This window comes from Miniopterus schreibersii, assembly GCF_964146895.1.
Source record: "Miniopterus schreibersii genome assembly, chromosome: 2".
NCBI lineage: Eukaryota > Metazoa > Chordata > Mammalia > Chiroptera > Miniopteridae > Miniopterus > Miniopterus schreibersii.
Window position 1 is genome coordinate 184299545 of NC_138102.1, and position 140425 is coordinate 184439969.

General features: G+C 56.9%; 2 protein-coding genes and 1 pseudogene across 4 annotated transcripts; 2 read left to right on the forward strand and 1 right to left on the reverse strand.

Moving 5' to 3' along the window:
* The first annotated feature begins 3885 nt into the window (after positions 1-3885).
* On the forward strand, positions 3886-66275 carry MPPED1 (metallophosphoesterase domain containing 1). Of its 2 annotated transcripts, XM_081130221.1 has the most exons (7): positions 3886-3909; positions 15598-15896; positions 23384-23565; positions 45764-45989; positions 60036-60151; positions 62515-62628; positions 63889-66275. In XM_081130221.1, exons 2-7 carry the CDS (start codon positions 15673-15675, stop codon positions 64005-64007), a joined length of 981 nt encoding a protein of 326 aa, XP_080986347.1. In that variant the 5' UTR covers positions 3886-3909; positions 15598-15672; the 3' UTR covers positions 64008-66275. The 2 variants fall into 2 exon arrangements, with proteins under 2 accessions (XP_080986347.1, XP_080986348.1); XM_081130222.1 differs by lacking the exons at positions 3886-3909; positions 15598-15896; positions 23384-23565 and adding an exon at positions 4364-4465 and having other exon boundaries at positions 63889-66257.
* LOC308553602 (ATP synthase membrane subunit K, mitochondrial pseudogene) lies at positions 48591-48846 on the forward strand (annotated as a pseudogene). The gene has a single exon. The product of its transcript is annotated as an ATP synthase membrane subunit K, mitochondrial pseudogene (transcript).
* A 4651-nt stretch (positions 66276-70926) lies between the features above and the next one.
* On the reverse strand, positions 70927-98931 carry EFCAB6 (EF-hand calcium binding domain 6; the record flags this gene model as incomplete). The annotated part of the gene is made up of 9 exons (XM_081129639.1): positions 70927-72383; positions 73184-73333; positions 76731-76915; positions 78447-78615; positions 80889-81107; positions 81397-81927; positions 86271-86498; positions 96749-96940; positions 98926-98931. 9 exons carry the CDS (start codon positions 98929-98931, stop codon positions 72261-72263), a joined length of 1803 nt encoding a protein of 600 aa, XP_080985765.1. The 3' UTR covers positions 70927-72260.
* Positions 98932-140425: the final 41494 nt, after the last annotated feature.

The following is a 140425-nucleotide window of genomic DNA, read 5'->3' on the forward strand; positions in this document are numbered from 1 at the left end:
CTCCACCCCCAGCCCATGCTGACTTCCACCGGCCCTGAAGTCCTCCGGCCTCCCCTGCCGGCTCCTGGCATATTGTCGCGGCCCAGTGACTATCTGCTAAGAATAGCCGTGGCTGGCTCGCTGCTCTGGGCCAGGCACGCGGAGGGCCCGAGATGGGGCTGCCTGAGCTCCTCTGTCAGCAAGGCGCTGGGTCCCCGCGGCCCAGGCCCTGCCCTGCTCGGGTCCGCTCACAGCCCCCCTGAACCCCCAACCTTCACCACGTTCTGATGCCCACAGAGACGTTGAGGACGACAAAAAATTCCCGTAAGTAAAGTAAAAAACCACCTGAACTCATCCCCACGGCTGACCTTCTCTTCGGCTCCTTTTGTGTTTCTCATTTTTTGAAACCAGAACCGGCTGTGCCCGCGTAGCCTCCGCTTGCCCGCCAGGTGCGACGAGCACAGCCGTCATTTTCCCGCCACATCCCGGTTCCGCAACGTGACTCGGGCACTTGAAATCCCCTGGACATACCAGGATTTTAAAACGGATCCCCTCCAGCTGGGCACTTAGCTTGTCTCTGATTTGGGGCTATTAGAAGCGGCTGCAGCTACGGCCCTGGGCCACCTTCCTGGAGGCCGATTCCTTGGCCGGGGTATCGCGCCACACTCTTCTGAGCCTCTGAGCCTCTGCACAGGCTGGTCCCTCTGCTGGGCTGTTCCTCTCCCGCTTATCCTCACAGTGAAGGCTTGCTCCCCAGGAGCACACTCCTTACCTTCTGAAGTGTCCCTGCTGTCCCCCTGCCCTCAGCTGCCCTCTTCTTGGTGTCCTCAGCACCTGCCGACCCGCGGCCTCTCCCAGGGCAGACAGTCTGCCTTCTCCTCCTCTCTCCAGCTGCCAGCACGTAGTAGGCTCCTGGGAAATGCTTCCCAGCCGAGCGAGCCACCCCCTGGCTGGTTAGCAGTGTGGGATCGTGTGCTGTTTCTATTAGTCCCCATGAACAAGTGCCACTGTGTTATTAAATTTTTCTGAAAGCAGAATGTCTGCTGTGTTTGCCAGATTGGTTGCTCTTTTAGGAGTGGGTCTACCCTGCCCACCCCGCCTTCCTGATTCCCTGCCTTTCAGAGCCCATTCACTGGGCACCTACTGGGCTCCAGGACCCGCGGGACGCAGCGCTGGGGCCCGAGGGCGCCCGGCCTCCAAGAAGCAGCCTGGACCAGGGCAGAGGCTGGTCAGGCTCAGAGCTCATCACCCGGGACTGCGCGGTGCAGGTAATGGCAGGCCCCCCTGGTGGGGAGCTCATGCTTTGTTCCAGAGGAAATGCTGAGTGGTAGGCATATAGTAGGTGCTCAATAAATGCATGTTCCAGAAAAGTAAGAGATGGTGTTCCAGGAGCTGAGGGGGGGACTGGTGGGATTGGAGGTGGTGAGAAAGCTGGCCTTGGGGGACAAGTGTCATGAAAACTTTGCTCTTGCCCCAGGGACCAGGGCCACAAATTTTCCACTACCCCAAACCATGTGTCCTGTGGGGGTTCCTGAGGCCATGGCCAAGCTGTGGCATTGTCCTTGGCAGGCGGCAGGTGGAGTCAGTTGGGCTATTGAGCCCAAGCCCTGTCTTATAAGCAGGCAACCCTGTGCTTGGGATGCCTACAGTCCCAGGGGGAGAGATGCTCCCCGCTGAGTTGGAACAGTTGTTCAGTCCGTAGAGTGGGGCAGCCCTGCTGGAGGAGCTGGGAGGTCCTGTGTGCTAAGGGGGTTTTATGTCACTGGGTGTCATCCTTCATTTGCTCATTCATTCATTCCTTTATTTACTCAATAGATACTGGCCTTGTCCTGGGATCTGGGACATGACACCACAGAGCGTCTTGCTCAAATGTCCTCCAGGGCTCCTGTGGCCTGCTGGGTGTGGCATTCAAGGACCTGTGTGACCTGCCTTATGCTCCAGTGTCTCAGGGGTCCCTGTGGTCCCTGCACTCTTCCTGGGCACCTGCTGTTCCTACTGTCAGGAATGCCTGCCAGGCTCATCTCCCTGCCCACAGTCTGCCCTCTCCTCCAGGCCCAGGCTCTGCTGTCTTCCAGGAGGCCCTGCCCCACCCCCCCGGGGCAGGCATCTCTCCCTTTCCCACTCCACACTGGGTTCAGGCTGGCCTCTGACATGTCTCCCCTCTGGCCTTTCACTGGCCATGGCTGGATGGCAGGGTCTGCATCTGGGTGTCCCCCGCATCCCTGGCCACCCAGCACAGGCCAGGCACACATGGTCCCCAGGATGACAGAGGTGCCAAATAGATGGTGCAGCCACCTGAGCGGTAGGAGCTGATCGTGGATTTGGGTCACTGACCAAAACTTCTCTGCACCAGGCCTGTGTGTTTACCTGTGGGGTTTCTCTTCTAAATTCTCAGGTGACCCCTCCCTCACTCCTCTCTGGCCTGGGAATTGCCTGCCTTGGGCTCTGACCCTCACAGGCCAGGCAGACTCCAGCTGGGCAGCTGCAAGGTCAATGTAGCCCCCAGGAGGCGAAGTGAGTAACCATGGGGGAGACCTGCCTGGCCCCGTGAGGGCACTGGGGAACCCGCTTCCCAGGACTGGCCCTGGAGGGACACCGTGGCAGCTCCCTGTTCCCCAGGAGAAGCATGGTGCCTGCCAACACCGTGCCCACCACCCAGGTGTCCTTCCCACTTGCCCTCTGAGGTTGTATTTCCGGCCTGGTTTCTTCACTCTGCCCCAGTACAGGGTGAGAGAAGTGAGGCTCAAAGACAAGAGGAGGGGACGCCTGCCTGAGGCCCCCTCGGCCAGCCCCTGCCCCCCCCCTCAGTGTCCCAGCCCAGGCCTCTGCCCCCAACTCCCACTCCCAGAGCCCTAGCCTCTCCCTCTTGAGCCTCCCTTCCTCCTCTGTCAGGGCCACCAGAGCAAACTCTAAAAAAATAAACCTGAGCAAGTGGTGCCCCTGCTCAAAAACCTGCCATGGCTCCCACTGATAGTCTATCCCCCGAGGCAGGCATCCAAGGCTCTTCGTGATGCCCCTCCTGACTCCTGCCCCGCACCCGTTCCCTCTTCCTCTAGCCCCGTCCCAAACAGGCCAGGGTCCTTGCGTGCACTGCTCCCTCTGTAATGACCTTTCCATGCCTTCTCTCCTTCGCATACTGGGGCGCGTCCACCTCCAGGAAGCCACCCCAGGAAGCCACCCCAGGTAGCTGTCCCCACTTCCACTCCCGCATCTGCGAGGGGCGTTTTCCTGTGTCTCCGTCTGCCTCCTATGGGACTGGGCTCTCCCCAAGGCGGGCCAGGCCTGAGGCGCCCACACGCGGTGTCCATCTGGGGCTGTGTTTGAGGCTGCGGTGAATGCAGGAGTGGGAGGTGCAGTGTGATGCGAATGTTGCGGGGGGCATGGACATTTGTTGAGGTGCCTTAGAAAGGGTCTCAGAGGGGCCACCCCCCCCCTTACCTCCCCCTCAGCCCGGGTGGCCTGGGCCAGACCTGTGCCCAGACTACAGGTCCATGGACACCTCTGGCTGCTCCTAGCAGGGGTTAGAGGTCATGGAGCCCCTCAACTCCCCAGAGTGGAGGCCACCCTGGCTGGGGGTGTTGTTCTTCCCCCTCCCCAATAACCCAGGGCCTTCTTCAAACCAGGGGCCAGGTTCTCAGGTCCAGACTGCTTACCTGCCCCACTCCGGCCAGCGCTGTACCTGGAACTGAGAACTTGGGGTCCCCGGGGTTAAGAGATGGGGGCACAGGGACGAGCGCAGGGCCTAGGCAGCCTAGGAGCTGGGGTCCACGCCTCCCCAAAGGGTGGGGAGGGGACCTTCGCAGACTCCCGAGCAGGGTGCCCTCCGGCTCTGGGAGGGGGTTCGGGCCGGGGGCGGGGGGCCGCGGCGCCCCAGAAGGAGCCGCGCGCGCTCCAGCACGCGGGGCCCGCCCGGCGGCCGCGGATCCCGAGGTGAGAGCGCCCCCGCGCGCCCCCGTGCGCTCCCCGCGCACCGCGCGGCCGGCCGGGGCCGGGGGGGCGCAGCGGGCCGGGCGCGGGGGCCTCGGGCCTGTTCCGCAGCGCGGGCCCCGCTCCCGCCCGGCCCCGCCGCTCCGCGCCCCCTTCCCCTCGGCGGCGGGATGCGGGCGCCGGGCCTGGGCGGGGGCCGGGGGCCGGGGGCCGAGGCCTGGCCGGCCTGGCGGGGGCCCTGGCGGGCGGCCGCGCGGGGCCCGGGGCCGAGCCCGAGCGCGCGCCCCTCCCGGCGCCGGGCGGGGGGAGGCGGGCGGGGCAGCGGGAGGCTCGGAGCCGCGCGGCGGGCGGGCGGGGGAGGGGGTAGCGGGGAGCCCCCCGCCCCCCGAAGGAGGAGTCTGGCTCCCACTTGCTGCCTCGGACGCGCGGCGAGGCGGCCGCCGCGGGAGGAGCCCCCGCCCTGCCCGCCGCCCGCCCGGAGCCGGGCCCCTGCCTCCTGCCTCCCTCCGTGCGCGCTGCTGCTCGCGGCCGCGGCCGCCGACGCGGAGCCCGGGGCCAGGTAGGGCCGGGGGCGCGCGGGGCGCGGGGGCGCGGGGGGCGCGCGGCGGGGGCGGCGGGGGCGGCGGGGGCGCGGCCGGGTCCCTCTCCCGGCGCCGGGGGACGCGGGCGGCGCGGCTCCGGGGCGCCCGCAAAGTTAGTTTGGGGGCCTCTGGCTGGTGCGGGTGCCCCGGCCGCGCGTCCCCGCTGCCCTGCCCGCCGAGCGGGCGCCGCCGGGAGGGCGCTCGGCCGGGCGCCGGACTCCGACGGGGCCGAGGGGTCAGCGAAACTTTTCCCCAGCTCGCCGGTCGCTGCCGAGTCCTGGCCGAGCAGCTGGTGGACGCGGCGGAGCGCTGGGGAGCAGGTGATGGGGATGGGGTAACAATAGCAGCCCCTGGTCTCTGAGAGCCTACTGTGCGCAGCGAGGCCCCCGCTGGCACTTGGTGGCAAGGGAGGGGGCACTAATACTGGGCTGGTGGTCACTTTTGCTAGCCGTTGCTGGAAACTCCCTCCGTCCCTTCCTCTCTCCCTTTCTCGGTCTGTCCATTTATCCATCCATCCATCCATCCATCCATCCATCCATCCATCCATCCATCCATCCATCCGTCAGTCCATCCCTCCACTCACTCATTCCACACATATTTATTGCTGTTGGCTATGTGCCTGGCCCAGGGGATCGGTGGCTAACCAGACCGGTCCCAGCCCTCACAGGCAATATTTCACGGCATGCCCATGCTAAGGAGCAGTCCTGTCTCCTGTGTGTTTATTGTGGGACGTGTCACAGGAGAGTGAATTTGTGCACAGCCTCCCGCTACCCTGGTGGAGACAGAGCTGATGTGTCCGGGCGCCTGTGTCAGGGCCACGGCTGGCTCGGGGTCTTAGACTCACCTCCTCCGTCCCCTCCCATCCCCTCTCCACTCTGCTGCGTGGCCTGAGGTGGGACCAGGAGGCCTCACCTAGGAACTGGCCTCCAGGTCTGCCCAGCTGACCCCTCCCAGACGTTTCTCCCCCAGTGCTGGGTCAGACCCTCTCCCAGTCCCCCCTCCAGGAACTCGGTTGCCGCCTCCTCCCCATGTCCAAGGCCCCTATTGAACAGCCCAGAGGAGAGCTTGTTAAGTGGCAAACAATTATGAAATTAAACTGGGAACAAAAGTGGGCCGGCTGGTGAATGGTCGAGCTGGCTCGGCAGCACTTGAATGGTGATGGGAGACTTCTTAGCAGGGCTCAGCCGCTGGGGGTTCAGGCAGACACTACCCCTGTCAATACCCTGATTAGTCTTAGGAAAAAAAAAAGGAAACCAACTTCACCAATAACTTGTCACATGGGCTAAAATGCTTTGGGGGATGTCAGAGAGGCCACCGACCGACTGCCACATCCAAGTTGGAAGCCAGGCCACGGGAGCCAACATGTTAGGAGACCATTTGGGGGGGGGGGTCGTGGCCTTGGCTGGGCGGAGGCAGGCCTCTGGCCGTGGTGAGCACTCTGGGGCTTTGGAGCCCGACCGTGGTGATCAGAGGCGTTCTGGAGCCAGGCGCGGTGTACAGGGGACCGCGGTGTGAGAGCCGCGCATAATAAACTGCTTCCAGACGCCTGGCTCCCTGCAAATTGGCTTTCCGAGTGGCAGCCCCACAACACTTGTAAAATCTTTTTTCTCAAGATGGGTTTCTGTGGAATGGTTCCGTCTGTTTGAGTGCTCACTCGGCGGAGGGACATTAATTGGCTGATGGCTGGTCCAAAGGCGCTGATGCTGGCACAGAGGTTTAATGCTGCATTTGAAGTGCTTCAGCGTGGGGCTGCCTTCCTGTTTGTTTCGTGGCCCCAGGAATTTCGGAAGACCAGGATTGAACTAGGTCCCTGTAATGTCAGTGTGGGCAGGCTGAGTGCCACCATGTGTGGGGTGCCATATCTCAGGTGTAACTGCTGTGTGTGCACTTAGAATCGCCCCCTCCCTCCCCCAGCCAATGCCCTCTGGGCTGTGATCGTGGAAAGAGACCAGATCTGAGTTTAGGTAAAATATGGGGTTTTGGGGGGGTCTTTCTACTGGAGCCCAAATGTCAGGAATGCATAGACCCCATACAGAATAACCTTTCCAGAAAAGCCTGCTTGTAAAAAATTCCCCAGTCCACCCGTGAGACTATTAAATCTTCATCTGAGGAAAGTAATTTAAGTTCATTGGTTTCCCCTTGAACTGGTTACCTTCCCTGGCAGGCAGTGATGGCCCTGGAGTGCCCGCCTCACACGGGACACCTCTCTTTGCGTTCGTCTGAGGAATTAAGGGCGGTGGCAGGATTTCACTGAAGGGTAGCACTCAGTGAAATCCCGAGAAAAATCGGCATTCTGGGTGCGGATTCCGGACTCGCAGGAAAGAGAAAACCCTCCCCAAAGTGCAGTCATCTTTTAATCTCTCAAAATGACTTCATTTTTCCAATTTCAGGCCTGTGAACTGATCATGAATAGCGGGGCAGAGGAAATTAATCGGCCAGGCGAAGACTTTTAACAAGTTAATATTATGCACAGAAAAACATGCAATTAGTGGAGGTTAGTTAACGGCTTTCAAGTTGGGGCGAGCTGCAGTTAGGGGTGGAATTTCTGCGTTATCCCTGAATTGTCTGTCAAAATCTTTAATGTGACAATGTGACACGTCTCTCCCATCGCCCCTCCCTTGCCGGGAACAGAAAAAGGGTCTTTTCAAGCATCCCCCCCCTTTCCATCCCTCTCCCTGAGATCTCTCTGTTCGCCACTTGGTACCTTTGTCTGCCTGCACCTCTGGCGCGAGGTACCCCAGGGGAAGGGGCTCCCCAGGGGAGGAGCGGAGGAATGGGTTCTGGGGCCTGCTCTCTGCCCACAGATCACCGCTGATGACATCTCAGATGAGGACAGGCTGCTTGTGGGGTCTTCCGGCCAAACGCCTTGCCCTCTAGGATAGGACGGGCAGGACACTTGGGGGGCAGGGAAGGGGCAGGGTGAAGGGAGAGCTTCACGCAGCCCTGTTCCCTGTGTTTAGACTATGCTGGGTGGCTCCCAGGCAGTTCCTTGTGGCCATAGCTCCTGGGCGGTGGATGTCCCCTCGGAAGGAGACCACCAGCTGGCATCCTCTCTAGCCTGCCACTGAAATGTTTGACTTGGGTCTGTAGAAGTGAAAAAAAAACACATACGGGAAAAGCAAAAGCAACCCCAAGGGAAAGAAGAGAAGAGAGGCCCCTTTGGGGGAGTGTTGGAGGGAAGGTGTAGATAGCTCCCCGGTTAATTTGATTCATGGCGGCCCTCCCCAGTGACCTGGCCATTCTGCTGCCAAAACAGACAGTTTACTTTATTTTGAACCCCCCCCCCCCCATGAGACAAGACTTAGTTATGCTTTATTCCATTTAAAATCTCTCTAGCTGACAAGGGCGGCCCAACCTCATGAAAAAAAAAAATCTTCAATTGAGAGTCTGTGTTTGAATTTTGAACTCAGAGGCTTGCATGTGCGTTGGTCTCCCCGTGCCTTTTGGCGAATGACTCGGGGGCTTTCTCGGACGTGAACTTGGCCAGCTTGATGTGGGAGCCTGGTCCTGCGTCACAGAGAGCAGCAGCTGCAGGGAAAAAACTCCCCCCTGGCTGACGGTGCTACGCCCAGGACGGAGCAGGCCCCGCTCCCGCGCCCCAGCCCGCACCTGGGAGTCCCCGTCTCCCGCACGGCTTCACGGTCTCCATCCCCTCCCTCCGAGGCGGAGGATGCTCATGGAAAGACCTCGGGCATCTCCCGTGCTGATTTCATCACTTTAAGAGGAAGATGATGCCTGCTTTCAACACTCCCGTCCGTTCCCCTTCCTTCCATTCTTTTGCGTTTGCCGCCTGCAAGGCTGCAGAATATATCCTGTGGGCTACCTGAGGAGTGGGGGCCCTGCCCGCACCTGTGAAGTGCAAGGTGTTTGGGGAGCAGGGGAGCAGGGGCGGGTCCCTCCTCCACCCGGGCTTCCTGCACGAAGCGGGAGTGGGGGGTGGGGGTGGGGTGGAAAATGGAATTTTCCTTTTGTAACTTTGTCATCCAGACGCATTAGTTAATTGATCATACTTCGGAGGTTTAATCTTTAATTGCAAATTCCCACAGGATCACAAAAAATACACTTAAGTGGATCATAAAGGTGGCAAAACCGCAGCCTCCGACTGAAGTGTGGGATTTCCACAGCGCCGATTCGATTCCGCTGCGGTGACATCTGCCTAATAGATTTCCACGAGCGCCGTAAATCCACGCTCACTTTCTTTGCAAATTGCCTTTGGGAGGCTGAACAACCAAGGCCCTCTCGCCTCCCCTTCCCCACCCACGGGTGTCCCAAGCCCCGGTCGGCGGCGAGTGTGACTTGGCGCCGTTGCGGAGAGGGGCTGCGGGATGCCCGCTTTCCCGCGTTCGCCTCTTCCTTCCCTTTGTGTGTGGGCGCGTCGGAGACGGGTCCGGGCAGCTTTCCGTTCCCGCGCCGCAGATCCGTGACTCTCCGGGGGCTTTATTTAAGAAAACCGGCCCATAGCGCTTCGCAGAAGAAAAATCAGTCCATTCACTATTATTTATGTGACTGCTGATCTGCGGGGCGGATGGAGAAGGCACCAGGAATTAAAATAATTTATGGAGCGGAGCGCTAGTTTACAAACAGGAGGCTCAGCCCGGCTCTCGGGCTTCTTTGCGCCTCTGGCCGCGCCCGGGCCTGCGGGTATGGAGAGCGTCCAGAATGGGACGCACCGGCCCGGGAAGGGGCTGCATTCAGATCTCAAAGGAAAGGAATAAGTGAGCAGCTATTTGTGGCAGACAGGACATGATCCAGTAAGTAGTTCTCTTCATCATTCCGAAATAAAAGTACATAATTGGAAAATGAAGCCACAGCAGCCGGGGAGGGGAGAGGGGGGCGGCCGAGGAATTAGAAAGTGTAATTTAAAATCATGTAGTCATAATTCAAAAGGGGCCCTGCTAAAAGGTTTTTAAGTGGCAAAAGCTTTAAAGCCACTCGCGGCTGATCCTCTTACAAGGAATATTGTCCAGTTTTCTCAATATTTCTGGATTCCTTCATCGCCCGAGCCCGTCGGCTCCTTCGACGGGGCTGCTCAGCCCAGCTGCAGGCCCAGGTTTTTTTTTTCCCTTGGACGCCCATAGTCAACACAGGAGGTCGAGCATTTTTGGGACATGCAGGCACTGGCTCTGATTTTTTCCCCCACTGGACTGTGTGTTCTTTTTTCCTTTCCTGTGAGTTCCTCCGTTTATTTTTTACCCTTTATGACATTTTCAACTACCAAGTGATCAACCGCATAGTTTCAGGCACAAGCAAAACATGAGAAAAGAACACATTTTAAAGGCGGTTTTCGGGCTCAGGTGGAATCATCGCCAAACCTCCCCCACCTTGGTAGTTTTCTATTAAATAGTATTTCTCCCGCGTTTTGCTTAGGAGTGGGGGAATACTTAGGAGGCGTTAACGTGGTTTTTCTGCGACATTCCACCCCGTTGCAACTAAGGTATCGTCAAAAGCCTCGGTGAGCAGTGCCTGGGGCTGAGCTGATGTCTCTGGGCGGCCCTGTGGGTGACGGATCCCCTGCAGGCTGGGCTGGCCCTGGAGGCGCTGGGGCTGCCCCTCGGGTGAAGGTGGGAGGAGGGGTGGGGCGGAGGTGGGTTGGAGTCCTGGAGAAGGCTGTCCCGTGTCGGGCCGCAGCGGGGAAGGCAGGCTGTTGGGGCAGGGGATTCTGTGGGGCTTCTGTTTAATAGTCGATCGTCCCTGTGCAGTCACCCCAGTTTCAGACTCAGGACAACACATTATTGCCCCAGCCTCACAGCTGTGGCTACAGACTTGCCCAGGACAGGAGGAGAAGCGGTTGCCTTTTGGAGGCAGTTGCCTTAAATGGACAGCCTCGAGTTGGCTTTGGCTACAGTGACCTTGACCCTTTATGACATTTTCAACTATTGACCTGGGGACACTGTTGAGAGCCAGAGGGGATGCTGTGAATAATGACTGATAGGGAACAACAGGAGTGAACTAGGACTGCCCTGGGTACCGACTTTGGGGAGCTGCTGGTGGTGGGGGGAGCGGATGCCTCCGTGGCAAAGGAGCTCCAACCTTGCCCTGCAGATCAGCAACCCCTGGCAGCGCAGACACTCGTAGATTTTGTTCACATACTTGGACTGCTTTGGGCTGTAACGACCCAAGTCGTCTTTGCAAATCTCCTCCCACCCCGCCCCCGCTGTTGAGATGCTCCTTGTAAGCCAAGGCCCTTCTCAGTCTCCTTTCTGGGCCTTTGGCCCATGCTGGCTGGCCTCGTAGTTTTGTGGGGGCCTCCTTGGGTTCCCAGAGAGCCCCTCCCCTCCGCCTCCTCATAACAGGGCTCTGAGCTGCTCTGTTGAGGGGCCTGGCTGCTCCTGCCGGGCCCTGAGCCCTGGGAGGATCAGTTTCACATCTGAGTCATTTGGTTCCCAAACAAGGGCTTGCCCTGGAGCAGAGGCTGTGGGTGTCTCAGGGTCGACCTGTGCCTTGGGGTGCCTGCTCTGGGTGACGGGGTGCAGAGAGCTTGCCTAGAAAAACTAGTCTGGTGGTACTGGATGTATCCAACCACACACCCGGGGAAGTAAAATAACAGGTTACTCACCCAGGTATGGGTGGGACAGAGGGGGCCAGGACTTGGGCTTCCTGGCAGGGGAGGAGGGGGTCCTTGCGTCTCTGAAAATCTCTGCTCAGTTCTCAGAAGTTTCCTGCAGAGCTCCTGGGTTTCATTGGGACTTTCTAGCCACAGTGGAAGAGGCATTTACTGAGCACCTACTGTGTGCTGGGCCCTCGGCCAGCTGCTTCTTCATATACCATGTCCTGTGACCCTCCCAGTGGCTCTGGGAGGGCAGTTTTTCAGCATCCCCATGTTTACAGATGAAAAACTGAGACCCAAGAACATTAAATCTGGGCTGTGGGACCCAAGGGCCTGTGCGGCTTCCCTCATTCATTCGTTCACGTCTGTTTCATGCTTTGGCTTCTCACGCAGCTTAGGTGCAGGACAAGACTCTTGTGTTGGGAGCTTTGGTGAGAGAAGCCCTGGCCCAGCCTGGGGAGGTTGGGGAGATGTCCCTGAGGCCTCTAGCTGAGGAACAGGTGTGTGTGTTGGTCCCCAGAGCTGCCAGGCAGAGGGAACAGCATGTGTGAAGGCTCAGAGGCGGGACCCCCTGTGTGCCAGGGGAACTTGGAGTGGTGAGCGTGGCCTGAGTGGTGAGAGGGAGACTGAGGACCGGCCAGGTCTCCTGAGCTGACCTAAGGAGCCGGGCCTTTCTCCAAGGGCAGCTGGATGCCCCTTGGTCAGAAGTAGGTGTTAGGACATTTGTTCTGGAGGCTGGTGTGGCGCAGGCTGTGGCGATGCAGCAGGAGGAGGCCAGACCACGTTGTGGGGCCATCGGAGAGCAGTGGGGCCCGGAGCTGGACTCCTCCTGTATGAGCTGTCCAGACAGTCGGCGCCTAATAGCTACCCGGTGCCTTCATTCCTCTTTGAGAGCCCTGGTCTGTTGGGACTCATGGCACCTGAGGGCCAACAAATAAATGCCTTTGAGGGGATATGGAAAGAGAAACTGCCACGTGACAGAGGACTTTTGAAAATTGAGCCCTAAAGAGAACACATTTTTCAACCCTTTCTATCAGGGCTGACTGGGCCTTTATGGAGGGGCAGGTTCAAAGCTCCCTTTATCTCCTCTGTTAGCCAGTGAGGAAGCAGAAGCACAGAGAGGTTAAGAGACCTTTCCAGCGTCCCACAGCTGAACACCATCTGAAAGCAAATTTGAACCCTGCTCCTTCGGATCTCAAAGTCCCGGCTTTTCTCCATTGCAGAAGCACACTGGTGGCCAATAAAAGCGGGACCATTGAGCGATGCTTCCTCTGCCTCGGGGCCTTTGCACTTGCGGCCCTCTCTGCCCCGGTTGGTTCTCTTTCCCCAGGCCCGGGCATGCCTGGCTCCCTCGCGGCATTTGCTTTTGCGGTGACATCACCTCTTCAGACAGGTCTTTCTCGATCACTCAACTTAAGTAACAATCCTCCTTTCCCGATTACTCATCGCTCTGTGTTCTGGGTACGTCTTATCTGAAAGTATCTTTTGTATTTACTTATGTGTTTACTTTATTGCCCCCCCCCCCCGCGCCCTCCCCCCAGTTCCTCGAGGGCAGGGACTTATTTGCTTTTTATTGCTCTTTCTGGTGCCAGGAGCAGGGACACCCTGTAGGGCTGGGGTGAGTATGTGCTGAGTGAGTCAGTGCATTAATCGGTTCACCCCACCCTCCCCTCTGGTGCTGTTTCCTTCCCACCCCCTGGCACAGAGGAGGCACCGGTGGTCCAACCAGGCCGTTTGACTTGCTCAAGGTCACTCTGCCGGGCAGAGCCGGGATGGAAGCGGGGCGCCCTCCCAGCGCCCCTCCCTCGCCCGCCTGCTGCGCTGTTTTGTGGACCAGGTGTCAATGCTTCCCAGCTAAAAGCTGTTTGCGGGGAATCGCTGCTTCCCCTCCGTGGATCCGCTGTGTTCTCTGCACGGTGGCTGACGCTGCTGCAGCTCCATAAATATTAAATGGGTATTAAAAGAAGGCTCCGCGTTCCCAGTTTCCCTGATTCCTCCGAGCAGGGCCCATTGCGAACCCCCTTTATGTGGAACGCAGCGTTTCAGTGCGGAGCCCCCCGGGACGCCAAGCTGCCGTCTCTGCTGGCTCAGCCCCCGGCGGGCGCCGGCTCCCCCGCGTCGGCGATCCAGGGCACACAGGAGCCCGCTTCCTGGGCGGGGGGCGGAGGCCCCTGGGACCCCTTCACGAGGGCTGTGCCCACTTCGCCAGCCTCCTTCCGGGCTTCTGGGGTGAGAGGGGGAGAGGGGCGATGCGCTGTCAGCCTTTAGCTGAGCCCTCTTGACACCCACCCTCTGCCAGGCCTATGTTGGTACCAGGGAAGGAGAGGGCAAGACACTCTGTCTGTCTGTCCCTCCCTCCGTCCCTCCGTCTATCCATTTATCCCTCTATCCCTCCGCCCCTCTCTCCATCCCCCCCTCCAACCACTCACTAATTCAGTATTTATGAAGCCTCCGTGAGAGGCCCTGGGGTAATGATGATGATGTAATCACGGTAATAGCTTACATTTATTGGGCACTTACTATGTGCTGGGCTCCGTGATAAGCAGTTTACACGCGCCGCCTCATTTAATCTCCATGACTCTGAGGTAGGTACTAGTCTTCTCTCCGCGTCGTGGGCGAGGGAACAGAGCCTCCGGCTGGGCGCGCCGCGCACTCGGGCTCCCTGAGTCATGGTCCTCACCAGGGGAGCCGCGGTAAGGGGTCAAAGCAGGGGTGTGGTGAGCTGGCACTTGAGAAAATTTGGGCTCCGTGGGGCTCGTGGGGCTGCCTCCTTTGCTCACACCGGATACCCTGTCGCACAGATGCCCCTGTCCCGGCAGACCTCTGATACGCAACTATCAACTTGATTGGGATAGTAAGCCAACATTCGCTGGGCACTTGGCGCCTGCCAGGCACTGTGCTCAGAATTCCCTTTCACTCAGCCTGCACAGCTGTCCTGGAGGGTGGCGGTCTTATTTTTAAACTCATTCTCCGGAAGTGGACAGAGGCTCAGAGAGGGTAGGAAGTTGGCCTAGGGTCACACAGCACATCGGCACGAAGCTGGGGCCCAAACCCTTGTGCAGATCTCCATGGGAGCCCTGGATCTCGGCATCTGCTGCTCGACGCTTCTCCCCAGGATCCAGGCAGCACCCACAGAGGTTTTGTGAGCCCAGGGCTAGGACGCCCGACTCCCCCATCTCAGAGGCCTGCCTACCGCGTTCACCGGGGGAGCTGATGCACTTAGACACAAGTGCATCCCGGGGGGTGGGGTGAGGTGGGGGGGTGGGAAGAAGCAGATTTTTTTTCTTGTCTTCCCAAGAGAAGATGAACGGGCCTGTGTTGTGAATCAGGATGCGTTTGGGGGGCGGGGGCGCTGAGGAAAAAGGTATCGCTATTTATTGCACCTTGTATGGGCATGATTGTTGAGATTTTTAAAAAAATTAATAATCCATTTCCCCTTTGCACGTAATTAAAATGTTCTCCAGTTTCTAATTTTTGTCATTTTCCTAATCTAATTTGTTTGCTGGCTGTGTCGACTCTTCCATGTGCAAAGCGAGGGGGATTTTTCTTTGTTTGACGTGACTGGGATATGACTGTCCAGGAGAGTTTAAATTGTGTTATTTTTTCCTTGGTTAAATGCAGTGCGAATGGAATCATCGGAGCGTCTTAATGACTAAAAGCGGAAACAAAACAAAACTATGTTTCAGGCATTTCTTATTTACCCAGTTAAAAAAAATAATTACGGAGCAGAGCCGCAGAAATAGATGGCCGTGGCCGCGGGCGCCGGCCGCCCCCCCCAGTCCGAGGGACGCCTCGGCTCGGTATCTGCAAACGCAAGCCCCACTTTCCAATGAAACAAATTTTAAAATGTTGACAGCGTCTCGGGCCGTGATGCTAAGTGAATTCCAGGGTTGGCAGAGTTCTCGAAATCCTTACGAAGGCATTCGGGGGGTTTTTTAAGGGTAGATCCCTGCTCCCTGCCTTCCCCAGGACGGCGGCCTGTCTGGAAACCCCTCTGGGCGCTGCTCGCAGGCCTCTGAGGCAGAGTGGATGCTGCGAAGGAATTCGCGCTGTGCATCCCACCTGCTCGGGCTTGCAGCGGCGTGGGTGTGTTTGGGGGGTCTGAGGGGAGGGGGTGGGCTTGGAGGGGAACCCTTCTTCTGCCCCAGTTCGGAAGAGTGAAACTCACCTGACCTGTTTGCAGAATCCCAGCCATTATCCCGCCCCATCTCGCGGTCCCCCGGTGGGCTACGGAGGATTTTGTCAAAGACAAAAAAATAAAATAAAATAAAATAAAAAAAAAAATTGCCTTAAGTATTTAAACATGTTGGACCATGCATGCCTCCAGCCACGGCGTTGTGGGGTTTTTTTGGTCCCTCCCTCCTTTTTTTTCTTTCTTTTTACCAAAGTATATTCATCAAACTGCTGAGTTGGAAAGATTTGTAATGAGTTTTTGAGCTGTACGACTGTGTTTTTTTCCCCCTCTCCCCCCGCCCTCTCCCTCTTTCTAAATCTTCATCTGACATTAAATAAAGCAAATCCCAAGCAGATTAACTGTCGCATGGTTCTGCTCCGTCTCCCCAGTCTGTTTCCAGGTCTGGCGCAGGGCTGGGCGGCGGCGACGGTGGCGGGAGATGCCCGGGCGGCCAGCGGAGGCCCATGTGGCGCGCTAGGTGGGACCCCGGCGTCCTGAAGGCAGAGGCGCTGGCCCTCCTGCCCTGCGGCCTGGGCATGGCCTTCTCCCAGGCCCACGTGCTGGCCGCCAGGCGGCACCAGCACAGCCGGCTGGTCATCGAGGTGGACGAGTACAGCTCCAACCCCACGCAGGCCTTCACCTTCTACAACATCAACCAGGGCCGCTTCCAGCCTCCGCACGTGCAGATGTAAGTGGGTGCGGGGGGGGGGGGCGGCGGGGCGGCTGGCAGGGTGGTCTCAGGCGCCCGGGCGCCTCCTGGCTTCTGGATCCAGCCGTTTCCTGCGTGTTGACTGAACCGAGGCCGGGATGCCAGGATGGCCGAGGCTCGAGTTGGGAGGGACGAGTGAGACGTTGCGGAGTGATGGCCTGTGGGCTGATTCTGGCCCGGAGTCCTGTTTCGTTTGGCCTGGAGAATGTTTTACAAATTCTAAAAAATGAGGTGCCTGCATATAAAAATCTAGACTCCTGGCTTTGCTTTAGAAACCCACAGGCCTGGCCACCCCACGCCCACACATCCTCGTGGCAGCCGGGGGCCGCGGGGCTGAGTTCCAGCTGCCCCCCTTTGGTATTAGGGTTGGAGACCTCTGGTCCAGTTCACATTCCTCATTGTACAGATGGGGAGACTGAGGCCCATGGACGGGAAGGGACTTCCACAGGGCCCAGGACAGGTTTGGACCCTGGTCTTGGGCTGGCTCTCTTCCCTTCCCTCCTCCCCTCCCTTTTGTCTATAATCCCTCCCCCTGTCCGCCCCCCCATGCTTCCCTTGAGAAAGCAGGATGCTTTCCAAAACGACTGGAGGTCCTTTTGGCATCTGTGGATGTAGGTGCCAGCAAAGAGCTGTGATGGGGGATGTGGTGTCCCGAGTAGGCCCCCCTGACCACAAGGCTCAGTCAGATGCCACTGTGAGGGCGCAGGCCCCAGCTTCCTCGAGGGCCACGAGCACCGTCTCCTAGGTGGGGGTCCTAGAGACTGTCCCTTCAGGGACCAGAGACCAAGGAATCCAGCACGTGGACCTCTTAGAGAAGCAGCCGTGGGGGTTTACAAAGCCTGGCCTGGAGGTTGGGGGGGTGCTGCCTTGTTACTGTATGGCTCCCTCAGGACCTGTCCTCTGTTGAAAGGACACAGAAACATCATTCATGGGAGAAGGGCTCTGGACGGCAGGCAGGCTCCAGCCTGGGGTGAGTCCAGCACTGGCTCGCGGTCCAGAAAATGCTCATTTCGGGGGGAGGGGAGGGGGGACTGCAGGGCTGGTGTTGTCAGTAGCTGCCTACTTTTTTTGGTAGATTTCTACTTGGGAAACTGCGTCCAATTTCCATTTTAGGGCCAGATTGGTGGATTTGGGCAGATGAAAGGCCTGGGTCTCAGGCCTGGGACACTGTTCCTGGGAACCTTGAGGCCTGGCAGGGAGGGAGGCCTTCCCGGAATGGCCTTCCTCTTTTGTCCAAGGGCTTAGGCCTCCAGGGCTGGAAGTGACTGCACCTGAGGTCCCTGGATGCCCGGCGGGACGCCTGCCCCCGTGGGAACTGGCTAGAGCCCTGGCCCCTCAGACAGGGTGCCTGGATCGGTGTGTGTTGTGGCACAGGGGGTCCCCAGGCACTGTACATACTGCCACAGTGCCCTGCAGTGCCAGGCAGAGCTGTCGTTCATAGCACCTTTGCCTGGGCCCGCAGACCCCCTGGCAGCCCCAGTCCCAGAACAGACCTGGGGAAACAGGAAGTCCCAGGAGCGGAGGGCCCAGGGGCCGAGGAAGGACCCTCTGGAGAAGGTGGCTTCCAGGTTGAGACCCAGAGGAGGATGAGTGGGGGCAGCAAGCTGGCGAGGGCTGGAGAAAGGGGCATCTGAGAGCTGCAGGAATGCACAGCTGGGGGGAGGGTGCCTCGCAGGCCCGGCTGTGTCCTGAGCAAGGACCGAGGGACCAAGTGAAAGAGGGCGATTTCCCCCCGGAACCCATGAGCAGCTGCGGGTTGTTCATTCATTCATTCATTCATTCGGGACATTTACAAGCAACTACGTGGCACACTGGTTGGAATTGCAAGCTCTGAGCTGGCCTGCCTGGGTTTGAATCCTGGCTCTGCCACTTACTCCCAAACCCCTGCCCATGCTGAGCTGAACCCCCAAATGGGTGGCAGACAGCACACGTCATAAAAGGGTGTAATGGCCGCGAGATGCTGGCAGCGAGAAGTGCTATGGGGACATGCTTCCTGGCTTCCTGGTGGTCCCTTGGCTGGAGTGGTCAGGGTGGATTCGCGCGGGCCTGCCCCACGCCCATCCCTCCACACCTGCTCTGTGCTGCCACCTCTCGGGGCTGGCTTCTGGGCTTCCCTTGGCAGTGGGGCTCAGAGATGGCTGGGGGTTGGGGCAAGGCCCAGGAAGACCAGGCACTGAGCCTGGTTCTGGACTCTTTGTCCAGTGCTCCCTCACTGCCCGCTCGGGCCAGCCAGGCTTTGAAATGCAGCTTTGCACAAAGCTGGGTGAGGCCAGGGCCATACAAAGACTTGGGGGGCTGCTGCCTCCCACCCGCCTCTCTCAGACCCCAGGCCCGAGCACCAGGGGAGCGTGCGGGCTGCTGGAGGGGGCTGTGCGGGTTTCCACGGCAGGTCTCCACAGAGGGAGATGCAAGAGATGGACGCCACTCCCGGCACGTGATTTATCTCCACCCTGGGCTTTGTCTTAGGCTGGGCTGAGGGAGTGAGGGGCCTTATTTAATAAATCCACAATTTATATTTAATAACAACAGTGACAGTCCAAACGTGGCCTCCGATTGAGCCGCGTGATTTATGCAGTTTACCCCGGAGACCCTGGCGGTAACAAGGCTGCCTTTGCCTGAGTCATGAATCTGTGGACCTGCGCTCTGGCTTTCGGGCCTTGAGAACCAACACCCTCACCCTGGGGGCCCCGAAACCCTGCCGTGGCCTGGGAGAGCCCCTGCAGCCACAGCCCTTCCGTTCTGAGCGAGCAGGTGGACTGCGGCCTGGCGGTCAGTGAGAAGGCAGGGGTGGTGCTGAGGGACAGGGTTAGCCTGGGGGCCACCTTACAGGGCCTTGGGGGCTGGCGTGGGGCATAGCACCCCTTCTCGCTGGCATCTATTTATTTATTTACTTATATTTTCCTCACCTGAGGATATTTTTTCCATTGCTTTTCAGATAGAGTGGGAGGGGCAGAGAGAAAAACATTGATGTGAGAGAGACACATTGATTGGTTGCCTCTGCACGCGCCCCGACGGGCCAGGGTTCGAGCCTGCAACCGAGGTACGTGCCCTGGGCCAGAATTGAACCTGGAACCCTTCAGTACGCAGGCCGGCGCTCTAACCACTGAGCCAAACCGGCCAGGGCTCTTCTCACTGGCTTGTAAAGAGAGCCCTGTTGGTGGAGACCTGAGTTCTCCTGTTTAAAGACCCTCCAAGCACATGGGACTGCTGTGTGCCAGGCCTGGGGTGGCCTCGTTGTGTTCCCAGCCCTCCCAGACATGCTAGGTTGGTGCACCGATCCTCTCTCTCAGACGGGTTCCTGTGGCCTCTCGCCCTTCCATGCGCCCAGAGGTCTCCAGCAGACAGTGGGCGTCAGCCTGGATCCCGGGGACGGGGTGGGAGGCAAGGCAGGAGAGGGCAAACCCAGGCTCTGTTTGGTTCGCAAGCCCCCTCCAGCATCCCTGTCCTGCAGGCTCCAGGTGCAAGAGCTGCTTCTAGTTTTCTTGACTAGCCCATACCTCTCACCTCAGACCTTTGCACATGCTGTTCCCTCTGCCTCCTCAACTCTTTGCTCTGTCAACATTGATTCATTCTTCAGATCTTACTCAGGTGTCCCTTCCTCGGGGAAGCCTTCCCTGATCCCTCCCCAGACCAGGTCTCTCCCCGTCCCTCGACCCCCGCCCCAGCTCAAGACACTCATAGGCTCCCCCTTCATGGCACATGCTTCAGCCCATGGTTATACATTCATTTGTGGGATGATTTCCTAAGCATCCCTCCCCTCCACCGGTACAGGCTGGTCCCCTGAGCCTAGCACAGCGAACAGGAAGAAGAAAGAAAAAGGAGGCAGAGTGAGGCTGGGAGTGTGGCCCAGGAAGAGCAGCAGATCAAGGAGGGCTTCCTGGGGGAGGTGACACAACCCCTGGACTTGGAGAACCAGCCCAAGCAAAGGTCCAGGGGTGGGAAGGAAGGGCAGGCACAGGGATGCAGGAGGGCAGTGTGGCAGGGTCACCTTGGGACCAGTGCTTTGTGGAAAAGCACTGGGCAGTTGCGTGACACTGAGCCAACCAGTCACTGCCCCTCCTCCGGGCCTCAGTTTCCCCACTTACAGAGTGAGAGGAGGGGACTGGAGGACTCTCCCCTTCTAAAACACCATGACTGGTGCCCAGTCACATGGCTCAGACATGGAGCTGGAATCTGGCTTGAGGGGAGGAGTCTTTGGTCCTAAGCTCCCCCGACCTTCAAAGCTCCCCTTTCCCAAGAAGTTGGGGTACAGGGGGAGGATGGCCTCTGCGTCTGATGCCCTGGGAGTTTTTGGCACCAGGAGCTGCATTTTGCAGGGAGCTAATGGCTCATGGGAGAGAGAAAGCTGAGATGGGGACCAGGCACAGGACACAGGCTGTGGGGATGGGGTGGGGTACATTTTCATCAGGGTTTTGAGCTGTGAAGGTCATACGAGTTCTCTCAGTAACTCCAGGAGTGAGTGGGTCGTCCCCATCTTATAGAGCTGGACCGGAGGCCGGGAGGGTCCAGGGATCAGCAAGGAGGTCACTGAGCTGGGTGCCATCCTAGGTCTCCCTATTCCTGCTACCCTGACTCCTGTGCGAAGACCCCTCGCTGGACTGGGGACAGGCTGTGAGGGCTTTTCATTCTCTCTGGTCCTTGCAGAATATCTCTGGGAAATAACCATTTTGTTTCATTTTTGTTGTTGTTGTTACGAGAAGGTATTGAAGTTAGATGCCCAAATTCCTATTGTGAAGACGCACACCCATGCATACTCTTTAACTTACTAGCAGGGGGCCTTGGACATGGGACTCACTTTCCTGGGGAGTCTGCCACTTAGGGCTGCCGTGACTCAGGTGTTAGTGAGGGTTTTTCCATTACAAGTGTCAGAAACCCAGCTCAGATGGCCTAGGGATAGAAGAGAGTTTACTGGCTCGTGGAATTAGCTACGAAGCCCAGTTTTGGAACCGGCTTCAGGCACAGCTGGATCTAGGCATCAACCGATGCTGTCAAGACCTTCCATCCTCTCGTGTGCTCTCTCTCTCTCCCCGTTTTTCCACATCTCTACTCTTCCTGTTCTTTTCCTGGCTTCCAAACACAAGTTGGATTTCTGGGAGCTCCATGAGGTGGCTGCCATGGGTGTCCCGACCACAGGTGTATCCCTTGCGCCTAGCAGGTGCCTGTCATTTGAGAGGCACTCAGTAAGCATTTGTCCATAGATTGACCGAATGAAATGAATGAGGACCTGGCAATAGTCCAGCCTGGTATGAGTTCTAGAACCAAAAACCAGCTTCACAATTTCAACTCCACTGGCTCCCACAGCTGAGATCCTAGGCAAGGCAGCCTTTCCTGAGCCTCAGTTTCCCCACCTATAAAACGAGCACCCCCTCAGCACCCTGCCCGTGATCGCCGCGCAGGGGAAGCGAGCGGATGCTCAGAGAGTGCCCGTGATAATGAGCTCCCAGTTCACGGGGACCGTCCCCACCATCCTTGTTGTTAGAGGCTGAGCATTTGTCATAATGCAAATAGCTGGAGGACAGTGCCGGGAAAGAAGAGCCTTTCTTTTTAATCTGGGGATGAGTAGTTTTGCATCCTCGCTGAGCTCAGAAGCCTCGGGGTGGAGGGAAATAAGAACAGAGTTAATTAAAGAGCCCGGGCTCCGGCAGCAGGCCCGGCTCCAGTAGAGTCCTCAAGCTGTTCGGGGCCGGCTGACGCTGGTGGGAGCAGAGGGGCTCCTCTCTACCAGGCCCTCAGGAGGAGAGAGCGTGGGGATGGAGGTGGCTCTGCAGGCGGCACCTCGTTCCTTCTCTCTTCTTCCTTTGTCTCCCTTTGTGTTTGACTTGGCGCACTCACAGCCTCCGCTCGGGCATGAATGAATGAACGAATGAATGAGTGAGTGAGCGAGGGAGTCTGATTGGCTCGCTCACGTTCCTGCGTCAGGAGTGCTTGGCCGCCCTCGGTTCAGTCAGCTGTGTTGGGGGCAGGCGGGGTGTCCAGGTACATTCAGAGGCCAGCCACCTGCAAGAGCCTCTGTCATGGGGGGGGGGGCAGGGGAGGCAGAGTGGGGAGGGATCCAGAGGACAGAGGAGTGGCTGGAATTACTAAGAGGGAGAGTTTAACTTCCAGACCAGCTCAAGCACTACCTCTTTCTCTGGCCTCCAACCCCACCACTGCCCCATCAACGCTGGTGGCTTGGTTGTCACTGACGGGCCAAGTCTGGGGTCTCCTGGCCTGGGACCGGGCATGGTTCATGCCTGTGGCCCCAGCATCGAGCCCACGGGCTGGCACACGGTGGTGGTCAGAAGGTGCTGTGTTGAATGAACAAGTGAGTGAAGGAATGAATGAATGAACGAATGAAGAGGGAAGAGGAGGGCCTCCTGGGGCCCCCCTGTTGGCCATCACTGGACTCACCCAGGGAATTTTCCTTCCTTCCCGGGTTGGCCCAGCGCCGACCTGCTGGAATGATCACTGGGCTGAGCAGTCCCAGGGAAGGGCCCGGCGTGGCCCTCCTGTCGCGGCTCCGTGGTGGGGAGAGGCTGGCGGGGCGCCCGTGGCGCTGAGCGGGCACATGCGCCCTGCATGTTAGCATGCTGCACCCACGTCTCTCGGAAGGTGTTAATTAAATTTCTTTGAAGTATATTGTCTGAAAAAAAAAAAGGGTAATTAGAAAGATGTCTTTAAAAGTATTTATGTAACTGATATGGTCCTGCTTTCGGTTTGCCGCATAATTAGATTTAAACACAGCCAGCTCCTCGAGCGGCATACTCATTTGGAAAGAGGCGCCCGTTGAAATGTCATTGCGTTGTTTTTAAGCGTTTTGAGCCTCACAAAACCATTCAGCTGCGAGGTGGAGTGTGGTGGGGGGGCACCGAGCTGGGGGAGGGAGCGGGCCTGCACTTACGCCCCGGTATACCCGCCCTGTGCTCAGTGCCCCCACTGTGGGTAGGGAGGGTGCTAGGGGCTCCTGGAAACGGGGGTCTCACATCCACGCCGCTCTTTTGAATTTTCTGGGTATTTTTGCATAGCGAGGCCGCTCCATTTCACAGACGAGCTAACCAGGGCCAATTAGGGCCAAGCTTTTGCTTAAGGCCACAGCTTAGTGACAAGGGGCCGAGCTGGGGTTTGAAGCTCTGTCTTCTGGTTCCAGCCCCCCCCCCCCCAGGTGAAGCCCGTGTTCTTGGGACGATCAGACCATCTCATGGTTCTGAAAAATTACCGCTTCTCTTTCTGCCTTTATGTCACGTGTTTCTTCTAAGTCCCCCCCGGTGGCCCCCCTAGGTGCTGCTTGCGCTCTGCACAGCCCTGGGGACTTGTGTCCTTCAACAGGACCCTGGACGTCAGTCCTTGTATTCTCACTGGGGTCAAGAGCGCCCCAAGGGGGTGAAAACAGCTTTTGGGGGGTGAAAAACCTTGCTGGCAATATTATAAAGCACAGATATGCACACGGTACCGTGGCCCCGTGACCACAGTGTCTTCTCTCCCCGTAGGGTGGACCCGGTGCCTCACGATGCCCCCAAGCCGCCTGGCTACACCCGCTTTGTGTGTGTGTCTGACACCCACTCGAGGACAGACCCTATCCAGATGCCCTACGGCGACGTGCTGATCCACGCCGGGGACTTCACGGAGCTGGGGCTCCCGAGCGAGGTGAAGAAGTTCAATGAGTGGCTTGGTAGGTGCCGGGCAGGAGTGGGCTTCTGCCAACGTCCAGGCCTTGGGCCACCCCATGCCCTGTGGTCCTTCCTCCCTGCTCTGCCCACTGCCCCTGCCCGGTCTTTGTCTGCCTGTCCCCCACCTCCTGCCCCAGGAGGCCTTCCCTGACCTCCGGACCCGGTCACAGCTCTCTCCCTCACTGTCACACCTCAGCCGTCTCCTACCCTGGCCCTTGTCTTAGCTGTGACTTGCCATTTGTTTGTGGGGATTTTTGGCCCAGGAAACCCCTCCCAAAGGGATTTCCCCCCAGGTGTGTCTTTGACCACTTGTGCGTCCAGCCCCCAGTGCCTGGTACAGGTAGGTGCTAAATAAATAATGGATGAATGAGTGAGTGAATGAATGAACAGATGAGTGGCTGAACAGGTGAATGAATGAATGACCGGGAATGGTGATGCCAGGGCAGGTACCCAGCTGGCTCAGCTGTCTACCACCATCAGGATCGCTTCCCCAGTCAGGGGACCCTCTGGGCCTCTGTGGCCCACAGCAGGGACCTAGGGGACCAGACGTGGGCTCCTGCCGAGGGCAGCTGCTGGCAGGGGCAGCGAATACTGTCCAGCTGTCCCGGGTGGTCGGGCCTTGATTTGCAAGCGTACCCCCAGGGTTTTGTCTTTGGCTTTTTATTTTCTTCCTAAATAAGAAAGACATAGATCTTGGGCGTCCCCTGGGAAAAACTGTTTGCTTGGAATCAAGAGAAACCTCACTTCGAGTTGTCTCCACAGCCCCAGGGGGTGGGGAACAGATGGGCTGCCCCTGGGCGGCCCCGCGCGCTGGCTGCTGTCTCCGAGGCCTGGGCGCAGGCGGCCGCCTCCCTGCGCCCGCACCCCTGCCAGACGGGCCGCCTCCCCGGGGGTGGCCCACTGCGCAGTTGGCTGGGAGCTGCGTGAGCCGAGGGGCCAGGAGAGAGGCCCGCCCCTGCCAGTCGAAACAAATATTTACAAACAAGGCCTTCCCCTCCGCTTGGCAGGCTCAGAGCTTCCAATATTGGTTTTTCAAATGGGAAACTCTAGTCAAGGGCCCCTTTTGGGCTGGACCCTGGGAAGGCTGGGGTGGGACAGGGCTCCTGCAGGGCAGGCCTGCCTGGGCTTCTCGCCTCGCCCGGTGCTGCCTCAGGGTCTGGGCTGCCTCTGAGGGGGGACCTTCTCTGAGCCTGGCTTCTTATCAGAAGATGGGGGGCCTCCCTTGGCTGAGCCAAGAGCCCACGTCCAAGGCAGATAACGGAGTCGCTGTCGTGCAGGCTCCTGCTCTGTGCCAGACGCAGTGTGGCCGGCTCCTTATGGCCACTGCCTTGCTGGATTTTGGGAGCAGCTATTTGGAGCAGGTGCTGTTCGGATCCCTCCTGGACAGAAGAGGATGCCTGCCCCCCACCCCGCCCCTGCACTGAGGTCCTGAAGGGCGGGGACTGTTCCCCATGTGCCCGGCCACGTGCCCCCCTCAGCATGGGTGAATGAGTGGACAGACGCTGGCCTGAGCCGCGGGGTGGGTTCCAGGTGCGGTGGGATCTGGGCGCAGGGACTGACCGACAGCTTTCTCCGGGCAGGGGAAGGTTTCTAGGAGAAGCTGACTCTGGGCTGGGCCTCAACGGAGGAGCTGGGAATTTGTGCAGAAAGGGTGCCACCAGGCCGAGGGGACAGCTGAGGCCAATATGTGCCGGTGGATACCTGGGAGGTGTGATGTGTTGTGGCTGGAGTTGGGTTTGGGCCTGGAAAGGGGGGTGGGGCCTGACCAGGGTCCTGGGCGGGGGCGGGGGGCTGACTGCACAGTGAGATGGGTGCTTTAGGATGATCTCTCCGCCCACCTCTTAGCAGGAGCCAGAACAGTGTCCACAGGAGCTTAGGGCCCCTTCCTCATTTGTACTTGGAGCTGGATCGGTTTACTTGTCTGAGCTATTGGGGGTGGGAAGTGTGAACTTAGGAAAGGGTCTTCCTTGTACAGAAGGCTCCTTCCCCCGGCGTCTCCCCTTTGCTGCCTTGCTGTGTTTGCACATGTCGGTGCTTGTCACTTGGGTGGGGTGTGGGTGGGGGCTTCACACTGGGGATCCAGGAGCCACTCTCTGTCCTGGATTGAATGCGAGGGGTTTGTGTGTGAGAAACTTCAGTAGGAGCCGGCTTATGGAAATCTGTCTGCAGTCCACTGCACAGAGTGAGGCCCCCTCTGTGGGTCGGCCGTTCAGGCCCCCGGGGGTGTGGTCATCGTGGCTAGGAGGCAGGCTGTGCACCCATTACGTCCATGTAGGTGCACTCGTACAGGTGTGTTTTTATGGAGACCTGGTGTTTGTTCAGTGTACGTGGCCCCTGATCTTTTACGCCATTCTGTGCCCTTTTTATGTATTATTAAATCATTCAATTCTGACATCAGAATGAGGCAGGACTACTGTCACCCCCATTTTACTGAGAAGAAAACTGAGGCCCAGAGAAGTGTAGTGACTCGCCCAGGGTCACACAGCTACGAAGTGGCAGAGCTGGGCTTCAAGCCCAGGCAGTCGGACTCTGGAGCTGAGCTCTTGGTGCCTCCTCTGTTTGCCTCTGTGGTTCTTACGGCGAATCATTTCTGATTCAGACCGAAGGTGTGGCGTGAGCCATTTGGGTCCAGAGGTCCTGGCCCACTTCCTGCCCAGGTGATTGTGGCAGCCATGGGACCTCTGTGAGCTTCAGTGGCCTTATTTTAAATGGGGGGGGGCAGGGCTTCCCTTCTCCGGTCCACCTCCAGAAGTGGTTTGAGGCTCCGCTGGGATGGAGGAGATGGTTCGGCTGTGTAGACTGTAAAGTACTGTGTAGATGTTGTTGCTTCTATGCACTGGCGTTTGCCAGATTCTGGCTCCCCTGGGGTGGTGGTAGGAGTCATGGGTCGGTCCCAGAGAAGCGGGGACATTTGGCTGGAGCCTAGAGGTCGTGTGCAGGGAGATCGGTAGAAGAGACTGTGCGTAAAGGAGCACGGAGTTCCTGAGCAGTGTTGACGTATGATCTTAGCCATGTCAAAAGCACATGCACACAGAAAAGACGGGAATGAAATAGCCACTCACGTATTCAGTATACCTCACCGTGTGCCAGGCATGTCCCAGGCAACGGGGTGACAGTGGGGAGAGGGACGGGCGCTGCTCACATTCTGGCGATGGGCGGACAGTGGCTGGATGGATGCACAGGAAGCAGCAAGCGGGCCGTCTGTGGAGCACCAGCCCGGGGCAGGTGATGCTGACTGAGTGCAATCACGGAAGGCCTCTCTGAGGAGGTGGCCTTGGACGAGGCATGGAGGATGAGAGTGAGACACGGTCGGGAGGAACCTTCCGGGGCGAGGCCACGGCGGCTGCAAAGGCCCTGAGATGGGAACAGAGGGCAAGGGAAGTGCTGAGGGAGGAGGGTTTGGGGAGGCGGTGCCAGTTTGCACAGGCCCCGTGGGCCCAGGACAGGAGTTTGGGGTGGACTCTCGGTGTGATGGGAGCTGTGGGAGGCTTATGGAGGGGAGGGACCTTTAAGAGGCGACCACCGGCCTGGGCTGCAGAGTTTGAGTGGCAGCGGCGAGGCCAGCGAGGGCAGAGGCTCTGCAACGTTCTGAATTCATGTCCGGGTGGTGGGACCGTGAGAGGTTTTATCTTCTTTTTTATGGCTCTCTCTGTCTTTTTACCCTTAATTTTTTGCAAAAAAGGCATGTGTTCTTTTGGTAGCATCAAATAGAAGCAACACTAAAATCTCATTGTTTTTAATGACACGTTGGCTTCTCTGATGTCTGGTGCAACGGTCCCAGCGTGGGGACAGGGACAGCACTGGCCTCAGGTCGGTCCTGGTGTCACCCAGCCCCTCAGAAGGTCTCTGTGAGCCCCTTCCCCAGGCCCACAGAGAAGAAAGTTAGATCTGAAACTCACAGCCCGCCTTTCCCCCGCTCATTGATCTCATGGAAAGCATTTAAAGTCACCTTCCAGGGGCCACCTCCAGACAGAGGAGAGGAGATTGAAAGTTGATAAAGGCCCTCTTTGTAAGGTAAGACCAGGCGCCGGCTGGGGACCTGCGTGGCGGGATTTACTCGGACTCTAATTTGCTGTCAGGTGCGTGGCTCTCGGCGTGGCTCTGAGTGGTGTCCACGTTTTGCCCATCTGCGGGCTTCTGTCTGGGTCTGTGTTCCTTGGAGGGGTGACAGGGCCCCGCTGAGCAGACCCCCTTGTTGTAGGTCATTAAAATCCCAAATATATTCGTGAAATAGAAACGCCAGCTTGATTTGTGAATGCCCCAGCGAGCAGCTAACAATGTTAAGGACAGGCGTTCCTGCTTTCAAGAGTGACAGGAAAGGCAGAGCCTGCTGAAACGGAGAGGCGTGTGCTGGGCGCTCCTCGCTCCTCCACGGCTGGTGACGTGATGGTGGACAGCAGGGAGCCCACACTTCATGGATCAGCGCGGGGTGTCTGCCCGGGGAGGTGGGGCGGCTTGAGGGCTAAGACCGCCTGCCTGGAAGTCAAGCGGATTTGTCTTCACCCCTGCTTTGGCCTCTCCTTTGCTGTGTGACCTTATCTTAGTCACTCAACCTCTCTGTGCCTCACTATAAAATGGGGAGAGCTGTTTGCCCACCCCCTAGGGTTGCAAAGGATTGAAGAATAACACTGTGCTTAGCACATTCTAGGCACAAGGAGTTCTCAGAACTGGGGGCTGTTATTGTGGAAAAACCTCCCTCTCTGTTATTTGAGCCCTGCCCTGCCCCCCCCCAAACATCTAACAACCAGCCTCAGTGTCAGCAGAGCCGTTTCGTTCCGGCCACACTGGTCGACTCTGCTTACCATTCCTAGAGCCAGCTCCCCACTCTGGGCCTCGCTGGCCCCCAGCCCCCCCAGCCGGGACCACTCTTCCTCCTTCACCCGCAGTCCTACCCACCTTCAGTGTCACCTGCCGTGAAGCCCCCCACCCCGAGGGGCAGCATTGGTCCCCCACCCTCAGCGTACCCAGAGCTCCCCGTTCAGGCCTTGGCGGTGGCCCTCACCTTGTGACAGAGAATTATCTGGGTTCTTGTGTCCCCCTGCCCCCCAACCCCGGACCCTCGGCTCCTGGAGGGCAGCGCCGAACGACGCTCGGCCAGGGTAGGCCCTGGACAGAGGCTGCGGACTCAGGACGGACAGAGTGACTGGGGCGCCCGTGCGTCCCCGGCGAGGCGGCCCGACGGGTGCCCTGGATCGGACGGCAGTGCCGGGGGAGGGGGCTGGCTTTGAGGAGGGTGGGGCCGTGGCGCTCGGGGGGGGGGGGGGTCTGAGAAGACTTGGGGCGGAGGCTGAGTTGGGGTCTCCAAGGAGAGGCTAGGAGCTGAGGTGGGCAGGTGACCCAGACCCAGCCAAGGGGGCGGTACCGCGGTGGGCCTGTGGGCTCCCCCTGGAGGCCAGGGCTGCAGAGGGCCGGAGGGAGGCTGAGTGCCAGCCACGCCCGTCTCCAGGATGCCACCGGTGCCTTCCAGGGCGAGCGCAGAGCGAGCGAGCCGAATTCCGCCACGGGCTCTGAGTGACAAGCGTGCCCTCGAGCTGTCAGTTCAGGAGCTGGGATCTGCAAGGTGTCAGAAAGCCCTGCGTGACTGGCAGGTGCAGGGTGGTCTCATGCGCCCATCCCCCCCTCGCCCCCCGCCAGGAGAAGCCTGCACCTCTGCCCTCCCATCCCCCCAGCTCCCAAAGCCTCACTGGGCTCTGGCCTTAGGAGCGAGCGACCCCCTGGAGGCCAGAGGCAGGTTTATTCTCAGCTTTCTCTCTGGCCTCTCCACGTGGCAGGACACCGGCCCCTCCACCTTGGGCTCTCCCTCCGCTTCCAACCACCCCCCTCTCTGGGCTTCCCCTCCTCCAGCTCCTTTGGTCCCTTGGCCTCCTGCGCACTGAAGGTGGCATCTCCCAGGGCCAACCGTGAGCGTCTCAACCACCTTCTTTCCAGGTGCTAATCACCCAGACCCCGCTCAGCTCCTGCTTCCACCCATCTCTCCATCTCTCTCCTCACCTAGATCTTTCTTTGCGATTCTGCCAGTGCGTTGTTCAAATCTTTTCAGAAGACACCTCCTCCTCGTTGTCCACCAGGATTTCAGACTCGCTGCGTCCCACACGGAACTCTCAAACCTCAGGCCCATCCCTATAGGCTACGTCGTGAGGTACAGCCCTCCAGGGGGTGCTCGAGACCCTCCTCGCCACAGCTCCTGCGCCCCCTCTCCCTTCCCTCGGAGTCTGATATCAGCTCCCATCACATTGTTCTGACCCCAGTTTTCCGCCCTGCCCTCTCTCCTCCCCACTCACTTATATCACCTGCCGAGCTGCCGTGGGCGCCAAGTGGGCCGCCCTGCCAGGCTCCCCTCGTCCTGCAGGATCCTGTGAGCCCCTGGAGGGTCAGGAAGGCCCCAGAGCCCCGCCCCGCCTGGAGCAGGGGTGCGGGGCAGGTGTGAGGTGAAGCACGGAGCGGCCTGCGGGGCCCAGGCTGAGCCACCCTCAGCAGAGCCAGGCAGGGGAGGAAGACAAGGGCCCAGTAATGGAGTATTTAGAAGTTATAATTAACTTTTCGCTGGCGCCCTAGCATAAAGTGATATTGGAGACAGTGTAGAAGGGGTCCAAGGATTTGGTTAAATAGAGCTGGGTCTTTTGCAAGCAAACCCTTAATTAAAATCTGTGCGGAGGGAAGGAGAGGGAGGGAGGTGGGGAACCCTTCCAGGCACTTTCTTTGGTTCTTGCCGCATTTGCCACCGAGTTGAAGGCAGGGGCAGGGGCAGGGGCAGGGGGTGGACTTAGGAAATGGGCTGCTTTGCGATTCACTTCAGCAGCGGGGAGCAGGCTCCAGGTGGAGGTGAGGGGCTTCTAACCACTGAGCCACCGGCCGGGGCCCAGCCAGCTTTTTAAGAGCGATCCTGCCATAACCCTCCCGCCGAGTGGGGACAGGCTCCCGACGTGCGCTCGGCCCCGTTCCTCAGGCGTTGGATGCGACGGCCTGGCGCAGACACTCTCAGAAGCACGTTACCCTCACAGAGACCCAGGACTGAGTATTTAGAGCAAAAATGTGTTTTGACTCCGGGCTGTCCGCTCAGGAGCCGCTGGTGCCCAGGGATTTGGGCCCTGTGCCGTCACAGCGGGCGTCGTGACCGACAAACAAGGGGTCGCCCGGAGAGCAGGGTCGATGCTCAGATGAAAAATGGATGAACAGGGCAGCGGAGGCCCGGTTTTCACTTAAAAATTAATTTTCTGTATTCATATAAAAAGCCCTCACCAAGCCAAAGTGTGTTTTAGGGGCTAAAAGGGAGAACATTAGCTTCTAATGGAGACGGAAAATCTAGAATTGTGTCTAGTCGAGCGATTCGGCCAGCCGTAATTACAGCATTTTCATGTTAACACAGAAACTCCTCGAAAGGTGTGCTCAGGCGCTAATTGTCTACTAACGACAGAATGGCTTTGGAAATGAAACGAGACCGCTGGCGTGTGAGCGTGTGTGTGTGTGTGTGTGTGTGTGTGCGCGCGCGTGAGGGAGAGGGGGTGTGTGTGTGAGAGAGGAAAGGGGGAGAGTGTGTGTATTTCAAACATGTTTTGCAGTGGGCTTTTTAAAGACCATCATCCTAAAAAAAAATCTCTGCCTTAAATTAAGAAAAGAATTTTCTATTTAAACAAGGTAGAGCTGCATTTTTCTGAAAGCTCTGGGCTCTGAAAGTCCTTTCTTGGTTTTATTTTGTGTCTTTCATTATTTGTTTGGATTTTCTGCTTCCTTATTTATAGCCCGTTTTGTGCCAAAGGAGTTGAGATGGTTTATGAAAATAATGAAAACAGTGAAATGGTAGAGGATTGACGATAAATTAAAAGCCAATTAAAAAATAAAAATTGGAGCAGCTCAGTGGGTTTCCTGAGTTGGAAATTGGAGCCCGAGCTTCCTAGGGGCCAAGGTGAAAAGGGAAAGGCATTTGGCGAATGGCTGTGATTTTTGGGAGAAGGGGACGTGCCAGCCCCTCTGATGGGTCCGTCCCCTGGATTGTGTTTGATGTTCATCTCCTTCTGCTCTGAGTACCCTGGTGACTTCTCGCCATTTCTGTGTAGGGGAGCCTTGGTAAGGAATTTTGTGTTTGAATAATAACAATGAATATTTGTGTGGTGTTTCCCGGTGTACAAAGCATGTCCACTTCTGTCATTCATTGGGTGCTTTTTTTGGGGGGGGATTGATTGAAGTTTCTTTTTTTCCCCTCTACTGGTTTGGAAATTCTATATTCTTTTTTCAATTTGTCGAGTGGTTACTCATACATTTTTAATAATCATATCCGACTTAAGCCAGAATAAAATTAATCAGCATCTCCATTCTTTCCTGAAGGTCCCTGGCGCACAGCCAGCCCGTCCCCTCTTGCCACCATTTATACATCTTTGCTGTCCGGCGTCTCACTTCCAACCTGTCTTTAACCCTGCCCGGGGGCAGCCGTCGGCACTTCATTATTTGTTTTCCAGTGTGCACTTGACTGTTTACTCAGCGGGTGTTTGCTGAGCACTGGGCACCGGGGATGCCGCCGTGAGCAGACCGAAGACAGCCCGTGGAAACAGAACTATGACGTGTGTGAGGGTCAGGCTAAGGGGACAGGCAGGACCCTCTGTTCATGTGACCTTTGAGCAGAGACCTGAATGGCGGGGGCCGGTGTGCGCACGTCCGGGGAGGCCGGCTGGACAGAGGCAGCCGCGGGCTCAGGAGTGTTGGTGGCACATTTGAGGACCAGCAAGGAGGCACGTGGCTGGAGTCCCACGGGGGGGGCTGTGGGGGTCAGTAGGAGACGCAGAGGCCAGACGGGGAATGGGGACCGAGTAGGAGAAGTCGGGTGGCTTCCTGTAGGAAGTGGTACTTGAGGAGGACCTTGGCATTGGGGCTTTGTTTGGACAAGCGACGGGTGGGTGGGCGCGGGCCTTCCAGCTCGAAGGGCAGGCTTGCCAAGGGTCCGAGGCTGGAGCTTTCAGTTGCCAGCGGGATCGGTTTGCAGTCATTCATTCATTCATTCATTCAACATGTGTTGAGTTCCTACCTTGCTCTGGACTCTGCTAGGTGCTGAGCACACAGTGGGCACCAAGCAAGCAAGGCTTCTACGTGAGAGACACAGAAACAAGAAAATGCCGTAACGCGATGGGGACAAGGGGAAGTGGTCGCCTGTGGCCGGGTCAGAAGCTGCCCTGCCTCCCAGGTGTGGGCGGAGGGCAGGCGACTGGCCCGCCCTGGGTGGCAGGTCGCTCACCCCCACGATGGGTGTGGCGCCTCCCTCCTGGCCTGTGCGCGGGCGGGTGAGAGGGGACGTGTTCGCGGCCCTGCTGGGCTCCCCGGGCGCCTCCCCTCCGGCCAGGAGCGTGGAACCGGTGCAGGAAATCGCCGGCGGGCAGAGCACTAGCCGGTGGGTTGTTCAAGAGCCGGGGAAGCAAGATTTCCTGGCTGATCCGCCTCTTTTCTCTTTTTTTTTTTTCTACAAAGAGAGATGCGTTTGACTATGAAAGAAGCCTGTGAGTTTTTAAAAATGTCATCTTCACGCTGGACTTCGTTCCCAAACAGGAACAGTCAACAAGCCAGAAAACCCTGGCCGGCGCAGAGCTGGAATATTCTCTCCCCCTGTGCCCACAAACCCCTGAGACGTCTGGAAGATGCCACCCTGTCCCTGTCCCTGCCACCTTCCCCGGCCTGCCTCCTGCACCTGGGCTCGGCGCAGACTGTTCGGAGATGCCCTGTCCAGCTGTCGTTGTCCTTACTACAGAGCTGCCCCTTCTTCGGGTGTCCCCACGCCCGGTCCCCCACTTAACCCTCACAGCCAGCCCTTCTCAGGCCTCAGGTGGTGAGAATCACCCTGGCCGGGGGAGGGGGTGTCTTGTTCGGCGGGGCTGGGCTGGGCCACCCCCGGTGGGGAGCAGCAGGGCTTTAGACCTGCGCCGTCCACTGTGGCAGCCACTGGCCTCCTGTGGGTACCGACCACTGGAAATGTGGCCGGCGTAGCTGAGACACGGACTTTCGTGTTTTATTTTTTGCTAATTAATCTGAAATTAAATAGTCACAGGGGGTTAATGATAACTGATGGGGCCGCGCAGCCAGAAAAATCCCTTTGCTCTCACTGTCTCGACAGATGAAGGAACTGGGCTCAGAGAGGTGGAGAGCTTGCCGGAGACACTCAGCAAACTAAAAGTGGAATCAGAATTCTAATCCGAGGTCTATGATCTTTTAAGTTTTTCAGTTAATTTTTTAATGCCTACGGTGACTATTTTATGGGGAACTTTTCTTGTCTATCTAGAGAATCCCAGCCCTTTCTGTTAGCAAATTCCTCCTTTCTAAGACTTTTTCTTTTTTTAAATCTTCACCTGATGACATTTTTCCATTGCTTTTCAGAGAGAGTGGAAGGAGGAGAGAGAGAGAGAAACATGGACGTGAGAGACGCATCGATTGGTTGCCTCCCGCACTTGCCCCAACCAGGGACCGGGGATCGAGCTTGCAACCGAGGTCCATGCCCTTGGCTGGAATCGAACCCGGGACCCTTCAGTCCGCAGGCCGACGCTCTAACCACTGAACCACACCAGCCAGGGCTCCCAAGCCGGTTTTGATAGTCACGGTCAGGAGTAGCGGTTTGTAGCATCCGGGCCACCCAAAGTCATGCTCCGGTTGCTGATGGGACGTGAGGACTTGCGGCAGCCTCCGTTCCATGGGTGAAGCCACATTTTGCTACAGGGCCTCGGATCCAGGTCCCCGGAGCCTCCAGGACCTGACTCCCTCTGGACGGCGCTTCACAGGTCAGAGGCGCTTCTGCGTGGCCTGCCCACTGCTCCCGATGAGGCTGGGGCCCAGGGCCCGGCTGCGGTTCCCCAGAGGCCACGCACGTCCTAGCTCTCGGGTGTCGCCTTCCCAGAGAGGTCCCCTCCCCTACTGCCTGGGATCAGCCGGTTCCCCCGCCCGATGCTCCCTGTCCTGCTCGCCTGGCTTCATTTTTCCCATATCTGTTATCCCCCCTGAGCTGGTGCTTATTTATTTAAAAAAATATTTTAAATCCTTGCCCAGGGATATGTTTTTATTGATTTTTAGAGAGAGAGAGAGAGACATCGATCAGTTGCTTTCCGTATGCACCCTGACCCGGGCTTGAACCTGTGACCTAGGTATGTGCGGGCTGAGAATCGAACCCGCAACCTTTTGATGTCCGGGACGACGCTCCGACCAACGGAATCACCTGTCCAGGGCTATTTTTGCTGTCAACGAAACGATCTATTTCTCAAAGGCAGGGATCTTGTCTGTCGCGCGCCTGAGCACCTTCAGCACCAGGGACAGCGCCGGGTCCCTCAGGGCTTATTATTCATAAATTACATTAAATTCCTAACGCGAGCGGCGCCCTGGGGAGGGTGCAGCCTTGGGGCAGGCAGGCTCCCTCCCAGCCCTGCGGCCGCGGGCCCGCCGGGCCGCCTTCTCGGGCAGAGGGGGGTGACAGCCGTGCCTAGCGGGCCGTGGCGAGGGCGCGTCAGGCACTGCAGCCGGGATCCTGTTCCAGCAGGTGGGCCTGGAGGGACCCCTCGGGTCTGGGCCCTGGCTGAGTGCTTCCCGGCCATCCGGCCTCGGGCGCGGTAGGTCCTCTCTCTCGGAGCCTCAGTTTTCTCATCTGTAAAAAGGGTTGGTGTTGGGAGGGTTCAGCGAGGCAGGGGGTGGCCTGGGCTCAGCACAGGGCCCGGCGTGGGGTGCGCGCATCGTGAACGCAGCTAAGTGCCCGGCGCAGCGATGTTCGGCTGACTGGTATCATCCGGGGACACCTTTCTCTTTTTTTCATCCGATACTGAAAAGTTAGGGCTTAGTTCTTTGAAATCTGCTTTGAGGAGAGCGGATTTCTTTACGCGTGTAGGTTTGCTCCTTTGGGTCCCCCTGGGAGGGGTTTCACACCTTCCCGAGCGGGCACGGTGCAGACGAAGCTCGGGGAGCCTGGGAGGCTGCTGGAGCTAATTCCGGGCGGCCTGACAGCCGCGGCAGGAAGGGGGGAGGCTTGGAGCTGACACGTGGGGCTCGCTTGGTAGTGGCCCAACCTCTCAAAATAGTCACCCTCCAGACTAGCATTTGCCGAGTTGGTGCTCGAAAGAGATTTTCTGTTCCTGGAGCCAGCCCTGCCCCCTCCCCCCTTAACACTCCCCGTTGGTTCCCCGCGGTGTCCTGGGTGAGGTCCAGGTCTTTGCCCCGCAGCCCACACCCTCCAAGGGTGACCCCAACTGTCCCTCCCCGGCCTGCCCCCCCGTTCACCTGCCCGGCTGCCAAAGACGGCGGGTTTTCCCGCCTCCACGCTCCTTGGCCATCCGCATGGCCTCTTTGGCCAAATGTCTGTTCAGGTCCTTTGCCCGTTTTTATAAGGAGTTTGTTTTGTTGTTTCTGAGCTGCTGAGTTCTTTATATATCCTGGATGTTAACCCCTTGTTGGAAATACCGTTTGGAAATATTTCCCCCCATTCCGTGGGTCGCCTTTTCACTCCGTGGACGGTGCTGTTTGCTGTACAGACATTTTAAATTTTGATTTTTTTTTTTTTTCTTTGGTTGCCTGAGCTTTTGGTGTCCTATCCAAGACGTCATTGCTGAATTTAGTGTCAGGAAGCTTTCCCCTGTGTTATAGTTTTAGCTCTTACCTTGAGGCCTTTGTTCCATTTTTAGTTCATTTTTGTATATGGTGTCAGATAAGGGTCCCACTTCATTCTTTTGCGTGTGGATATCCAGTTTTTCCAGCACCATCTCTCTCTCTCTCTCTGTTTTTGTTTTAAAATATCTTTATTGGTTTCAGAGAGAGGAAAGGAGAGGGAGAGAGAGAGAGAAACATCAATGATGAGAGAGTCATTGATCGAGCCGGCAACCCGGGCATGTGCCCTGACTGGGAATCGAACCCCAATCGCCTAGATCCCAGGTCGACGCTCAACCACTGAGCCACGCCCGGCTGGGCTCTCTCTCTCTGTTTTAATCATTGCTTTTCAGAGAGAGTGTGTGTGTATGGGGAAGAGAGAAACGTCAGTGTGAGAGAGGCACATTGGTTGGTTGCCTCCTGCATGCGCCCCGACTGGGGCCGGGGATCGAGCCTGCAACTGAGGCACGTGCCCTGGGCCAGAATCAAACCCGGGACCCTTCAGTCTGCAGGCCGACGCTCTAACCACGGAGCCAAACCAGCCAGGGCCTATCTCTCTCTCTCTCTTTTTTTTTTTTGACTCTCACCCAAGGACATGCTTAGAGAGAAGAAGGGAGAGACAGAGAGAGAGACATTGATCGATAGTTTTCTATCAAACCCACAAGCAGGTATGTGCCCTGACCCGGGATTGGACTGCCGTCCTTTCAGCGCCCGGGACAGCGCCCAGCCCCCTGAGCCGCACCGGCCAGGGCTCCAGCACCAGCTCTTGAAAAGACTCTTCCTTCCCCTGTTGAATGGTCTTGGCACCTTTGTCGAAAATCATTTGACCATGTAGGTGAAAGTGTTTTCCTGGACTCTCTCTTCTAGTCCGTTGACCTCTATGTTTGTCTTGATGCCAGCACCGTACTAGTTTAATTACAGTTTTGAAATCGGGGCGTATGAGTCTTCCAACTTTGTCATTTTCAAGATTATTTGGGCTACTCAGAAGTCCCTTGAGATTCTGTGTGAACTTCAGGATGGATTTTCTATTTCTGGAAGAAACGTCGTTGGGACTTTGGTAGGGGTCGCCCCGAATCTGTGGGTCGCGTCGGGTGTACTGACGTCTTCACCACGCGAAGTCCCCTAGTCCGGGAGCCTGCGGCATCTTTCCATTTATCAGTGTCGTCTTTAATCCTTGAGCAGATGTTTTGTAGTTTTCCACGTACAAATGTTTCACCTCCTTAGCTGAGGTTATTCCTAAGTATTTTATTCTTCTTGCCGCGATTGCAAATGGGATTGTTTTCTTAACATTCTTTTTGGATTGTTTATTGTTCGCGTTTATAGAAACCCGACTGATTGTTCTCTGCGTTGTTTTTGTATCCTGCACTTTTGCTGAATTCGTTTTAATTTGTTCTAACATCTGTATTGCTTTTAAAAATGGTCTTTAAAGGCTTGTTTACAGCGGCCACAAGATCTTCTCCAAAATATTATGTTGTTTAGAATAAAGTCATTGAGAGCCCCTTATAACAGGGGATACATTGTAAGGACGCAAGTATATGGCAACATTGTTTCCTTGTGATCTGTTTGAAGCAAGGATATGGCAACATTGTTTCCTTGTGATCTGTTTAAAGCAAGGATATGGCAACATTGTTTCCTTGTGATCTGTTTGAGGACTGTTCAATGCAGAAGCTCTGGCGCATGGAACATGTCTTGGTGTTTGTGACAGAGAGGGAGAAACCATGGGCTTCAGCTAGAGATGGATCTGGGCTCAGGTTCCCACGTCTCTGCTTGCCAACTGTGTCTTTCACTGCACTGAGCCCCAATTTCTTCATCTGCCAAAATAGTGTGGTGTCATTAATCGCTGCCTGACCTGCCCAGGTAGGAGCTTCTTGGCCAGGTCACCGGCCTTTGAATCCCAGCACTTAGGGCCTCAGAATCTCAGTCGCATGTAGGTTCAGGGTTAGGTTTTCTGCCTGTTCTGTTTTCCATTGGTCTCAGCTGGGACCCCAGTTTTATTTGGTTCTAGGTTTTGAGCCACATGCCAAGCAAGTGGGAGGCTGGGCTGAACAGACTTAGGAAGCGGGAGGGGAGTGCCTGGCTTCCGGATGCCTTCTTTTTATTAAAGTTTTGTTTGCGTTACGGTAATACATGTGCACAGTAAGTCACCGAGTGCCACAGGGGCGTAGGATGCAGCCAGCAGCCCCCCTGCAGCCCCTCCCTCTCCCCAGTCCTGACTCCCATTCTCAGAGCCACTCTGGTAGCTGCTGTGTCTATTACCGTGGTGTTTCTAAGTAGCAATTTTATATTGCTGTTCTTTGATTTTTCCATTTTAGATCTCACTTGGTAATATCTCACAGTGAAAAATGAAGATTTACAGATGTAGCCTCTCCACCCACATACACACCCCCTTTCTCCTATCCTTTTAACATGCCCCTGTCACAGTTTTTGCTTCCACATTCACTGTACGATGTACTGTTTTTCCTACCTAGTTCATTGTTCTGTATGCTTGTTTTTCTGTGCGCCCGTCAGGGTCCATCTGTGTCTCCAGCAGTTTTCAAGGCCCCTCAGGAGCATGGTGAACTGTGCGAGGCCACCACGTGGCCCATTTTTCTAGTACCTCCTGAGCCTCCAACCCCCACCAGGTCTGGACTGGCTGATGTCTGGGTCTGTGTACAGTCACTATCCTGGGTCCTCCCTTCACCGTTGTCTCCCTTTGCCTCTCTTCTGTCTGGGAGCCTCTGGTTCTGGGATCCCATGACTCTTATTTTCTCAGTTTACTCCCTCATTTTGGTGGAAGACACCCTCTAGTAGCTTTCTGAGAAAGAATCCACTAGAGGTAAATGTTTGGCAAAGTTGCATGCCAGAAAATGTCTTCATTCAGGCCTCAGTCTTAATCGACAGTTTGTCTGGGTATAGAATTCTGTGTTGCAAGTCACTTTCCCTCAGAATCTGGAAGGCATTCCTGCATGTTCTCCTCATTTCCAGGGTCACTACTGAAAATGCCACTATTGTTTGGATATCTCATCCTTTGTGTCTGATCCTTTCTGGGCACTCAGGCATCTGAGAGTGTTGGGGAGCACCGTCCGCCTCCTGGGTAGGGAGAAAAGTGAGTGATCACGGAAGGCATCTTGGAGGAAGTGTGAGTGGAATTGGAGTTAACTCAGATAGAAAGGCAAGAAGTGAGTCCCTTATAGATGGAACAGCATCTGCCAATGTCAGGAGGCCTTAAGCAGCCTGGAGAGGTGGGTGCACAGCCAGCCCTGGGTGGCAAGAAGTGAGATCAGAGTACCAACAGGGCCAGGCCTGGAGGGGGCACCATAGCCTCTAGTTTTAATGTGTGCTACATCCATGGTTCCCAGCTTGGTCCCCTCCAGAGGGCTAGGGGTGGGGGAGGGGGGTGTTTTGTGACCAATGGGCAAGTGTGTCCTGCCAGGTTATGACTTCTGGGGAGGTTCCCACGAGATCTTTCTGGCCGCAGGTGGCCTTATTGTGGTGGTGGTGGGGGGGAGGGGGAGGAATGCAGAAACCTTTCTGTGCCTTCCAGTCTAAAGTCTCATGCTTTCTGCAGTAGTAACAGAAACAAGCCCTTAAAGAGGCTCAGGACGGAATGTTCCTGTTTTAAAAACATTTCCCAGGAAAAACAAATGTTTGAAAGTTAAACATTTTGGTTATTAGGATGGAACAGAAGAAAAATTTCATTTGCCTATTAAATATGGGCAGCAATGATGAGCTGTGAATCCAGAGCCTCTGTGTTGGACCCAGGGGCTGGGCTGGGCGGGGCTGGTGGGCAGGGCAGCCTGCACCCTGCATCTCCGTGGGGGGTCTGCTACTGCAGGACTCATCTGTCCCACAGGGGGCATCTGGACACCCAGCTCTGGGCAGTCAACCTGGACTCCAGGAGCTGCCCTGTGACCCCAGGCAGGTGACCTTCTGATGCCTTTTTTGTCACCTCCATCTCCCAGCCAACGTTCCTGGACTGAGCCCTAAAGGCAGTAGCAGTGGCTGGCACCCAGGCTGCATTATCAAGCCTTTAATTTTCTGTGTTTCGGTGCTTTGACACCTTGGGGCCTTGCTGAGCCCACAGGGACTGCCTTTCCCAGGGTTGCCCTAGAGAGAGGACAGGGCTCACGTTGAGCATCTTTTCTATGCAACCCAACCAGTCCGTAGCTGCCGCTAGCCCGTCGGCCCTGCTATGGGGCTCTCACGCTCCGGCCGCCGTCCCCCTGCCCTGCTCCCCCCAGGGCCAGGTAGCAGACAGCTAGGGACAGCCCCTGCGCCCCCACCCCCAGCCCGCCACCATCATTCAAACCGGCCGCCCCAAACCTGCCTGCCCCGACTCCCATCCTTGGAAACCACAGCAGAGGCTCCTGCCCCTGTTTTCCGGCCCCTGCCTCTGCCTCCCGTTGGCTGTGGCTTCCCCGTGTGGCCCCGCGAACCCACTGTTTCTGGGGATTGTGGGCATAAACTTCCTTCACGTGCCAGCCATTCCTGTGTCTGTGGTTTCAGTGCCACGCAGGGATTTCCATGCACGTCTTCCTTAGTGCGATCGTTGCCAGAGCCCTGTGAAGAGCCCTGAATGTTCCCGTTTCCCGGCTCAGAGAAGTGAGGGTTTCACTCCAGGCCACACAGCAGGTAGGAGGCAGGGATAAGACTCGGGCCTCAGGCTCCACAGCGCACATCCCGCTGTGCACGGCCTCTCCTCCGTGAATGGGGTGGATGGCCCTCGCTTCCCAGAGGGGTCTGGAAGTACTGAATGTAAATCGCTTATCACAGCACCTGGCACAGGCTCATGCTCCTGACAGAGCAGCAAAACCCAGATTCTGCAGGCCCAGCCCATGCACTGTGTCCCCCTCGCCCGCCCTGGCCGTCGGCAGGCCCTGGCCTCACATCCCTCCCCTCGTTCGGGCTGCACGCAGAACCCCCTCTGCCGGCATCCCGGGCGCGCATCCCCCGTGTGCTGGGCTGTGGCTCCGTCACGGGCATTTGTGCACCCAGCGCGCGTCAGGACCCAGTGGGTGGCTTGCAGCTGAGCCATGGAGCTCCCGCTATCCCCGAGTGACTCTGGACCGCGCACCCTCCCGGGAAGTCTGCTGCGTGCATCTCCCAGACATTGGCAACCGTTTAAACACGGAACTGTCAAAGATGCACTAAAAATGCAATCAGATCATTACGCCGGCGCTTTATCCCTCCCCCTCTGCTGTGTTTTGTGCGTCGGGAACAAGTAGAAGAAGCTGAAAGTGGGCATTTTGCTGATTGTCACCGCATTTAGAGAACTGTAACTCCCCGGGCTCGGCGCGCCGCTCCGGAATGGCGCGGGTTACGGGGACGCTGGTGCATATCTTGTTGAATTTAATAGATTACGAGGTTTGGAGGCAGTGCTCGCTCCCTGTTAAACGGGGTGGGTGGGTGCTAGCCAGAAAGAATCGTGACCTTTCGGAGGGAGATTAGTCTCGGAAGCACAAATAGCAGAGGTTTCCGTTCGTGTCCCTCTTTGTGTCCCGAATGCCATGTTCACTTACTGCCACGTGGGATCTCTATGGGGAAGCGTGTCGCGTTGGATGCACACGGCAAATGGAAAGTTAAAACAATGTGCCATCCTCTAGTGCTCTGCTGATTAATGCCTCATGGTCTTGTTACCACCAAAAAATTCACGGCTAGCAAATGCCCAGCGCTCGGATAATTGGGCTGACAAGACAGGAAGCATTTTGGGAAGACAGCGTGAGCGGGACTGCGCAGAATACAAATGCATAGCCGAGCCCACCAGTCCTGAGAAGTGGGGGAGGCGGGGCTGGTTTCCACGAGGACCCAGCGCTTCCCTGAGATCCAAGGTGGGGAGGTTGGCGTCCTGGCCCCCCAGCAAGGCCCACCTGGCCCAGGTCCTAACCTGTCGTTCACGTCGCTGTGCCACTCCTCCTGACTGGCCTCACACCTTTGCAGTCCCCAGCTTGTCGGGCGTGCCCTCCTGGAGGCTGACACGGCCACTGTTCATCACTCCCAAGGCGGGAGGCCAGGTAAGGTTCAAGTCCCTGCTGCCCACTGTCTTGCTGTGTGGCCTCAGGCAAGTCCCTTGCCCTCTCTGAGCTTTAGCTTCCTCCTTTGTTCAGTGAGTGGTGTGGACTGGAACCTCTGTGTGTCACTTGGGACTGACCTCATGACTGAGTCTCGGTTATCAGTGTGGCCTTAACGGTGTCCCACCCAGGGTCTGGAGCAAGACTCATGCTCCATCAGAACTGTGGACAGCTGACCAGGGCGTGTGTTGGGGGTGGGGGGGCCTTTACAATAGGGCCCAGCTTCAGGGAAGAAGGTGAGTTTCGGGCTTGGTGGAATTTGGGGACAGGCTGCCTGGATTCTGAGCTTCTTTTGGGCTGATGAGGGGAGGTGGGTCAGAAGAGGCATTTGGACCCAACCATCCATCTTTTCTCTGAGCCCTGCGAAGCCCTCACAGCCACCCAGACACCTGAGCTGCCACCCACTGTGTCCAGCCTAGGGCCCTTCTGATAGGCTGGCTTTCTACTGGCTTCCCTGCATTGTGCCCATCCTTGGTCCAAGGAGTGACAGTACTTTCAAGATTCAGAGATGGGCAGTTCGGGCTATGGGCGAGGGAAGTGGGTCTGAAAAACATGCCCTGCCAGGACAGCTGGAGGAAAGGGAGCCAGGGAGACAGAAGTCAGTTAGTAGAAAAGAGACAGTCATAGCTATCGATGGATGGATTGATCTATAAATGCATCCATCTCTCTCTCCATCCATTCATCCATCCATAATTCATACATCACTGCCCATCACTTTCTCCATCCACTCACACTTCATCCATCCACACATCCATCCATCCACCTATCCATCCTCCACTCACCCATCCATCCATCATCCATCCATCCATCATCCATCCATCCATCCATCCATCCACATATCCATCTCTCCATCCATCCATCCATCCATCCATCCATCCATCCATCCATCCATCCACACATCCACACACCCATCTCTCCATCCATCCATCCATCCATCCATCCATCCATCCATCCATCCATCCATCCATCCATCTGTCCATCCATCCATCTGTCCATCCATCCATCCATCCGTCCATCCATCCACACATCCATCCATCATCCATCCATCCATGCATCCATCCATCCATCCATCCACATGTCCATCTCTCCATCCATCCATCTTTCGTCATCCATCTATCATCCATCCATATATCCATCCATGCATCCATCCATCCATCCACCCACATGTCCATCTCTCCATCCATCCATCATTCGTCATCCATCTATCATCCATCCACATATCCATCCATCCATCATCCATCCATCCATCCATCCATCCATCCACATATCCATCTCTCCATCCATCCATCCATCCATCCATCCATTATCCATCCACACATCCATCCATCCATCCATCCATCCACATATCCATCTCTCCATCCATCCATCCATCCATCCATCCATCCATCCATCCATCATCCATCTACATATCCATCCATCCATCATCCATCCACCCATCCACATATCCATCTCTCCATCCATCCATCATCCATCCATCCATCCATCCATCCATCCATCATCCATCTCTCTATTCATCCATCTATCGTCCATCCATCATCCATCCACCCATCCACATATCCATCTCTCCATCCATCCATCATCCATCCATCCATCCTCCATCCATCCATCCATCCATCCATCCATCCATCATCCATCTCTCCATCCATCCATCTATCGTCCATCCATCCATCCATCCATCATCCATCCATCATTTATCCACATATCCATCCACCCACACATCCATCTCTCCATCCATCATCCATCCATCCATACATCTACTCATCCATCCATCCATCCATCCATCCATCCATCCATCCATCCATCATCCGTCCATCCGTCCATCTGTTCATCCGTCCATCCATCCATCCACCCATGCACCCATCCATCCATCACCCATCTATCTACCTGATGGTATGGAGTGCCACTTGAGGATGAGTTTGATGAGGCCAAGACACAAAGATTATCAAACATCCATTGCCCTCTATGGTTTGAGTTGTGTAATCTTAGGCAACCTCTCTGAGCGTCAGCTTTCCCAGATGTAACACGGGGATAGTAATACTTAGGTGTCTGTGAAAGTTATACACAGTGGGTGAGTTGCCAAGTCCAGGTGGACATCTAGACGGACATGCTTGTGGCTCAGAAGCGTGTGGTGATGGACAGTTGCTGTGTTTACAAACAGACATGTCCCCTGCTTCTGAGCCATGTGGCTGGTGCCCACCTTTCTGGAGGAAACCAGACAATATAGAGGGTGTCATGTGAATGTATGTTGCTCCTGCCTGCCATGGCTTTATGTACAGGAGCCTTGCCCCCCCATCCACCCTTCCCTGGGAGGGAAGAACCTCAGTTACCCTCCTCTGCATAGGTGGGAGGAACAGGGGACAGCTGATAGCTCCCTGCTCACTCCCCAATCCCCGGGAGACGATTACTGGGGAAATACAGGAAACTGTACAGTTGGAGTAATTTGCTAATTTGCTTAAGTAACGCCCCCAGTCCGAGACGTGACATAGATACATTAGTGCAGCTCCGGCTCCCCCAGCCCGGGCGGTGCTGGGAGTGGGATGGATGGGCGCTGTGAAGTAAAAACAGAGAATCAGAGCCTGGAGGTGGTCGGCGAGGGGCTCTGTGAGGGGCCCCACCCAGCTCTGCTCTGGTGGCCTTGGAATCTGAACTGCTGTCCACATGTGTGGGGTCAGCTGTACTGATGTCCGGCACTGCTTCGCTGCTTACCTGCCACGGGAATGGGGTAGGTTCCTGGTCACAGGGCTATTTCCCCAGCTACAGGCGGAGATAACAGAGCTGGTCTCGGGATTCTGTGGGGACTGGAGGGCCCAGCCTTCCCCCCAGGGTGGCCGGCCTGACAGTGGGGTTCAGGAAATGGCAGTCCTTTCTCTCTCTCCTCTGGGACCTTTCCCCAGCTGCTCAGGCCCAGGCAGGTCTCCTCTTCCCATTGGCAGTCTGAGCATCGCCATGGATGGGTCCTCTGCACCATGTCATTCTAGGGTGCTGTCAGGGGCCTCATTTGTCCAACCTGCTGGGACCTGCTAGGGATGGAGATGGGTGAAGCAAATGCATCTACTCCCAGGCTGCCTGAGCTGTCCTGCTTGGTGAACAAGCAGACTCCTCAGCACCCTTGGACTGGGCCAGGCCCAGTGGGATGGGTGAGGTGGGGAGGCAGAAGGGGCTTAGGGAGCTGATCTCCCCCACCTGCTTGGAAGCCCCAAGGGGCAGCGGCAAGGTGTATTCCTCTCATGTCTCCAGGGACTGCAGTCCCTGCAGGGCAATACCTTAAAATGAGTGGAGTGAGCTGGGTGAGTACTAGGGATGGTTGGGGACTGGGGCAAACAGATGCCTGCCTCCTGTCTGAGGGAGACAGATACTCAGCATGGGACTGGGCCTGGATCATCAGATTTTAACGCTGATTGATTTTTAGAAAACAGAAAGAATGACATTTTATTGGGAATCTCTTGACTTTTTAAATGCTGGCAACAAATTCAAATTTAAAAAAACCAAAAGTTTTCCCAAACAAAATATGTCTGGGCAGGCCAGCAGCGGTGTGTGTCTGCCTGTGTCTGCCCTGCAGGCAGCCTGCCCTATGAGTACAAGATCGTGATCGCTGGCAACCACGAGCTGACCTTCGACCAGGAGTTCATGGCCGACCTCATCAAGCAGGACTTTTACTACTTCCCGTCTGTGTCGAAGTTGAAGCCGGAGAACTATGAGAACGTGCAGTCGCTGCTGACCAACTGCATCTACCTGCAGGACTCGGAGGTCACCGTGCGGGGCTTCCGGATCTACGGCTCCCCGTGGTGAGTGCACAGCGTGGCCTGACCCCGGTGAAAATGGGGCCGTCTGGAGGGTGGAAGGAGTTGAGGCTGAGTGTGTGGAGGGAAGTGGGGCTGAATTGGGGCAGTGCTTAAATCACAAGTACACATCGAGTCCTTATTGTCTGTTGGGGACACAGAGTGATCAGGCCTCATCCCTGAGCTCACCTGGCTGGGTGGGGATCAAGGTGAGAATGGGTCATGACCGTTCGGTGTGATGGCCAGTGTGCCCACGGGAGCCTAGGTGATGGTGTGATGGTGGTATGATGGTGATGATGGTGATGATGGTGATGATGGTGATGATGGTGGTGATGGTGATGGTGATGGTGGTGATGATGGTTATGATGGTGGTGATGGTGATGATGGTGGTGATGGTGATGATGGTGGTGATGATGGTGATGATGGAGATGATGGTGGTGATGGTGATGATGATGGTGGTGATGGTGATGATGATGGTGGTGATGATGGTGATGATGGTGGTGATGGTGATGATGGTGGTGATGATAGTGATGATGGTGTTGATGGTGATGATGATGGTGATGATGGTGATGGTGATGATGGTGGTGATGATGGTGGTGATGGTGATGATGGTGATAGTGGTGATGATGCTGGTGATGGTGATGATGGTGATGATTGTCATGGTGAGGATGTCATGGTGATGATGATGGTGATGATGATGATGGTGATGGTGGTGATGATGGTGATGATTGTCATGGTGAGGATGTCATGGTGATGATGATGGTGATGATGATGGTGATGATGATGATGGTGATGGTGGTGATGATGGTGATGATTGTCATGGTGAGGATGTCATGGTGATGATGATGGTGATGATGATGGTGATGATGATGATGGTGATGGTGGTGATGATGGTGATGATTGTCATGGTGAGGATGTCATGGTGATGGTGATGGTGATGATGATGGTGATGATGATGGTGATGATGATGGTGATGATGGTGATGATGATGGTGATGATGATGGTGATGATGGTAATGATGATGGTGGTGATGATGGTGATGGTGGTGATGATGATGGTGATGATTGTCATGGTGAGGATGTCATGGTGATGATATTGATGATGGTGATGGCCATGATGATGGTAATGATGATGGTGATGGGGATGATGATGATGGTGGTGGCAGCAAGTCATTCTTGAGCAATTACAGTAAGTCAGGCCCTGGGCTAAAGTCTCCATAAGCATTGTCTCTAGTCCTTACTCAGCCCCATGAGGACTGATTTCTTGTCCCCATTCCACAGGTGGACAGACTGGCCCTTCGAGGCCCTGCTGGCGATAGCCACAGGCAGCCAAGTGCTGGAGGGTGAGGAGGGTACCATACACATAGCAGGGACAGACCATGTGTGCTTGAAAGTGTGTCTTGACCCCAGGAGGCTCCCTGGAGAGGTGGGGTGGCCTGAGCCATGAAGAAGGGGGTATGGAGGGTGGGTATCAGGGCCTGAGGCTGCGCCATCAGCCAGATTAGCACATGCAGGGAGGCTGAGGGGTGATTTGGGGGACACGGGGCCTGTGTGGGTGCAGGGACTTTAGGAAGAGCTGCTGCCATCACCGTGTGTCTGGGGAACCCTGTGCTGCCCTGGGTGATGCCAGTGCTGACCATCCGAGGCAGCAGGTGGGTTTAAGACCTGGTTCCATCCTGCCACAGCCTCCTCATGGAGCTGAGGGGAGGGCACAGTCACACCCATTTCGCAGAAGAGGAAAGGTGGCCTGTCCCACCCTTCCTGAGCCCCAGGAGGTGCCTGCTGTCACCTCCGGGGTCCTCACCATGCACAGGGTCTCTGTGTACTCTCCCTGCAGCCTGTGAGGTCCCAGATGGGCACTGGTGGGGCACTCAAGGCTGTGATGAGCTCAGTGCCAAGGACAGGACAGGAGAGGCAGCCGAGTCTGCCTGGCAGGCCAGTGGAGCCCAGGCCAGGAGAAGATGCTGGTTAGGAAAACCCAGGAAGGCCTTCTCGGAGGGAGCTGGCACGAGGGAAGGTCTGGGGTGTGAGGTGCAAGTGAGGAAGCGGACGAGACGGGGTGGGGGGTCTGGAGGATCAGACGTGGAAGCCCTCAGGTGCCAGACCAGGGAATCTGGCCTGGATCTCTTGCCCAGTCTTTCTTAAAAAAATGTTTTTATTGATTTCAGAGAGAGGAAGGGAGAGGGAGAGAGATAGAAACATTAATGATGAGAGAGTCATTGATCCGCTGCCTCCCACACGCCCCTCACTGGGGATCCAGCCCACAAACTGGGCATGTGCCCTGACCGGGGATCGAACTCTGATCGCCTGATCCTAGGTCAATGCTCAACCGCTGAGCCACGCCCGGCCGGGCGCCTAGTCATTTTTAATAACCTGTCTCCCTGACACCTCCCTGCACACACTTACCCCCTTAAATGTTGTATTCTATAGAAGTTAACAACATGGCTTTGGAACCAAACTTCCTGGGCTCAAATCTTTGCCTTACCTCTTAAGGGCTGTGTGACCCTGGGCGAGTCACTTACCCTGTCTGTGCCTCAGTTTCCTCTTCTGCGAAATGGGTGTGACTGTGCCCTCTTCAGAGGGTGGTTGCAAAGGGGTCAGAGGCTGTTTCCGGTGGGGCTGAGGGGTAGTTCCGTATGTTGAAGGACACAGCCTGCGGAATTTGTGCTTTTTGCAAGATTGAAATCATGGCAGATCCAGAAACTGATGCCCAATTCCAATTCACTGATATCAAAAAACATTTCACCTCTTATACTCTCACAGGCAGAACGAATTGTGTACTGGCCACATATGGAGGTATTGCTTTGCTGGTTTTATACTTCAAGTTAAGGCCTAAACACACTCCAGCTGTGAAAGCAATATAAAAGGATTCTAAACTGTACCTCATCTGTTAATTTCCGATACCTGGAGAAGCTCATGTCAACTCATCGTATGATACTCAATTTGTACAATAAATTATGAACCTGGAAAACAAAACAAAAACACACACACACAGAAAAACAAACAAAAAAGCCCACAAAGGGGTCAGAGGCCAATTCCTTGATCCGATGAGAGCGTGGAGTAGAAGCCGCGGGAGCTGGGGTGACACAGCAGCCACAGGGCCGGGAAGGGTGGGACAGGCAGAGGGAACAGCCCCGGTAAAGGCAAGGAGGCTTAAGGGGACATGGGCATTCTGGCAGCTGTGTGGCTTCCAGGGCCTGAGTAGGTGTCAGTGGGAGAGAGGAGGCCAGAGGCTGGGCAGCCAGGTCACACTGGCGGAGGCCGAGGCCGTGACCTTGGGCTCCCACCTCTCAGTGAGTCGCAGCTCCCTCTGCCTGTGGCTCTGTGTCATCAACCTGCGGGAACCCAGCGCATCACACCCAAGGCCTGGAAGGGACACAGTGCTGGGCTGGCTCTCAGTCAAGTGCTTGGGGGACATACTGGGGACGTCCCCACTGCTCTGCCTCTCCCTCCATGCCTGACTTTGCAGGCCTCGGCCCCCCATCTGTGCAAGGGGCACTGTGCAGCTGGGGTGCTCTCCCTGGGGTCCCAGGGAACCTCTTGGCCCAGCTGCCGATTCTGCCTGGTGCTTGGGGGCCGTGCAGCCCTCCCCTACCAACTGTTTGTTGCGGTTCAGGCTGGGTGTGCCCAGCCCAGCGCCAGCCGCCTGGGTATATGGCAGCTCATTGGGAGGGCATAGAGAGCTAGGCTGGTTGTGATTATTATTAAATTCACATGTTCAGGGTTTTCCTTTTTTTCTCCCCTCGGCCCTTAATATGTTGACTAACATGCGGAATACAGGAGATGTTCTCTCCAGCTTTAGAAGCGTAATGACACCGGCAGGTGGGAAACAGGGTCAAACAAATCACCAGCCAGGAGTGACCTCGTCTCAGTGGCTTCTGGGACATGGGGGCAAGGCTGACCCAGGCCAAGGGGCAGACTTGTTCTCTGTGGCCCTAGAAGGCAGAGCAGGGACACGGAGGCAGTGACAAGACACAGGTTCTCATCAGCGTGGAAGGACTATCCCACAGGCAGGAGTTTAGTCGAGAGGCCTTGTGGCCATATGAGTGATGAGCTGCCCATCACAAGGGGCATGCAAGCAGAGATCTGTGGTTGAGCCCAGTGCCCTCCCCTTTGAGGGCTGCAGTTCCTCTGCCTGTGACTGACGATCCCCCTGGAAGCAGTGGGATGCAGGACACTCTCCGGGGGGTGGGGGGGGGTGTCCTTTTGGCGCTAGACCTGGGAGGACAGCAGTGTGACCAGCTGGCCTTGGTATTGAGGATTCACCAAAGCAAGCTAGTAAGGGGAAACCAAGGGCAAGCTCATGGTCACCGTCACTGGCTTTTCTTCTGATACCCCCAAGAGATGCTCTGCTTGGGAGACAGGGGGTCAGATTTGAATGGCTTTTGTTAGGCCACACACTCTGAGGCCCACAATGGCCACCGTGTGCCCAGCCCCCTGCAGGGCTCTGGTCACCCAGAAATGAGGCCTGTGTCTGCCACCCGGGAACTCGGGCTGCTGCTGGTGGTGGGCCCATTGCTACTGACGCCCCGTGGTGCTTACCAGGCCTTTGCTCAGCCCAGCCCCATGCTCGGCAGCCTGTCCTCATTCTCTCCTCGCAGTGGCCCCCTCTCACTGGACACGGTCACCAACCCCATCCTGCAGGAGCGGGGAGGGCAGAGAGAGTGCGTTTTACTATGAGCCCGTCCCTTGCAGTATCAGGACACACTTTGTTGTTTATCTGAAGTTCATGCTGTATTTCATCTGGCCACCTACACCCAGAGTTGGTTTGGTTCTCCCTGTCTTTTGAACTTTATAAAAAGACTCACGCAGGATGTGTTGAATCATGAGCTGTGTCTTTCTTATGGGTTCGCAGAGATTCTTCATGTATCTGAATAGGAGCCTTCGTCAGGTGTAATGGGCAGGTAGCTCCTCCTCTCTGACCTGCGTTTCCCTCTCTCAAGGTGGCTTCTGATGGCCACAAGTTCTTCATGTTGGTCAAATGTGTTGGTGTGTTTCTTGGTGGTCAGTGCATTTCGTGTCCCATTTAAGAAACCTTGCCTGGCCGGCCTGGCTCAGTGGTTGAATGTCGACCTATGAACCAGGAGGTCACGGTTTGCTTCCCGGTCAGGGCACATGCCTGGGTTTCGGGCTCCATCCCCAGTGGGGGGCGTGCAGGAGGCAGCCGATCAATGCTTCTCTCTCATCAATGTTCCCCTCTCTCTCTCTCCCTCTCCCTTCCTCTCTCTCTAAAATCAATAAAAACATATTTAAAAGAAACCTGCCCTCCCCTGAAGCCACGAAGATGTTTCCGCATCACCTTCCAGAACTTGGCGCTGCATGTGTGGGCGCCGGGCCCGCCCGCAGTGATTGTGTTGCTGGTGTGAGGTAGGGGTCCCATCTGGGGTGTTCGCGTGCTGACACCCACTTTGCCCGGCAGCGGGTAGAGAAAGTCGGTTCCTCGTGGCCGCTCTGTCCTGCCCCTTCGCCTCACACGTGGCATCTGGGCCTGGCCTCTCTCCTGCCCCTGCATCGCCTTTGCTCCAGGGCCACGCGACCTTAGTTGCTCTGACATTTGATTCCTCTCACGCCTCTTCTTCCTGCTGGAACACTTGAGGCTCCGCGAGAGCAGGCACCTGAGCCTCTTGTGGTCCTCACTCCAGGGCCTGGGAAGGCTTCTGGCCCCTTATAGTACAGTTGTTGAGTGAATGGATGAACTAACAGGTGGACAGAAGTCAGGTCCTGGGGACTCGGTTAAAACTCGGGCCTCCTTGCTATTTCTGTGGCTGAGTCTGTGGTCTCCACCCTGGCTGACCCCCAGCCTCCTGCCCACTGGTTCCTTCCTCCTGGGTGCTGGTGTCTCTAAAGCAGGGCCCGGCTGTGCCATCGCCTGGCTTACCCTGCTGCCCCACCCCCAGGGTGGAGGCCAGACACCCCCAGCCCTGAGTTTGGTTTCCTCCATCACCTCCAGTCCGGTCTGGCCAGGAACCCTCGCTGGACCGTGCGTCTGCGTGGTCACCCGCCCCGGCCCACGACTGCCCAGGGCTCGGGGAAGCCGTTGCTCCCCTCAGGTGCAGGCCGGGCGCTGAGCCTTCGGGAGAGCAGCTTAGAGGAAGGGGGTGGGGACCCACCGCAGGAGAACTCAGCTGTGACTAATCCTAAGTGTTAAAAAAAAATTGCATATACATACATACCGCATTCATGTATGGGTTTTGGATGCATTTTTTGTTCTCATTTAACTGAAAACGGCCTTGATTTTTTACAAGAAAGGGAGTGAGGGAGGGAGGGAAGTTGGCACGCAGCTCGTCCATCTGGTCTAATTACTTCTGGTATTTGAAAGGAGGAATCTAAACCTGCTGAGACATTAAACTTTGAGAAGTGGCTGTGGGCCGTTCTGGGCGTGGACGCTGGTTCTCCTCGGGCGCCTCCTGGCGGGCAGGGCCTCGGGTGGGCAGGGGTGCCCAGTGCCCCCCCCCCCGGGAGCTGGGCCAGTGCAAGGCCAGACTCCGACACATGCTCCCAGGCAGGCCCCAGCTGTGTGGCCTTGGGTGAGGATCTTGGCCTTCTGCGAAATGACAAGGGCCCCTTTCTGTGTGTTTCTCGGCTCAAGGCTTCCTCGGCCACGTGGGCTCACCGGCTGGAGGCCGAGCCCTGGTCAGGGTGTCCCTCCTCCCTGCGGTGAGCTGTGGTGGCCTTTTCTGGTGCACTCTATCCCCGGGGCCCTTTTGGGGCCCAGCTTTACAGAGGGCGGGGCGCAGCAGCTCCCATTTCCTCCCTTTAACCACTGAGGCCACCTCCCTCGTGGCCTCGTGGCCTCGTGGCCTCGTGGCATTAAGACCCACATTCAATGGTTCCGGAGGCTGGCAGCCCTCAGGCACCTGAAGCCCTGTCTGTTGCATTTATCTCCCGTTTCTAGAAGCTTTGAGCAGAGGCTGTGGCCTTCCCCTGTGTTCAGGCAGGAGAGGCCGAGACTCCCCCCACCCCAGACCTGAAACCCTGCATTCGGCAAGCTTCCGTGAGCTGCCACTGAATTGTCCCGCTTCATCTGCCCGGCAACAGGGCCAGGCCGCATTCTTTTCACCCCCGTTTGACAGAGGGGTAAAGTGAGGCTTGGCGGTGAAGCGACCGGCCCAGTGTATCGGCACTGGGCGGGCGGGCGTGGGTAGCTCGGAGCCGTCCACGAGCGTCCTCGCGGCGGCTGCTTCCCGCTGCCCCGGCACCGTCCCTCTGGCCACCCATTGGGCTGCGGCGCCCAAGCAGGGCTGGCCTTTGGGGTCTTAGATGCCTGGCCTGTTAGTGACCTGTTCTCCCTGACCCCGGGTCCTGTATCTGTAACATCGGACTCGGATTCTCCCCCCAGGGCCGTGCCGGGAGAGACAGTGGCCACACCGAGCCCTTGGTCTGGGCTCTGCAGGGGCCTCCCTGGGGTTCCTGCCCCTCCCCCCGTTTTCAGCCCAAATCAAGTCACGAAGGTTGTGTGTTCAGGGGGAGCCGAGACGCCTGCCCCCAGGACTGGCCGAGGACGCCCCGGGAGAGGCGGGCAGTGCCGCCAGCCCGAGACAGCCAGGAGGGCCCCAGGGACCCGGCGGTGTCCACCGCCAGTGGTTCCTTTGCTGTCAAGTCCCTTCCCCTTCCTCTGCTGGAGCCTCAGTTCTGCGCCTCACACGACAGGCAGTGCACAAGCTGTGACAGGGAAGAAAGTCCTCGGTCTCTGGTCCTCTGCTCTGCATGTACACGCATACACCACACAACAACACGCATGCAACACACCACACGGCACACATGTAAGCATGTACATGTACTACATGATACACACGTACACTAATACACCACACAGCTGCACACGTGCAAACACACACACCGCACACCTACACGCACACGCCACAGAATGACACATGCACAGCGCAACATACCACACCACACAATTCCACATGTACACACACCACGCTGCACACACATGTACATGCATATGTACATATGCACCCACACATCCACATCCACAACATGCTCCCCACACCCTCCCACACCACACATCCCACACACACAGACACACGCACACACACACACACACGTTTTCACACACGTGAGCTGCACTGCCCCTGTCCTACCCCTTCCCCTCCTTCCCCCCGTTTCTTTCCCGGGCCCCTCGCACCCCCACGCGCACGGTCCGCATGAGATTGATGTTCCCACGGATCCGCTTGCCGTCCCTGCTGCAGTCCCGGGAAACAAAAGATGAATGAGCCTGCAGTGGGGGGCGGGGAAGTGAATTAGGGGTGACAAAGGGCCCCTTCCTCCGTTCACTCATCTGGCTGCCGACTCGCCCTGAGTGCTGTGCGCCCGGGCAGGGTGTGTGATTGACAGTCCTGCGGGACAGCTGCTGGCTCTGTGCGGCCTTGTCCCCTTGCTGGGAGCCCCAGGGTGGGTGGAGCTGGTACCCCAGCTCCCTCAGCCTCCCTGGGGTCCCCGGCCCCAGAGATACAGAGAGGATGGGCCAGGAACACCCCTCTCCATCGGGGCTGGGCAGGTGGGCGGAGGCTCGGGCTGTGGGGATCCCCAGCCTGTAGGGTGAGGACCCAGCATGAATCCGCTTGGGGAACTGGGCACGTCGCTGACCTCTGAGCCTCAGTTTCTCCTGCTGCAGAACGGGAGCAGAGCCTCACTGGGATGCTGGGAGTGTCCGGAGGCCTTGGGGGTCAGTCACAGGTGTCGTCCTCACCTATGATGCTCAGGGTATTGGCAGAGGCTGGGGCTGGCTCCCTGGAAATGGCCCAGGGAAGCCTGGCCTTTGGGGGAGGGGCAGGGGCAGGAAGAACAAAGGGGTTAGGGGTCAGGCGGAGTATTTGGCTGGGGGAGAGGGACCTGGCCTGAGAGCTGTTGGGAGGACTGGTCACTGTGCCGCTCAGCCTGCAGCGTTCACCCCTATAGACAGAGCAGAAGCGAGAACACCCGGCCCAGGGCAGGGCCTCTGCAGGAGGCCGCCTCTTTTCCCAAAGACTTTCATGGGGCTGAGAGCAGTCGCCGGGCAGACCTCGGAGTTCCCCGCCCCCCATCCTAGGGAATGGGCTGCCGGGGGGCAGGGAAGGTCTGTCCTGAGGGGAGATGAGTTGGGATGCAGCAGAGGGTGTGAGCATCCTGGGTCTGGTTTGCTTCTGAGGCCTCATCTGTGAAATGGGCACGTGATTCCACCTGGGCAGGCCGTGAAGGTGAGATGAGATGCTCAGCAATGGCGGGAGCTCTCATATTCTTGTTCTCACTGCAGGTCTTTGGGCTTCGTGCCTGCCAGGGGCTCTGGGGATGGTGCCGAGAGGAGAGGGTTAATGCTTCGTTCCCACTTGTGTGCTTGCCAGGAGAGCACCTGTGGGGTCATTTCATCTTCATTCATTCATTCGTTCACATCTTGAACTAACCCCTCCCTGAAGCCCTGGGCTCTGTCTGTTGGGCAGGAGTGATTTGACCTGGGAGACAGCTTAAGGACCCTCAGAATGGGGAGGGTCACCTGGGCTTGGGGGATGCAGGTGATCAGGGGAAGCTTCCTGGAAGAGGTGGCCCTTGAGCCAGGCCTTAATAACCAGTGATGGGCTGTGAGGAGAGCTAGGCAGGGCATTTCAGACGGCTGGAACACCAGGAGCAGAAACCTGGAGTGGGGAATGGCTGGGCTGTGTGCAGGGCAGAAGGCAGATTTTCGAATCTGCGGGGGGCAGGGGGTGAACTCAGCAGGGAATCTGAGAAAGTGGGTTGGGGCACAGCAACAGGATCCATGGGAGGCCCTGGAATAAAGGAGTCACATGGGTAGCCTCTGAGAAGTGGGAAAGAGCCAGGCGGCCGGCCTCTTCCTCCCTGTCGGCCCAGCCAGGCTCAGAGGGGCCCCAGCAGGGCCACGGCTGTGTTGAGAGAGACCTGGCAGGCGACGTTCAGGATCTGCCCAGGACAGGCCGCTGCATTGAAGAGGGGCCGCCTGTGACCTGGCCACCCCATCGGGGTCCTCTGTGTATCGTCTGACCATGGGGCACAGGGGGCAGGAGCCAGGAACCCTGGCCCAGGCCCCTCTGGCCTCCTGTGTGTCCTCAGACACATTGCTGGGCTTCTCTGTGCCACCGTTTCCTTGTCTCTTTCACGGGACCTTCCTCCGGCTTTGCCCCGAGGACTAACCGAGCTAAGATGTGGAGCTGGCCCGGAAAGTGGAGTTTGCCGAGAAAGGTGGGTCAGGATTCCCGGTCCTGTTTCCACAGCTCTGGGATGGAGGCCGGGGGCAGGCTCGGGAGCCTGCTGCCTGGGTCTGAGCCCTGGCTGTGTCACTCAGCCACCAGGTAACCCTGGGCGGGTAAACCTCTGCACCTCTCTGCACCTCAGTCTCTGCATCTGTGAAATGGGCAGTGATGGCACCGGCCTCCCTGGGGTCGGGTGGGGGTTGGGGCTTGTGGAGAGCCTCAGAGCTGTGGCTGTGCGGGTGTCTCTGGTGTCCTATGGAGGGAGCCCCCACACTCCTCTCTGTGGTCATCAGACCCTGGCATGGGTGTACCACTGCCCCCCCACCGGGGACATCCTGGGCCTCTTTCATCCCCACATCCCAGTATTGAGGCGGCTGTACCCCAGGCTAAGTGAGGGACCCCCCAGTCCGTCCCCTTGCCCAGGGGCTGTGGCTGGGAGGCACACAGAGCAGGCGGCTTCGGCGGGTGTAGACAGCCCGCCCCGCCCCCCCCCGGGCCGGCTCCGGGAAGCGGGTTAGTGGCCGGCGAGAGGAGGTCGGTCATATTGGCCAAGTGGCTTAATGGGACCGCTTCGGAGGTTACCGCGCGTGCACACAGGCGCCGGGAAGGGTTAGTTAACCTCTGAGAGATTACATTGTGTTCAGCGCTCTGTTAAAGTTTGAATTAATTTTTCCCATGGGTTTGTTCACATTCTAATTTTCAACTAAATGAGACATCTGTTTCAGAAAAGGAAAATTTGCTCTGGTTGTCATGGCAACTATCATTCTGTAAGAAAATTATTCCGATGGTTACTTTAGAACAGAAAGGCAGAAATTCGGGACATAAAGCCGCCTCCATCGCTCAGTCAGAATTCTGATTCATCCGGCTTCCCGGGGGCCTGTGTGTCCTGGACTTGGGGTGACATCGGGGCCCCGGGCCCTCGGGTGGCGAGGTTGGGTCCAGGGCCCTGGTTGCCTTGGACAAGGGGACACGACTCCTGCGGTACCAACACCATGTCCCGGGCGTTCGTGGGTCTCAGACCACGGCACGTGGGTGGGTGGGCGCAGCGAGGGGCGCTGGATCCCGCTGCTTGGGTGACAGGCTCTGTGCGCCCTGGCCTGGACCCCTGCACAGCCTGCACTTCACCTCTGGCCCCAAAGGACTCTGCTGGGGGCGGGCCGAGTGACCGGACGGGATGCCGGGGGAGCCCGGGGCCGACGTCAGCGCGAGGAAGGATGGGCCCCCCTCGCCTCCTCTTAGCCAGAGCAGAAACCTGGGCGGTCGTCACACAGGAGGGACCCGAGCGTCTCCTGCTTCTCTGGTCCCACCTGCCAGCTGCAGGCTGCTGGTTACCCGGCTGGCAGCAGGCCTGGGAAGCGTCTCTGGACATTCCACGCAGCGTGTGATCTTCCTGCGCCCCTGGTTCCAGTGTGAGCCGGAACATCACCTCTTCCTGCTGGCAGAGCTGGCACTGGGAGGGTGGCCTCACAGCGGGGGGGACAGTTAGTCCTCTTAGGCCACCCCCTGCCCCTTGTCAAGCAGTGGGGTACAGCATCGGTCAAGGACCCTCCCTGCCCTCATGGGGTAAGGTCTGGGGACATAGGTGTCGTTGTCCCATTTGACACAGGCTGGGAGGGGTGAAGGGACCAGCCCGGGGCAGAACCAGGAGGTGTGATGTCAACTTCAGTGCCCCTTCCACCCCCGAGAGGGAAACAGGGCAGCCCCCACTCCCCCACCTGACACTCCAGAGCCGCCCCTGCTCCCTCCAGATGCTGCCCTCAAGGCCTGTGGATCTGATGGCCTCAAAGACGGGGGAGGGGGTGAGGGGGAGGGAGGGGAGGCGGGAGGCCTGGGAGCTGCTGTGTGACACTGGGGAGTGGGGCAACCTCTCTGGGCATCTCTGGGGCAGGTGGACTCCAGCTTCCCAGAATTTGAGGTGATACCTTTCCAAGAACTAGGCAGGTGCATCTACGGGGAAACACCCCCAGATGGAGGTTCGTCGGTGCTGGTCGAGGGGCAGTGGGGCAGGTGAGGGCTGGACCGAGGCTTGGCTCTTGGGCCTCTGGGTGGTCTCTGATGGATTCCCAAGTGTCGCTTTCAAAAAGCCACCTTTTGCTGTGGCTCATGGGCACTATCAGAGCCTTCTCCCCCTACTGGTGAGGCCCTGTCCTGTCTAGTAAATACTGGATTAGATGTTTGGGAGGCCACGCCCGAAACCCTGCTCCTTTCCGCACAGGTGGACGGGCGGGAGGCTCGAGGGGGACCACCTGGTGTGGCCGTGGGAGAGGCCACACCCTGGCGCAGCCGGAGCGGGCTCCTCGTGTGCCCAGGGCTGGGGCCTCAGGAGTGCCCGAGCCAGAGCTCAGCCTCTCGGGCAGGAGCGGCCCCCACGCCTCCTGACCGGGACCCGTGGCAGGCAGAGCACCTGACGCTGACTCAGCCCACATGGATGCGGTGTCTGGTAGAAATATGTTTAACTGAAGTGTCCCCTCTCGGCTGCGATGTACTCTGATGTTTTCTGTTCTTTCTTCTACTTTTAAAAAATGCTGTTGTGACCCATCAAAATGCAGTTTGAAAAACCCTGCCCTAGGCCAAAGGTTTTTCATGCAGGCTCCATGGTGGGTGTCAGGAGGAGTCCATGATAATGGAGGTGCTGGTGGTGGTGATGCTGATGATGATGATGGTGGTGATGATGGTGATGGTGAGGGTGGTGATGATGATGGTGATGATGGTGATGGTGATGATGGTGAGGATGGAGATGATGGTGATGATGGAGATGATGGTGGTGATGATGATGGTGATGATGGTGATGGTGATGATGGAGATGATGGTGGTGATGGTGGTGGTGATGGTGATGATGGAGATGATGGTGATGATGGAGGTGATGGAGATGATGGTGGTGATGGTGATGATGGTGGTGGTGATGGAGATGATGGTGATGATGATGTGGTGATGATGGAGATGATGGTGGTGATGGTGATGATGGTGGTGATGATGGAGATGATGGTGATGATGGAGATGATGGTGGTGATGATGGAGATGATGGTGGTGATGATGGAGATGTTGATGGCAGCTGCAGTGCATTGGGTACTTAGTGTGCGCCAGGCACTGTACATGGATTAACTAATGTAATTCTTTCCACAGCCCTATTAAGGAAGACAGTAGTATTGTCCCCATTTTACAGATGGGGGAATTGAGGCATAGAGAGATGTTAAGCCAGTTGCCCAAAGTCCCACAGGTAGTAAGAGGCAGACCCATTCTAACCCAGGTCTCTGGCCCTGACTGAGATTCCCTTGAAGTTGGGTGTAAAATTGTGTGTGCTGTGGGGGTGCATTTATCCGCAGAGAGACACCTCAGATTTCTGCAGGACGGGCAGGCCAGTGAGTGCCCCTGAGGAAGGAGGTGCCCTCTGCGGGGTTGTCCCAATGCCGCCCGGCCTGGAACCCTGGCTGGGGCCTCTGCTGGGAGCAGGACTGTGCCCTCCTCCTGGAACTTACTCACCGTGGGGGCAGGCGGGGCTCTCTGTGGGTTTCCTTAGCTTGGAGCAAGAAAGGTCTTTGGCAAAAGCTGATTTTTTTTAACTTTCATTTTAAAAAATTGCATAAATACTACTTGTTCATTGTAGAAAAATAGAAACTTCAGTTAAGAAAGGGAAAAAGGAAGAGAATGCTGGTGGTGCCCACAGCCCCCTCCCCCCACCTCCAAGTCCAGGGAACCCCCACCCCGTCGCCTCGGGAGTTTCTAGGTGTCAAGCTGGTCCCGGTGGGAGTTTCTGGGCGTCAAGCTGGTCCTGATGACTCTGGGCCGTGCCCGTATCCCCTTCCTGTGCTTGCCCCGCGCCCGCTCCGCTCCCGCTCCCCTCTCTGACCCCTGCTCTTCTCCCTCAGGCAGCCCTGGTTTTACGGCTGGGGCTTTAACCTCCCGCGAGGACAAGCACTGCTCGAGAAGTGGAACCTCATTCCTGAGGGAGTGGACATCCTGATAACCCACGGACCCCCGCTGGGTAAGAGCCCCAACCCCCAGCCCCAGCCCCAACCCCCAGCCCCAGCCCCAGCCCCCTCTCTCTGAGGGAGGCAGCTGCAGGTGGGTGTGCATGGAGCCTAGTTTGGCCCTGTTCTGAGCCCAGTTTGCTGGGGCATCAGGGAGGAGTTGCCCCATTGTCCCCCTAATCTCCTGAGCTGAGAGCTCAACTTGTCACCTTGTGGACTCCTCCCAGCCCCGCCAGGTCAGAAGCGGCTGCCGTGGACACGTGGCAGGTTGGAGCTTGGGGAGTCGGAAGGCAGGGCTGGGCCTGAGTCTCCAGCCCCGAGTCTCCAACACCACAGGCCCACCCCATGCACCCTCACCCATCAGACACATGGGGGCCTCACCCCTACCCATCCCAACAGGCTCTAGTGCCTCTGGACCCCACCCCAACTTCCCTCCTCCCGACCCTCTCCTCACCTGGCCCCTCTTCCAGTCCATCAACTTGCCCCTTTGATTCCACCTCCAAACTGTCCCAGCTCCTCCCTCTCTCCACCACTGCTGTCCTCGCCACAGGCCAGGTGACCTCCTCACTGGCCCCCCAGCCCCAAGTCCTGCCCCACCCCCCATCAGCAGATGGGAGTTCTTGGAGTTGTCAGTTTTGCCATGCTATCCCTCTATAACTTTTGTGGCTCCCTCAGACCTTAAAATGAAGTTCAAACTCCTGGCTGAACTCCTGACAATTCAGGCCGACCAGCCTTTTTCTCCCACCACGGCCTCTGCCGAAGCTGCCATCGCTCCCTCAGTGACTGGGGCCAGGCCGGGGCTGGGCGACACTGGACCAGGGCCTCACCTGGTCTTGCCTCCAGGGCTAGTAGGCCACCAGATAGAGGGGCCCAGAATGGCCCAGCCCAGTGGGACACGTTCAGGGGTTCAGGAAGCCTGAGAGTAGAAGTGAGACGAAGGCTGTCAGGGGGCCTGGGGAGCTTACAGAGGAGGGGACCGCAGAATGGGGTCCGGGGAGGCAGGGAAAGGAGGGAGAGGTGTCCTGGGTGGCAGGGGCCCAGTGCAGCTGGAGGGTTGTTGGCTCACACGCCTGTGCAGGAAGGAGCTGCCCTGAACACCCCCGTGTGCCAGGCGCTCGGCCAGGGCTCGTAAAGTGCTGAGAGGAAGGCTTTGCTACCCCCGTTTTCAAATGGAGGGAGCCCCAAGTCCTAGGGCCCTGATAGGGTTTAGGGGCGATACGCGGCAGCTTGTAACCAGGGCTGTGTTAGCTCCACCAGCAGCCCGCTGACCACATCCATTGTCACCGTTGCTGATGGTGAGGCTCTGGGGCAGGTTTGTTTCCTCTCACGCTCTCCCTCCCTCCCTCCTTTCCATCCATCCCTCAGTCCGTCTGTCCAAACAGTATCTTTGGGGGTCCTGCTCTCTAGTGCCTCCCCCACAACAAACAGCTCCTGTTCTGGGGGTACCTGTGTGCCCAGCGCAGCCCAAGTGTCGATACATTGTTGAATGAAACTGAGGCACAGAGAGGTTACATGACTTACCCAAGGTCACACAGCCAGTAGGTAGCAGATCCTGGGACTTAAACCCAGGGGTCTGCCCCAAGCTAACCCCCTGCCCACTTCCCGCGTCTTCTCTCCTCCCCCCCCCTTCACTCTCTCTCTGCCTCAGTCTCTCTCCCTCTGTCCCTCTGTCATCTCTAAGTCAGTGTGTGTTGTAGGACCCCCTCCCCCACCAGCAGTTGTGAAAAGCCCGATGCGCCCACCCAAACAGGGGCCAGGAAGGACCTGGGTGCCTGCCTGGAGCGGCCCATTTGTCGTCTGCGTAGCCACGTGGAAAGAACAAGCAGCTGCCACGTGGGCAGCTCCGGGAGTGGCCGCAGACCAAGGCGCGACCACGTGAGCCACACTGCACTGAATGACGTTCCTTTCCGCGCTTTTGTGATGTTTGTTTAGAAAGTTTTCGACATGAAGTCTTGCTCCTGGGTTCCTCTGGGTTCCTCTCTGCTGCTGGGCACTGGGGTGCCCTTGGGCTCCTCCGGGCCCTCTCAGGCCTCTATTCGCTTACCTCTGCAATGGGTGGTTGCCACCCTTGAGACCACTTTGAGCATGAATGGCCAGGGGCTCATAGTCATCAAGTACCCCACCCACATGCCTGGCCCACTCGGGGCTCCTGGAAGCGTGGCTGGCAGAGGAGGAGGGGGGAGCAGCACAGCCCCAGGGGGACATGGCAGACCCAGCTTTCCCTCCCCGAAGGCTGGGGCAGGGCCTGGCCGAGGAGAGCGTGCCAGGTGTGGGGGAGCTGAGTCCAGAACCCAGTCTCTGAGGCTGCAGAAGCTGCTTGCTGGGGCATGTGGGGCTCGGGGCTGGACTCACTCCCTCCTGCTGTCTCCCCGCGCAGGCTTCCTGGACTGGGTCCCCAAGAAGATGCAGCGGGTGGGCTGCGTGGAGCTGCTCAACACGGTGCAGAGGCGCGTCCAGCCGCGGCTGCACGTCTTCGGCCACATCCACGAAGGTCAACACTTGGGGTGGGGAGGGGGACCGCACATACCAGGGGCCCCTCAGCCACTCTTCAGAGGGGCCGTCTCACCTCCCTTCAACACAGTCACCTCCTCCCTCATCTCTATGCCAGAGGGAAATGGCCCATTGGTGGTGATGGTGATGATGATGGTGATGGTGGTGATGGTGATGGTGATGATGATGGTGATGGTGGTGATGGTGATGTGATGCTGATGGTGATGGTGGTGATGATGGTGATGATGGTGATGCTGATGCTGATGGTGATGGTGATGATGCTGATGGTGATGGTGATGGTGATGATGGTGATGTGATGCTGATGGTAATGTTGATGGTGATGCTGATGATGGTGATGGTGATGGTGATGATGCTGATGGTGATGGTGATGATGATGTTAATGTTGATGGTGGTGATGGTGATGTGATGCTGATGGTAATGTTGATGGTGATGCTGATGACGGTGATGATGGTGATGATGATGATGGTGATGCTGCTGCTGCTGATGGTGATGATGATGGTGATGGTGATGGTGATGCTAATGGCGATGGTGATGGTGATGGTGATGCTGGTGATATGCTGATGGAGATGCTGATGGTAATGTTGATGGTGGTGATGGTGATATGATGCTGATGGTGATGGTGATGATGGTGATGCTGATGGCGATGGTGGTGATGGTGATGGTAATGTTGATGGTGATGATGGTGATATGATGCTGATGGTGATGGTGGTGATGGTGATGCTGATGTTAATGTTGATGGTAATGTTGATGATCATGGTGATGGTAATGTTGATGGTGATGATGGTGATGCTGATGGTCATGGTGATGGTAATGTTGATGGTGGTGATGGTGATATGATGCTGATGGTGATGGTGTTGATGGTGATGATGGTGATGCTGATGGTGATGGTGATGGTAATGTTGATGGTGATGAAGGTGATGCTGATGGTGATGGTTATGGTGGTGATGATGGTGATGATGTCAATGATGACGCCTCACTGTGTGCTTTCCAGGTACTGAGCTCAACACTGTATGTGGGTTATTATCTCATTTGTCCCTCACAGAACTCTTGGGAAGAGCATCTGTCATTATCATATCTATTTATAGATGAAGAGACTAAGTTGGGAATTTCGGTAGTTTGCCCCAGACATATTCAGCCCACGTGGCTGAGAGCCCTCTGACTTCTGCCCACCAGACAGCGCTCACTGCCCCAGGTCCTGGCCTCACCCCTCGGTCTTGACAGGCCGGTGCTTACTTTCCAGGGTACGGGGTCATGGCGGATGGGACAACCACCTATGTGAACGCGTCCGTGTGCACCGTGAACTACCAGCCCGTGAACCCGCCCATAGTCATCGACCTCCCCACGCCCCGCAACTCCTGACCGCCCCTGCCCGCCCCGCCCCCCGCCCACAGCAGCTGCGAACGCCTGGCTGAGAGCACGGACCCCAGCCGCCCTCCCCTCCACGCAGACAGCCCGTCTGGCCACGGGGACCAGCCAGCAGATGCGTTAAGGCCTTGGAATGAGGACTCTCACCGCTGACTCTTCAGCCTTTTGTCACCTGGAGTCGGGACCCTGTGGGTCCCTGTCGGGGGTTCTATCCTCGTTACTGTTTTCTGCGTGTACATTCCGTGTGTACCCTGTTAAAGGACCTAACAGGCCCGTGGCCCTGTCGTGCTCGGGAAGTGACTGAATCTTCATCCTTCACAGTGGGTCACCCGCATGGGTTTGGGAAGCTACCGCCCTTGGACAGATTTGGGAAGTTCTTGCACAAAATCCCCCTCTGACCGAGGGTCTGTGTGACTGCCAGCCCCGGGGTTGGGGGGGTGGGCGGGAGCTTTTGTAGTTGGTACAAACAGCCCCTCCTTCCCTCCCGGGCTGGAGAGGAGGCAGGCCCGCTTTTCCCAGCCAAGGCCCTGCGGGGAGCATCGGGGACATCTCAGGAATTCGACTGCGCCTGGCCAGGCCACAGCTGCTGCCTCGTGTTGATCCCGTTTTCTTCCCGCGGGCACCCTGCTGACCTGAACAAGCCTGAGCGTCCCAGGCCCTTGCCCACGCAGAGCCTGGGTGACCTGGGGGTTGGTTCTACACATGAGCCGTTTGAGTGTCCAGGACTAGCTGGAGGGTTCCCAAGTCATGGATGACCCCTGGTCCCAGGGGGCTGTGCTGCTCTGCAGAACTCAGCAGCCTGGAGGGTCCACAGGCCGAGGCAGCCCTGCCACATGTATGTGCCCATGCGGGTGTGCACCACACACACACACACACACACTCACACGCCCCTCTTAATTTAATGAGCGGACCCCATACGTCTCATTACTGTCCTCCAGCGGGTCCCCGCCCTCGGTGAGGTTTCCCTCATGCCATTTGGGTTCTACACGGCGTGCCCATAGCTGAGGGCGGCCGAATGGATCACAGTCCTTGTCCCAGCGCCAGCTGGCCTGTTAATGGGAGGTGGCACAGTGACAGAGCTGGCCCTGGGCTCTAGCAGCTCCACGCAGGGGGGCTTCCTTTTCCTTTTAAAATCAGGACCAGGGGGGGATTTGGGCTGAATCTCTGAGGGCGAGGCAACCAGCAGGGCCTGATGGGGGTGAGGCACATGAGGCAGGATGGTATGCACGGGGCCAGGATCTGTCTGCATTTAAAATTTGGGTATTTTGTTCATCATGGATTTTTTTGGCGTTCTGATTTTTAAAAATAGTACATTATTGTTCTTACCAAGTTTTTTTGGTACCCCCTTGAGTTGTGCACCTGAGAGCAGGGCCCTTCACACCTCACCCTAGTCCCTGCCCTGGGAACCAGCATTTAGTGAGCCCTTTGCAGCTACGGTCTGGTCTCAGCCTCAGCCAGTCCTGCAAGGTGGGTACTGTTGATGCCCTTTTAGAAATGAAGAGATAAGATCAGAGAGGCCAGGTGACTTGCCTGAGGATGCACAGCTCAAAAGGGCAGAAGCAGGACTTGAACCTTGGTCTCTGGCTTCACAGCCCCTGCTTTACCACCATATGAAGCTCCGCCCTCCAAGGCAATGCGTGTCCAAGGTGCTTTTTTTTTTTTTTTAATTTAAGGGTCCTGTTCAGACCTGTCTGGTTCATTTCTCATAGAGAGTCCCTGGGGCCCTGAGGGATCCTGCTCCCTGAGCCCAGCTCCTGGCCCCCTGAAGACCGGGATTCCTTCTCAGCTGGGGGGCTCCCTGTGGGATTCGGGGCACCATCGGGGAGGGGGGCTGCTGCTGCACCGCCGTGGCCCAGGCCAGCTTCACACTGCGGGGTGCAGGCCTTCAGGAACCCCATTTGGCCCACGGTTCCCTGTGGCTGGGGATGTTCACGAGGTCTCTGGGGTGCCCCAGCCACGTGTGGTGCGGGGTGGAGGACACAATGCCCTTTCGGTCGCCTCTGCTGAGTTTCTATGTGGACCAAGATCTATAAACTTAAAAAATTTTTTCCTAAGGTATCTTCAGAATATGGTGTATTTTTATGTGGAAAAGAGAAGCTATGAAGGCAGCTGTTACTTTAAGAGAAAATTCATTAAAAGTCCTTGAGGTATGGAAGCTGATGGCGTGCTCCTCAATCATTCTGGCATAACTTGATTGTGGCTGTAATTTTTTTTGTCAAGCATGTCAGACAATAAAGTCTTTGTAAAAAGAAAGGGACGTCCACGTGCGCCTCTTCCTGTGTGTGTCTCTGCACCCGTGGGGCCCACGCGGCGGGAGCCGCGCCCTCCGGTTGGAGCCCGGAGGCAGGTTTCTGAGGCCAAAGACCTTCCTTCCGCCCGTGTCGGCGACCAGCGTCCTGCTCGCTCCAGCTTCCCCCGGGGTGGGGGGGTGCTCGGAGGTTATTGGCGTGGGCAGTTCTGCGCCTTGTTGTTTTCAAATACTTACGGCCTGGTTTCCCCAGAGAGCTGCCAGGTGGCCGAGCGCCGGGTTCTTCTTGGAAGCAGCACGTGCAACCCGGCCCTTGTCAAACTAGGGCTCCGGGTGTTGCCCAAGAGAAGCACCGGCAGGTGTAATGACTCCAGGCTCCAAGCTCCCTCAGCTGCAAAACCCTGCCATTTTCAACCAGCCATCAATTCATTAATACACCCATCCACTCACCTACCCATTGAGGACCCATCCACCACCATCCATCCATCACCCATCCATCTACCATCCATCCATCCACCATCCATCCATCCATCCGTCCATCCATCATCCATCCATCCACCATCCATCCATCCATCATCCATCCATCCACCATCCATCCATCCATCATCCATCCATCCACCATCCATCCATCCACCATCCATCCATCCATCCGTCCATCCATCATCCATCCATCCACCATCCATCCATCCACCATCCATCCATCCATCCATCCATCCACCATCCATCATCCATCCATCCACCATCCATCATCCATCCATCCACCATCCATCCATCCATCACCCATCCATCCATCACCTATCCATCCATCATCCATCCATCCATCACCCATCCATCCACCATCCATCCATCCATCCATCATCCATCCATCCATCATCCATCCATCCACCATCCATCCATCCATCCATCCATCATCCATCCATCCATCCACCATCCATCCATCCATCCATCCATCCATCATCCATCCATCCATCCACCATCCATCCATCCATCATCCATCCATCCACCATCCATCCATCCATCATCCATCCATCCACCATCCATCCATCCACCATCCATCCATCACCCATCCATCCATCCATCCATCCATCCATCCATCCATCCATCATCCATCCATCCATCCATCCATCCATCCATCCATCCACCATCTATCCATCATCCATCCATCCATCCATCCATCCATCCATCCATCATCCACCCACTCATCCATCCATCCATCCACTCCACAAACATCCATTGAGCACCCCCCACAGGCCTGGCTTGGACTGGAGAGGTGGCAGTGGTGCTGCTGACAGGGTTAGGAGGTAGGATTGATGAGGAATGGATGTGGGGATGGGGGCAAGGGAGAAGTAAGGTGGCAACGGGTGTTGGCTGCGAGTCATGGAGGCGGAGCATGGGAGCAGGAAGAACAGGACATGGTGCCCTTGGGATTTGCAGGGCAGGTGTTCAGTGCCCCGGGGGTGGGAGGGAGATAAATGCACCTGGAGGACGAGGAGCCTCTCTGGGGACTTGCATTTAAGGGTCATAACCAAAGCCAGGGGGCTGGGAGAGACCTCCCAGAAGGGCTTGCAGAGGGCAGGAGGAGCAGCCTGGGGCAGACCATGATGGGGTCAGTCTTGTCATGAGCCTCTCCTGTCAGCCGCCTCACCTGTAACCTGCCACCCCCACCCCCAAAGGGTTCCCCTCCACCAAGGCCTCCCAGGTGCCTTGGGTCCCCCTCCGTTGTCCACAAGGAGAAGCTGCTGGACTCGAGGCCCCGGGTTGCTGCTCCCGGGCAGGAGTCGCTGCCGCCCCGGTAGTGCTGTGGAGCACCAGGGACCTGAAGCTCCGCTGCCCAGCTGCCGCCCAGCCTCACGCGGCCGTTGTGGGCGGGCTCGGATCTGTCTGGGGTTCGCACCTGTGGTGAAGGGTGGGTCCCCTGCCTCAGCTCTCGGTGGTTCAGCCCTGGGTTCATGCACACTTAACGGCCATCTTTCCCCAGGTGTCCCCATGGCATGAGGGGGCGACACAGGATAGGGTCCCCGATAACCCTCTCATTGTCCTTGGCAGCCCGGTGGACAGACCCGGGCAGCTGCCTCCCCTCCCTGCCCCTCTGCCCTTACGGTAGGTTCACTCCCACGGAGCCCCACCCCCAGCTGTTCTTTCCTGCAGTTCGGCTTCCATTTGAACTTTCACGGGGACCAAATTCCCAGGCCCTTTCTTCCAGAAGAAACTAGCCCCTGAATATACTTGTGGAGGAGACACGCTCTGTGGACAAGAGTTTCAACCCGATGCTCTCCCCTAATGCCACCCATGGCTCCCAGCTGGGCCCGCACCTGCCTGGCCTGCTCAGGTCTTGTGACGGGAGGCCTTAGACTCCAGGGGACCCTCCCATTGAAGGCTTGGGCCGTGATGACCTCTGAGATGCAGGAACTAGGTCCTGCTGTTGGGAAGCTCGCAGTGTACTCGGGGAGGCTCCTCTGAGCCCAAAGAAGCCGACCCCTTCTTTCCAGTGTCACAGGCTCGGGGCCCAGGGGGCGGCAGACAGGGTCAGGCTTGGGGGCCCCCGAGGAAGAGCAAAACCAGTGTACAGGGGAGATCAGGGAGAGCTTCCTGCAGGAAGGAGCCTGGCTGGGCCCTGAAGGACAGGAAATGATTTCCCACTTAAATAAAACCCCACTTTTTATTTTGAAATAATTAAGATTTATGGATGAGCTGTAGATGGCACGGAGCTCCTCGATGCCTTTCCCCCGGTTCCCCCGGTGTTGGCATCTTCTGTGAGCCCCGAAAGTTTATCGGCTCGGACACTGACACGGCCCCGCCCGGGAGCGCAGGCCTCACCTGGGTCTCGCGGTTTTGGATGAACGTCCTTCTGTTTGGGGACGCGCCCCGGCTCCGCGGCCTCCTGCCGCCTGGACCGTCTCTCCGTCTTCCCTTGACGTTCGCGACCGTCACAGGTCCGAAGAAGCTGGCTGAGCGCCTCGTAGCTAGTCCCGCGGTTGGGTGCCGGGTACATTCTGGCGATCAGCGTGGGGTGACGGATTATGAGCAGCATAGATCCATCCCCAGAAAAATTCCCTAGTTTTCGCCCCTTTTGAATCACATTTTTCCAAAATGGCTTTTGCAAGCCCACCAGCAAATTCCCACAGTCGGGCCGCACCCTGGTCGGGATTTAGTGTTGTCCATTTATAAAACTTTCGCCATTTGAGCAGGCGTATGCTGTGTCTCTGGGGTTTTAATTTCCATTTCCCTGAAGGCTCGCGATGCTGGGCATCCTTCTCGGTGTTTATCTGCCACTCACCCATCTTTCTTTGTCAAGTGTCTGTTCAGATCTTTTGAGTTTTAAAAGGCTCTGAATGCTCTGGATACAAGTCCTTAGATTTGCAAATAATTTCTTCCAGCCTGTGGGTTGTCTTTTCTTTTTTTAATTTTTGTTTTGTTGATCCCCACCACCCTCGGGTACCTTTTCCATTGATTTTTTGAGAGAGAGGAAGGGGAGCGGGGAGAGAAACCTGGATGTGAGAGACACGTCCACTGGTGGCCTCCCGCACGCGCCCCGACCTAGGCCGGGATCGAGCCTGCGACCGGGGTACGGGCCTTGGCCGGGAATCAAATCCGCTCCAACCACGCCGGCCAGGGCTCTGCTTATTTCTGAAGGATATTTGGGTAATTATAGAACTTTTCCCACTTTTTTCCCTTCGCCTTTCAGCTTGTGTACGTGTTTTCTTCAGGCTCATGCGTCCTCCCCTTGATAGTGTTGAGTCTCCTGTTGTGCCTGTCGAAGGCCATCTGTGTCCCTATTGTTCAGGTTTTCGTTTTCACCTCTGCACTGGGGTACGGGGCTCAGGAAGGAGGGGGGATGGCAGTGCCACCTGGGAGCACGGTGCTGCCTTCGGTGATGGCCCAGACCTGGCAGCCTGGCTCTGACCGTGAGGGCGCTGGAGGCCACCCTCCTCACCCTCCTCCAGAAATCCTGTCCTGGGGCCTGACTCCAGGCTTCCGGCTTAGGGCTGGGGCTCTTTGGGCTCCCCGGATGGAGGGCTCCCCCAACCAGAGTCCTGACCTCCTCTCTTTCGAGTGCCTGTGACCTACGGTCCTGGGCGCTCTAGGGAGCCGGCCTGTGTTTGGCTGCTGGGCCAGGCACAGATGTGCTGGCTGGGTGCTCCCGGGAGGGAAGCAGGGCAGGATCATTTTTGCAAAACCAGAAACAGGCTCAGTCCAGAGAGGTAAGTTGCACAGGGGCCAAGGGAATTCATCCCTAAGAAAGAAGAGCTGCTGGGGCTGAGGGTGTCCCCACACGTGGCCCTGCCAGAGCCCCCTCAGCCTCATCCTGATGTCCCCCTTGCCAGGCTGGGGGTGTCCAGCTAAGAGACAGAAAGCAAGGGGCTGCCTCCTCTCCCCCCTCGCAGGCCACCCACCGTGGCCACACATCCCTCTCTGCACTGGCCTCGGTGTCTCCACCTCGCCAAGTGGCGTGGCCAGCGGGACAGGGGGCTGGCCCGGCCGCAGGGCCCGGTGCCCTCAGGACAGTGAGCTCCGACTCCTGCTTCTGGAGGACTCATCAGCAGCACAGGAAAGGGGAGAAGCCGCCAGGCCATTGCCCAACCCCGGACCCGCCCTCCTGGTGCTCAGGGCGCTGAGGCCGCTGCTGTGCCCCCGAGAAAGAAGCAAAGTCCACTCGGGCCACGTGGTGCTCACGAGTTTATTTTGGCATCACCTTGGCGAGGTCCTTGGCCCCGGAGGAGCAAATCACAATGGCAGTGAGGGCAGACACCCGGGGGGGTGGCTTACAGAGAAAAACCAATTGCAATGGAGCTCCCGGACCTGGGGGTCGGAGGGTCAGCTGGAGCCATCGCTGCCCCGCGGGGGCCTGTCCCTGCAGCAGAGGCGAGTGTCCCAGGGAGGTGGGCTCCCCTTGGCTGGAAGTGGAGGTCGCAGCCTCCCGTGAGCCCACCATCCGGGTCTGGAGACAAAGGGGACCCAGCAAAACATTGTCGTGGAAACAGAGGGCCTGTGAGGGGCGTGGCTCCCCTTCCCACACCTCCTGTCTCCTCACAGAACTGCACTCACCTAAGGCTGAGGCCTCTTTGGCCACCCAGGGGTGCGGAAGGGTGGGGGAGGGTCGGGGGAGTAGTGGAGGAGGGGGAGGGGGGACTGGAGGAATGGGGAGGGGGGAAGGGTCTCAGCCCCGTGGCCTGGGCCAGCGTGGCCTGGGGCTGAGTTGGCAGTAGAGGTGGGTGGGGTGACGGGGGCTCCTCGCCCACCCCTCCCTGACAGCCTGTGGTCACGCAGCTCAGGGACAGCTCTTCCCTGCTTCTCCCCAGCTCCCCAGGACCTCTCAGAAGGCAGCGAACTGTCTCCTGTCCGTCAGCGTCACAGCAGGTGGAGGGGGTTGCAGTGAAGACCCGTCATGTCCAAGGAAGGGTCCCTCCTGAAAGGCCACTGGGGGGCGCTCCCAGTCACCCTCCAGCTCAGCCCCGAGGCACCACAGGGCCTGACGGACTCCGGGTCAGGTGGCTCCCGTGCCCTGGGGCAGGGAGGCAGCCGCGTGGACCCCACATGGACCATCCAGCAGGGTCCAGGTCTGAACAGGACCAGGAAGCCCTCGGGGCCTGGGTGGGGGAGGGGAGCTTTAGGGTCCCCCGGGGCACCCAGCAGGCTCTCATGACGAAAACCTCCAGAAACCCGAGTGTGTAAGTTTTTCAGCATTGGGGTTCTTTAAAAGTCTCAGGAATCATTTCTGCAAAGATGAACATTTTTATTTGCTCAGACTAACGAGGGTGGGGTCCTGAGGCTCGGGCGATGGCGAGGCCGCCGGAGGGGCTGTCCCAGAGGCTGGAGCAGGGCAGTGCGGAGCCCGCTGCCCGCAGGGAAGGTCGCAGGCTCGGGGTGGGCTGGGCTTGGTTCCCGGGGACAGTCTGGAAAGGTCACGGAACCTCCGGATTGTGTTATCTTGTCAGTCTTGGGGTGAGGCCCCGGGGGCCCCGCGGTCCCCGTGCGTCCCGCTGGGTGCTGGGCGGCGCCTACTGGAGGAAGGCCCGCAGGAAGTCGTTGTAGGAGACCCTCGAGGAGAGGGTCTTGTCGTAGTACTCGAGGATGTGGAAGAACTCCTCCTCCGACAGGTTGATGCTGTACTGCCTCAGGACCTGCGGGCGGGACGGAGCGGCTGCCGGGAGGGGCCAGGCCCCCGCCTCACCTGGGGCCTGAGCACCTCGCCCCAGTGCCTCCCAGCAGCCCTCCCTCCCTGTCTGTCTGTCTGTCTCTCTCACACACACTCTCCTCCCCGCCCCTCTCCCAAGGCCGCCTTGAGGAAGGAGGGAAGCCACGTGCTGAGATGGCGAAGCAGGAACAGTGACGCCCAGCCACTGTCCAGCCACCACCAGCTCCGGACTTCTTTTCAGAGAGAAGTGAGCTCCCACCAGGTTTAAACTATTGCTACTTTGACCCCCTGTTGTAAGCAGCTGAAACAAATCCTGATAGGACCCTGGTGCATAAGAATAAAGATTACACACATAACAGAGGAGGCCCCACACCCTCCGCTGTCACCCACCCCAAATCCCTGGGCAGCTGAGTGGCAACAGCTGGGACCTCACGTTAGCCCCTCAACGCTTCTGCTCTGTTCTGTGACCTGCGAGGCAGACGCAGGCCCTGGGTTCCCCCTAGAGGCCAAGGAAGGCCCGACGTGGGGCCTAGGGGCAGCTGGGCTCCGGTGTGGGCAGTGAGGAGTGTCCCCAGGGGGGCTGGAAGCCTTCAGGGAGGAGAACCTGGGGTCTGCAGGTGAGGGGCGCGCACTACACCCCGATACCCTGGGGGTCCCGAGGAAGTGGGGCTGGGACAGCTGCTCACACGAGGGCCTTCGGTGGGGACTGGGTCCCCTTCTGAGGCTCCCTGCCCTGGCATCGGGCACCTGCCCCGTTCAGAGGCGGCAGCCGCGCCAGGGGCTCACCTTCCGGAAATCAGCCACGTCCACGAGCCCGGTGCTGCCCTCGTCGTAGGACTTGAAGGTGCGGCGCATGGGCCGCCAGCAGTGCAGGATCTTGGGCTGGATGCGCAGCAGCGCCCAGTATAAGGAGGCTGTCTCCGCACCGGCTTCTTCCTGGGGAAAGAAAACCGCCAGGAGGGTGAGAAAGGGGCGTCTGAGGGGGAGGGTGCCGTGGACGGGCTGTGGCCGCTCCGGCCTCGGTCCCCCGGCCCCTCCCCTTCCCCCGCCTGTGCCCCACCGGCTGGCTCCCCGTCTAGAACGGAGCAGAACTCATAACAGCGGCCCACTCGCCATCCCTGCTGTTCGCGACACGTCTGTCATTTCCGCCTCCCGTCCTCTCCTCCGCCAACCTGGGAGGGAGGGAGTTCTCCTCATGCCCATTTCAAGGACTGGGAGGTGGAGGCTCAGAGGGGCAAGGAGGGGGGATCAGGACTGACCCGGCCCCTTTACCTCCAGCAGCGGTCAGGCCACAGCCCTGCCCGGGAACTGCTCCCAGGGCGCTGGAGGGAGGGCCCCCCGGTACCCGGCGACTCCAGAACGGCGTGGGGAGGGAGGTTTAGTTTGGGTGTCCTAGTAGGTTACTGTGATGAACAGTTTTTTAAAAATCGCAAGGTTGTAATTATACCTAGTAATTAGACAGCAGGCGACACTGTGATTATTTCATTCAGGGCCGTTAGATGGAGAACAGGGCCGACTAGCAGGCTCAGCCCGGGCGGCTGAGTGTCAGAGGTGAGCCGTGCTGCAGGCAACACTGTCACACGCTCGGGGAAGGTTTTGTTTCAACACCTGCTCTACGCAAAGCAAATGAGCACCAGGCTAAACTGCTTTCACGTTACATCATTTAGCACCTGGGATGGACACTCGGCAGGTACCCAGGCGGCAGATCCGTGTGCCCGCCGGCTCTCCCGCACCCAGCCTGGCCTGAGAGAGGGTTTTCCCCACCCAACCCGAGGGACCCCCGCCCCCACCCCCCGAGAAAGCAGCTCCCCAGCCGCCCCCACAAGGGCGGCTCCACTGGGAAGGCTGCAGAGAAAGCCCCCAGAGAGCCAGACAGAGAAATGGTCCTTTTAGCTTCTCTAAAAGCAGGGGGACAGCTGGCCAGAGCTGCAGACCTGTGCAGAGGGATGGGCCTGGGACCAGGACCAGGCAGGGGCGGGGGCTCTCTCCTGCAGAACAGACGTGGCACCACCTGTCAGTCATGCCAGGCAGGGGTGGCGATGGGTGGCAGGACTATCCTGAACCTCAGGGTGTGGGCTGTAGACAGGTTTGGGGGAAAAGCGCTGGAGGACGGGACAGGAGCACCCGGGAGGTGGGAGGTGCGCTGGGACCTCTGCTGAGAGGCCCAGGCTCCCAGCCACTGCACCTGAGCGCCTGTCGCATCCGGTAAACACAACCTTAGTCTGACCCCGGCCCCCTGCCCCCTGCCCCCTGCCCCCCGCCACACACACACACACACACACACACACACACGGCTGGCCTTCCTGCATCTCCGTGAGGATGAGCAGCGGGTACGGATCAGGGCGGCTCTGCCCAGGGGGGCTCTGAGCGGGGCACTGGGTGCTCTTTTTAACCGGCCACCCCTTGAAGGCCCTCAGGGGCAGCAGACCTCCCCATCCTTCACAGCAGGGGAAACCGAGGCCCAGGGAGGGGAGGAAGGCCGGAGCTGGCAGGGGCCTTGCAGGCTGTGCTGTCTCCATGGCTTCCCAGCTGAGTCCCTGGGCCCCGTGGCGATCCCGGGGGCCGGCCTCCTCTCTGCTCATGGAAACCGAGCCCAGGGAGGACTGTCTTCGGCTCTTCCGCCGGAAGCCGCCCAGCCTTCCGCGCTGGCCCTGCTCTGCTAAACCAGGGCCTACGCTAAGATGGTATTGATTTTGCACAAAACAGCGAATTTCGCTGTGTAGAAACTTTATATATGGAAAGAACTGTTTGCTGGTGCTGAGGTCGTGTTGGGGGTGGGTGGGGGCAGGGCGGGGGGGCAGGGCGGGGGGCAGGGCAGGCCGCCCAGGTCAGCCCACACCTCCGGCCAGCGGGAGCCCTGAGGTGAACCAGCTGTTTGCTGAACTACTTGATTCACTGTAACTAACTCAGTGATTCAATGTAACTGACTCAGTGATATAATGTAACTAACTCAGTGATTCAATGTAACTGACTCAGTGATTCAATGTAACTAACTCAGTGATTCAATGTAACTGACTCAGTGATATAATGTAACTAACTCAGTGATTCAATGTAACTGACTCAGTGATATAATGTAACTGACTCAGTGATATAATGTAACTGACTCAGTGATATAATGTAACTGACTCAGTGCCACGGAGGCCGACCCCCAGCTGAAAGAGCCTCTTTCTGCTTCGAGTTTGGAAAGACTCGGGAGAGGCGAGTCAGTGAAAACAGTGGCTGAACTGGGTGAGGGTGAGAATCATTAAACTACAAGTGGCTGAGGAAAAAAGCTAAAAATGCAGAAGAACTGTGTCCTGTTGCTACTTAGGCGTTTTTAGGTTCTCACCCCTCAGGGAGACAGAGAGGAAACTGTGGGTACAGTTTATGCAGGAAAGAGGGCCCCCCAAGCTGCCTCCCATGCCCAGGAAAGCCCTGTCCTGTCCTATGGATACACATCGTGTTTGTTTAAATGTTTCCCTTTGCTGTGACCCAGCCCTCCACGCCCTCCAGCCCAGCTCTGCCTTCTCCGTGAACCCCCGTCACTGGGCCCCTGCATCGTGTGGGCAGCAGGCGCTGTCCCTGTTTGCCTCACAGACAGGTACTTTGGGAAAAGCCACGATAATCAGGTGTCTGCCACCCGCCCAAGTTTGAGAACCTGGGACTCGGGCTACTGGTTCCCAGCTTGGGGTCTTCAGAAGGGAATCTTTGCATCATTTCCAAGAAAGTAAATTTGGAGCTGTTTGCAGTGTTTGCAAAGCCTGATGGAGACCCCACAGCTCCCGCCTCCCAGCCACGAGCTCCCCGACCTCAGCTTAACCACGAGCCCCTACCTTCCGGCCACGAGCTCCCAGCTCCCAGCTCCCAGCTCCCAGCTCCCAGCTCCCGCCGTACCAGGCGGCCGGCTGGCCAGACCCCGGTGGTTATACGCTCACCTGCAAACCGCCTGGAGCTGGACAGGCCTCAGGGTATGGAGGAAATGGGGCAGCACAGGCTCGCTCGGCAAGTACATGGACACACGTGTCATACATGCATATACAGAGAGCACGTGTGTATACATGTTTATATCACACAGTGATAAACGCATACACCATATGCGCACACACATATTGCACAAGCGTGATATACAAACACATGTGCAGAAAGCGCATCTGAGCGGGTGCACGGGGAGGTGGCAGCCAGGCCAGGGGCGTCTGATAGGTGGGTCCTCATAGCCTGTGACCCCCCTAGTGTCTCTGCATCCACGGCGCCCACCTTTTGTATGACACGAGATGACCCAAATTCATGATGAACTGAGAAAACCTGAGACCCTTCCTCCCCAGACCCGCACGACCTCGGGGAACGGCCTTCGTACCATCTTGTTGGCATTCTGAATCTTCATTCTCTGCAGCAGTGAGGTGTCCTTGGCTTTCAGCAGCAGGACGCAGCTCTGGATGAAGTCACAGTAAGCAAACCTCCCCGTGCCCTTGAGGTCGTACTTCACGGCGAGCTGCTGGCTCTCCTCCCTGCTGAGGTCCAGGTTGAATTTCTCCACCAGAGCTTAAGACACAAGTGCCCGTTCAGTAGGTGGCAAGCGCCCACTCGTTCGCTCGCTCACTCAGCACTTGCTGGGGCGCCTCTCTGCTTTAGGCCCTTGTTTCACAGGCTCATGCTTGGTGGGTGGACAGATGTGGAAACGGGTGTGCGCACGGCAACTAAGCTGGGTAAGGAGGGAGGGGGCCCCGCATCCTGCTGGCCCGCCGCAGCTGCGGTCACAGCGGTGTGGACGGAGTGCTGTGGGAGCTACGACCGGGGAGCGGGCGGGGAGAGCAGAGGCGGGGGCGTCCCAGTGAGGGGTGTGTCAGAGCCGAGCCCGGTGAGGGGGCGGGGCGGCTCCGGGTGCCGGGGTGGGCCTGGGACTCGCACTGGGCCTCCGACTGAGAATTTCTCAACTGGGCTTCAGAGGCGCCCTCTCAGGAGTCCGCCAGGCTTACGAGTCGACACACTGAGTTTCATGCCAGTGGAGATGACAAATGTCTAAACCTATTCTGCTGAAGCCATGCAGGGTCAGGGCTGAAGTCTGCTCTCTGACCAGGACCACGTTAGTGCCATGTGGATGCCACCTCAGTGGTCCTCCCAGCCCGAGGCCGGCACGTGCTGGTGTCAGATTCCTGGCCCCACTCCGCACCGGCTCTCGCCCTCAACTCTCATCAGTTACAAAGCCCGAGCTGCTTGTGCAGTGACAACTCATTATTAAGAGACTCAGGTGGGCCCGGCCGGGCGTGGCTCAGCAGTTGAGCGTTGACCTGGGATCCAGGAGATCGCGGTTCGATTCCCGGTCAGGGCACAGGCCCGGGCTGCAGACTCCATCCCCAGTCGGGGGCGTGCAGGAGGCAGCCGATCAATGACTCTCTCATCACTTTTGTTTCTCCCTCTCTCTCCAAAATCAATAAAGATATAGTAAAAAAAAACAAACTTAAGTAATTTTAAACACTTTGCTGACCAAAGTAGCTGGCCACACGGGCGAGTTCTGGCTTGAAACAGCCAGTCAGCAAGACATAATACTGGAGGTTCCCAAGAAAAACACTTTCCTAAGAAGGGGTCTAGACATTAGTCAAGAAGAGGGGAGCTGGGGAGGCTTTAAGCAGAGGAGTGACAGGGTCAGGTTTATTTCCTGGAATTAAAATGCTGCACAGACACTAAGTATAAACCAAACTGGCTTAATTTGAAAAGTTTATCAAAGTGGCACACAGTGAACCAACGTGAGCTGGGGGGGGGCAGCCTGCGTGTCTCCCGCACCCTGTTCTCCGCCTGTCCCACCCCCTCACTATCAGTCTGTTGACAGGTACAGCTGCCCAGAGACCGAGGCCAAGTCTGTGCCCTGACACTGAAGTCACGTGGGTGTGGACAGCTCAGCGGGGGTCGAGGTGGGTCAGGCCCCTGCCCCTCCACACTAGTGCTTATCACGTTGCTCAGCCCGCCATGGCCACCCGGGTGCTCCCTGTCCTATTGCGCCCTGTCATCCACCGAGGGAAGGGGCTTGTGCCCGGAGGCGACACTCTATCACCCCGGGAACTGGGCCAGAACGAACCCAGGAACTCAGCTGTGGTGATGTCGCCCTGCTTCTGCACGTCGCGCTCCTTGCACTCCCTCAGAAACACCCGCCAGCAGCCCTGGATCCTCTTGCGCAGCTTGCTCTCGATGGGCTCGCAGTTCTGCAGCAGCTGGGAGCCCAGCACGGTGCCCGAGCTGCTGGTGGTCTGAACAGAGAGAGAACTGTCTTGTCACTGAGATTTGAAATGGAAGGAATGACATCAACCTACAGATACATGACTCAGGCTCCGAGATTCCCAGGTTCACCGGTGGTATCATCTCAGAAATAAAACAGAAAGCAAAACTGAGGTGGTGATTTTACCGTTTCACTTGTTTGCAGTGGTGGGCCGTATTTGTGCCAAATCGTAATAACTAAGGTAGTTCTGGAAATAAACACGTAGCCAAGATTCAGATACAGAGATGCCAATTCAACATGTCACTGCTGTGTGCGCAGGTGTGCACGTGTGCGTGTCATGTTGTGCGTGCAGGTGTGTCTGCACATGCGTGCATGTGTTGTGTGTATGTGTGCATGTGTGTGCATGTGTGCGTGCATGTGTGTGCATGTGTGTGTGTGCATGTGTGTGTGTGAAGTGACAATGACATTTTTCACCAGAGGAAGTCATATGAGAGCGAGGGGCCCACTTGTCATTTCCCGGGGATGCTCACCTGTGCTCAGCCCAGAGTATGCGGCACCTTGAAATTCTGTAGACCAAGCACGAGGCTGCCTTGTATTTCCCACTTAGAAACGGGATGAATGACTGCAGCCCCGACGTCCCCTGAACGCCCGCTCCACGTGCAAGGCTGCCTAATGCGGCGACGCGTTCGGCTGAGTCCTGGTCTCTGTGCCCTCCTGAATCCTGCCTGTGCCCCCCTCTCGGCCAACGACAAGGCCCCTCCCGCTGCTCAGGCCAGAGTGTTGATGCCCCCGGGCTCCCCTGCCTCCCCCTCAGCCCCACACCCGGCCTGCTGGGACGTCCTGGGGGCTGTGCTCAAGGATGCCCCCGGTGTCTGACGCCGGCCTCCCGCTCCCTGGTCACGCCGCTGAGCCGGCAGCCCTCCCGCCGTGTCGCCGCCTCTGCCTGCCCGCCGCGCCCGCTCCGCCCACGGCCTCGTCCCCGCGGGCGCCCGGCTGTGTGGACCGACGCCCCCGGCGGCGTCGCTCCTGAGCTTAACCACTGCCAGGCGCCTCACCCTGGAGTGGGGTCCCGGCCCGTGGAGCTTCCTGTGCGGCCCTAACGGGTCTACAGACTCGGGCTTAAGACACGCACTTGATTCCCTCACAGGCCTGGAGGCCGGGAGCCTGACGTGAGTCCCCTGAGAGCTAAAGCTACGGGTGGGCAGGGCTGCGCCTGGCGGCCCGAGGCATCCAGCCCGGCGCCCGGTGTCCACAGGCCCGCACTCCTTGGCTGTGGCCCTTCCTCCCGCTGCAGTCCCGACCTCGGGCGGAGCCTCCCCAGGTCTCATCCCTCCCACGCGGCTCCGCCTCCGCGCTCCCGCCCGCGGCCTGCGAGGGCCTGTGCTCCGGGCTGCGGCTCGCCCAGGCTGAGATCAGCTGGGGGCGAGTCCATCCCATCTGCAGCCTCCCCCTCGCGTGTGAGGTAATTTGCAGTCCGGGGCTGGGGCGTGGGCACTCCAGGGCGCTCCTGCCCTCCCTCTGCTGTGCTCACCGTCTTTAACTCTCTCAACACTTTTACTCTGTTCACTGTTTCCTGCCCCCCCCCCCAGACTGTCAGCCCCACAGGGCAGGGACCTTTGTCCGTTCTCAGCTCGGAGAGGGCCCAGCACCCCGTGGGTGTGCCTAGGTGTGTGCCAATTGAGTGCACAAGTGACTGAGGGAGCTCAGCAGGCACGGAGCACGATCCCCTCAGCCGCCCTCCCGCGGACACACTGTCGCCCTTCTTGTGACGAGGGAGGCGCCCCGGTGAGGCTGCCCCTTCCCCACTCAGGCCAGGGCGGGGCCTGGGGCCTGGGGCCAGGGCTGTGCAGACAGCCGGGGTTTCAAACCGAGTCATCCTGCGCCTGTCTGAGGGACCCTGAGCACTCGAGGACACTCGTGCAGTGGGCATAACAGGCTCCCCGTGGCCCACGGTGGGCAGCTGCACCCACGGGGCACTTACTCTGGCATCTGCCTCCCTGCCCAGGGCGCTGGCAGCGTGGCTGACGTGGCTGCGCCCTGCTCACCTCCCACACGCCCCTTCCTGCCTCCAGCCCCCTTACCCCTTCCACCCGCCACCCCCACCCCCGTTCCTCACACCACCCTGCCCCTCCAGGCAGGTGAGCGCTGAGGCCCCACCAGGGGCTCCTGTCCTGTGACCCCCCCGAGGCTCACCCGTGCCACCTTCTCAGGCACCCCCCGTGGGAACACAAGAGACCCCCCCACGGGGACTGTGGGTCGGGTACAAGCCGACCTACGAGCGCCACCCAGGGCTGGGGAACTCACCTGGGGCTGGCTCCGGGGCGTTGTCCCTGTTTTCGGGTCTCCGGATGATCCCACGGGCCTGCCGCCCTCCGCGGGGACGTCGCTCCCTCTGTGGGCCTTGGCAGGGTCGCTGGTGCCCGGCGGGGTTGGCGCTGCGTCTGAGCCGAACCTGCTCAGGAAGTCCAGGTACTTCAGCCTCCCCTTGGCGTTGACGGGCATCGCGCCCCAGAGCCTGTCGAACTGGCGAGGAGGCAGAAGGCGTTTTCCCGGGGCCCGCGCAGACCCGCACGGGATCCCCCCGCCCCGGGGCCCACGTCAATAAAAAGAATTAAAAAAGAAAACCCAGTCGGCCTCCACTCTGTGGAAGCCTCCGGAACAAAGACGACAAGAGGATATTCATGGCTCCGCGGGACATTTTTTAATTGAATCGGGCCCTCCGCGAGCAGTCTGAGGCCATTAAATCTCTTGATTAGTCACGGGGACCGAGCGAGAGAGACAGCACACGAACGTTCGAGGGGGAAATGCAAACCCGACCCCGGCTGTGGGCCCGGTGGCCCGGGCGTCCCAGCGCACATTCCTCGTCTCCCAGGTGGCCCAGCGCACATTCCTCATCTCCCAGGTGGCCCAGCGCACATTCCTCGTCTCCCAGGTGGCCCTGGTGGCCCAGCGCACATTCCTCGTCTCCCAGGTGGCCCTGGTGGCCCAGCACACATTCCTCGTCTCCCAGGTGGCCCAGCGCACATTCCTCATCTCCCAGGTGGCCCAGCGCACATTCCTCATCTCCCAGGTGGCCCTGGTGGCCCAGTGCACATTCCTCATCTCCCAGGTGGCCCTGGTGGCCCAGTGCACATTCCTCGTCTCCCAGGTGGCCCTGGTGGCCCAGCGCACATTCCTCATCTCCCAGGTGGCCCTGGTGGCCCAGCGCACGTTCCTCATCTCCCAGGCACTCCCGAGCTCCGCAGACAGCTCCCCAGGGACAGCCCTCAGCGCTGTGTTTGCCGCCACAACTTAAGTCACCCCGAGGGCCAGCAGTGTCCTCTCCCGGGTGAAAGGGGGGCATCTGGAAAGCTGGACAGGGGTCTGTGGCTCTGACTGGTGCTGTCAGAGGACCCAGTGCCCCTATGTGAGCCCCTTTGGATGACCCTGGGCTTTCAGGGAGCCAGGACGGGGGCCAACTTGTTTGCAGTTGTTTTTTTATAGCCCCTGAGGCCTTGTGGAGCCCCAGCCTCCAGCACGTGCAGGGGGCCAGCAGCCTCCGGCCCGCAAAGGGAGGGACTGTCCCTGCCCTCCCCACGCACCTGGCCTTGGCCAGAAACCCAAGTCGCTTCTGGGCCCCACGGGGGTTTCCAGAAGCAAATTAAGAGGGACCATGTCCAGTTCCATTTGAAATTCTGGAAATGAAGTTGGAAGGGGCGAGGGAGTGAAGGGAGATGCTCCAGGCCCTGAGAGAGGAAAACGGGTTTAGTTTAGGCCAATATTCTTGATTTTTGTGTGAACTTTTTCTTTCAAAATAACTATAGATTTGCAGGAAGTTGCACCGATGGTATGGACAGGTCACCTGTCCCCTCCACCAAGTCTCCCCCACAGGTCACACCTTATGTAACATCTTCAAAGCCATGAGACTGCTGCGTGTGCGTGTGCGTGTGGGTGCGTGTGTGTGTGTACAACTCCATGTCACTGATCGGATATGGAGACTCAAGTTGCTTTAATTTCGGTCAGTGAGGAAAAGCTACCTGGTGGAGTGGGAGTGAGGGGCTTTGAGAAAGTGACCACGCTGTCCACAGACCCCCCACAGGAGGCACCTCCCCACATCATGCTGAGGCCACCCCGGCAGGTGACACCTCCCGGCCTGGCCTGGAAGGTCTGAGGCTCATCTTTAAATGCTGGCACACAGCTGGTGCTCAGTGAGTGTTTGTTCAGTGGCTGAGGGTCCTCACAGCCCCACAGAAGCCCCACCGCACGATGCGACAACGGAAAGACCCTTCGGGAGGTTCAGAGGAGGCAGGAGGCGGGTCCGCCTTGGTTCCTCGGGACCTAAAGCCACCGCGCTGTGTGAGGCCCCCGCTAAGTGGACGGGGCGGTGCACAGTGTGGCCGAGACAGAGCTACGTGCAAGAACATGCAAGAGGGTCCAAGGGCTTGGCCAGGTGACAGAGCTCCAGGTGGAGGGGGGACAAGGTGGCAGGTCCCCCAGGTAAAGGTGTGGCCAGGAAAGGCTTCTGTCGGCTTGACTGACAGGAGGAGTCAGCGTGAGCAGACACCAGGGGAAGGACAGCAGCGAGCAAAGACGGAGAGGGCTGAGTGGCGCTGGGCCCAAGGAGAGGGCCCCGAAGGGGCCTGGGGCCTGCTGCGCTTCCCCGTTTCACAGGCGAGGCTGCTCGAGCTCAGAGAGGTTGAGCAACTCATCCTAGGTCACAGCTGGACAAGCCCAGAGCAGGGCTGAAGCCGTCTTCCTGCCTGAAAGGTGGTTTTCTCTGCCAGCCTTCCCCTCGCTTCCTAACGGTCTTCTAGAAACACTCGGATGCGTGCAGGCCTGTTTGAAGGCTGCTTTCCCCGTGTAGCTGCACACAGTCCTCGAGGAACCGCTGTGGGCCGAGGCCGGCCTGACGGGGTGGGGCGGGCTCTCCCGCGGGCGTCCGCTCTCCCGCGGGTGTCCGCTCTCGCCTGAGTGTCCGCTCTCCCGCGGGCGTCCGCTCTCCCGCGGGTGTCCGCTCTCGCCTGAGTGTCCCCTCTCCCGAGTGTCCGCTCTCCCCTGAGTGTCCGCTCTCCCCTGAGTGTCCGCTCTCCCGTGAGTGTCCACTCTCCCGCGGGTGTCCGCTCTCCCGAGTGTCTGCTCTCCCGCGGGTGTCCGCTCTCCTGCGGGTGTCCGCTCTCCCGTGGGTGTCTGCTCTCCCCTGAGTGTCCGCTCTCCGTGGGTGTCTGCTCTCCCGTGGGTGTCTGCTCTCCCGAGTGTCCGCTCTCTGTGGGTGTCTGCTCTCCCGCGGGTGTCCGCTCTCCCGTGGGTGTCTGCTCTCCCCTGAGTGTCCGCTCTCCCACGGGTGTCCGCTCTCCCGTGGGTGTCTGCTCTCCCCTGAGTGTCCGCTCTCCGTGGGTGTCCGCTCTCTTACGTAACATCCATGCAGACCCAGCTCCAACAGCCTTTATACCAGGCTTTCTGCAGAGCCACGAAGACCCACCGGTCGGCTTCCCACTCCACCTGCTCAGAAGTCCCTGTCCCTTCCTGGGAGTGTAGTCGCGTGGAAAGGCTCCGAAGGAGGTGCCTCCTCCCCTGCTTACTGAGCTGGAACTCAGGAACCCTGGCCCGGGCCGCAGGCGGCTGGTTGTTCAGGGCGGGATAAGTGTCACAGTGCAGATACTGAGACCCGCCCGAGACCTGCGCTTGCAGCTGTGGAGTGTGGCTGATGCGGCCCCGGCACCTCTGGGGACCCCTGAATAATGGCTTGGGGGGTCTGCCCATGGGCAGGGTGCACGTTCCTCCTGCGCCTGCTCCCGACACTGTGCCCTTCGACCCAGGAGGTCGCCGGTGCCGTCGCTTGAGGAGGAGGAACAGGTGGCCTCTGGGACCCTGGCCCTCCGTTTCCAGCCTGCATCCCGGAGCGCCCGCCCTTCCCAAGCACAGCACGGTTCCCGCTAATCACCACCCAGCTCACGCCAGCGCGGGCGCCTGAGATGCAGCCCGAGCTGGAGACGTGGCCGCGTATTTTTAGAAAGCGGAATTTAAAAATAGGCGCTTGATTTGGGGGGGCGGGGGGGCTGATGTGCTGGGGCCGGTGAAGCTCTTAGAGGACAATTAACATCCAGGTCCCTGTTCTGAACGCCAGGTAGGCCCGAGTGCCATGCGCTTACATCCATAATTAGAGTAAAACTTTACTCAGATTAAGTGAGAAACCTGAGTAGTAAAACCTCTCTTAGCTGGCCCCGTGGAGCAATAAAGGCTGCTGCACCAATCCGGAAGGCTGCCATCTGTTTACAGTAACTGCAGGACTTGCTGCTCTGGGGCACAGAAGCGCCCGGGAACAGCTCTGTTTTACTTAGAAAGAAGGGTCACAGCGCCTGGAAAAGGTGATGTTTTAGGAAAGGGGAGTCTGACGTTCACCTCGTTAGTGCCTTTAATGACTTCATCTTTGGGTGGTGAGTCCCAAGGCCTGAATGGGGGTGAGGGCGGGTGTGGTGACCCCCCCCCCCCCCGTGGGCACTTTCATCCAATGAGACTTGAGGCTGGAGTGACCCCGCTTGGGAGGGAAAGAGGCACTTCCACCAGGGTCTGCAGGAAGCTCCTGGGCCGAGCCTGAGCAGAGCCGGGTGGGGAGGGGGCTGAGCTGCTTCCCTAAGTATTCTGGATTTCGTTTTGCATCTGATTTACCCTCCTGAACATTTTCGGGGTGAAGGGAAACGCTCTTCCGTGATGGGTCACTGGTGCTGCGCAGTCTGGCGGCATCCAGTCCTGGGCTCTGGGGTGGTGGGGCGTGGACCCTACACTGGGCACTGTCCACTCCCAGGGACGTGCTGGGCTTAGCTGTGCCAGGTTCTGTTTTGACATTTGGGGCGCAGGGAGGAGCCAGCAACCTCCTGGCAACCTCAGCTCTCTGATGGGCTCAAGAAAAGCTCTGATTTTGTACATATTTGGCTTTTTCTTGTTGTTGGGATGGGAGTGGCATTCTCTGGCCTGAGGACAGCAGAGACAGCCGGGGGTGGACACATCACCAGCATGCTCAGGGCAGCAGTAGCTCCAGAGCGTCAGAAAGCCCCAGCATAGAACCAAGTGAGGGGGGCGGGGAGCTGGGAGGGACAGAGCCACGGGAAGGCTCCGGTGTGGGGGGGACTGGCCTCCTCTGTGCGCCACACGCGCCCAGGGATGCTCCAGGGAGGGCGGGGCAGAAGGATAGTGGCAGCTGGAGCCAAATTTAACTTGACTCTAAAAATAAAAGTGACACACCCTGGCCGGTCTGGCTCAGTGGTTAGAGCGTCGGCCTGAACACTGAAGGGTCATGGGTTTGATTCTGGTCAAGGGCACGTACCTCGGTTGCAGGCTGGACATCTGCCCCGTCAGGGCAGGTGCGGGAAGCAACCAATCGATGTGTCTCTCTCACATCAACGTTTCTCTCTCTCTCCCTTCCACTCTCTCTGAAATAAGCAATAGGGGGAAAATATCCTTGGGTGAGGGTAATAAATAAATAAAATAAAAGTGACACTTTTTTGCACCCTGATCGAAATGATGCAATTCATACCCGTTACATAAACGCAAGGCTCCTGTGGGATTTAAAACAACATAAAACAACCCCCCCCACCCGCACCAAAGAACACTTGAAATGTCTAAAAGCAGAGGACAGCCTCGAGCTCTACCCTGTGGGCAAGGGCAGCCTGGCGCCCCCACGGTGCTCAGGGTGCTACACCGGACGCTCACCTGCTCGTCCGTCAGAGCCTGGACGTGGCGCGTGCAAACGGCCCGGAACTCGTCCCGCGAGGCGGTGTTGGTCTTCGCGGTGTCCAAGTTCTCAAAGTCCTGGGCGATGGCCTGGTAGTGGGAAGCCACCGCTTTGCGCAGCTGGGCCAGGAGCTCTTGTTTGGCCACCTCCTTGGGAGACCTGGGTGGCGAGGCTTTGGGCATTTTCTCAGCCCACTCGGCAGCAGTCTGGGCAAGAGAGAAGGGAAGAGGAACCTGATTAGTAAGTAACAGGTCACCCCCTGGCCCCGGGCCCGTCACCCACGGCAGGGCCCGGGAGAGAGGCCCAGCTGAGCGAGGAAGGTGAGCCGGGAGACAAGGTGGCCCCCATGGGGGTCTAAACAGGATCCAAACACAGGTGCCAACGTAGCTGCCGTAAAGAAGCAAAAATGAGTCCCACGGGCAGGGCGACACCGAGCCGGGCCTGCGAGGCCCGCCTCTCGCTCGCGTCCGCTCATTTGCGGCCTGTCTCTCGGCTGGTTCGACAGACACACCGAGCGCCTGCGCCCGCGGTAAGGGGCTAAACGGGGCGGGGCGGGCGGCCTGCACTGCCCGGCCCAGCTCCGGGCAGCAGTCGGGGAGGGGCACGTCTGCGGACCTTACCACGCTGGGCACCCGCTGTCCGTGGTGCTGGGGCGCCAGGGCAGGGACGGCTTGAGCGGGAAGAGAAAGGGGGCGAGGGAAGGGGGGCAAGAGAAGGGCAGAGGGCTCATGGGAAGGTGAGGTGGGGGCCGAGGAGGACGGCAGCCCACACTCGACGCCGCTCATCACGACGGTGGACGGACGGAGCGGCAGGACTAGCGGCCTAGGGGAAGTGACTGGGTGGCCGTGAGTGGGTGCTGAGAATGACGGGGACCTCTGTCTACCCTGGGGCGCTATGGAGACTGGAGCTCAGAGGAAAGAGCCGTGGGGGCAGCTGAGTCCTGAGCCCCCTGCAAGGAGACAGAGGTCGGGAGTGGGCAGGGCGGGCGGCTGGGCTCCGGGAGAACCCAGGGCTGACCCTGTTCGTGGGTGTGTCTGAGCCATGCTGGGGCTCCCCACGTGAGAGCCCACCGTGCCTGCTGGCGGTGGGAGCAGCCCACACGGCCTGCGCCGAGGCCTTCACCACACCGCCGCACCTAATCCCCGCCTAGCCTTAGACGGGTCCTGCCCGGCTGGGCGTGGCTCAGGGCTTGAGCATCGACCTAGGATCCAGGAGATGGGGGTTCGATTCCCGGTCGGGCACATGCCCGGGTTGCAGGCTGCAGCCCATCAGTGACTCTCTCATCACTGATGTTTCTCTCTCTCTCTCCCCCCCTCCTTTCCTCTCTCTGAAATCAATAAGGATATGTTTTAAAAAAACAAACAAACAAAAAAAAAGCGGGGTCCCGATTCACTTCCAGCAACTCCACAGCAGGATATGCTCTATGTGGCCGCCCCTCAGGACAGAGCACAGCGCTGCTTTAGGAGAGCACGTTGATCACAGAATAGAACTATCCTCCAAAATGGGCACCCCCCGAACCACAGCCCAGCCCAGCCCCCACCACCCGCAGGCTAACAGGAGCTTTGAAGTATGTCCACAACTGTGCACTGAAAGGTGTGATCCCCGGTCAGGGCACGTGCCTGGGTTTTGGGCTGGATCCCCGGGAGGGGGTGTGCAGGAGGCAGCCAATTGTTTCTCTCTCCCTCTCCCTTCTTCTCTCTTTAAAATAAATAACATTTAAAAAATCATAACTTCCTAGTATAAACCTGTAGTTCTGAATCCTGCCATTTTGCGAATCACTAAGTGGCTGCCCTGCTCCCACAGGCGGGGTCAGAGGGGGGTGGCCCGGGCGGGAGCCTGCACAGAATTCCCCTGGAGCCCATCCCTCCCGCCGGCCCCAGGGCCCCCGTCCTGCAGTCCTGCAGCCAGAGGCCTCTGGCCCTGCCTCGGGCTCCACTAGGGCTTCTCCCAGAGCACACACGGCTGCAGGCCGACAACTGGGGAGCGCCCTGCAGGCAAGGTGCTGGGATCCCCAGCCCGTGTCCCTTCCCCGGCAGCTTAGGCCGGGCCTGCCATCAGTGCCTCGCACCGGCCCGCAGAGCCTGCCCGCCTGGGGCAGGGCTGGAGGAGGGGCACCTGTCCCCAAGCTCCGCAGCCTCCGAGGACCAGGCTCCCAGCAGAGCTTCAGTGCACCCAAAGCTGCTACGCGACCGACTCCAGGAAAGAGCCCACTGCCCTGTCAGCCAGCTACGTCCAGACAGGTTCTTGGCTGACTTATAAAACCAACCTTTCACTCAGTCGTCTCCTGAACAACGTCTCTAGATAAACGAAGAGAGCACACGGCAGGGAGGGGGGCTGACCTGTCAGACAATCAGGGCCATACGCACACGTCGGTTCCCTCGCAGGGTGGTGCCTTCAAGGCCCCATTTCTTGCTACCGCTCTCCTTGGGGTCTTGCTTTGTGACTCTGCCCTTTGCCTTGTGACCCCGGGGTCCTCCCACTGTGGAGGGAGACACTCCCCGGTCCCTGTGCCTTGGATCAGCCATAGGACTAGCTCTGGCCGGGGAAGGTCGGCGGGTGTAACGCGGCCGGCACAGCTCTGAATTTGCAGCAAGTAGGAAATAAAAGGGATGAGCTCGGAGCATGGGGAGGAGAGGTCAGCGGGGGCAGCTTCCCTGAGGGTGGGCACGCGACAAGGGGACGTGTGACGTTCCCCTGTGGGTGTCTGAGGTGACAGTCACCTGCCCGGGGGCAGGGCGCACTCGGCTGGCTGACTAGAGACACATCGGTGTTAGTTTAACTGTCATGGAGGCTTTGAGGAGCTAATCCAACTGCATGGCTCTTCCACTAGGTCTGTTCTGACTCCGCAGGGGTCCGGCGCAGCTCTCCCAGGACCTTCTGCGGAGGAGGGAGCCCCGCAGGCCGGGTGCACCCAGGGAGGAGCCCCTCCACCCCTGGGCAGCGGTGCGCCGCTCCCAGGACTGAGAATCGCTTCACGTGATCAAATATTTTGATTAGCAAAGGAATTAATTGCACTGTATCCTCATTTGTATTTACAGTGAATGGATGCTGAAAATAACAACAGCAGCAAAACTGCCTGTCAAAAAGAAAAAAAAAGATAAAATATTAAAAAGTCCAGAGGAGAAGGAACGGGAGCTCCGTGTGTGAGCAGACCGCGGACAGACCGCGGCCCGGGATGGTGACTCCCACGGCCCTGCCCCCCCAGGGAGGGCCCGTCTGTGAGAAGGTCTCCATCTCAGCAACTGCTGAGTGGGCGCCAGGAACCCAGGGTGCTGCCTGCAGGGTCAGGGAGTCTCCCCAGGAGTCCAGGCGCAACCCCGGTTTCCTGGAGGCACCATGGCTGCCTGGACCTGGATCTCACCACACAAGGGTTCTTCCTGGGCAGCGGATGGTGGCGAATCCTGATCCCAGAACTTCCTTCGAAAGGCTACAGTTCAGGCCCCTTCAAGTCCACTGAACCAAGGCTTCCTGACACCCAGAGCCGGCGGCAGAGACCCAGAGCAGGTGACACTGAGACGCAGGGCCGGCAGCCATCCTTCGCTGCGTCTCCTTCACCCAGGCGCCGGGCTGGGGTGTTACGAGTTCCTCTCATCCTCCTGTCGCCCTTCGAGGTACCTGTGGTTCTCTGAGCTTTCGACAAAGTCAGTGGGTTCGGCTCCTTGAGGTCAGGACTCGCCCACAGTGCCCAGGCCACCCCGTGAGCTGATGACGGAGCTCAAGACGGCCTGGCCCCGCCATGCTGTTCCCATTCTGTCCTATTCCAGACGCCAGCCCCGTGCCCAAGAATACAGGAGCCAGCGGAAAATAGGCACGTGGTGACTCAGAACTATTGCCCCAGGGCCTCCTATGGGCTGGGGATAGAGAGTGGACGGCAGAGCCCAGCCCTGCCCTGGGGGAGCTGGCGCTGTGGGATGCCCACCCAGGCAGGCACTGGGGGCACCCACCTACAGCTCTGCCCCTCCCCTCAGCCCGCGCCCCAGCTGCGCCTAAAGTGTGCGGCTCCCCCAGCCTGGGTGTCCACACCGGCTGCTCCTGACCCCAGGAAGCCCCGTCTCCCCACATCCAGACGTGGCGCAAACTCAGCAGAGAGCCGATCGCCCATCTGTGCCCCGGCCCCGCAGGGCCAGGCCCCGCCACCGGCCTCCGGCCCCCGAGCTTGCCCCCGCCACACAGCTGCACGTGGGCAAAGGATCTGGCTGGGCGCCTTTGCAAACACCCAACTCACAAGCCCTCCCGAGGCACAAAACGGCCATAAAGCGCAGGGAAGGGAGGGGGGGCAGTGCAGCCTCCCCTTCGACCCTTTAATGACTCAATAAAATCATGGCTGAAGTCGCCTGTGAAACTGTTAAAATGAATTCTTCCGCCCAAGTAAATTCCGCACCACACGGTCACGGGGTTGCTGAACGTGAGATGCGCTCGCGAAGGAGGGCTGAAGAGAGGCAGCGACGAATGCCAGCGTCTGGCGCTTGCTGTTGGGGACCACGCGCAGCTCTTGCCGTGGTCAGTCCGCCCAGCGACCACCTCGAGGGGCACGCAGGGCCCTTCCCACCAGACAGGCGGGAGGTGGGGGTGCGAGCCTGGGCTGCAGGAGCCTAACCCCAGCCCAGCACCGCCCGTGTGGCCTCCCCTCCCCTCCCCTCCCCTCGCGGGCTGCCGGGGCACAGCGCGGTCCCGCCGGCAGAGCTCGCAGCCGGGCCTGGCCTGCAGCACTGCGCCAAGCGTGCCAGGATCACTGGTGCTGGCGGCACGGACCGGCCAGGCGCGGCCACCAGGCGGGCCACGCGCTCCTCCCACATAATCTCTCCCCGTGGGCCATTCAGATGCAGGGCTCAGGAACAGCCGAGACGGAACTTCCCGGTTTGTTCACAAGGGTCGCGGCCCTTCCCGCCGAGCACTGGCCATGGCAAGGTCACTGCGGGCATGCCCAGTCCTCCCACTGCCCAGCCCGGGGGGCGCGTCCTCCCGCACGCCTGCCGAATGTCGGCGGTTAAGATTCTTCCAGTCAAACGGGCATCCGAAGCCAGAACGCAAAGGGCTCGCCTGCCCGCTAGGCGTCCGCACAGGTGCACGGGGACACGCAAGGGACTCGCTCGCTGTGGTCTGCACTTCTCTCTGCGAGTCCCTCTGGGATGACTTCTTGGGCTGACCTCTGGCTTCCTAAGGTCATGCCCTTGTAGCATCGGTGGAGCAGCTCAAGTCTGGTCCAAAAATTGTGATTAAATGAGACTGTAAATTAGACCGTCGTGGCTCTGGAGGGACCAGGCGAATGGGGCCAGCCTGGCCTGGCCGTGCCACGGTCCCTTGATTTAGAGCACGCGGATGGCGTCCCTCTGAGGTGGGAATCAAGAGAGGCGCCTGCCCGGACTCGAGGGAGTGACGGCAACACGGGGGGACTGCTGGAGGCTCCTCGGAGCAGGGCCGGGGCCTGGGGACAGGACTCGGTCCCTGCCTATCCCCGCAGGCAGGGTTTTGTTTTGAGAGAATCCACTACCTCAAACGTTACTTTACTAATTTCCACACATTTCCACTTCACTGGGAATTTAGTTTGGATGTGCCTGCCTCCAAACCTCTCTGGATTCCTGACCGCCTCGTCCTGCGCCCCAAGCGGCTGTGTGAAGGGGGGTCTCTCGGATGGAGAGGGGCCAGCGTGACCCCTCCGTTGGGTCAGGTGGAAGCCAGCCGGGGGTGGCCCAGTCACATTTCTGCGAGATGCATTGGAAAGTGGCCCACGGTCCCTTTGGTGGCCGACCTCTGTCCTGCTTGGGCAGGGTCCCAGCTGGCAGCTCAGAGCAGCAGGTGCCCCCCCGGGCTGTCCACACCCCGGGAATCTGGGTAGCGAGGGGACTTCCACTCGTCTCCAGCAGGAGGCTCCAGGTCCAGGTGGGGCGCAGGAGGCAGGACCAGAGGAGCCTGAACCAACTCAGATTTGACTGCGTGTCACGTTGAGTGGTAGCCAGGTAGCTTCGGCGGGTTGCACCCTCTCACTGCTCATTCTGTTGTGCTTTAAGGAGACCGTCTGCATTAGTGCAGACATGGGGGTGGCACTAGGACTAGGTGGACGCCGATGCTCAGGGGAAGCAGGCGCCTGCCTGTGCCGAGGTCCCAGCGCTGTCCACCCACAGGGCAGCCAGCCCCCAAACTCGAAGCCTGGAGAGGAGAGTCGCGGGTGCAGCAGGCCGGCCTGGTCCCACGGGGCTGCCCCACGACGCCTGTAGGCCTGCGGGTGGGCTGCCACGTGACGCCGAGATGCAGCCCGTGGTTGATGATAACCCATCGCCTTAGCTTACGCATGGCGGGCCCAGCAGCCCCCTTGTCCTGGCCTGTCACCAAGGCCACCCGCGTGCCACGTTGGCCCGAGTTACCTCCCACAACCTGCTACATCCTCAACGGTCTCCAGGACAACAGGGGGTAAACGTGTGAGATTTAGGGGAAACATTTAGAAATCCCCAAAAGTCTACCAAGGGGACATAGCCTTTCTTGCCACGGGGAATAAGAGTGAATGACAGTGATGTCACATCTTAATAATCTACTTATTTCCAGTAACCTCAGGGCCACTTCCTGCAAAGAAAACTCCCCCATCCTTGATCTCATTTGTTAAAAGTACACGGGCGCCCCTACATTTACACAGAAGACTAGTGGAGGGGACGCTGTTGGCAACTCATATGAACACGCTGCTCACGGAAGACGACAAACATCTGCGTGCGCGTTACGGCCTCCCCGCGGCTGGAAACCACAATCTTAAGTTCTCTCCTGGAAAAACCGTCTTCACGTTACTTAACTTCCAAATGCCAGGTACGGAGGACCCCGCTGGCTGCCCGCGGCCGGGACGCCACAGGCCTGCTCCGCGCTGGGTAAGGGCGCGTTTTGCTAAAACCCCGCTGTTTCCACGGCACTGAACGGAGAGGCTTCCAAGTCCCCACGGTGCCTCCCGTCTCCCGCAACCCCGCGTCCGCTCCGAGGGGCGCTTTTATGTTCATGGAAGATGCTGAAACTGCTCTTTTAGACTTAAAGGAAATGTTAAGCGGAGGATTTTCTAAATGCGGTGACAAGGTGATGCTGTTGTGTGCAGAGCGATTCGGAGGCAAGACGCTTTCCCGGGAGTAGAAGGGAGGCTGCTTGCGGGGGCGGGAAAGAGGCCACGGCCTCCACAGTCTCCACCCGGTCCGTGGGATCTGAGGGTGAAGGGAGCAGCCAGTCCTGGAGAGCGCTCCGGGAGCGCCAGTGGGTGCGGATTTGGTCAGGTCTCAGCCTTTAAATCTTTCACGACGATTCAATTTCGTTTCCACATGGGCGTGTATTATTTGATACGGATAAAAATGTTTGTTAAAAAAGGGCCTTTCAAGAGCTGGGAAAATCAACAGCATATCCAGCCTGTCCTCGATGCCCCCAAAGATGTTTCCATAGAAAACGGGTTGGAAGTAAATGCACCGAATGTTAACACTGGTTGTGCCCGGCGGCGGCTTTGATTCGCGTCACATTATTGGTATATTCCAAATTGTGTGTAATGGACATAAACGGCTTCTGCAGATATTAGCTTAAACCGCATGAAATTGTCAATATCCAGTCATTTATGACTAAAAATGGTGATTTTATATGATTTAACCCAATAGAAAAAATATTCTAGAAAATATGGGGCTGCTTTCAAAATTAATAAAAGTATTCTGATCCTTTGACCCTGGTTATTTTATTTCTTGGATTGTTTTCTTTAGGAAAGAGTAAAAAATTGGGTACAGATTCACACAGACGGCTCACTGCAGAGTAAATTATGGTGGCAAATGCTGGAAAAACCCTAAATGCTCCTGTAAAAACAAGGGAGTCGAAGGCGTTAACACAGGCACTTGACACGCTGTCTGGACGTGTACGTGACCTGGCAGAACGTAGCGTTGAGGGGAGAAGGCGAGAGGCACGATCACACGCCCAGCGGCGTCTCTCCCACACGCGACGCTGCAGGGAGCTCCGCCTGCACACCCGTGTCCGCGGCCGCAGCGGCGGGAAGCAACCCGAGCGCCAGTGCCGAGGGTGGAGCGCTGAGCCGAGTCGGGTCCACACAGGCCCGACAGTCACCCGCCGTAACGGGGACGGGGCCCGGCGCCGCAACAGGATGGAGCTCGGGCATGGCGCCCGCTGACGCACGCCAGCCCAAGGACAAGTCCTGTGTGGCCCCCCTTACTCGAGGCTCCTAGAGGGGGAGCAGAGCGGTGGTGCCAGAGGCGGGGGCGGGGGAAACGGGGCGTCTCAGCCGCGGAGACGAAAAGCTCTGGTCGCACAGCAGCGTGACTGCGCTCGCCGCCGCTGGGGGTTAAGATGGTGAAGTCTGTGTTATGTGTGTTTTACCACATTAAAAAACGGGAAATGCATTAAAAATGGAAGGGAAAGGTCTCCAAAGCGGAGGGGCCCGTGGAGAGGATGTCAGCCCTGAAGCTGAGCTGCCCGGTGCCCCCGCGGGGCTGTCCCAGGGCCGGTCTGCCTCATCCATGAGGGGACCCCCCCCCCCCGAGGGAGCACGAAGTGAGGTGAGAACAGGCTCGGGAGGGGCCGAGCGCAGCAGGTCTCGCTGGGCGGCCGCGGTGGTTGCCATCTGTCTTTGTGCCATCACCAGGGGTTTAGGTTGCTCTGTTCTTTTTTATATTTTCCGTATTTTGCAAAACATCCTCAGTGAATATGTATTTCTTTTAAAATCATAAAGTATAAGTCGCATTAAAAATAGCGAGAGTCACTGGAAACAGAGAGAAAAGACGAGTCGCAGGCTGGGAGAAGGTATTTGCGACTCACGCAGCGGCGAAGGGCTGGGATCCTCACAGGCAGTTCGCAGAGGATGACGCCTGAGCGGCTGACAACACTCAGAGCGTTGGACCATCATATGGGCAGAGATCTAGGGGCCTGGTCATGCCGCGGGTTGGCAAGGCTGGTGGGCGGGCACGCTGACTGGCACCCCCACCAGGGCAGCATCTGGAAGTGGCCCGCCCGCCTTCCAGCCCGCAGACCCACGCAGGGCACTCCCGGGTGCACGGGAGACAGACAGAGGCTGACCGGTGCTCTGCTGGTGACGGAGGATACTGCCCACAACCTACGTGCTCCTTAACAGGAGGCTGGTGACGGCACAGTGCTGTGTTCGACGGACACACCCAGCGGGTAGGCTGACCTTGCAGCAGCGTGAGGGAATGAACAAGCCGGCGTGCTGACCCGGATCTTAAACACGGTATTAAGCAGGAAAAAATAAGTGCAGAGGACAACGTTCGATAGAGTACCATATATATGACTCCAGTTTTAAAGCATGCAACCCAGCAGTGTATGCTCGTTCGGAGTCTCCACCTAAACGGCAACGATGAAAAACTCAGCCTCCAGAGGAGAGGGCACAGCGATTAGGGGCCGGGAGCCGGGGCCAGCTTCTTGGGCTCACGGACAGGCCCTCCCACCTCCAGGGTGACTGTGGTCAGGCTACGAATGTCTCCGTGCCCAGCATCCCCATCTGTGAGATGGATGTTTCTGGCGGGTGCCCGCAGTGACGTCAGGAGCGCCACACGAGTGAATGTATGTAACGGACTGAGAGCAGAGCCTGGGCCCGGGACGCGCTAGGCAGGGTCACTGCTGTTATTACAATGAACCTCACACCTTAGGACCCTTCCCGTCCTTGCTCCAGGATTCTCCTTTCCAAGAACTTGCCCTGAACCGGTGAACAAGGATTCATGAGCTCAGGCGCTCACGTGTATAAAAGCACGGGGTCCGCGATGACCCAAGCACCCAGCTCCGGGCCCTTACACATATCCTAGTGAAGCCCGGTGTGGCTCAGATGCTGCTTTATTTTTGGATGTCTCACGTGTGCCCATGCTCAGTCGGCACAGAATGGCGATCGAAGAAACCTGTGCCGGTTAAAACTAGACTGCAATTGCTTCTAATAATGTCAGCCCATTTATGTGTGGAAATCAAGAAACGGCCTACGAATATACGGCGTATGCAGCCAGAGGAGCAGTCCTGGGTAAGCAATGTGTTTAGACACCCCCCCTCCTCCAGGAAGTCCTCCCTGGGACCTGCTGAGTACACATAGGCCTAAGCCCACTATCTCCACATTTACTTCTGCCCCAGGACTGACTGATACTTGGCCAGGGCCTGGCACATGGCGGGCCCCAGCTCCTTCACTGCCACGTGGGGCCTAAGGCACAGCGGGCCTCACTTCTCACGTCTTTGGGGATCTGAGATTCCCGAGACTCTAAAGCAACCAGACAAAAGCAAGCTCCCACACATCTTTGAAAATGAGATAACTTTCAAACAAAGTAAAAGATATTAACCTTCCCATACTCTACGTAGAATTTATGCCACTCTTTCATTTAGAATGAGCTAATTACACGAGGCGCTTGCCAATTTATCTGACACGGTTTTAATCGATTACCCATTTTGTAAAAACTAATTTTAGCCCCTTTTTCAAAAAGAGCTGCTTGCCCGCTGCCGGCCTCCTTACCTCTTCCAGGAAGGAGCTGAAGTTCTGGAGGAAATACTTCCAGTTTATAGCGGGGGTCAGGTGGAGTCGCAGTCGCCTCAGGAAACAGTGGTACTGGTTGTTGGTTAGTTTGTAACAGAAATCCTTAAGAACCTGCCCAAAGTCCGAGGCCTTCACAAACCCAGTGTCCTCCTTATCCAAGGCAGAAAACGCCTACAAGAAAGGGGGGGCAGGTGCTGCGTCAAGTGAACACTCCAGAAATATTTCTCTTACGTGTTGCTTCTGCGGAATGCAAATGAAATCAAGTGTCTGCACGTCCTAAATTCTAAATTACTTAACAAAGGCTCCGCGGCTAAAGACAGAGGCAGGTGGGGTGCGTGCGCAGGGCGAGGGCTCACCTGCTGTGGGAACCTGCTTTATTGACTCCCATTTGGACACGGATTGCAGGAGTGCAGAGGAACCCTGGCCCCACCACGGCCCGAGGTCTCCCCATCGTTCCAGCCCAGCTCCTTTGGGTGTTAATCATCCCTAACAGGAGGCTCCGGTGCAATCCCACCGTCGGGGGTGGGGCGGGGTCTCCAGGTGGGAGTCTGACTTCACAATCGACCTTCCGGGAGGAGTCAAGGGGCCACCCCCCCCATCGCCCCCCCAGCCTGAGGCTGGTACAGGAGGCCGCAGTCCTTTCCCGCCGTCATCCAGAGCCCTCACCTCGCGGGAGGACCCCCCACGGCCCGCGCCGGGCGCTCCAGGGGCCGGACAGGCGGTGCCAGCCCAGCAGGGCAGCAGTCAAACTGGAAAAGCGCAAAACTGTGCTATAAAAAGAAAGCACATTTTTTCCCATCTGTCGAAACGAAATCATTCATTTTTACTGCGCTAGGAAATCTGTATTGGGTGGTAGGTTAAGATGTTTTTTTTTTTTAAAGTAAGAATTCATTGTGCTTGGAGACCCCAAACCAAATCCCTTGCAGTTCAATCTCATTCGGAGCCAATTAGGCACAGGCGGGATGCGCGCACTCGCATCAACCTGGAAACGCTCCCCAGCTCCCCATCTTTTGTTCCGACCGTGGCAGAGCCAGGGAGCTGTGCACCGTGGGAGAGCCTCTGCCACAGGGCAGCAAGCGGACTTTGAACCTGACTCTGTTACCAGCCGTAACCCCTTAACCTCCGGCTCAGCTGCTTCTGTATAAGCAGAGGGACCCCAGGACCCATGCGGTTCTGAGTTTCACCATGGCAACCGGAAATGCACCTGTCCGGGGACCTGCTCCGTGGTGGCTCAGCAACTGTGAGGGAGACTGGCCACAGAGCCAGCAGTGACCTGAGCACGTGTGTCCCGAGGGTCCCAGAAGGTCCTGCGGCTGTGTGATGAGCCTCAGGAGCGCCGTGGACCTAGGAGGTGACCTTGGGGCCTGCGCTCTCTGGGTCTGCGCGGCCCCCCGGCAGCCAGCCGCCCAGCCACAGGGTGAGTGGAGGAATCAAAGGGGGAAGGGCTTAGGAATCTGTAAGACTCGACATAAACAAAAGGCATTGTTTTGTTGCTTCAGTCACAAGATGCATCTGAGACACGTCCGCAGAGCTAAGCCGAGATGGGGCACACGTCCGGCGTGCTCTCCAATGGCTGTCCTTCGCTGCCACCTTTCCTTCCCCTCCTCGCTGCCTCCAGTGCCCTCCGCGCCTCTGCAGACCACCTGCCACTCTCTGGGCCAGGGGATCCCACCCTTTTGCTTAAAACAGCATCGCCTGAGGAATGTTCTCAGAAGCGAGAGCCAGGGTTCCTCCCAAAGGTTCCAAGGGCCTCAGTTTGAGAAACATCCTGATAGGTGCCCCGTGGCACCACTTTAAGTTAGAAGGGGGCAAAGCCACCCTGAAAATGGGTTTATTTGGCCTGCACAACGCTGTTGAAAAATCTGAAAAACACGCTGACATTTAGAAATTCGAAAGTCTCACAGCTTCTCGTGAGAAATGAAAAGATCCAGCAACACCGGCCCCTTTTCAGCTCAGCCACAGTCAGCCAGGGCCGAGGGGAAGCTGCCCTCCGACGGGCCCGCGTCTCCGGCGTGGCCACCCCGACCTGTCATCATGTGCTTTGTCCCTGGTCCCTGTCACACCAAGTGTGGGTTTTCTATACACCTTATTTTACTGACCAGTAAAATAAAGGCAACGATGTTAAATCCTCACAGAAAGTTCCGGGCACCACTCACCTCCATGGGCCTAGTGCTCGGGGATGTGCCGAGCCCGTTCCCACCTGAGGACCTCTGTCCTCTGCTCTCTTTGCCTGGAACCCCTTGCCCTCCCCCCAAATCCAGCATTTGCTAAACACGGAGCATTTTGCCTCAGAGAGCACGTGCTGGGGGCAATTGTGGAAGCTTTTTAAAAAACTGTCACCGAGGATATGTTCATTTTTAAAGGGAGAGGAAGAGAGAGAGAGAGAAACATTGATGTGAGGAAGAAACATCAATTGGTTGCCTCCCATATGTGCCCTGACTGGGGATCAAAACTGCAACCTGGTATGTGCCCTGACCAGGGACTGAACCTGCAGCCTTTCGGTGTATGGGACGACACTCCTGCCAACCGAGCCACCTGGCCAGGGCACGGGAGCTTTTCCTAGAGCCAATCTGGACAGACATCTCCTCCACACTGAGCAATGTGACCTTGACCAGCTCCTCTGAGTCCTGACACCCTGGAGAGTGGAGAGGTGGGAACGGTCTTGGGTGAGGGGCAGGGCTGGTAGTCACTTCTCGTGGATCCACGCGGGTCCTGGGGCTTCAGTCTCCACAGTAAAAGCCCTTTGGAGCCTGCCATACCGTGGACAGAGCCGGACTGGAGGAGGCGACCACTTTCTGGATGTTCTTCAGAACCTCCTCTGGATTCAGCTTCGCAAAATTGACCGGCCCGCCCTTCTCTTTTGGCTCGGGTCTCAAAGGCTTGCTATTCTCTACTGCTCTCAAGAAGTCGTGGTAATTGATGGAATTGTTTTGCCAGCTGATCCCCCAACTTGTCCCCAGAGGAAGAAAAAAAAAAGAATATATTAATTTAAAAAACCTTATCACTTATTCATTCAACAAACACTTGCTGAGCATGGAATGCTGTGGAGAACATGAGTGATGTGAAGACACTGTCCCCTGGCCTGTGGGCGCCCGCATGCCAATTAATCACGACAGCAGACAGGCACACACAGAATCTGTAAATAAGGGAGCAGGTCAGGGATACGAGAGATGGGAGTGTGGGGCCACAGCCAGCTGGTGGGGCCACAGTGTCCTGGCTGGAAGCCCTGGGACCCGAAGGCCAGGCAGTAGGGCTCACAGTTTGGAGAAGATGGTAAGAGGAGGCCCAGCTAAGGAATCTGGCCCACGACCAGGGCAAATGAAGGGATGCGACATTGGCAGAGTATTACAGGCGGCCTGGAGGCAAGACCATGGAGGTGCGGTTGGGGTGGGAGCAGGATGGAGGGGCGCTGGAGGGCAGGGGTTGTGGTCGGGAGGCCTCAGCTAGTGAGGGTCTGCCCTGAGAAGAGGCAGGGGAACCTGAAAAGAAGAGAAATGCACCAAAGACAGCGAAAAGGAGAGGAACTGAGTAAAATATACAATTGCTCTTTTTCAAGAATGGCTGAAACTAAGTTGTCAGGCTGAGAGCACTCGAAAGCCATTTTTACAGAATCTATTTAGCTTAGTCTTTTCTCAAATAAAGATTCCGTCTGAGTACACGTGTTGGCAGGACATCCACGTGGAAACAGAGGCCCCTTCCTGCCCTCGACTCCAACGCAGAAGTACCTTTAAACCCTAAGAGAATATATTGTGAGGGAAAAAGTCCTAAGGTTTCATGAGAACATAAAGCAAGTTTACTAAAGATGCAAAATAATTCTAAATAAAGTTTAATTGCATTCAGAGTCCACAGTTCTGTAACTTAAGTTCTCTGGGAGCTCCTGGCACGCTAATGCCCAAACTTTCGGCCGAAGGAACGCGTCATAGAGGAAGAGCTTGGGGCCCTGGTGAGCGGGGAGAGAAGTTCCCAGGGACTCGGCCAGCGCTGCGTCCCCGCCCCGCAGCTGCAGAGCGGCCTGCCCCAGGCGCAGCGCTGGTTCACGTGACGGGACGCGGGGAGCGGGCGATAATCAGCCCTATTTCATCAGCAGGATAAACCGCCAACTTGGTATTAAAATTTAGTAATAAAATCAAAGGCATATGCTAATCTCCTCAGTATTATTTAGAAAAGTCTATTTTGGATCTGGAAAAGAATAATCTACATATAATTACAAATAACGGAGATGTTTATCATCAAGAGGTCTTTGAGAAGAGACAAGTGACTGAGCAATGGAGCCTCATTAAGGCCTCAATTCCTGAGAAAGTTGATCACCCCCATTGAAAGGTGGACCACGGAAATTCCAGTCCTTTTGTTGTTGTTTATGAAAGTACCAAGAATGACTATGTTTTGAAAGACTCTCTTATAATCATTTAGTTAGCTATTTATCTGCTGCTATTTTTCCGTGATTTATTCATCAAATGCTTATGAATTCTTGCTCAGCTGGAAATAGATTTAGTGAGAGGAGACCCTGTTTAAGAAAGAAGAGACCACATAAGCATTTGAAGATGAAACGGTTCTCCTTCTCTCTAGACGCACACACACGCAGGCACACATGCACACGCACACACATGCACACGTGCACACACATACACACACACATGCATGCACACACGCACTAGCATGGGACTCCTCACAGCTTGAACACAATGGAGCAACGTCTTCAAAATTTTAAGGGAAAATAATTTCCTCTGTAGGATTCTATGCTCAGACAAGCTATTAATTGGTGTGAAAATTAAAAAATTTTTTTTCAGACAAACAAGAACTCAGAAAATTTACTTCTTGTTCACCCTCTCCTAGGAGATTACTTCAGGACATATTCCAGCAAAATATGAGTGTAAATTAAATAAAAAGATATGAAAGGCTGGGAATGCGGGCGCCCATCCCAGGAGAGCAGTGGGGCCAGACAAGGATGCTCTTGGGCAGCAGGCCTAGGACAGCAGAGTGGGGCCAGGCTCTAGGCTGGAGGGCACCAGGGAAAGAACCAAAGACAACAGAAAGTGGGACAGAATGCCGGGAAAGCTGAAGGTGGACCACACGGAACTTTGCCTGAGCCCCATGCCCCTGGAAACCAGTGATGTTGAAAGAAATCACCCCCCCTTTATGTCCTTGGAAATGGTTTACAGCAAAGAGCCGCCTTTTCCCCAGAGGACTTAGGAACACCCGTAGGTTTGCCCACGACAAGGTGGACACAGTCCTCCGAACTCCTATTCTTATAAACGCCTGGCTGACCATGTTTTACTCGCTGACCAATCTGGACAAAATACCTGCTAACTTGATTTGACCAAACTTAAACCAATCTTCTCTCCTTCCCTCAGACCCCTGCCAACACTGGAATGTGAAACAGCCCCTCTGTAGGGACCTTCATGAGACTCTGACTGCAAGGAAAGACATTCCTGCCACAACTGTCTGACCGCACTACCCACTCATCTCGTTGCCCCTTACTCAGTTCTTTCTTTATTCTGCACTATAAGAGCCCTCTTCTGCCTAAACTTGGAGATGCTTGCAGATTTCAAGGTCAGAGCCCCTGCCCTATTGCAATAGCCCCCTCTCCCCATAACGATAGTCCTCCCCTCCCTACTGCAACAGTCTTTTCAAATAAGGTCTCTCTTTGCTAGGTCTGGATTTGTCTTTATTTGACAAGGTAAAACAAAGGCAAACAACGCAAGGAAAGCCAAAAGGAAATTAAAAACTCCAGGAAACAGGCAAAACTATCAGTAAAATCATAGTATAAATATGAAGTGAACTTAGTAACAGTGGGTGTCTATGGAAAGAGCTGTAAAACACAGGCTCTATGTAAGGAGGAGTCCCTAGGGAAACCCCCAGAACAGAAGGGACAGACACAAGGGCACTGGAGAAAGCGGACGTCTACCACAACATTAAACACACTCCTACTCAATTTCTTTTCTAAATGTCCTTCTCTTCATTATTTCATTTTCCATCTCCCACCCAAACTAACAAGAAACCTCACACTAAATGCATGAGAACCAGATTCAGACATGACACGTAATTTGGCATTATCAGGCAGGGAAAGTTAAATTAAGTATGATTAATATGGAAAGGGCTCTAATGAAACATGTAGGCAGCACCTGAAAACCAATCGGTGATGTAAGCAAGAGAGGTGGAAACTCTAAGAAGGCACCGAAAGGAAATGCTCGGAATAAAAAGCACTATGACAAAAATAAACAAAGCCTCTGATAGGCTTGTCAGCAAACTGGACATCAGAGTTGAGGGGAAAAATCACCAAGCCTAAAAGCATGTCAATAAAAACTTCCCAAACTGAATTTCAAAGAGAAAAAAATTTAAAAAAAAGGAAAAAAAAAGGAGATGAACAGAATATCCGAACACTGTGTGGAAACTTCAAGAACTGTGACATGCACACAATTAGAAACACCAGGAGAAGTAAGCGAGAAGGGGCAGAAAGAACACGCGAGGTAGCAATGGCTGAGAATTTTCCAAAATTAATGGCTGACACGAAGCACAGATCCAGGAAGCTCAGAGAACACCAGGCAGGATAAATACCAAAAAGCCCACACCCAGGCACATCACAGTTAAACTGCAGAGAAGCCCGAGGGAGGGCAGACCTCACCTACAGAGGAACAGAGATAAAATCACATGGTACTTCCCATCAGAGATCATGGGAGCCAGGACAGAGTGACTGACACATTCGAAGTGTTGAAAGGGAAAAGTTCACCAACCTAGGATTCTACGTCCAGTGAAATTATCCTTCAGAAGCAAAGGACAAGTAAAGACTATCTCAGACAAACAGGATGCGCAGGAGCTCATCGCCCACTGCCCTGCCTTTCAGGAAAGGCTATCGGATGTCCTTCAGAGAGAAGGGAAGCCACGCGGGTCAGAAACGCAGATCCGCGTAAAGGAAGGAAGAGCCTCGGAGGAAGAAAAAACGAAGGTAAAACAATGTCTCTGACGTCTCCCACTCTCAGGCAACCTAACAGTCACATGTCCCGAGTAACGGCGGCGTAGTGGGTGATGACAGCCATGGATAGGGGAGCAGAGTGACAGCAGTGCCGCGGGGACGAGAGACGGGATCTGGAATTCTCTGCTACAAGTCACCTGCACTGCCCATGAACTGGCATCAGGCTATTTGAAACTGGACTGAGGCTTTTTGTTTGTGTATATTGCAAACAGTGGAGCAACCGTGAACAGAAAGGGATCCCACAAGTGGAGTGGGTTAGAGGTTTGTTACTGGCAATAATTACACAGAAACTAAACAAACAGGAGAAGATTAACATTAACTCCAGGGAAAATGAAATGCTCCATTAAAAAGAAGAGGCCAGTTAGTCACGGTAACACCAACCCTGACTGACCTACCCTGAGCCGAGATGCAGCCACGTGGGGGAAATAACATGTGTGGAGACGTGTCTGCCCGTTTCCGTGGGGGGGGGGCTGTGGGGAGAGGTGGCTGGTGGCACGCGATGGGTGAAAGAGTTAAATCCATACCTTCCTGGTTGGAAGTCAATGGACACAGCCCAACAGTAAAGATTCAAGAACTAGCTAAGTAACCTGTCACTTAGAAATACGAAGCTAAGTACCAAACTGTGCCCCTTAACAGCGCTGGGAGTTGTTGGCTCTGGGGAGGGGACATGAGGATGGTGGCCTCAGAGAGCTCTGACTCCTGCCGAAGCATGTGTGTAACTTGGGTAGAATAAAAGCGAAAGTTGAGGAATGGTGATTGTGTTGCTGAGACACATCAGAGAAGGTTACGCATTTAAGCTGCTGCTGCTTTTTTGAGGGGCTGACTAGAGCCTGTTCTAACGCAGCTGGGCCGAAGAAAGAGAAGAAGCTATTTCAATGTCAGAAGTGTGTTTGGACAGAGAAGGGGAAAGGAAAGCCACGCGCCCACTCGTTTTTCGGCCGGGGACAAACACGGTCAACTGGTGAGAGCAAACCTGCCCAGCAGCTCGGTCAGCTCCCCCTCCTGGAGAGGACAGCCGCAGTCCTGCAGCGCGCCCTGCACCTGCCACAGCGACAGGGAGCCCCTTCCGCCCTCGTCCAGCTCGGCCAGCGCCTTCCTGATCTCTTCGTAACAGTCCTTAAGCTTGTCCCTGAAAGAGAACACGTTAGACACATGAAAATCAGGAAGACAAGCCATTTCCTTACAGCAAGAGTCTCATGATGATCCCAATGCGCGGATCTGGACGATGGTTCCTCAGGAACTGACTTTGAAGATGTTTTGCAGCCGCAGCGCTACACGCACACCGAGAGGTATTCTGAAAAACCTGTAAGTCTGCATCGTTATCATTTTATTGACATTATCGTTAGCAAAACTGAGTTAGGGAAATTATAGCCTTGTCTTGTTACTAGAATCGGTACTTTAAGAATGGGACCAAGGATGAAAAGTACAGTGGTTTTTATCACAGATGTGATTGTCTCCCCAAGAGGACTCGCTGAGCACCTACTGTGCGTCAGGAACCGCTCTGGCCATCGGGATACATCTGGTGATTCCAGCTGGCCCCCAAGAAGTTAAATGCCAGCGGGCAGGGCCGATGGTACACCTCCCGGGCCCATGCTCACTGGGGCCGGTGGCCGGTCCTTTTGCGGAGGACTCCCTGCAAGCCTTGCCTTCCTGCCGGGACCCCTTCTGCTTTATTTCTTTGGTATAAAGTCCTCAAAATAGAAGTGCTGAGTTCCAGACTACATCTGTTCCCTCATTCATTCGTTCATTCATTCACTCAACAACTATTCACTGGGTGCCCATTAGATGTCAGGTGCTGGGTCACGACAGGTGGGTCTTTACAGAACTGCATTCTAGTTGGGCCGGGTGGGGCCGGGTAAGAAACAGTAAATACCTGAAAGGGACACGTCTCAAGGATGACCTACAAACTATGAGTGGTCTGAGAAAGGATGGGGTTAGTGGGCGTGTAGGGCTCTGTGGCTTAGCACCGGTTTCTAGAATCTGCAGCAGTGAACGGCTATTACAGCTCAGCAACTTTGCCAGCCCTGGGATGCAACACCTCAGAGCCATGTCTGCCAAGAGGGTGAGGGCGGCTCAGGGGGCAGCTCCAGGTCCCAGGATGTGCACTAACTCACCTGGCCGGCACCACCATCCCCGTGCTTGGCTGCTGAGCCCCTGCGCTCTGCTGCTGTGCCGGGAGTGTCTCTTGCTCCTGATGCAGCTTCGAGAAGTGGCCCATAAAGTTGGAGAGATCCTCTGTGTAGGGCTGGTGCATGTCTGCCGAATACTCTATGCCCAGCTGGTGTAGGAACTCCTGGTAGGTGATGTGCCCTTTCCCCTCAACGTCATAGCTTCAAAGACAAGCAAATGCAACCGGTCAGCAGTGGGCAGGGTCAGTGCTCAGGCTCTGACCGTGTCTGCGAGGGGCTCGCCTAGCCCCTCACCACTCAGCATGCCCTGTAGACCAGCAGCACTGGCTCTCCGGGGGTCAGAGATGCAGGACCCTGGGCCTCAGGCTGCACCTGATCTGAGCCTGCATTTAACAAGGTCCCAGGTGACTCACATGCACGTCGAGGTTTGAAACCCCCTGCTCATTCCACAAGGAGGCTCACCCCATATTAGGTGGTCTGGGCCCCACCCCAACAGACAGCAATGGAATCTGTTCACCAGTCATGCTGATAGAAAAACAGTTGTGACCACAGGAAATGAAAATCAACCTTTCCATTTATTCAACTGGTTGTGTTTGTTGTTTTTTTTTTTTGAGCACCTACATGTGAAGGACTATGCTAAGGTTTAGAAGAAAATCCTTCAAAAAGCACGTTCGAGCTTAAAACGCGAATAAGTGAATGCCGCTTGACTCCAATTCCCCGTCTGGTCTCTGAAGAGATGCTGGTTACAGCCAACCAACGAGACAGACCAGGAAGGAAAACAAGATAAGAATTACGCTGCATACCTTTTATGTCATTTTCTAATTACTGAAGGTTCTCTGAATGATAATTCGTTAAAAAGGGCATAATAGAGGGTTTTTATCTCCCAACATTATTCAAATAGAATAGAATTACTTCAATAAAAAAGTGTTAAGGCAGATCGCCAATTTTCCTTAAAGAAAAAAACCTACACTTATTTTAACAGCAAGATCTTGGCCCTCATTTTCTGGATAAAATGGTGTTTGCCGGTGGCATTTTTCCCAGATGGAGGCGAAGCTGTAGGGACCAAGATGCTGCTGAAACAATGTTGCAGAAGGTGCTGCTGAAACAATGTTGCAGAAGATGCTGAGACAACATTGCAGAAGATGATATTGAAACAATGTTACAGAAGATGCTACTGAAACAATGTCACAGATGATGATGCTGAGACAATGTTACAGAAGATGATATTGAAACAATGTTGCAGGCCTAACTTCCGCAGGCTGTGGAGTGGAAGTGCAGGGGAGGGGCAGGGGCTTTCCTTCACAGAGCAGAGCTTCCCCGCCTTAATCTTATTTCAATAACATGAAGGAAATGCATTCATTTACCCCATGGACTTTCCTGTGTTTAAGGGGTGGGGTGGTGGTGGAGGCCTACACCTTTGCCTGCTGTACCCCAGCCCTCTGACTACTCAGATCTCCGTATTCAACCTATGGAAACGGATGGGGAGACTACACTGGCCATGTGTTGGAACTGATCTAAAAAAAATAAATAAATAAGGATTTTTGTAAGAATTTCAAGTTGCTTTTCTAAATTAGACACAAAACAGCCCAGCTAATCCTAAACTTGGCCCCCATTTCAGCCTCCACTTTGGAAATATGGGAAGCTAAGAAATGACATGAGCTGCTTGGCAAGCTTGCCTCTGGGATGGACGCCCAGGGCCGTGCCCTGCGCCCAGGGGTGTGGGCAGCGGCCGCCACGTGACGGGGAAGGAAGGAGTTCAGACAGGGATCTGGGGTGTGGAAATAGCCCCAGGTGTTGGACATCTACCCAGAGAACACGGCTGGGGCCGGGTTCAAAAATGGCCACATCTGAAATACATTTTGAGAAATGTAACCAGTGCTCGGTATCATTTTCAGTTTAGGAGACTCTCGGGAAACTGCTCCGAGCTATCAGAAGGTTGCTTGTTTTCTTCCCACAAATTACTTATCTATAAAACCGCCGTCCAACACTGACTTCCACCTGTGAGCAACGGGGGAGGCTGCTGTGGCTGCTGAGTCCTGTGGGAGCGGGGTCTTGGGGAGTGACTTGTTCTCTAACACCTAACAGTCGGGGCCTGGCATTTCCCCGGTTCCCCACGTCCCTGGAGACCAGCCTCCCGCCAGGGCTGCTTGCTGTGGGGGTAGGAGCAAGGACCCGGGGCCCGGGACAGACACGGCCGAGAGAAAACAAAGAAATCCGGAGCAAGGAACCCAAGACCGTCGGGAAGGAAAAAGAGCCCGTCTTCAGCTACCACTTACCGCAGCCAAAGCTTTTCGAACTCGCGCGGCGTGAGCGGGATGTCGAAGCCGTACAGCGCGTTCCGCAAGTCCCGCCGACGGAGAACGCCGGCGCCCGCGTTGTCGGTCTCTGTGAAATTCTGCAACAGTAGAGGCGACACTTAGGAACAAGGTGAGGGTGCCTGTGGCGGTATAAAGGGTTCTCAATGGTCAGTTCCCGGGACGATCTGACCCATTTTCCTCCCTGTCCACCGGTTTAGTCACCTTTGTTTTTGGTTAATTCTCACCTGAGGATATTTTTCCTCTTGATTTTTAGAGAGTGGAAGGGAGGGAAGGAGAGAGAGGGAGAGAGAGAAACATCGATGTGAGAGATACATCGATTGATCGCCTCCCATCTGCACCCTGCGGGGGCCGGCGCACTAACCACCGAGCGACACGGGCAGGGCTGCTCGATCACAGTCGCATCCGAGTCCCAAATACCTCGCCTTCCTCTAAAGCCGCTGACCGAGCAGACGGGAGCAAGCTCTCTGTGCGGCCAGGGTTGGTGTCTGCGCAGTGAGTGGCCTCAGGTGTGTGACCTGGACTCTTGTCCTGCCTGCAGCCGGGTGTCAGGACTCTGAGAATTCAACGCCCGCCCCTCGCCCCCCCCCAGCCTGGGTCTGAGGCTACAGCCCAGGCCGCTGGAGGTTATTGTCTCAGCGACGCAGCGGCTGCGAGAGGAAACGAGGACACAAGGCTCCAGCCGCCACGACAGGATGATACGGTGCCGTTTTAAAGACCCTGAGGGGTTGACCGGGGACTTGTCAGGCATTTCAGAGGACCACAGACTAAGGGCAGACACAGGGCACTCACCAGCACCCTGAACTGTTTCCAAGAAACAGCCGTTTAGCCCTCTCATCACAACACCGTGCGGCAGATGCGACGGTCCCTCTATGGAGTCCGAAGAGAGCACTCAGGGTGGAAGGTCCAGGCCCCCACTAAGGTCAGGACAAGGCGGGGACACCCCCACCGCCCTCTGCTCATCACGGCATGGGGCTCGGTGCGGGTAAGCGAGAAAGAGGAACGAAAGGTCCTGGCTGGGACAGGGGACAGTGCCAGGGTCGTCATTGACGGGTGAGTTGACTGTACACACAGGAATATAAAAATCCACAAAGGAAGTATTACAATAAGAGAAATTAGCAAGAAATCTGGACTCTGTATCAACAGGCAAAACCATCCACGTCTTCATGTATCAGACACAGAAAATGAATTTTTAAAAATAGCATTTGCAAACAGCATCAATAGAAAGTCCTAGGAATGAATCTTATAAATGACTGCAGGACTTCTACACAAGAAGGTCTAAAGCTTTACTGGAAGGCTCTAAAACAGATCAAAACGAGTGGGAACGCTCGGCGTCCGTGAACAGGAAGCCTCCAAACAGTAAAGATGCCATTTCCCTCCGAACACCCAGGAGGTATGTTTTCCCTTGTGGAACCTCACACGCTGATTCAAAACCTCTCAGAGGCCGGGGGGGGCATGTCCGCCAGCCGATTAAGACGTGTCACCCGGCGACGGTGACTCTCAGGGCGCAGCGTTGGTGCGGGACGGGCGGCCGACCAGCAGAGCGGATGCTGCCACGGCCTCGCTGCGGGGCGGGGCGGGGCGGGGCGGGCTTTCCGGTGAAGGCACCAGGATGACCCATCACGGAGAGTGGAGCCGGGCCCCGCCCTCCTCAGGACGCGTATGGGGCACCGGTGCCGACTCCAGGGCCCGGGCGCGGACGCTGAGGTGCTGAGCCCCAGAGGACGAATAATAACATCCTCATGACTCTTCAACAAGGCTACCGGGAAATGCCAATATATTCGGCTGTATGAAAAAGAACTTGCATTTCAAAAGATACCAGATCAAACGGGTGCAGATAGAACAGAAACTGGGAGAAGAGTTCATGTCACCTGTCACGAAAGGCTAGTGGCCCAAGCACAGCAAGGTCCCCACCGGCCAGTGAGGAGAGGACGGACAGCCCGGTGCGAAGACCGCCAAAGGCCCCGCAGGCTTCGGGGCAAAGGAGACCTGACTGCGGGGGAGAGATGAAAGGCGCCCGGCCCCGTCAGTCACTGGCACGCGCCAATGGAAACCGCGGTGCGACGCTGTCACCCGGCGATGGAGAGGCCAGCAACGCGCTGCCCGAGGGCGCCGAGGGCCGGGCCGGGAGCTGAGCAGCTGTCCCCGGAGCCGGGCCGTGGAACCAAGAGGCGCACAGGCTGGCCCTTTACAGGGAGGGGGAGACGTTGGCGACATTCTGTCCCTTCGTCTGGACGCTGGCTGCACGGTGACTACTTGAACGTATTTAAAAATTACATGTATCATTATTATATACGTTGTGATACATAGATATATATGTATCACATATGTGCATAGTGACATATATATATATGATTATTGTATCCACTCTAGAGTTACAACTTAAAAAACAATTAAGTTTAAAAAAATTAGGTGTTGCCCTGGCCGGCAGTGGTTGGAGTGTCGGCCTGGGCGGGGGGGTCGCGGGTTCCAGTCCCCGACCAGGCAAGAACCTGGGCTGCAGGCTCCATCCCCAGCCCTGGTCTGCATGCGGGAGGCAATCAATCCACGTGCCTCTTTCACATCGATGTTCCTCTCTCTCCCCCGCCCCCTCCCTTCCACTCTCTCTAAAAGTCAATGGAAAAAATATCCTCACTCCTTGGGAGAAGATTAATAATAAATTTTAAAAATTGGGTCTGGAAGATTTTAAGTCCCTTTGAAAACATACAGCATGTGATACAACAATGTGAATGTACTTAATACCACTAAATTGTTTCGCTTAAAAATGGTTAAAATGATGATTTTTATGTTATGTGTATTTACTGCCCCCCCAAAACCAGAAAGCTTCCACCGCGTGGGGCCTGCTGCGGTCGGTCCCCTGCCTGCCTCGCCCTGTCCCGCCCTGGACGCGTCCGTGATGAACTGTCGGCAGCCCGTCGACGGGCCGTCCCACGGGTGCTGGCCTTGGCCCCGTCCCCACAGCCTCCGCATCCCCTGCCCGCACCCGCCGTCTTTCAAGCAGCCTCTTCCTCCCGGAGCCCCCATCGTTCGAAAGCCACCCCCGTCGCAGTGCGCACGATTCTTCACCGCCCGTCCTGCGGTTTGCCCCGCACGTCCCTGCGGGCAGAGGCCTGTCTTTTTGTCACTGAGTCTTTAACACCTTGCAAGAGCGCGTAGTTAGCTCAGAACAATGTCTGCAGGAGAAACCAGCGAACTGGATTCCTGAAAACACTTAAATAGAGCTGAGCACACCCAGCAGCCCCCGGGGTACGGCTCCCTCGTCTCCTGAGGACTCGGCTGTGCTGCCCGGGGGGGGGGGGGGGGGGGGGGGGGTGAGGCTGGGCAGCCAGCGGGTGACTCTGCGAAGGTGACTAGACGCCGAGTCCTCCAAGTTCCCCATGCGGTGCCACCCGAGACGTCCTTCCGGGTCGGCAGGCCTGCTTGGTGAAGCCCCAGCAGACGTGCAGTGCAAGGGGGGCAGGCTCCACGCCTGCGGTCACCTTTAGGACCTGTGCGTGCCACGGCTGGGAGCAGGGGTGCAGCTCGCACCACGCCCGTCGTCACCAGGCGGACGGGCGTGAATATGCTGATTTTGTTATTAATCAAACCACACATCCCGCAGGTTCAGAATCCAGAACTAACCCCGCAGTGCTTTACTCCAAGGCCGCCGAGAGGGCGACAGGGGTGCCCCTAGAATAACAATCACGGGGGCAGGGTCCTTCATTCCTGCGGGGCCCAGAGAGGTGACGGGTGTGGTTCACGTGCTCCATTCTGGACAGAGTGGCTCTGTTTCCTCCTCCACACGCCCTACAGACCCCTCCTCTGTCACCCTCCGTGTCCCCCCCCCTCCCCCTGCCGCTCAGGGCCAGGAGAGGGCGGTTTCCACGGGACAACGAGGCCCCCACGCTCCTCCGCGTGGTCGGGGTTCTGCAGAACAGGGACCACGAGGGCTGCAGAGGACAAGTGTGGAGGAGGTCACCTCTGAGGAGGGAGGGTCCACACGGAGGGACAGCAGGTCCACCTGGCCAAGAGGTCAGGCCGAGGCGGAGGGGAGAGGCCCGACAGCGTCCTGGGCTGGGAGGAGGCATTTTGAGAAGGGTGGCTGAAGGCGGAAACGAGGGCCTCCGCCTGCCCGCAGCCCCCGTCGCTCTGCAGCAGCCCCGGGCCGCTCTTTCTCGACTGTCACCTTCCTGGCCTGGGAGCTCTGTGAGGCGCAGTCGGCACAGCTGACTAAGGACAGGGGACAGGGGACTGGGGAAGAGCAGCCCAGGAGCTCAGAAGGACGTCAAGGGCGACCCTCACACGGGCACAGGCCCAGACAGAGCAAACACGGGAGGAAAACGGCCAAGTGAAGCACGGGGGGGGGGGGGGGGGGGGGGGGGGGGCGTCTTCAAAACCGCGGAAATCCTGTAACGAAGTTTAAAGGATGCTCTTCCAAGGGCGGTCAGTGTGCTGTGCTACACGCAGTGGCCTGAGCCTGGGGTCGCCGTCACCGTTACACGGCTTCCCGCCCCCACCCAGGGAGGGGGTCACCTTCCGAACGCGCTTTCTGCCGTCTGCGCAACACAGGGGGAAATGCCTTTTTAAAATGCGTGTTTGTAACTGTGTGAAAATAAGTATGACCGCGTCTTACATTTTTAAGTTTTTAATTCATACCGAGCCAGAGGTGAGCCAGGAATTCCTCTCTGTGTGAGGCCCACCATTACCTGCTTTTCTGACCTTGAAGGTGAGAAACCTGTTTCGAACCCGAGTTCAGACGACAAGGAGCCCCGCACTGGGCGGACACGCTATCCTCCCGTCTCTGAACCCGACCTGAGCGCGGGGTGGCCCCAGTGACCTGGGACACTGAGGGAGTCCCTTTCCTTCCAAGGAGACAACCGTTTTCTTACCTTAGACAAGTCCGACCACCTGGTCTTTGCTTTGGTGACAAGGTACTGATGAGCCTGTTCGCAGGCTAGTTCTGAATCCGCGACCTTATGTTTCGTTCTTAAAGGAAAAGTAAATACATAAATGAATGGCTGTGTTGAAGTGTAATGGGCTCATTAACCTCCCGAGGGCAGCCCGACCCCCGAAGACACCTCACAGTCTGTTACCTCCCATCTGGCCCCACTTAGTCCCTGACACACGTCCTGCCTCCCAGCTGCGAGGGGAGTCTCCCCGAACTTGACAAGTCCTTGTTTATTTTCAGACAAGTGCTGTGAAACTTTTCCTGCAGCTCACAGAACAGACAGGGCTCATTTATTCTCGCAGGGAAAACACAAGGGGACAGTGAGCGCTTCGGAAGAGGCAACCGGAGACTCTCATTTCCGGGCTCACGGGCGGCAGGGACAACGTGGACTGAGGCAGACAGCCCGGGACCGGGGACGCTCCCCGCAGGCTGCTGTCCGGCCGAGGTCCCGGGGTTAGGCTTGAGGCTGCGCCACCCAATCCTGCTTATTTACTCCCAGGGGGACCAGCACGGAGACGGAGAAGGGCCGGCGCGCAGCCTCGGCGCCAGGGTGGGGCACAGCGAAGGCCGTGGCTGGAGGAAGGCGGGCACCCCGGCTTCTCCCTCTCCTCCAAGGCAGTTAGGGGTGTGAAGCCTGTCGCACCTTCACGACTGGCTCCCAGCAGCGCCTGTCGCTCTGTTTTCAGGACCCGAGCTTCTGTACGCCCAGACCTGCGCCCGCGGTGCCTTCCCTGTGGGTACGAGCCCGCAGCACAGTCCTGCGGCAAGGCCTCTGCGCACGCGTCACCCGGCAGCTCCCACATGGGACCCAGTGCGCTCCTGCCTGGCACCTACACGCGCACCCACGGGCACCCTGTCTAGGTGAACAGGAGGGCGCCCGACCCAGGTCCCATGGAGACCCTTGTGTGAATTTTCCCATAAGGGACCCTGGAAAACCTGGGGCGCGAGGAGGCAGCAAACAGGCCCCACGTGCTGCTAGTTGAGAACATGCAGGAATGCGTGTGCCCCACGCCGCGGGGGACAGAGGTCCGTGTGCCTCACACCGCGGGGCACAGAGGTCCGTGTGCCTCACGCCGCGGGGCACAGAGGTCCGTGTGCCTCACGCCGCGGGGGACAGAGGTCCGTGTGCCTCACGCCGCGGGGCACAGAGGTCCGTGTGCCTCACGCCGCGGGGCACAGAGGTCCGTGTGCCTCACGCCGCGGGGGACAGAGGTCCGTGTGCCTCACGCCGCGGGGCACAGAGGTCCGTGTGCCTCACGCCGCGGGGCACAGAGGTCCGTGTGCCTCACGCCGCGGGGGACAGAGGTCCGTGTGCCTCACGCCGCGGGGCACAGAGGTCCGTGTGCCTCACGCCGCGGGGGACACAGGTCCATGTGCCTCACACCGCGGGGACAGAGGTCCGTGTGCCCCAAGCCACGGGGGACAAGGGCCGTGTGACCCTTGGGGCAGTGCTGCTGTGACTGTTACCCTCTGCCTGTGACACACGGGCCAGGAGCACCTCGGGTGTCCAGAGTGACGGTGACCACAAACTCCACGGCCAGAGGGTCCGGGCACTGGGCCCGCAGCGTCCGAGTTGGCAGCGCAGCGCTGGCGTTGCCGACCCCTCTGCGGAGAGGAGGCTGAGAGCTGCGGAAATCGCAGGCAGTGCCAGCATCCCGGCGTCCCGGCTCCAGGGCCCCCAATGCCCAGCCAGCCTTTCTCACCACCGTTTCCCTTTTTATCTGAAACTATGGCTTTGGTGTCCCCTTCAGTGTCACTCCTCCCAGGAGGAGAGCCATCGAACCTTATACTTCGCGGGGTGGGTGGGCTGGCACTCGCTGGGCAGCCTCATACACTCCGCATCCCGCCTAAGGCAATAGGGGCGGCACCGCCGGGGACCTGAAGGGCCGGCACTGGGCCGGTCCTGGAGGAGTGAGGCCCGCAGCTCCCACCTACAGGAGACGGCTCCTGGACGTCCCACCGCCGTATACCTTTCAAAGCAGGCGGTGAGCCAGGATCAACAAACTCGGCAGGGACACTGCTCCGCATCTGGCCTCTCCTTCCAGTCCCGTCTGAGACGCTCCGCTGCTCTCCGACAGCTGCCCTGTCCGCCTCCCACACCCTGGTGACCGACACTGCCCAGCTCCCAGGGGCTCACCGGGCCCATGGTGACACCATCATCCCAGAAACCCACCCTGTGCTATCGAGCTGTGCGTCACACAGAAAGGGTCTTATCAAAGTCGCGCTTCTTTGATGAATTATGTAAACTCCACATTTCAGTGAACAAAAATTCTTGCATTTTCTCCATTTGCAGGCACTGGGGATCAGCTGAGACGAGGTGGGGTCCCCTCCCTGTTCCCTGTTACTGCTGACATGGACCAAATGAGAACCCACCTAGCTTAGTTTTCTCTCCGGGCAGGTGCCAGCTTGAGGGGTGACAGGTCAATTATGGCTGGTACCTCCCTTCACCAAGACCCTCTCCAGTCTTGAAATTCACCATTTCTTCCATATTGCTGAATGCGGGGATCTCTGCCAACTTCCCCAGGGCATATGGCACTTGAACCATCTCTCCACCCTCCTCACCTTCAGGATGCTGCTCTTTAAATGCCACCGTGGGTTGGAACACCGGGCCGGGCCTCGGTCAGTGTGATTTCCCCTCTGTCCTGGCTGCCCAACCCTTGGCCTTCTCTCTCCTTCCACCTGAAGTTTATTTATTCTTCCGAGAGGTCACCCCTCTGACAGTCCCATGGCCACCTCAATGCTGGTTACCCGCACATCTGGACCACGAGGACTACAAGCTCACCTGCTTTTCCGTTTCATCTCTCCCAACTGCCTACCGGACTTCAGAGTCACGGAATTCCACGGGCGGGCAGGGACCCAGAGGCCAGCCATTCTAACTCGCTATCGCCACTTCGCGCCCAGGGCTTTGGACACCTGGCGGGATGACACTGCATTTTCACAACAAATGCTCACAAGGACTGTGAGTCCTAAAGGTGCATGTTCCCTGGCCTTCCCCTGGAGGCTCCTAAACTGCACCTGCACCCAGAGGACTCCCCTGGACGCCCCCTGCGTGTCCTCATGGAGGCCCTGGGCAGCAGAGTCAGGCACCCACCCTGCCCTCGCCCCCTCAGGGCACACACCCTGCCCTCACCATCTCAGTGCACATCCAAGCAGCCTCACCAGCCCACTGTCTCTTCCAGGCCAGGCTGGGTTTGCTTCGTGGCCCATGCTCCAACAGGGACCCTATTGACTTTCCCACCCATCTCACCTTCTCCCCGTTTTATATGCTTGTCTCCTCTAGAGAGTTGGGAGGTCTCTCTACAGCCTTTTCCAGAAGGTATTTATTTCTTCTTCTACCGCCTGGATCTTTAGGTCCTGGCATCAGATGCAGATGTCCTATCAGCCAGTCCGCAAGTCACAGACACAAACAAACCTGTGTCCTGTGCTGCTCTTGGTCCTTCAGACATCGTGACGGGCCATGTGGACAGAGCCCACGTCCTCCAGGAGCTCACACTGATGGCGGGATGCTTACAGCGAATACATAAAAAATGGGCGACTCAGATAACCTCAGGTGCTGACTGTGACAGAATGGTGGACAGGAGGGGACACTTCAGCTACGAAGGCCAGGGAGAGGCTCCCTGAAGTGTGATGAGGAAGCAGGTGTGATGAGGAGGGAGCACCCTGGGCAGGGCAAGTGTCCTGAGCTGGGCTTCCGGTCCCGGTGAAGGAGTTAGACACACACGTCACCCCTCTCTCCCACTGACGACAACTAAGGACCTGAGACAGAACACGAAACTAACTCTCTGAGGACACTGAGAGGTAAACCCTGGGAGGCCGACGCAGTGGGGTGAGCTCCATGGCTCTTTTCCTCCCATATTCCCAGCTCAGGGTCCAGGGCAAGCCTACTGGAGCTGTGCAAGGGGGCGCTCAGAGAGAGAACCAGGAAGGAGGCCCCTGCAGAACAAAGGATGTGGGGGAACCCCCCTGTTTATGTCTTTTTACTCTCCAAGTCCTAACCCAGGGCAAGCCCAGCTAAAAACTGCACTTTTGTGGTGGTGCCAGCAACTGTCGTGGCCAAACCGGAACCTACAACTGAAAATCTCCCCTGCAACCTGAGGCAGTGGGGAACGCAGTCCCTGTGGCTCTCAGGAGTGCTGGAGGAGCCCACATTATCGCTTTTTCTTTCTTTTTTCTCTTTCCGAGGTGCTCCGGAGGTGGGCCCTGTCATGGGAAGCACATGACAGCATGGATGGGCTAACACCCAAGATTTCCCAGACAGAAGGCCCCCCTAAAATGGGCTTGGGGGGTCCCTGGGGGCTAGAGAGTGTGGGGAGAAAGCAAAGAGGAGAGCGCTGCGGAGAGGGATGCCCAAGTCTATTCAGGAAGTTCCAGGTTTACCTCTGACGTGCACAGGTGTGAAATTAACCCAACTAGCAAAGCAAAAAACCTGAGAACACGACTGCTGTGTAGCTAAGACTGGCCCCTCGTGCTGCATACAGGGGCTTGCCGGATGGTGATTCAGTGGCTTTGGAAACTGGACTGACACTGAAACCACACAAGGCAGGTTGGAACTCACAATCTGAAACTAACTGGATGGGTCGACCGCTTAAAAAAAAAAAGAATCCACGAACTACTGAAGATTTTAACAGGAAAAACATCCATGATATGATCCAAACTTATTCAATGCACAAAGAACCAAGAAAATCCCAACAATTTTCAAGGTAAAAGACAACAGACACCAACTCCAAGATGTTGAAATGATCATATTTTAAAGCACTTATTATATAACCATGAAGAGTAAATGTCCTTGAAATAAATGGAAAGACAGAAAAGAGCCAAGTGGAAACTTCAGACCATAAAAATACAGCTGAAATAGCCCTGGCTGGTGTGGTCCAATTGGTTGGGCGTCATCCCATGCACCAGGAGGTTGCCAGTTCAGTTCCCGGTGAAGGGCACATGCCCAGGTTGTGCACTCATCCCCTGTGTGTGTGTTGGGGGGGAATGCAGGAGGCAGCCCATCAATGTTATGCTCTTGCACTGATGTTTTCTCTCTCTCCTTCCCCTTCCTCTCTCTAAAAATGAATAAAAAATCAATAAACTATTAAAAAATACAACTGAAGTAAAAATTTTTTCACTGGATTGGCTCAATGACAGCATGGAGATGACAGAGCAATGAGTCAGTGAATGTGAAAATAGATGAATAGAAATAACCCAATCTGATCAACAGAAGAAAAAAAATATAGCCTTGGGCCCATGATACTGGGACCTGTGATACAAAATCAAAAGGTCTAACATTCATGTCCTTGGATACCAAAAGGAAAGGAGAAAGAGATTGGCATAGAAAAACTTTCAAACTTGGTACAAAATTTGTTTTTTAACTTGAGGAAATACTAGCTGTAACCTCTCTCCAAATTTGGTGAAAAACATAAATTTACAGACTTGAGAAGTTAAATCTCCAAAAGATAAACTCAAAGAAAAACATACTTAGCTACATCATACCAAAACTACTGAAAATCAAAGGTAAAGAAAAAAGTTTTAAAAACAACCAGAGAAAAGGGTGCGGGACATACACAAGAGACCATTTGAATGATGGCAGATTTCTCACCCCTAACAGTGGGAGCCGGAAGACAGTGGAACAACATTTTTAAAGTGCTGAAACAAAAGAATTGTCAACCCAGAATTCTATATATAGCAAAATACCTGTTAGAAATTAAGGAGAAATAATGATATTCTCAATGAAGGAAAATGAAGACAATTTGTCTCCAGCAGACTTGCTCTAAAAGACATGCTAAAGAAGTTCTTCAGGGGAAGGTAAATGGTAGTTCTGGTGATGCAGGTGGGAAGTGAAGGCTCAGAGGGCAGAGGGGCCCAACCGAGAGGGCAGACGGCTTCCAGAAAGGGCCGAGTCAGGCCTGGCTGGTGGAGGAGAGGCTGGGGAAGTGAAAGAGGGTGAGGTCTCTAGGCAGAGAAAGCAGTTCCTTCCGACAGGCACCCCAGGTTCACCCCCTGCGCCTGCCTGGGCAAGTCGTTAACTTTTCTCTAGGCCCCAGTTCCTCCATCTGGAACATCAGAGAGTGATGCTTCGTTGTAGGGCTGCTGGGGTATTAAAGAATACGTCTTCATGAAGCACAGGCATAGGGTATGGCCACGGAAGGGCTCGCCTTTCTAAAGCAGCACCTTGCTTGGCCTCTAGGAGCCTTCTCTCCACCAGACCCTTGGAGCCCAAGCCAGGTCGGCGCCAGGATCCAGCCTCTCCTTTACGTCCACCCTCTACTCTGGGGCTGCTCAAGGATCTTCCCACAGCACCATGTCACCCCTCAGTCCACAACATCAAGTCCTCTCCTGCCACTGATAAGGGGTGAACTCCTCAACCCGGCACTCCCGCCCCTTCACTGACGCCTTCCTTGTCTCCAGGCCTCCACACCCTGGCACCCACGCCGCTCCTGCACACCCATCCTCCACCTATTTCCCGAATGTGCTCAACACTCTCACCTCTGTGATTTTGCAAATGCTGTTCCCTGGCCTCGAACCACTGTTCCAGTAGCCTGTATCTGAAAAACTCCTACTCACACCTCAAGACACGACTCAAATGTCCCACCTTTCCCGTGCACCTCTGTCAGGCTTTGCCCCTCTACTCTGTGGCACTTCTGACGTCCCTGAACTTGGGCGTAGCCTCTATGCTTGCACCTGTCCTACATTCAATGGTGAGCTCCTCAAAGGGAATGTTCGTCTTACTCTGCACCACCGGTCCCGGGGCCCCGTCTAGCACACACTCAGCCCTCATTAAATATCTGACGAGGGAACGAGTACACATGATGGCTGGCTCGTCTGAGCGAGAAGACTGCGCTCGGTGCTCGAAATGCTCGGTGCTCGTCCTGCCGACATTCCCCAGAAAGCCCCCTCCGAAGGCTACCTGTTGTGCGGCTTCAATGTTAGACGCTCAGGGCTCACGTGAGCGCCTCTCAGAACCGAGCAATCAGAAGCGGGGCCGGCTCACGCGCCCACGATCACCCCGCTCGGGAGGAGACTGGGCACTGTCTTCCCTGCTTGCTGTTTCAGCACTGGCCAAATGAAACCAGCACATCCGGGGGTGAAAGCGTGAGATCGGGGGGCTTTCTGCAGCCCGCCGAGGATCACAGTGTGGTCCGTGGCGGCAGCTCCTAGGGGCTCCCCTCCGGGGAGGCTGCCCTTGCAGAGGGAAGGGTCTGGAGGCCCTGGGGGCCACCGGGGTCTCAAGGGCAGAACACCCCGTGCAGAAAACACTCCTTTGCATCATCATGGGGGACGGCAACAGTGCAGACACCTTAACATACACGTGATAACTGCTCAAGGAGGGGCTGAGCGGCCGCTCCCTTCATTCGTGGCGGCGTTCAGCGCATCCCAGCAGGAGCCGACTGACACTCGGCTTAGACGGGGGGCCATCACCAACCCAGGGGCCATGTGCTCTCACTGAGAAAGGCTGAGGGGACACAGGAGTCCAGATCCCCCTCCTCCTCCTTGCTGTGCGCAAGGCCGGCCTGGGAAAGGGCTGGATGGGTTCCTTGCATCCCCCAGAGCCGTCGGCAGCGCTGACACCAGATTTATAAAAAGAAAAATATGTAGTGTGTGTACCTGTTCCTCCTTACCTGATGAGTCTTTGAGGCGCTTCGTCTGTTGGGGGTAGTGTCGTATCAAACAGGTTTCGAAATTCCCGAAAATTCAACGTGACACTCAGCCTCAAGCCCAGGAGGCCAAGGAGGCGCTCGAACTCGCTGTCCTTGAGGTTGAAGAGGAGCCGCTCCAGCAGCCTGTGTATGTCCTGCATGCTGAGGATGCCGTCCCGGTCCGTGTCCATCTTGAAGAAGGCCGCGTAGAGGTCCTGGAAGCAAAGTGACGCGTCAGAGCCCCTCCTCCAATGCCAGCAATGCCACACGCGTAATCCTAGTGACGGAACCCATCTCCAAAGTGTGGGGGCGGGAAGGATAAGCCACATTCTCCAGGGCCCTCTTTTTTTGGTCACTCCTCACCCAAGGGTATTTTTTTCCATTGATTTTTAGAGACAGAGGGAGGAAGAGGGGGAGGCAAAGAGAGAAACATCGATGCGAGAGAAACACATCTATTGGTTGCCTCCCACACACGCCCTGACCAGGGTCGGGGATCGAACCTGCAACCCAGGTACATGCCCTTGACTGGGAATCAAACCCGTGGCCCTTCAGTGCACAGGCTGATGCTCTAACCATTGAGCCACACTGGCCAGGGCCTTCAGGGCCCTCTTTTAATGCAGAGCTCAGCAAAGGGGCAAAAGAGGCTTTTCTTCCCCTTCCCCGCCCTCGGTTTATGGCCCCGGTGCCCCAGTACCAGAGGTGAGTGCGTCCAATACAGATAAAGCCCTGGCTGGATGTTTTCCTGTAACTTTCGTCCCGTGTGCCACCTGGTGCAGGGAGCGCTGTGCAGCGTGCCACCCCGAGGGCCACCAGGCGCCAGTGCTGTTTTGATGAGGGTCTGGAGCTGGGGCCCTGGCTGAGATCCCACGCCTGCCGTACCCCAGGGCTTCAGGGGCGCCTGTGCCCTGGCCATCCTGGTGCCCAAGGGCACGGATCCCCATTTTGCAGGTGAGGAGACAGCGGCAGGAAGGAAGCACACCCTGGCCGCAGGGCGCTGAGCTCCAGGTCCCAGCCCTGCCGCTGGCTAGCAGGTGACCCCGGGCCAGCCTCCTCATCTGTAGAATGGGGATTATTACAGTCCTAGGCTAACGCACGCACGGCCCTGAGACGGCACCGGCAGGCCGGTCAGAGCTCCCTTTCCACTCGCATCACCCTCTTCCACTTCTCAACACAGAGCCGGCTGCGGCCATCCCGCACCTGCCTCTCCCGCCTTGTCTGCTGCAGATTTCCACGTGCAGCCCGTCACACTGAGCCAGGAGCTTTTCCCAAAAGACCGTGACCTGTTTGCCACCTGCCTTCCACAAACTCCCTCTTCTACTGTGTGGTCCCTTATTTCTCTGGCCAGCACATGCCGAGGGTTTGAGATTTGATTCAGTGGCCACCTCCTCCAGGAAGTCCTCCTTAACAGGGTCTTTTCTCTCTGTCTCCACAGCACGCTATAGTTCCCTCTGTGACAGCCAATCATGATGGGTCTGAACTGTCTGTTACTCTCTGTGTCCTGGACAGAACGGAGCCCCCTGAGCAGGGCTGTCCCCCCCTCCGCCGACCCCACCCGGGCATTTAGCAGATTCCAGCGGATGGTAAGTGCGCAATACTTGTTTGGTGAGTGAGTGGAGCGGATAAATGGATGAATGGACCCTAAATTCACCATGACGAGGGTCATCGTGCCCTTCACCCCTCCTCCTGTGAGGAGGGTCCCCTTACTTCTCCGCAGCCTTTGAGAGGCAGAAGGCGGAGCTGGGAAAGTGTCCGCAGGGAAGTACCTCAGAGAGGGGAGGTGACGCAGAGCTCAGCCCCTTCCCAGGAAGGTGGAGGGGCACACTGTGTGTCCTGTGCCGAGTGGGACGAGAGGGGCTGTAGGAGCCACACCCACGGTGTCTGAGTGGCCCGGGGCGAGTAAGCCAAGCCATAGACGGCAGCATTTACCTTGAAGGATTCCTTCAGTCTCTGGGGCAGGAGCTTCAGGCACTCCTCAGCAGTCACGAAATGCCTGGCCAGGTTGTTTTTCGGAAGAACCTGGGCCTGAGGTGGCGTCACTTGTGGTCCATTCGTTCTAGCACCTGAAAGGATCGCGGAGGTCAGAGCCTGCCGTCGGGGGTGTGCCGCCTCCTACCTCCACCTCAACGCTGAGCTCTCCCGCCCGAGTCCTGCAAAACACACCGCATGGGGTTCGGCGCTGGGCACTGAACACACGTGAACTTCGCTGGGCCCGGGGTCCTGCTCCTCAGTGTCTCGCTTTCCTATCGTTACGGGAGGAACTTGTTCCAGACCGGCGGGGCCAAGCCGTGGTCCAGCGCGTACTGACCTCCGCCCCGCGGGCCCTGCTTCTAGTCCTCCCTCCCCGGGGGTAGGGATGCCCATCGTCCGCCCGCGTCCCTGCCTGAGCCCAGGACTGTGGAATTCAGGTGACATTTGTTAATTCGACCGGCATTTCCTGACCGCGCACCTGCCGGACACTGTGCTCAGTCCTTCCAGCAGCCCTGACGGGAAGAGTCTCCTCTCAAGCCCAGGTTACTGTTAAACCACAAGCTATCATCATTCCACCGTACGAGAGGAGAGGGGGGCTCAGGGGGGCCCCAGCTCCCCCGAGGGCATGATCGCCACAGCTTTTCTCCAGGGCTCATTCGTCTCTCAATTCCCCCCCACGTGAGGCAGCAGCGTCGGGGGGGGGGGGGGGGGGGGGGGAGAGGACGCGGCCCAAGGCGGCGGCTGCAGGCCTTCCTCGGTCTGCGGGGCGCGGCCCGGAGAGCAGACTGAGGAGCCGGGGCAGCAGGACTCAGCTTGGGGCCCTGACCGCACGTGCAGGACACATTTCCTCACGACCGCCTGGAAGGGGAGAGGAGAGGGACGGGGTCCGGGTGGTCTTGGGCAAGTCCCTGCACCTTACAGACGCTCTGTCCCTGTCTGCCAAAAGCGGGGAAGGACAGCGGTCTGGCCCGGGTGCGGGTGTCGTTCGCCGCAGACGACCAGCAAGGCTTTCCTCTCTCGGGAGTGGACTACCAAAGCGCACGAGGTGTGATTCAAGGCTCACGAGGCTTCGGGGTAAATGTTACAAACCATTTTTGCTCTAAGTTTGTAGAAGTCTCTGTCAGGCAAACGTCTGCACTCACAACTAAGCTTAACTTGAGAAAAAAAAAAAAAAAGCTAAAACGCAGTCAGATAAAGTTAAACAAAAATGTCTGTTCCAGCCTGAGAACAAACACTGTGCCAACATCTGGGCTCTCATGACGTCAGCCCCGGCAGCGGGGGCACAGCTCCGACTGGCGGTGCCACCCGTGGAGACCCGCCCCGGCAGGGTGTGCGCCGGGTGACGAGCTACCTTCAAATCCTGCTGCCAAGTCCAGGTAGCTCATCCCTTCTTCCTTATAGCCTATGCTTGCAGTCAGCTGAGCAAACTGACGGTCATCCATGGGCAGCCCGCTGTCTTCCAGCACCTGGCGGGGGGGAGACAAGTGAGGGCGAGGCGGTCAGGGTGCCCAGGTCCCTGCCAGGCCTCCAGCCCGGCAGCCCGCGCTCCAGCCTGCGCTCTTTACTGTCAGCCCACCACAGGCTCCTGCGTGCAGGCCCGGATGTCCTGGGTCCCTGGCCCAGCGCAAGGTTTGTTGGTTGAGCCAGTGAGCAAACGAAGGGGCAGGCGGGCGCCTGCCCGGGGCTCTGTGGGCGGGGCATTCGGGGCTGCAGGCAACACTGCAGGCTTTCTAGAGGCCCGGCCAGCCGTTACCCAGATTCACACGTGCTGTGGCTGCAGTGGCTTTCGAGTCTCATAAGTTAGATTTATATTCACACATTCCCTGGGAAACATGAACAAAATAAAGCAAGGCAGTCTGAGGAGGAAAAACTAACATTTTGATTAAAGTTTCATTATGGTCGGCAGTTTACACTGCAAGCTGGTTTGGGGGGCACCCACGGCACTCCTTTTTCTCTCCTTAGGCAAATCCACTCAGTGACCGCCATCCAGGACCCCTTCGCTCCACCATGCAAAGCTGCTGCTTCCAGCTTCCGGCTTGTGTATGTGTGTGTGTCGGGGGGTGGCAATCATCCGACGACACTGCCCTAGGAGGTGGCCAGTCAACAACCCAGGCAGGGCTACCTGCCTAGAGGTGAGCCCCTAGAAGTGATGCTGGGGGACACAGGTGGGAAGAAGACACCATCCCTGCTGCTCTCAAAGTATTTGTAATGTAAATGAGAAAACATGGCTTTTGTTCTAGAAAAAGGACAGAGAGTCACAGTTCAAAACATGTCTGGATGTCTACGTGTCACCACCGTCATCACCGGATGTCCAGGATGACGCCCCACCCCCTTGCCAGGGCGTACAAAGGAAAGCTGTCTGGGAGAGCGGCATCTGGAGTTGGGTTTTGATGGGGAACACACAGATCAGCTGTTAACTAATGTCAGGGGTCCGATGCCACAGGAAGTCAGAGAAAGTTAGAGAGCCAGGAAGAGCAGGTTCAGCACTACACTGACTGCATTCTATGGAGAAAGCTAAATGGGAGAAAGAACACAGTAGGAAGAAGTGAGACAGTGCACTTCACCATCAGCATCAGCATCATCACCATCAGCATCATCACCATCACCACCACCACCATCATCACCATTATCGCCTTCATCACCATCGTCACCATCATCACCATCATCGCCATCATCATCACCATCACCATCATCACCATCACCATTGTCGCCATCATTGCCATCATCATCACCATCACCATCACCATCGTCACCATCATCACCATCACCACCATCATCACCATCATCACCATCGTCGCCATCATCACCATCATCGCCATGATTGCCATCATCACCATCACCATCGTCACCATCATCACCATCACCACCATCGCCATCGTCGCCATTGTCGCCATCATTATCACCATCACCATCGTCACCATCATCACCATCACCACCATCGCCATCGTCGCCATCATCACCATCATCGCCATGATTGCCATCATCACCATCACCATCGTCACTATCATCACCATCACCACCATCATCACCATCATCGCCATCATCGCCATCATCGCCATCATCACCATCACCATCATCGCCATCGTCGCCATCATCACCATCATCGCCATGATTGCCATCATCACCATCACCATCGTCACTATCATCACCATCACCACCATCATCACCATCATCACCATCATCGCCATCATCACCATCATCGCCATCATCGCCATCATCACCATCATCATCGCCACCATCGCCATCATCGCCATCACCACTATCACCATTACCACCACCATCACCATCACTATCACCATCATCACCATCATCATCACCATCACCATCACCATCATTGCCTTCATCACCATCACCATCATCACCATCATAGTCATCTTCACGTAGCAATGCTATGTGCCAGGCATTGTGCTGAGTTCTTCACAGGTGTTTTATAAGTCTCATTTAATCCTTATGATAAGCCTTGAGAAAGCCACTTTTACTAACCCCATTCTAGAGATGTGGAAACTGAGGCTTAGAGTGTTCAGGTGACTTGTCCCAGTTACATTATTAGGAAATGACAGACCTGGAGGTTCAAACTCAGTTCTTCTTATGAACCACTATGACAAACTCCACTATTGGAATAAGGTCACTGGGGAAGGTCTCTGCCATGGAGCCCGGGCACCCTCCTATGTATCGAAATAAGTCACATAGTTAGAGACTAACCTGGGTCTTGGTAGAAGACCTTGAGAAATCCCTGGAACACTGAGGATGGGAGCCTTTAGGGGTTGCCGAGAGACCGTCTCCCATTTCCCCCCATGTCCCTTGGGAGGCTGTCATGGCCAGTTTCTCCTTGCCCCCTGGGTTATGACGAGGGAGGGAGCCTTCTGCCCAGCCTCCTCACACTAGAGCTGCAGAACATGCGCCCACTTAGCTGCAACAGGGCCCCCACAACCTGCAGAGCGGTTATCACCTTCTGTTTGGTGCCATCCTTTTTGGTGTGTGGGACTAGGGCCCAGGGAGCTAGCACCCTTGGCTGTTTACATCAGTAATAAGAGGAATACCACAGTACCTCATTGTATCTGCACCAGCCAGTTGGTCGAGCCCTAGAGTTGGCTGGGCTCGTGTGTGTGTATGTGTGTGTGTGTGCACATGCGCATGCAAACAAGCCGCAGGATGTGCTCAGTGCAGGATTGGAAGCTGAGGAAAACGGAAGGGAATCCAGGTGTTGGTGCATTGCCTGGGGCCTCGAGGGGAGCAGCGCTGGATTCCAAGTCAATCCCAAGGGCTGCGTGGGGACTTGGGCAGGCTGTGCGTGACTGGGAATTCAGGCAGCTCTGTGCCATCTGCACACGTGCTCAGTCCCTGCTCTGCGGAGGAGCTTGTCCCAGCCGGGGATGGTGCAAGCATTCCGACAGAAAGCTGTGGCCCACGAGGAAGCAGCACTGGGTCTCTGAAACTGATAGATTGGTTGCTTTCTTTGAAAAGTAACTTTATAGTTTGAAAACAATTACACATGAATTATTCATCGCAAATTCCTCCTGCTCAGCCCTTTCATAAAAACATATGCAATGGAGAGTAAAAAAGTGTCTGTAGGTGAACGTGTCACAGCGTGGAGGGTCGTGAGGCGTGGCAAGGTGGAGGTGCCACAGGGGGCCTGGCCAGGGGTGCGGCGTGTGATCCCCTCTGGGCACAGTGCATCTGGAAGGACCCAATGCCAGGGCGTGCCACCTCCAGGAGAGGCGCGGAGCCTCTCGCGAGCATCACTGCCTCTGTGCAATGCCTCCCCCAAGCTGCTTCATCTCTAAGGTGACCACAGCCGCAGATCAACTAGGCTGATCCCAGCCCTAGAGGCAGCTCGCAGTATAGCGCAAGGCTAAACTGCGCCATTCATAAAGCAGATTCTGAAATGTTTAACCATTAGTCTTTCCCAAGCGGCATTTCCCTGAGAAAGTTCCTCAGAGTGACGACCTGTGGCCTGGCATGTTCCGATTCGCCACAGTCACTCTGCCTCCCCGGGGATGCCACTGGGACTGTAGACGGGCTCTTCCTCGAGAGGCCGTGACAATCCACGGGATTGATGGGGGCTCTCGGAGAAGACAGGCGTCCCACTGCACCGCCCGGGTTCCTTCTGAGCTCACGCTCCTTGCGGCCGAGGCAACTGGAAGCTGAGTGAGTGACTCCGCGTTTCGCAGCCCAGCTACCGCGGAGCCCCCGGGGGAACGGCCCCGGCTCTCCGTGGGTGAGTAACGCGGGTTTGCGGGGCCTCCGCGTCGCTCGGTTGGTAGCTGCTCTGAGGATGACAATATATACCCTTAACTTTTCACAGTCCGGTTAGTGTTAACATTGAACCACGTCAGATAAAATGCAGAAAACTCGCAACCGCACGCGTCTTTACCGCCCCGTCCTTTATGCTGATGTTTTACATGTACCTCTGGTATAAGAACCCCGAGACAGTGTTATAACGTTCACCCTAAGCTCTCCTGCGCATTCCTTTTAAATTAAGAAAAGTGGCTTGTATGCGTCATCGGTTATTGACCATTTCCAATGTTCTTCCTCCCTCACAACATCTGAGTCCCACCTGGTTTCAAACTCCTTCGACCTGAACCGCTTCCTCGCACATTTCTTATGGTGAAGATCTGCTTGCAGTAAATTATCTCTGCTTCCTTGTGTCTCAAAACATCTTTATTTCCCCTTCATCCTTAAAGGAGACTTGCTGGCTGTAAATTCTGAGCGGAGAGACTTTTTGTGTCCCTTGCAGCATGTTAAGGGTGCTGTCTCCCCGCCTCCGGCCTCCGTTGTTCTGAGGGGTGGCGGGTGGGGATTCTGTTTGTAATGCGTCACTTTCACATGCTGCTTTTAACATTCCTCTCTTTGATTCTGGCTTTCAGCAGCGATTTTGTTTGTATTTGTCTAACTTGGGTTTTCTGAGCTTCTTGAATATACATTTAGCTCTTTCACTGAAAATTGGGAAATTTCAGCCATGAAAATATTAAGATGATGGTAGCAATAAAACCAACCGTATCAGTCATTAAGTAAATGTAAAATGGACTGAACACTCCAAGTAGCAGACTAAGTCTGTGACACTATCTTTTAAAATGTAAGCTGGAAAGTCTGAAGTAAAAGGACAGAAAAGTACATTCTGTGCTAATGCGGATCAAAGGAAAGCTGAAGTAACTATGTTATTATCAGGTAAAAAATAGGCTTGAAGACAAGCAGCAATACTCTGTATCCAGAGAGTCCTATCCTAATGATAAAGGAGACTACTCACGGGAAGTTTCAGCACTCGGCTGTACCCAATAATTTAGCTTCAAAGCAAATAAAGCAACAATCAACAGAATAAAAGACGAATGTTGCCGGACGGATCCACGGTCCACCTGAATATGCTCCTCTCAACAGCTAATGGAATGAGCAGGCAGACACGTGATGAGGCTAGAGAAGTTCTGAAAAACACGGCTAATAAAATCAGCCTAAGTGACATACTTAGAAAATCGAAGGTCCATGAGGCAGTGAGCACACCTTTTCAAATGCTTACGGAACATTTGTCAAAACTGTCTACAAGTCAGGTCATGATCCAAGCCTCAACATTCAGAGGACTGCCTGATGTCATTTAGACTTTAGACTCTATTCTCTCATCACAGTGGAATCAACGTTAAAACTGATAATAAAAGGTAAACTAGAAAATCCCATCTGTTTGGAAGTTAAACAATACGCTTTTAAAATAAACCATTGGAAAAAGAATAAATCATGAGGGAAATTATAAAATAGCTTTAACTGAATGATAATAAGAAGATGATCTACCAAAACTTGCACAATGTGGCTAAGCCTGTACCTAGAGGTCAATGCATAGCCATCAATTCATACATTAGAGAAATAAAGGCTGCACAGCAATGATCTAACATTTTATCTCCAGAAATTAGAAAAAAAAAAAAAGCAAAGTAAATCCCAATCGAGTAGATGGGAGAAAGTAATCAAGGTAATGGCAGAAATAAAGAAATATAAAACAAACATACAAAAAACCAACAACAATACAAATAAAGTTGTTACTAATAAAACTGACAGACGTCAACTGCTTCTGAGTAGGACAGAGTAGTTCACAGCAAGCAAACACTCTCAATGAAAAAAAAAACCTGAGAAAGCCCAATTGATTACAAATAATAAAGAGGCATCAGAGAACCAAGGAAGCCGTGCTGTCTAAAGAGATTGAAATTCCAAGGTGAGAAGGACCCTTCAGAAGCGAACTGAGGCTATGCAACTGCATTTCCCCTGGGAACAGCTGAGGATTCTGGGAGTGGACTTGGGCTGAGAAAGAGAGTTGGGCCAGGCAGAGGGCCACGCCAGCAGAGCGTGCGCCAGGTATGTAGTGCTAGCATCTCTAATCTGGAGACGCAGTGGGCAGGCTCAAATCAGGACTGGTTCCCCTTCCACAGCTGTGCTGACCTCTGGAACTTGGGGCCCCAAAAGGGCGAGTGTGAGGAGATGACCCTGCGCAGGTCTCACTCACTCTCTGGGTCTCTGCCCTTGTGTGGATATGTGCGTCTCTTACTATAAAACTTTCTGTGGGTCCCTCATTCCCTTATTTTTGTTTTTCCCCCTCACAAAACTGACCATGATGCATAATGAAGTTTATGTTTAATTTACCAGAATTGTATGCTTCCAGAGAAAATTTAAAACCAGATGAATTAAAATATTTAATGCTTGACTTTTTATAACAATGTCATTTGCCCAGAGTCACCACAGTCACTTAGCTTGCTTGTCCACACCTGAGGGCTAGCAGAGGCCAGCTGGTGTCCAGGGGCTCAGTTTACAGCAGGTCCCTGCCTCCCACGTGGGGAAGGCTGTATGTGGTGAGGGAGCGATGGCAGTGGGGTGGGAAGGGTGCAGATTCTCGCGAAGTGCAAGGGGCACTCTGCTGGGAAGAAGGAACACTCACCCTCCTGAGCAAGGCCCAGAGTCCCCACCTTGGAGCAGGTGAGAAGTGAGGCACCAAAAGCACAAAGAATCTGGGATGCTGGGCTGGGCTGTTAGACACCTGCTTCCCTAATGCACGGCCTGTCCTGCGGGGACGCTGTAAGTTTGCTGATGAGCTCAGCAGCCCCGTGTCTGTCCCCAGAGGCCTCAGCTGGGACATCATAGAGGGGACAGAGAAGAGCAGGGAGCTACACAGGGTGGGGGTAAGAGTTGAAGGCACTGAGTGGCTGGGTCCTGCGAGGTCTTCTCGGCCTTCTCTGACTCTAGTTTTTATCCCAGTGAGATGGGAGCCCTTGGGGGTTCCAAGCAGGAGTGGCCCCCTCTGACTGACATGGTGGGGGGCCCTCCTGGTCTCTGGGCTGAGAATAAGCTGTATCGGGGCAAGGTCAGGAGCAGAGAGCAGTGAGGAGGCTGCTGGAATGACCCAGTGGGAGGTGATGGTGGGCGGCAGTGGGGTGGGAGCAGTCACTAGACTCTGGGCACTCACTGGGTTCCGGGACAATTCTCGAGGGAGCCAACAGGCCATGCCGGTGAACCGGATGTGGGTATGAGAGGAAAAGGAGAGTCTGGAAAGAGTGCACGATTTTAGCCCCGAGCCTCTGGAAAAGAGGTCGCCCTGACCGAGAAGGTAGGGGTGGCTGGCAGGACGGCTCTGGTGAAAATCCGGGCATTTCTCAGACACCACAAGAAGACGTCACATAGGCAGGTGGGCACCTGGGATCCGAGCTTCAGGAGGGGGGTCTGGGAGGTGAGGTAGAGTCGTGGACAAGGGACTCACTGGCTTATCGAGGGCAGACAAAGCCTTGAGGTGGGAGAACCTGCAGCTGAGCTGACAGGCGTGAAGGTTGTCAGGTGAGCAGAGGTAAGAAGGTGCCCTCGGAGTCGTGGCCACGGGCCTCAGTCCAGCTTTGCCACCACCCACTGCCCTTCCCTAAGGTGGCCGCTGTCTGTCTCTGAAAGATCAGAAGCAGAGTAGTGGATCCCCAGTCTCCTGGGAACCTACGAACAGGCTATAAATCAAGGCCCTGAGCACTGTGATCCTCCGAGGCCTTGACGCATCAGGGGACCGGTGCCAGGTCCTGGGGGCGATGGAATCTGGGACCTAGACTCTGGGACAAGGCACCCTGAGAGTTAGATGACTTGTGCCCATTTGCCACCACTCACCTCACTGAAGTGGCTCTCATCAGACTTATCAATGACTGACCATCTGCCCCTTGGCCCCTCACACCGGAATCTGGGGACCATCCTCGCATCTTTCCTCTTCTGGGGGTGCTGCCCTCGCTCCCAGGCCTTTCCCGAATCTACCCTCTTCACCGCGCCCCACGTGCTCACATAACCTCAGGCCTCCCCATGCCGTTCTGTCCACGAGGGGAGGTCCGGGCCGTCTCAATAGCCATCTGACCCCCTGCGCCGCTCCCTCCTCCCCGACCCGTCCTCGGGCTGCTGCGGCCGGGGCTTGGACCGATGTGCGAGCGCCCAGCACAGCGTCCGGCCCGGCGCAGGCACCGGCCGAGCAGCAGCCCCTGACACAACGATTCCCTTCTTGGAAATGGACTTCGTCGCCTTCCTCTGAATGTGCGCGCACGGGCCAGCTACGTACTGCCGGACGCTTTCCTTATGAGAGCCGAAGGTGATTACCCGGAGGCATCGTCACGGGGACTTTAAGCCGTCGTTTAAGTTAATTTCTGAGAAGTCTGCGCGGAGCCCTTCGAGCGCGGCCCTCTCTGGCAGAGCCCCGCCAGTTCCCGTAGCGCACGTGGCTCGGCCTCTGGTTCAGTGCCAGCCCCTTTCTCACTTTCAGGGGAGCAAACCCCAGCGCTGCCGGCACCCCCCCCCCCGTCCCGCCCCCGTCCCGCCCCCTGAGGTGCCACACACAGTGAACTGCTGAGCATTTTGTTTGGAAAGTCGAGGTGTCAAAACAGCCACGTGCACATCAAACGCAGTCTCTGAAAAAGTTGCCACAGACGTTTTTGGCCAAGAGAGGCCTTTTAAACTGTTAAGAGCTGTCTAGAAATGGGTCTGCTCTGTCCGGCATAAAACCCCAAAACCCACCTCCGAGCCTCTGGCGGCGTTCGCGCAGTAAAGCAGCAGAAGCACGGCTCAGCCGTTCCCCTACCTTCCTGAAGCTGCGCACGCTAATCCGCCCATCGAGGTCCTTGCCGAAGCAGAGAAATTGGTTCTTGAAGGCCGGGTCCTGCTGCTGGATCCAGTGTCTGAGTTTTTCAATAGCTTCATCCTTGGTCACCTTGGTCAAGGCGCTCTTGTCCCCCATGGGCTTGGCTCTAAAATCACAAGCAGGCATTCAGGTCCGGCAAGTCCCCCTCCATTCCCATTCAACCCAGGACCACAGGGAGGTCACCACCCCTCCCACAAGGGAGCAGGCGTGGGCACATGGATACCGGGACCCGGGGACAGCTCGCACGCCGTGCTCGCAGGTGCCAGAGCCGGAGCGGGAGCGGGGGTGGAGGGGATGGCGCTGTGTCGGTGAAGCCCCTCCCTCGGTGCCACCGCGTGGTGGCTGGGGGGGGGGGAGCTCCGGGAACAGAAGGCCGCCACCTTTGTGCTAAGACTTTCAACTGCGCTTTGCGCTGGCTGAACGCGGCAGGTGACTTAGGCAGACATGGTTGGAAGAGAGTATTTTTGTGACCTGGGGAAATTAAAGGTCAGAGCCCGTTATAGAGCTTCAAGTTAAACCGGCGACCAGATCACAGGGGCCACCAAACATCCGTGGGAAGGAAGGGATGGCCACGGCCTTTCCAAGGTGATTTATAAGATACAGACTCGATGGGCTGTGCGGGGTGTGTGTGTGTGCGTGAGAGTGTGTGCATGAGAGTATTTGTGAGTAACAGTGTGTGTGTGAGAATGAGTGTGTGTGTGAATGTAAGAGAATGAGTGTGTGTATGAGTGTGTATGTGTGAGAGTGAATGTGTCAGTGTGTGAGACAATGAGTGTGTGAGAAAGTGTGTGTGTGAATGTGTGAGAATGTGTGTGTGAGAATGTAAGAGAATGTGTGTGTGTGCATGTGAGTGTGTGAGCGTGTGAGCGTGAGCGTGTGAGAATGTGTGTGCGTGTGTGTGAGAATGAGTGTGTGTGCATGAGTGAGCGTGTGCGCATGTGAGAATGTGTGTGAGTGTGAGTGTGTGTGAGAGTGAGTGTGCCTGTGAGAGTGAGTGTGTGTGAGTGCCTGTGAGAGTGAGCGTGTGAGTGAGCGTGAGTGTGTGAGAATGTGTGTGCATGTGTGTGAGAATGAGTGTGTGTGCATGAGTGAGCGTGTGCGCGTGTGAGAATGTGTGTGTGCATGAGTGAGCGTGTGCGTGTGAGAATGTGAGTGTGAGTATGAGTGTGTGTGAGTGTGTGTGAGTGCCTGTGAGAGTGAGCGTGTGAGTGAGCGTGTGTGAGAATGTGTGTGCGTGTGTGTGAGAATGAGTGTGTGTGCATGAGTGAGCGTGTGCGCGTGCGAGAACGTGTGTGTATGAGTGTGTGTGTGAGTATGAGTGGCTGTGAGAGTGAGCGTGAGTGCGCGTGTGAGTGTGAGTATGAGTGTGTGTGTGAGTGTGTGTGCCTGTGAGAGTGAGCGTGAGTGCGTGTGTGAGCGTGCGTGCGGAGGACAGCTATTCCCTCAGCTCTCCAGAAGCCCCTTGGCCCCGGGCGGCCGAGGCAGCAGGGCCGGGAAACCGCCGCGGAACAGCCGCAGGAGGCACCTGCCGCGGCTCCCGCGGCTCCCAGGGCTCTGCGGGACACCCATGTTTCGTGAAACGCCTCGCCGCCGTTACTGCCCCCGCTGGTTTTAGGAGGAGGTCGTATCTCATCGCCGAGTGCTTTACCTGCTCTGAAAACACCATCTTTCCGCCGTTTGCGATGCAGCTGCCACGGGAAGGCCCGGGCAGTCTCTCGGCGGGCGCTCAAACCCCCACTGCTCTGCGCGGGCTTTAAAGGGGCCACGAGGAAGGGGCGGCTGCCCACACCCCACGGCTCACCTTTCCTAGGGGCTCACTGTGAGCTGTGGACACGGAAGTTTAAATACCCGTTTGTTAGACTAAACCTATTTTCCAAAACGAAGGGGGTGAGCGTGCTCTTCTGCCCGCTTTCTACCGCGTTTCGTCGTTACGGGTCAGTCTGGCCTTCGCTGCGACGACTCTATCACTCCTATTAGAAAGTGGCACCTGGGTGAAGGGGTGTGTTTTGCGGTAAATGGTAAACGGTGGCGAGGAATCCAGGTGCGGGGAAGAGAGTGGATGTGAACGCAGGTCTGCAGCAGGTGAGAGGCAGACGGGCCCGGGAGCCGAGCGCCCTGGACGCGTGGCCCGGGACAGCCGCGGAGTCGCTGAAACCTGAGGCGAGTCCCCAAACCCCTCGGTGCCTCCGTTTCTAGGACTACTAGGCCAGTTCGATAGTTGCTAAGATCTCCGCTGGCTCTAAAATCCACTGGCTCCAATCACTACATTTATAGTTTCCCACCTTTCTTATTAAAAAAGTAAAATATTAATACACTCATTTAGTCAACAAACATTTACTGCCCTTCCCCGGGGCGCTGTGGCCTTCGCTCTCTGTCGTTTACCTCGCCGCGCCATTCGCCTGCTGCTCCTCTTGCCGAAGGTGCTCCTGCGCCAGCCGGCCCCTCGGGGAGCGGGCGGGCGGGGCGGCGGGCGGGCTGCGCACCCCCATGCTGGCCAGGAGGCTCTTGTACAGGACTCTCCCCGAGGCGGCGTCCTGAAACTTGCCGCAGAGCCTGGATTTTAAAGGTAAGTGGGACACACCCATCAGAACGGAGAAAACTGAAAAAGACGCGCCCTGCCGAGCGTCGGCGAGGATGTGGGTAACTGCCACCCTCACCCGCTGCTCGTGGGCGGTGAGGGGCAGCAGCCACTTTGGCACAGTCTGGGAGTCGATTCTACACAGTCCGTCCTCACTGGAGAGACCTTTATACAAGGTGCAGATCTGAAAGTGTCACCTGCCCCATGTGAAGCCACCTCACGGGCTCCGGTTCCCCTCAGTTGTGCTTCTCAGTGACGACTGCACATCAGAGCCGGTGGGGACTTCAAGGCAAGGTGCCTGACTCCGCCTGGGGACAGGGCACGGGGACCTCCCCGGCCCCCGGGGGCTCTCAGAACTCCCTAGTGTGGGACAGTCATTCCCGCCTGACGAGCCTGTCCCTCGGCCTCATTTCCTTCTGTCCCTCCCCTAGAAAACTCCCTGCCCCGCAGTCCCCAAACGAACACGCCACGTGCCCCTAGCCCTGCTGCGCCAGGTCCTGAAACGCCCTCCCCTTATTCCCCAGGCTCAAGCAACAGGCGCCGGGAAGCCGCCCCCCCATCCGCGGCTCTCAGTGGGCCGTCCTGCTCTGTGTCCTTCAACCCAGGACACACATGCCAGGCTGGGCGTGTGGGCATCTCTTCCCCCATGAGGCCGCCCTGGAGACAAAAGGGATTTGTGCCCAGCAGACCTCGGAGGGCCGGTTTCAGCAGGCGCTCGCTGCGACTCCGAGGGAAAGACCACGCGAAGGGCTAAGTGGACTGCCCGGTGCATCCCGGGCCCGCCGCCCTCCTGGCTGCGCTCAGTGAAGGCCGCGGCCAGCTGGGCCCCCGCAGACACCGACATCACTGTGGCTCTCGCTCCCTCCAGAACCCTCTCTCCTAACCTGCCCCACCCGTTCTCCCCTTCCTGTGTTTCTCCCACACACTCGCACACTCATCTTTCTGTAAACGGCTGATAAACTGGGGTAAAAGCAAACGCCCAGCCCAGCCTCTCCTGCTCGGGAAAGCCTCCGCCTCACCTCCTCTTCTTATAAACTTTTCTTTTTTCCCTACAAAACCCAGCCATAGGAAAAACAGGTTATGAAATCTGAACGTTCACAGAAAGGAGACCCAAACGGCCAACGGCCAGGAGCAGATCCGCTGCGCTCCAGCCCTAAATCAATCTGATGTAAACAAAAGCAGCACGCGAGGTTTTCAACACCCGTCGGTGGGCTGGAGAGAACGGGAGTCACTTTCCTCCCCATGACTGAACTGGATTTCCACCGAAAGCAATCTCCGGGCCTCTGCCCCACGCTAGGGAACCCAGGACCCAGAATCCCGGGGGTGGCGAAGCCTGAGGCGAGGGCAGGCAGGGGGCGGCGTGGGGGCTCGTCCCTGCAGCGTGAGGGGTTTCGGCTGTAGGTGGTCGCGGTCACCGCAGAGAGGGGAGCCGCCGGCTCGTGCCCGAGGGGGAGAGGCCCAGGGAACAGCAGGGGCCTCCAGGGCTGCTCTTCTCTCAGCATCCCGCCCCCTTCCGGCTTCGGTTCAACCGCCGAAAATGAAGTTTTAAACAAAAGTGAAACAAACATAGAATTCAAGCTGCTGTTTGTGGGACGGCTGATCACGGCCAGACAGCCTGGGGGTGAAACGGCGCAATGATGAAGAGCGAGGGGTCACGGGGACCCAGCGGGCGTCCTGGGCTCCTCCGCCCACTAGCCGTGCGACTGGGGGTCGGTGCCTACCGTCCCTCGGCCCCCATTTCCTCGTCGGTGGGAAGGAGTGACAGCCCCCTGCGTGGCCCAGGGGGGCCGAAGCCACAGAGCAACGCCCGGCTCCCGACAGCTGCCCCGCGGTGGTGAGGACTCGGCCGGCAGCTCCTGTCAACGTCACCCATCAACATGGTGCACACGCAGAGAAACGGGTCGGAATGACAGACACAGACTTGTGAGCAACGTGACACGAGTTAATTTCGTTACCGAGAAACATACTTGGTTAGATGCTCCGTCGTCAGACACGGGCAGAATATGTGCATCACCTTCTTGAAGCTGGTGGCGCTGATGAGCCCCGAGTTCCCCAGGTCATAGGACTGCAGCATGTTGTGGAAGGCCAGGAGGTTCCTGCTGATGGCATCGCACACCATTTCCTCCACCTGGCCGACAAGGAACGGGGTGTGGGGCCTGGGCCGCGGGGTGCGGCCTGGGCTGTGGGTGTGGCCGGGCTCCGGGGTGTGGCCTGGGCTGCGGGTGTGGCCGGGCTTCGGGGTGCGGCCTGGGCCGCGGGGTGCGGCCTGGGCCGCGGGGTGCGTCCTGGGCCGAGGGGTGCGGCCTGGGCCGCGGGGTGCGTCCTGGGCCGAGGGGTGCGTCCTGGGCCGAGGGGTGCGGCCTGGGCTGCGGGTGTGGCCGGGCTTCGGGGTGTAACAGGGGCAGCTCCCTGGGACCACAGAGGGAGGGGGTACCTACCGAATCCCAAGCCAGCGGGAAAGCCATCTTGGCGCTTGTGCAGGAGGACCGCTTTCCTGCCTACGTGGGAAAGAGAAAGGACCTGAATGAATACGAGTCGCTCGCAGAGGCAAGAGAGCGGGGCCCTTGAATGTGGACCGTCCGCTTCGCCCCTGGTCATCAATGGCTGTGAGACCCGAGAAAGTGAGTTTGCCCTCTGACTCCACGGGAAATGGGAATAAGACCCTGAACTGCCACTTATTAAAAAAAGGAAAATGAACATGGACAAATCCACGACCTAGAAATGCAGTAAATGCCAAGTGCGAGAATCAGGCGGCACTGTCGCCTGTCGACGTGGTGACAATGAACAAGGGAGCCGGTGCCGGTGCCCGCAGGAGTGACGGTCGGACGGCCTCGGGCTCTGGGCGGCCGTGGCTGCCGGGCGGCCGGGGAGCAGGGCGCAGGCAGTGCTCGCTCTTCACGCGGCCCCTCTGCATCGTCTGCCTTCCCTACCTCACGCACATATTCCCCCTTAGAGCAGTTATAACCTCAAAATAAAATATATACTCTTTGACCCGATAATTCCATTTCTAGGAGATTATACTAAAGAAATAATCCGAAGTGATGCAAAAACGTAGGCATCATGCTGTTCATGGCACAGAGATTTATAGAAGAAAAAGAGACACTTCGATTGTAACATCGGGGGAGTTACTCTGTATCTTCAAAGTTACACAGCAGGATTTTTAGTGACATTGTTAGCAATAGATTAATAAATGACAATACAGACTGAAAGGGGTGTAATTACATGACCTCATTTTAAAATAAAATATATATCACATATGAAAGTATGAATCCAACTTATCAGGTTGTATACAGTAATTGTATATAGTAATTATACCTCAATAAAGCTGCAAAAAAAAGTCCGCGTGTGGGCCTATAGGCTTAGGAGGGTATAAACGAAATGCGTGGGTCACAGTCCTCATTTTAGAATTGGTGGTGATTTTTACTCTCTTCTGAGTCCATATCTGTTTTCTAGTTTCTCTAATTCATTCATTTATGTTGATTCGGTTGCTCACTGAGTCGTCTGTGAGCATGCCCAGCGCTGGGCTCGCCCCTGCGGTACAAGGGCAGGCCTCTGTCTTCATGGAGACAGGACCCCGTAACAAGAGAAACGTGACAGCTGTGTGGGGCTGAGGACTGCAAGACAGGCTTCTACAGAGGCGTCAGGGAGGGTCCCTGGGAAGGCGCTGGGCACCGGGACCTGGAGAGTGGCCCCACGCCGGGGCAGAGGTGGAGGAGGGAGCCGGGGACCTGACAGGACCTGATTTCTATTGAGCAAACACCCCTCCCCTTGCTGCGTGCAGGGGGCAGGCTGCTGACAGGTCTATAATTCCAGTTTTAAGGAAAGACAGTGGCTACATGCAGGGCAGCTGCGAGGCTCGGCGCTCACACAGGGCCTGCCCCGTGGCGGAGTCCGGGACCAGCTGTGGCTATCCACTCCTCGCGGTGAAGGGCTCGGCCTCTGGAATTCAGGTTCAAGCCCGGCCCGATGACAGGGCTTGAAGCGGTGACCATCACCCCGCACAGCTGGGCACTCAGGAAACCGTAATATGAGTATCAAAGGTTCATTTGTAGCCGTTAAAAGAAACCTTACACATTTCAGCAAGAATCTGTTGATGTCTGTAGCATGCATTACCTGAGACCCATACAGCTTTTTAAAACCTGCTAAAAACCTTAAAATGCTAATAGCTATGACAGTTATGTAAGCATTTCTAATAATAAAACGGTGTCAGTTTTTTGGTCAAAAGAAACAAACACTAAAAGCCAGTGTTAAGGTGAACCAACATAAAAACTCCAAAAATGTGGACGGGGCCCGGAGGAGCGATCCGCAGCAGGCCCCGTGAGACGCGGCTGTAAGAGGGCCGCCGCTGAAACTCAACGGGAACAAGCTGCGTCCCGCAGGCAAGGGCGCTGCCACCCGGGGACGGGCCTCGCAAACCTCAAACATCCTTCAACACGGCTGAGGAGCTCAAAGCCGAAAGCAGGCAACTCTTACCCACGCACCTCTTACTTAAGATGAAAGTGAAACCAGCTGGAAGGTCACTCAGCGAAGCCACGTCTCCCCGGCACCCCGTTTCCTAAGAATCCCTGAGCGCCCCGAGCAGCAGGCGTGAGCGCCCCCGAGACTGACCTGAGCACGGCTCTCCTCCAGCAGGTCAATGAGGGAGCTGATGCTGACCAGCCCCGAGCCCCTGGGGTCGAGCGTCTGCATGAGTTCTCTGAACTCCGGATCACTTATTTCCACGACCGTGCGATTGATGATGTGTCGTAATTCTTCCCCTTTTATCTGTCCATCCAGTTTCTGAGCATGGGAATGTATATAAGGGAATTTTTTTAAAAGAGAAAAAGGAAGGAAAAGCATTATGTATATTTAGCATCATTTAATAAACCGAGAGCTTTGGCTAAATAGAATTATGCTAAGAAATGAGAATAGTGCAATTGGCCCGGCCAGCGTGGCTCAGTGGATGAGCGTCGACCTAGGATCCAGGAGATCGCGGTTGGATTCCCGGTCAGGGCACAGGACTAGGTTGTGGGCTCGATCCCTAG

What these genes read in the sequence shown, in the direction of transcription:
- MPPED1 (XM_081130221.1), top strand. Translation starts at nt 15,673, where the DNA reads ATGTGGCGCGCTAGGTGGGACCCCGGCGTCCTGAAGGCAGAGGCGCTG. An exon ending in GAAGTTCAATGAGTGGCTTG is followed by an intron (nt 23,566 to 45,763) that starts GTAGGTGCCGGG and finishes TCTGCCCTGCAG; the next exon opens with GCAGCCTGCCCTATGAGTAC. An exon ending in CTTCGGCCACATCCACGAAG is followed by an intron (nt 62,629 to 63,888) that starts GTCAACACTTGG and finishes CTTACTTTCCAG; the next exon opens with GGTACGGGGTCATGGCGGAT.